The 144,179-nt window shown below is 46.7% G+C and overlaps 1 protein-coding gene across 1 annotated transcript; it reads left to right on the forward strand.

Annotated features, from left to right (window-relative positions):
- Positions 1 to 12,315: 12,315 nt before the first annotated feature.
- REN (renin) lies at positions 12,316 to 104,598 on the forward strand. The gene is made up of 9 exons (XM_086923473.1): positions 12,316 to 12,578; positions 33,192 to 33,324; positions 35,098 to 35,221; positions 40,296 to 40,414; positions 43,514 to 43,710; positions 65,221 to 65,343; positions 66,926 to 67,070; positions 100,963 to 101,061; positions 101,702 to 104,598. The coding sequence occupies exons 1-9, from the start codon at positions 12,517 to 12,519 to the stop codon at positions 101,861 to 101,863; spliced, it is 1,164 nt and encodes a 387-aa protein (XP_086779599.1). The 5' UTR covers positions 12,316 to 12,516; the 3' UTR covers positions 101,864 to 104,598.
- The last annotated feature ends 39,581 nt before the right edge of the window (positions 104,599 to 144,179 follow it).

The raw sequence follows: 144,179 nt of genomic DNA on the forward strand, positions 1-144,179 counted from the left end.
GGAGGACTCCATCCCCCGGGACTCAGCCATGGTTCTCAGTGTGCATCGGAATTGTTACCGTAGGGGGATCCTCAAGTCCCCTGCGGTCCCTGCCGGGTCCCTACCTCCTGCGGGAGCCAACATTAATTTTACACACAGGGAGCTGCATGCAGCTCCCTGTGTGTGAAAGCAATTCATTTGTTTCCCTACTTGCTTGACTACAAACAGGAAAATAGACGAGTACTCTGCTTCCAACGGGTGAGAGTATTTCTCCGCTCTCGTTTGCTGAAAGCAGAGTGCTTGCTGTAGCTTTGTGGGAGAGGTTAATGCTCATGCCAAACCACAGAAAAAAGCTATGTCCTGGGAGTGGGCACCCCAGGACATAGCAGGAGCTGGCCCGCTGGGGTGGTGTACTACAGGGCCATCTATGGCTCCAAGAGGGGTGCCATGTGACCCTCCTTTCTTCAGAACGGGCCAGCCCAGGGAGGTGGTGGTCTCAATGGCCAAGAATGGCATGGGAGAGGGCCTTGTAGCCCCTCCTTTTTGAGATACATAAAGCCCCAGGGAGGTGGTGGTCCCCAGTAGGTGGGGGTTTGCACGCCCTCTCTAACTTTAAGAAATAGCCCATGGGAGGTGGCGAACCTTGGGGCTAGGGGGGTCGTGCAGCCCCCACCTCATTTTTCAACTAGCCCATGGGAGGAGGTGGTCCCCGGGTCTGCAAGGGGTGCTCCCGGGGGCCCCCTCATTAAATGTATATGTTTAGCCCCAAGCAAGTGGCGGTCCCCGCTGGCCCTGCCTGAATACATATGTTTAAAGGCCCTGGGGAGGTGGTGGTCCTCAAGGCTGTGGCGGCCATGCGGGCCCCCTGCATTTATTTGACATTTGCAGTGGGGGAGTGGTGTTCCCCTGGGCACGGGGGTTGCCATGCAGACATCCCCTGCATATATTCAAAGCACTGCCAGGGGAGATGGCGGTACGAAGGGCTTTTATAAACCCGGGGAGGGGGGCCCCGTACGTCCACCTCCTATTTTTATGTTTTGCCCCCGGGACCTGGAACACCTAGGGGTTACTTAAAAGCAAGCACTGGAGCCGTACCACATATATAAATATATGTATCTCAAAACAATACCCTTTCAGGCATAGTGTGACACATAGATTATGCAAAAATGAAGCAGAGAACTCTGGGTAGTTCTCAAGTTTAAGTGGAAAGCAGCTCCTGCATAGAGCACCCTCAACACCAGTGACACTCTAGATCTGCTCACCTCAAATGTCTGCTTTTCTATCCAAGTATTTAAGCATAGGATTAGCACACAGCCATCCATGCTGAGATAGAAATGGACAACGTATTTTGCCATTTCTACAGCACAGTCTTTAAGCATAGTACCTATGCTTAAAGACTTTGCTGTAGAAATGGCATAAGACCCTCAATTGTCATGGGGACTTCATCCCCTTACCAGTAGTGCACCAGGAGATGCGTCTACAGAGTGGTGGAGAAAGGGAGCATGGCCTCCTATGATGTCTCAGCAATCCCACTCTGTGGGACTTACTGGAAATAACAACAGGGGTATTTGAGCCCCAAGGACGTCCTTGTGAGCCAACTACCCCTCCTGTTACCTCCAGTAAGTCCCACACAGCGGGATTGCTAAGAGGTGTTTGGAGGCCATGCCCCCTTTCTCCACCACTCTGCAAATGCAGCTGGTGGTGCACTACTCATTGGGGAACGAAGTCCACTTTACTCCTGAGGGACCTTGGTGGCCAAGAAGCCCTGCTGGTACCTCCTGTAAGTCCTATACAGTGGGGTTCCTGAGAGCTGGTTGGAGGACATTTGAGATGTCATGAGTGATGTAAAATGCGAAGTCATAAGCAGTTCGTTGCAGGGGCACAAGTTATAGTCAGCTCAGCTAACTATAACTGCTGAATTTCACTAGTTTAGCATGAGTGAAATATATTAAAGGGGTTTGTAAAGCGCCTGGTGACGCCTCCCGGCGTGTCCCCGCGCTGTGGAGAAAAAGTCAAGGGAGGAGAAGGGGGAGGGGGAACTAAAGGGCGAATAGGTGTGTTTTCAGCAGTTTTCTGAAAGAGGACTCATTATTCGCTAGTCTAATGTTGGTGGGAAGGGTGTTCCATTTGTTGGCTGCTAGTGAACGGAAAGAGCGGCCTCCCATTCTAGCTTTTTTTGTGCGCGGAGTCTTGAGCAAACCCATTCCCATGGAGCGGAGGGATCTATTGGGCTCGTAGGGTATGGCAAGATCGGACAGATAGGATGGAGCTTTCTGAGAGATGATCCTATAGCACCAGAGAAGTGCCTTGAATAGGATTCTCTTCCTGATTGGCAACCAGTGGAGGGTAGCCAAGGTGGGTTTAGAGGGTGCTCTTCTGGGAAGTTTCAGAACTAATCGTGCAGCTGAGTTTTGTAAAACCTGCAGTCTTCTGATGTTCTTTTCGGAGGTACCCAGCAGAAGCACGTTGCCGTAGTCTATACGGGAGGTTATTAGCGCCTGAGTCATGGTACGCCTGGACTCTAAAGGGAGAAGATCCAGGGTACGATTGAGAGTTCTCATGACTCCAAAGCACTTCCCTACAGTTTTATTAACATGGCTATCATACGAGAGTTTATTGTCAATCCAGACGCCTAAGTTCTTCGCTTCCCGACTGGGAGTGGGTAGAGGCCCCAGACAGGGAGGCCACCAGTCTTTGGTCCAGTTAGTATCCTTACCTTCTATTATGAGTACCTCAGTTTTAGTGCCATTTAGTTTGAGGCAGTGCTTGGTCATCCAATCTGCGAGATTGCTCATACATGATTTGAAGTTATCAGCATCAGACCCTAAATATAACGTCCCTGTAACCTTTGTTTTTTTCAGTGAATATATTTTATATATATATATATTTACATATATATATATATATATATATATATATATATATATATATATATATATATATATATATATATATATATATATATATATATATATATATATATATATATATATATATATCCAGCTCAAGTCCCTGCAATTTTCAGGATCACTCGCAGACGGGTGCGCGATGCGGTTACAGGACCCGCATAACATACAGCTCACGGTTTCCACCAGTTTTCGCCACAGTGCAATGGTTTGTAATTTATCGACAAATTGATTCAATATGCATGGGCTGTGCCACTCTAATATGGCTGAAAAATTGCGAGGGAGGTTAGATGCTTATGCCGATACACGGCGAGACACCATGAAATGCGAGATAAATTTCGTGTAATGCATGATTCTGATTTATTTAAATCTTTTTTGTCAGAAATATGTTCGAAATAACTGAGAGCATATATTGGGGCTGAATGAAGTAGAAAAGTCCTTTTTACAATTGTGCACTGACTCAAATCGTGATGTATATTGTGAACAATTTCCAATATGGTGTACAGATTTTAGTCCCTTGTTTGTTTCGCCCTCTAATCACGAGTGTACGCTGTTAAAAACATGGCGCCCACCATCAATGTTTGTAACATTGAGGAAGGCGGAGCGCCGAAACGCGTCTGTTGCGAACCTGAAATAAAGTAATCGAAAACGACCCCCGGAGTGCGTGGTTTCTTTGGCAAAAACTGGTGGAAACCGTGAGCTGTATGTTATGCGGGTCCTGTAACCGCATCGCGCACCCGTCTGCGAGTGCTCCTGAAAATTACAGGGACTTGAGCTGGATTGAAAATTCGAGAGCACCGCCACGCTGAACAAAGGATACAATACTGACTTCTTCGCGGCTTGTTGGACCGGAGCAGCGCTTCGGAGAGAGGACTGTCGACGGCCCATATAGCGGTGAGGAGACATCGGATTTCCTTTCATATTGCAGCATACCCGGCAAGACAAAGGGGTTTATGTTTTTGATACAAAATCTATAAGCGCAAGTAAAATAATGGATGGCGCTATGTTTTGTGAGGCGTCACGGCATGAAGCCGTCAAAGGAATGTTTAAAAAACACAAGGAAGGAACGCAACCCTCCAAAGTAAGCCCACCTAATAAAATAACTGAACGTATGACCTCTCTGGAAAGACTTTATGAAAGAGAGGTGAGAAAGTGGTGGGAGGCGACCAGCCTACAGCACTATTGTGACGAGAATATGGTACCAAGGGGACTTAGAGTATATACGGTTCCCTCCTACGAGAACCCCGACCCTCAACTGCTGACGGATTGGGAGGAGCTAACATCACACTACTGTAAAGGAACCTTGGGTCTCCTCATCAAATACGCCTGGAGTGATCGGGAAAAGGCGCTATTGGAGATACGTACCATAGAGGAAGATCTGGCTAAAATGGAGGAGAGCAAAGAAACGATAGAGACTTTGAGAACACAAATGAAAACAAGACTTGGCAAATACGAACAAAAAATTAAAACGCGGAAACAGGAAAAATTTGACCGCGATCAAAGAGATTATTCCCAAGGTCGGATTCTTACGTTCGCCCGAAAATTTGATGCTCCAAGAAAAGAGCTAAGCAAGAGGAGCGGACAGGCACAAGCACGGAGAATAGAAACCTCAGAGTCCAGTGCAACAGAAAATGAATCCGCAGATGATACGACAATGAGGGAGAAAGGCCAAGCAAGTACATCTGAGCTGACACCTTTTCAGGGCGAATATCAAGTAATTCAACATGCATGGCTACGGGGAGGCAAGAACAAACCCCCAGAACAAGAAGAAGAAAAACGAGAAGAGGAGGAGGGGGCAGCAGGTGGAAGAGGACGCGGGAGACCCAAGAGATCCAACTGGGCAAACCGGAAGAAAGTACAGTAGAGGACATCACTGTAATAAATCTAACACCAAGAGTCCTCAACGACACCGAAAACAAAGTACTAAGTTTGGGTCTTAGTTTCTGCCCAACAAGCCATCTAGAGTACACGCAAACGCGTATTGATCTGTTCAATTTCGTCCGAAGACTGAAACTGCACAAATATTTTAAATCTTTTTTGTCAGAAATATGTTCGAAATAACTGAGAGCATATATTGGGGCTGAATGAAGTAGAAAAGTCCTTTTTACAGTTGTGCACTGACTCAAATCGTGACGTATATTGTGAACAATTTCCAATATGGTGTACAGATTTTAGTCCCTTGTTTGTTTCGCCCTCTAATCACGAGTGTACGCTGTTAAAAACATGGCGCCCACCATCAATGTTTGTAACATTGAGGAAGGCGGAGCGCCGAAACGCGTCTGTTGCGAACCTGAAATAAAGTAATCGAAAACGACCCCCGGAGTGCGTGGTTTCTTTGGCGAAAACTGGTGGAAACCGTGAGCTGTATATATATATATATATATATATATATATATATATATATATATATATATATATATATATATATCTCAAATGCTTCAAAATCTCTGCACTTCCAAGCGTGCTGGCGAAAAGAGTCACGGACCCAACGATGAGAGGCTAGATGTTTATTTTATGTAAGAACCTCGAACCTATACATACAGTATTTCTAAAATGACTGGTGCTATATTGCTGTCTGGATATATATATATATTTTTTATTACAGTAAATGGCTGTATGTCCTGATGCGTTATGTCACGATCCTTTCTCACGAGTCAGACCGTAAGGCCCCATCCAAAACAAATATTGTGAAATAAGTAGATGCCATCAAGGCTCTTGTCAGGTATGTTTTTAAACTTCACATAGTCATCAAGTCCATTTCTAAATCTGCTTGCTTCACACATAAAACAGAAGTAAACTCTGCACACATAATTTGGGCGGGTTCACTCTTTCATTTACATCTTGCGTTAAAATGAGCTTTAGCTGTTTGAATTGTTTTATCTTTTGTGTAGTGGAAAGTTTTATAATGAACTGCACAACACAACAGAGTTACAACATGGACAGTAGCAGCACAGCTTTCCCTAACTCAAACAATAAAGGGCAGGTGTCCGTAGCAGGAGAAACATCAAACAATAATTTCACTCATACAGGACAGATACAACACAGGTAATGAACACACTTAAGAGTTAGTGAGAAGAGGTAAAGGACTGTTGTACATTCTCTATAAACACACATACACATACAAGAAGCACAACACATTTGGAAGAAAGAGCCAAACCTCTAATACAATTACCATACATTCATATGCTTCCATAGAATGATGAAACCCACCTACCTAGTGTGGTATGTTTCATTGGTGGGTTCCAAAACTAGCACTGTAAACAAATGAGTAGTACTGTTCATCAGTTGTACAGTCTCCTAGTTATGGATTCCTTAGTATTTGTATGGTTATATCTCTTATGTAAACATTAAACAGAGAGTGAGGCAACATAATGCTCTTCTCTTTTCAATCAGCATGATTTTGCCCTTGAATATTGCCCCTTTGGAGATAGAAACTTCAAATGGACTACAGTCAACTAACATCAAACACTGTGGCACATTCCCTATTCATAAGGCATGCTGTACGAGTGCAATGTATTTTCTGATAAATAGTTGGGTACAGATACTTTTACTCAGGTGAAATGCCTGTTGGATTTCACCAGGCATGTTTACATACACACAGACAAAAACACACACTCAGTCACTCTTTGTTTTGAAAGTCCTAGAAAATGTTGATTATTTTTCAAAATATTGTTTTTTTCTCTCAGAACTTCTACTAATCTGCATTCATCTCCCTTTCTACTCCCCTTTAGTCCCCTCTCATGCAGCCTGCTAATCGTATAATGTGTTTTAACATTAAATGGCCGCCTGGCCGTTGGAAAATCTGTAGCTCACCCCCCCCCCCCCCCACCCAATCTAACAGACCAAACTATGCCCCTGACTTGTAGCACAGTTTTGCAGAAAATGTGCTCCATCCTGTCCAACGATGTGTGTGCCTATACTTGTGAAAGAACCTGTGTGCCCTCTGTAACTATGAAAATACTAGATTACATTTCTGTCCATGGCTGCCATGTCGACTTGGCAAGTGCATACACTTGCAAGTCCCTAAACCTTCCCTTTTCTGAATGTGAGTCACCCTAAGGTAGGCCCAAGGTACCCCCATAGGCAGGGTGCATTGTATGTGTAAGGCGGGCCATGCCCTGGTGTGTGTGGCATGTCCTTGTAGTGAATTACAGCCTACTTCGTTTTTCACTATTGCAAGGCTACCTGTTCCCCATAGGCCCGAGTGGGCAGTTTAATTATAACATCCTATAATCCTAACTGACTTAGGCAACATGGTAGAAATCCGAGTTTAGTATGCCTGAACTCAGAATGATAAAATACATATTTTAGTGAAGTTGGTTTTAACATTCTGTGTTTGAAAATACCACTTTTAGAAAGTAGGTATTTTCTTGCCTAACCATCCATCCTGCCTCTGCTAAGTTGTGTATTATCTGTCTGGTTTGTGAGTGACAGGGGCGGGGGAGACTCCAGCAGACAGGGTGAGTCAGCACAGGACTGAATAGACCTATCTGCATGTAGATGGGTGGGAGGAGTCATACCTGGGCCTGAATAGGGCTGTGCCTGCCTTCCACAATGCTGGCTCTAACCCCTGTGGTGCATCTGATGACCCTGGCCTAAACTGACAAAGGAAGAAGGTGCATATTGGCAGAATGCACCCAGAACTGGTTTGAACTAGGTACAGGGCCCTCTGCCTTCAGAGGACAAAGGTTTTGCTGGTATAAATATTGGGGCCAGGCCCCAGACCTTTAGATTACTTCTGAACTAAGGGACCTGCCAGGAAGAAGAACCGGGAAAGCTGGAGGAGGAGTACTGCCCCTATGCTGCGTGTTGAGGGGTTGGCCTGCAGTGGTTGCTTCTGTCTTGGGTAGGGAAAGAACTGGACTGTGCTTTCATCATCCTGCTGTTAGTTTTTTCTCCAAGGGCTTGAAGTAGAGCTTGCCTCCTGTTGGAAGTCTCAGGGATAGAAAATACTTCAGAGGACTCTTTTGGGATCAAGAAGACTGCCAAGAAGAAGAGCCGGAGAAGCTTTGAGTAGGAACTACCACTTTGCTGTGTTGGCCTGCAGTGGCTGCTTCTGTCTTGGGCAGTGAAAGGACTGAACTTTCTGCAATCTACTTTTGTGAGTGTCTCCAAGGGCTTGAGGTAGAGCTTGCCCCTGCTCAAGAAGTCTCAGGAACAGCAAAGACTTAAATCCCGACGCCGTCTACGACGCCGCTGCCGACTCCGTGTCCTGAAGGCAACGCAGAAGGGCACCGCCGCAACACTGCACCACAACCCTGGTCTCAACAACGACGCCTGCTGAAGCCGCCATTGAGCCGCTGCTCACACCACAACCTGTGGGCAATGCACTACGCACAGCCTCGCTTCACGATGACACCTTGGTATCACCAATGACGCCGCTCCGTGCCGGAGTCAACGCTGCTGCTTGCACTGTGGTTCGAGGGCACCACTCGTAAAGTTACACGATGCACCGCCCTCATCCCGCACCGCAGCCTTGGCCTACTGACACCGGTGCCATTGACTCCAGTTCGTCAACCGCCGATAGCGCTTCAGCAACGACGACGCCGCTGCTGCACCATGACCTGCCAGCACTCTGACGAGCACAGCCTTCATCTCGCATCGCGACCCTCGTCTCACCGCCGCCGCCATCTGAGGCCGCCACTAAGCCGCTGCTCGCACCGCGACTTGAGGGCACTGCTCGCCTTACCACTGCACTTCGCACCGCAGCACCCGACGCCTGCTGAGGCCAGCGCTCTTGACTCCATCAGAGAGGAGATCGACCTGCAAAGCATGAGACATCAAGGGCCCCGACTACTCGTGCACCGACCTCTGGAACCGATGCCTGCGGACGCCATGTCGTCGGAAGCTCAAGGAGAGGTCATCGACGCCCTGCATTTCTGAAATATACGGTTTGCTGGTCTTCCCGACATCGTAGCTGACCCGCGACACCACGGTCAGCCAGAACTGTTTGGATTTGTTTGTTCACGACGCCGTGATAGCCCCAGACGGAGCTTTCGACATCAAGGAACTGTTTTTCAAGAATACGTTGATAACTGAAGATTTGTAAAGTACTGTACTGTGGATTTTTATCGTATTTGGTCTTGTTTTAAGTATATAAAAATATTGCCTATTTTTATGAACTGGTGTGGTGTCCTTTTGTAGTGCTTACATTGTGTTACTGTTGGTTTTGTGCAAATGCTTTACACACTGCCTCTATGATAAGCCTGACTGCTCCTGCCAAGCTATCAAGGGGGTGAGCAGGGGTTATTTTAGGAGTGTAACTCCCTTATCCTGACTAGGAAGAAGGGTCCCTACTTGGACAAAGGTGCAAGCTCTTGCCAACTAGAGACTCCCATTTCTAACAACCATGCTTCACACCCAGCCCAGGAATGGGTCTCACATGCATAGCTCTACAAGTGCACCGCAACATAAACCTCAGACCCACTGATATTCCAGTGTGGGCACTGTGCACGCACCTCTACCACAGCAGCTTATTGCTGACCTGCTATATTTCAGGCCACACCTTTGCTACCTCCAGTGCGCCCATGCATAGATCTGTGGGGCTACCACTCTCGGTCACCAGAAATTTACAAGGAGTAGCAAAGATGCAATGTCAACTGAATGACACTGTTCCCAGTTGGCACTCCTTTTGAGACGTGGTCTCACCATGGTTCACACATTTTTATTCAAATGATAAATGTAGAAAAATCGTTTTTAATATCCTAGTTTTAGTTCAAATATTCATTTTTAATCATATCTGTTCCATTGTTACATCACAATGTAGGCAATTCATTCATGTATTTCTTCTTTCTCTGCACAAGTTATATCTTTTCTATGTGAGTTGATTCAATTCCAAAGAATACGTCCCATCCCTATGAATTTCGAGACCACGCCCTTCATCAGGGTAATTATATGGGTCTAAAAGAATGAAAGAATACTATGTTGTAGCCAGGTCTGTCTACTCTCCCACAATACAGTACATAAATTGAAAAATCTCAATGTTGCATGCTGGTAATAATTCTTACAAAAAATGTAACCATGCATCGTGATATATACGGTAGAAGATGAAAAGAAAAAAAAAGTGCCCACACAACAACTTGTGCCTGTCAGTGCTCGTGATGTGCCTGAATCAGAGGATGCCTTCTTTGGAATTGAATCAACTCACATAGAAAAGATATAAGTTGTGCAGAGAAAGAAGAAATACATGAATGAATTGGCTACATTGTGATGTAATAATGGAACTGATACGATTAAAAATGAATATTTGAACTAAAACAAGGATTAAAAACAATTTTTCTACATTTATCATTTGAAAAAAAATTGGTGAACCATCGTGAGACCACGTCTCAAAAGGAGGTCCAACAGGGAACAGTGTAATTCAGTTGACATTGCATCTTTGCTACTAAGTTTTAAACTCCCCAAGGTCAGAGGGAGCTACCAACAGGCACCCAAAAAATGCTAAGCACACCGTACCGAGTGATTAAACAAGAAGCAAAACAGAGAAATATAGTGTGCCACACACCCCGCACCGACGTTTTCCAATTATAAGGACACCAGGGACAGGAGTGCAAGCTAGTTTTTTCATAGTTACAGGGGGCACACAGGATGCTTGATTCCTGTCCAGGGAGGACCTGGCTTGGCAGCTCGAGCTGAACTGCTTCCATGAGGAGCAGGGACAAGGCTGATTTGCATATGGCTGGCTCCAAACTGGGGTGACATAGTGAGCAAACAAACTATGGATTTAACCCAGATCTATTGACTGGAGTTGAATGTTTGATTTGCACTGCATTCCGTCCAACATCTGTGTGTCGTTTGCTTTCTCACCATCAGTGCTTGAAATTAAAATTAGAAGTGGAGGTATTCTGTAGCTGAGTACCTGCTTCTTTCTGAAAAGTGCCCGTACTCTCCAATTAAAAGTATTACGTCGCTCTTGAAAAGTGCTGGTACTCTCTCTCTCAAAATAAAAAAAGTACCAGTACTCCGATACCGGGCAGTACCGGCCCATTTAAAGCACTGCTCACCACAAAGTAGCACACATATGCCTGCTGTGAAGAACAGTTCTGTATATTATGTGGATTGCATAGTGAATTTGGAAAGCCAGCTTAACTATCGCTTTAAAACAAATTAAATGTATGTGAGAGAGGAGCTGTGGAGAGATGAGAGGCATTTTTGCTGGAGGTAGTGAGGGAATCCGAGAAGGAGGTTATGGGGGGTAGGGGTCGTCAAGAAGATTTTCACCACCAGCGGGACAGAACTTAGGTGAGTTGGCAGAACTGTGAGTCTTACCTCTGCAAATAGCAATGGGTTCCCGTATTTGAGGTATAGTGGAACAGCAGGGTGTTACTTGTCTTAGTGGGACAGCAGAAGAGGTGCAGCTCAGAGCTGGGCCGGTGTCAGGCCCGGACTGGCCATAGCAGGCACCGGGCAATCCCCCGGTGCGCCGCACGGGTGGGGACCGGTTTTGGGCCCCTGGGGGCCATTTTTTTTACAGGGCTGTTTTGCAGCAAAGTTGCAAAATCGGCCCTGTGACAAAATCGGCCGAAAAACGGCCCCAGCGAAGTGCTCGGCCGCCCTCCCCCCCCCCCCCCCCCTCCCCCCTCCCTGCAGCTTAGGGCAGCCAAGCACTTTGCCAGGGCTGGTTGTGGTTCCCAGTCCGGCCCTGGCCGGTGTACACTAGTAGCGGCATGTGGGTGCCTATGCGGGAACAGCAGGAGAAGGGACAGGTCAAGTGTGGGGGAAAGGATGATGTCTGATGGCTAGACTGCCGACTTTGGAGCTGGGAAACCGAGGTTCAAGCCTCGGGGTCACCACCACATCCTGTGATTCTGGGCAAATCACTTACCACTACCAAAAAAATGAATGTGTCCTTGTGTAACATAACTTGTGCTCATGTAAAGCGCTCCAATACCTTCGGGACGAGTTCGCGCTCTATAAATCGGCAAAAAAAGCTACAGAGGTGCATTGGCAGAGCTGCGGCTTGATAGGATAAAATGAGGTAAACGTCTTACTGATGCCACTGAAGAAATGCTTGGCTCCAGATTGTTATGTAAATATTCCCTGACTTGGATGATTGCCAAAACCCATAAAATATTTGACCCGGGACCCTGTCTCGAGCCCCGCAGAGGCCGCCTGCTTGGCCTCACTGCTCGTGCAGCTCGAGGGAAGTTGAGGTCCAGGCCCCTCACAGAACCAGTGACGTGCATGGTGCGGGGCCTGTGTAATGTTGTGTGCCCCCGCTGCCCCCTGGCAGGAAGTGAGGCCATGGCAGGGTTGGCCCAGTAGATGCATGTATTTGGTCGGCAGGCAGGCTCCCAGCCTATCAGGAGAGCCAATGCGTGTGTATAAAACCTGTAACTGGTCAGAGTATCGGCAACAGCGTGCACGGCCGATCGTCCCAGCAACTCTACAACGGACGTGTAAACCAACCCTCGGGCTGACAGTGCTTACCGCTACTACTCGATCGAGCCTGGGACCGACAAAATAAGAACTCTGCGCCGAACGTCCAGCAGAGGGCGCAGCCGGCCAACGGTGCTCACGAGAGTAGCACCCTCTACTGGCTGGCACGGTAGCAGCCCCGGGTTTCCGACACTAGAGTGGGCACCAGAGCCGGGCACCGAGGCATCCACCCAGCACGGGAGTGAGAGCCGAGATGGACGTCAGGGGCGTCGTGGCCTTGTGCTTCATGTGCGCCTGCTCGCAGGCCTTCCGGAGGTAAGGGGCGACGTAATACAGGGCTGTTACCAAACATCCTACTGTCGACTTGTCAAACTAAACAGCTTTGTTTGATCTGTTCATATGTTTTGGTGCATGTGGTGAGTTCAAGGGCTGGTGAAAGAGTCTATTCACGGGGGTCCAGCTGAGGGTGCAGGACACAGTTCGTGTTCCATGCACAAGCATTCTTGCTCCACGAATATCCTCTTGTCATTGTATCCATCAATGCCGAACTTATTGATATTAATTCGTATTTGGGCCGCGTTGGGAAGACGTTTGAGGCCGGTCCTGGAGGTGCTTCAGCTTTAGGCCCAGTTGGCCTTTGGTCCTTCGTTCGTTGCCCTGGCATCACCCTCATAAAGTGGATGGTAAAACTGGAGATCCCTCTAGGGAGATTTAAAGATTATGGGGAACAGATACATGTATGTGACCTCGTGTGATCTTCGGCTCTTTGTGAAGTGGTATCAGAGGCCCATCCGAACCCATAGAACTTTGTAATCTGTTTCAGAGGACAGACTGCAGGACGGTGTGTCGCATGTCCCTGGTGCACAGAGGCAGGAGTCATTTGTGCTGGTGTCAGAAACATTCATGGCATGTAAGAATGTAGGATGTGCAATAAACAATTTTCTTTCAGGAATTGTCTATTGCACATCATACATTCTTCATTGGTCATGGTTTCGCATAACCACCAGCTGAATACTATAAGCTCAGAACTGTTAAATGACGAATGTTGAGAAATAATTCTCTTTGAGGCGCTGGTCTGGGACCATTGTTCTTTTGTATCATTTGTATCCCATGTCCGTTGACTTGGGTCACCGCATTGGTCATAATGGTTCCATTCTTGAGCTCATCGGGTCGCTCAATGACACATTCTTGATATAGTCAGATAGACCTAGAAGCCCGCGGCAAATGTCGTCTTCAACTGTGATTGTCGGGTTCTCACTGGCGTTTGTCCCCTCCAGCCCGGGAGCCTGACCCCCAAGTTGCTGCTTTTTGTGGGCGATCTCCCTTGGTAGCGTGTTGTGCTTCTTGTTGTTTCAGTCACTGGCACTGAGCACACATTCCGCCTTCGTAGGCCTCAGCTTGTACTTCGGGCTTTAGATTGGAGCTGGGCATGGCTTCACAGGCAGAGAGCAATTAGTAGAAATACATGTTCAGATAGATAAAGCAGATGACCTAACATCAGGTATGAGGGAGGAATTTTCAACACTCCAGGCAAAAAAAATGTTGTTTGCTGCAGTGCTCCCCAAATATCGAAAAAGGCTACATTTCGGACATTCTTTCACTAATTTTCCATCACCGCGCCTTTTCTTGCTCTACCAAAGTGGCAGCCTGGCATAAAATGCATCAAGGAAGCGCCTCAGACGGGCACCCAGAAGAAGCTCTTCTTAGTAACTGGAGTGATGAAATAGAAAAGTGTACGTGCGTTTTATTTTAGAAAGGGAACATGTCACCATACTTTTTATCAGAAGAGTGTTGTTTACAACGTGTCCTTCTCACGCCTTGGAGGCATTGGGACTGGCCAAGACTGAGGCTGGCCTGTGTGTAAGTAAGACTCCTGCTCAGTAAGTGAGACTGTGATCCGAGGAGTTAAACTCTCCCTCAGTTAGAGCGAGTGTAAGCGCCAGGGAGTGAGACTCCAACCTAGTGAGTGATGTTGTACAGTGGTGAGTGACACTGGCCCTCACCTCAGTGAGTTATACAACGCTCCAATGCATCAAATCAGTGAGACTGCACTACACACCCCCTATGTTGGAGACTGCGCTCCAAGGAGTGAGAACCCACCTACTCAGTGATACTGTTGTCCAATCTGTCACACTGATACCAAGTGACTGAGTCTGTGCTCAAATGTTTGAGATTTACACCAATTAGTGATTTAGTGCTCCCAAGAGTAAGGGTTACATCCAGTAAGTGAGACTTCATTCTACTGAGTGAGACTCGGATCTTTTAGGTGAGAGTATATTCTGATGTGTGGAACACTGAATTCCTCGGGGTCTGAGGGTGAAGTTTCACTGAGGCAGTGCAAAATTGGGGTTGTCTTCATCAGGGTCGGATTTGGATAAATTAGGCCTGGACACCAAAACAAAATCGCCCCCTGTTAGTGAATTAGAGAGCTAAAACAGAGACCCACATTTACAAATTAGGCCGGGTTTGAACTTGTAGACCTATGTGTGGGTGTTTGCAAGGTATGGGAGGCTGCAGGCGTTTGTGCTTACTGCCGGCAATGTTTGTGCTGATATCAGGACAATCAGCAGTAGAAACCGCCTTCGGACCATAAAGCGGGTCCGCAAACAAGCAAAACTGTCCCACACACTGTCAGAGCAGTCCACCGGGCACAGGCTGATTGCTCCATAGGCCAGCCCGACCCTGGTCTCCCACGCAGTGTTTGACACGGGTGTTTGTGTTCAATAGCTGTATTCACATCAGGCCTAACCCGTAAGAGGCTGGGATTTAATTGAGTTATTAACTGAAGACGTTTCCGATCAGTTCTCGTGATGGCTCGTGTACTCTTGGGCAGGTTGAAAGCCCCCGATGCCCCTCAGCTTCAACGCTGTACCTAACGCGCCCCCTCCCGGGCAGCCATCTGGTCTGGCGTCGCTGCCAAGGAACGGGTGAACGCTGGAAAGTTCTGAGAAAATAGCTGAACTCTCAAGTGCTGCCCCGAGGAGGCATGGGAAGGAGGTAACCCGGGCAGGCATGGCATGGGAAGCCGAGCTGGGGAGAAGGCATGGCATGGGAAGGAGGTAACCCGGGCAGGCATGGCATGGGAAGCCGAGCTGGGGAGAAGGCATGGCATGGGAAGGAGGCAACCCGGGCAGGCATGGCATGGGAAGCCGAGCTGGGGAGAAGGCATGGCATGGGAAGGAGGCAAGCCGGGCAGGCATGGCATGGGAAGGAGGTAACCCGGGCAGGCATGGCATGGGAAGGAGGCAACCCGGGCAGGCATGGCATGGGAAGGAGGTAACCCGGGCAGGCATGGCATGGGTAGCCGGGCTGGGGTACAGGCATGGCATGGGAAGGAGGTAACCTGAGCAGGCATGGCATGGGAAGCCAGGCAGGGGATCAGGAATGGCATGGGGAGGAGGGAACCTGAGCAGGCATGGCATGGGAAGGCAGGCATGGGATCAGGAATGGCATGGGGAGGAGGGAACCTGAGCAGGCATGGCATGGGAAGCCAGGCAGGGGAGCAGGCATGGCATGGGGAGGAGGGACCCCGAGCAGGCATGGCATGGGAAACGAGGCAGGGGAGCAGGCACGGTATGGGAAGGAGGCAGGGGGGTAGGCATGGATGGTATGGGAAGGAGGCACGGAAGTTTCTGAATGCTGCGAGAAATGGACGAGGAATTAGGGAAGAGAGTGAAAGAGATGGAGAAAAATGTAGTGAGTGAGCGGGGTGGAGCAGTAAGAAGAGCCGAGAGTGCGGCGTAAGTGTGAGGCAAAGATTCAAAGGAGACATAAGCGGCGTCGAGGCGTCAATGAAGGAGGAGTGATAGGGAATGGGGAGAGATTGACTGAGGGAAAGATGGCGGCTAAGCAGGGGAGGGTGAGAGGGGCTTTCAATAGGATTGGACAGGAACAGGGCATGAGGGGGCAGGCCCCGGAGGCTGTAGTGGGGCCCGCCTTCACAGTTGTAATTAGACCCCCTGCCTTGGTTCTCAGTTTAACGAACTTTGAGGGAAAAGTGGGAAAGGGGTGCACTTCCAAGCGAACTGGGACCATAGCATGGCAGGGCCTGGATAGGATGTAAACCGCTCCCCAGAGCTGACGAGGGTGGAAGCTCAGGGGCCGATTCACAAAGGGACTTACAACTCGTAAAGTTATGATGAGTGCTTAGTTTACGCACTCTGCGCAAAAACTTCACACTACAGTGCTCAGCTCGGGGACTCCGAACTCATAACTCTACGAGTCTTAAGTCCTTAGTGAATCGGTCCCTCTGAGTCCCTTATCAATGTATACAACCCCCAGGTGTGCTCACTGCACTCACCAGCACATACCAGTCCTCAGAGGACAGTTTCCGTAATGCCCACGTACACCATGTTGCTCATGTTCCACAATCTCCTAATAAAACATGTTCGCTCCAGCTTCTAGTGGGCCCACTGCCCTGGAAGGATCGGGGTCAAAATGGCCCCATGGAACCAGGACAAACCATGCCCACAATTGTTAACTGTGTTTTTGTGCAATATGAGGGACCACATACACCAAGAGTGTTTCCAGTGGAGACAATCTCTCCCCAATTAAGATGCACTGGACTAACAAGCATTGGCAAAGCCAGTCGGTCTCCCTTATGCAAGAACTATTGCTTTGCCAATATGTTTCAGTCGTTGTACACCAGTGTGGCTGCTGTTCAGCATGGCTAAAAGGTTTTGGTATAGAGGAGAGTGGCGTGGAGTGTGGTGGCGTAGATTGGGGTGGTGTGGTTGGTCGTGGAGTGTCAGAGTGTCATAGAGTGGAGCGTTGTAAAGAAGAGTATCATAGAGTGGATTAGAGTGGAGTGTTTTAGAGTGGTGTAAAGTGGAGGGGCATAGACTGGAGGGTCACAGAGTGGAGTAGAGGGACATAGAGCATTGTGGCACAGAGTGGGGTTGCATATCATAGAGTGTAGTGGCATTGAGTGTCATAGAGTGTATTGGCGGAGAGTGGAGCGGTGTAGTGTAGTTGAGTGGCGTTGCATGGCGTAGAGTGGCGCGTCATAGAGAAAAGTGTGATGGAGTGGTGTAGAGTGTCATAGAGTGTTGTGGAGTGTTGTTGAGTGGAGTGTCATAGAGTGAAGGGCCGTGGAGTGGTGTAAAGTGGAGTAAAATGTCAACGTTGAGTGGAGTAGAGTGTTGTAGAGTGAAGAGGCATAGAGTGGAGAGTTGTAGATTGGAATGTCATAGAGTGAAGTGGCATAGAGTGGAGCAGAGTGTAGCAGAGTGGTGTTCTTTAAATGGGGTGGAGAAGCATAGATTAGAGTGGCGTAGAGTGTCGTGGAGTGATGTAGGGTGGAGTTATGTACAGTGGCATAGCATATAGTGGAGTAAAGTGTCACTGAGTGGAGTAGAGTGGAGTAGAGTAGAGTGGAGTGGCGTAGCATGGAGTGGTAGTGTGTGCCTTTGAAATGTTAGTATTCATTCAATCATTCATTGTTCATTATTCATTTTAAAGCTGTGTGTAGTGGAGAGTGACAGTCAGTTGTTTCCATACTCAGGTGGGCATTTGCTGGATGAGGGACACTAGGGCTTGAGATGTGCACTGTCATCTGGTTGATAAAGGAAACGCATCAAAGATAGGAGTTAATAGGGATGGTAGCTTCTTGGAAGACCCTCAACCCACACTGATTCAAGCACAATATTTTGGATTTTGCTGTGTTCAGAGATGGGCCTCTTGGCAGCCTCCCACTAGAGTGTATAAGGACCTAGGTTAACTAAGCCCTAGCCCTGACCGTAGGTGGCTGATCTTATCATATGACACTTCTCTAAGCCCCACCAGGTTGTGCAAATATTGGACCATGTCAAGAAGTGGTAGAGGGCACAGATGACTTTTCATTCCAGGATTTCTGGGGCAAAAGAGAAGCCGCCAGCATTTTCCCACCGTTCTCGAATTAGTTGATGCTATATTGACAGATTAGACAATAGTTGTGTTGGGATGCACACCATTCTTCCATCATAATCCATGTTACTCCTCATTTTTTTCGTTAACATGTGCATGCTAATTGGCTCGATGACATGCCCACAAATCACCAGTATAACTGTAGCAGGGTGGGGCGACTGCGCACCCCAAGCCAATCACACTGCTAGGGTAACTTTGCCACATTATTTGAAAATTATTCCTTTGTTTTGACTTATTTTTAACCATATATTCATTTCTTCTGACTTCACTTTCATGGTTTTCATCAAATATAAATGCTCCACACGCGGGATAGTTCGCAATTTCCCAAGCTTCTCATGCCCAAGTTGTGCCTCTCCAGGCCTCTTTCAAGAACACGACAAATGCGAGAGGTTCGTCGAAGCAGTGTCTATTAAAAGACCCAGTGCATTTTAGGCTTAAAAAAGCCCTTCGTCAGGGGTAACTGTAAACAACAATAAATTACAATAAGACTGTGAACATTCTCACAATCTCCATATTTAATCATATTGCTTAATTTTAGTTCGCTATATAATGTCAAATGAACCCCATATTGTACAAATTCGCTCATGTTATCACTTTATGAGAACCTTCACGGGTTATTCAAATCCTTAACCCCTTCACTTATAACTAACCATTCCCACTATTTCGGCAAATATCTTCTCTTGCCAATAAAATATACTTTCACTGTCTGTCTAACACCTGGTTCCTCATACTTACGGCCAAACCATTACCACTATTTAAACAAACACTCTTTTGTCCGGTCTCTCCTCCACTCCGTGCTGTCCCGGTTTTTTAAAAGTCTCCCTATCAATGAAAATTCATCACCATCGCCCCTCATTTAATTCACACTCTCCAAACACCATTCACCTTCACTGCACTCTCTCGTATTCACCCGCAATTCACAATTCCGACCCCCCCGCCCCCGAAATCATTTAATTCACACTCTCTGAACACCATTCACCTTCCCTGCACTCTCCCACAATTCAACCTCCCCAAGATCCTGCGACTTTCCTCATCCATACCATCGAAAGCTTTTTTTTAAATTTACTTTTTTACATATTTATATAGCGCAAATTCGACCCCCCAACTCTCATGTATTCTTCCAAGCTTAGCTGTCCGAGTTTGGGGAGATGTAGGAAAGGACATCCAGCAGCTGGGCAAACTCTAGACTCTGTTATGTAGCGAGACTTCTTGGCATCAAACAGACACAATCAGCGTAACTCTGGCATTTCCCTGGAAACGACAAAGCACAGAGCTAGTTTTTTAGGTCGAGCCTGGGTAGCGCATGCGCTGCTCTGCGAGCCATGCTGTATTGGAGTATGAACCTGAAGCCCCACCCATATTTATCATTGGGTTGTTTCATTGTCCTTCGCAAAGGCTGGCTTCTGATTCTTTATTAGGATTGTTAGTCCCTCCTTAGTACCGCCTTGTCTTCATTTGTAACCTCTCATGAGGACTGGCCCTTTTACTTCTGTTGTTACACAGTATGTCTTCGTTAGTCTGTAAGCACTATTTTCTTCAATGAGTTTTCTCTTACTGCAGGAGGGTCTCTCCTGCGCAGTTGTGACCAACATCTTGTTTATTTAACTCGTAGCACACAGGGAGCTCTACAGGGGCAATAGGAGACAGAAGGGGGCAACTTAGCGATGCCTTCAAGCACTTGGAATGCAGTAGGTCTCGCAGTTGCGAGAGTTTAATCTATTGGCATTGTAAAAGACAATGCCTTTTATTTATGTTTTAAAAACCAAAACATAAATAAAAGACATTGTCATTTACATTGCCAATATCTCAAATTCGCTTAAATGCGAGACCTGTTGCATTGCAGGTGTTTGTTTTTAAAATTTATTTCTCTTCTGATGGTTGTTGTCGCAGACAATGAGGAGGACACTGCCACAGACAGGCTGCACGTACAGAGAAAGCTCCCCCGAAGGAACTCGGCGCACAGCTGGAATTAGGAGTCTGTTGGTTGGTGGATCAGCAGTCTCTGTCCTGTCTCTGTCTGTAGGGGATCTGCTGGTACTGATTCAGAGCCTCTTTCCTCTCTCCTTCCTGCCATCTCCTTTCCAGTTGAAGCCCTAGGAATGCTGTTGCTGGACAGATTCCAAAATACCGCTAGGGAGGCTTCCATTAGGCCTGTCCTGTGACCATGGAATGTCTTTACTCTGATAAAAGAGATTAAAGAGCATAGCGTAGTCTGACTTTCTTTATTTGTTGCTTTACATAGCTCAGACTTCACCCACTAGGGCTTCTCAGCGCTCTACATCGGTGAGTGTAGAAACACCAAGCAGAAGTAAACCAAGGGGCATATTTGGAAGAACTGACACATCAGCATCGATGTGTCAGATTTCTTACGCGTGCTGCAAATGCCCTAATTACGCCATGGATGTACCTTATTTACAAGTCTGTGCTCCATGGTGCAAGGATTCAACAACTCATCAGAAATTCTAACGCATCACTGGCGCTAAAGTAACACATCGCTGGAGTTGGGCGGAAGAATGACACTCCAGCAATAATAATAATAATAAATCCACATTTGTAAAGCGCAAACAATCACCCGTAAGGGTCTCTAGGCGCTGAGGGTCGTCGGGAAGATTAAGCAAGCTATTGCCCAGAGTCACATGGTGCTGGGCTAACCGGCCGCCGGAGCCAGGGATTGAACCGTGATCCCCAGAATCCAGCGTCAGTCAACCTGCCCGCTGCGCCACACCTCTCCCCCAGCAGTGCTTCAGAATACAAAAAGGCGAGTCCCTGGTCAATTCTTACGTCTGGTTTGAGAAGGTGTAGGGATTTTGAGGCCTGCCTCAATTCTTAAGTCTGGTTTGAGAAGGTGCAAGAATTTCGATGCAGTCAAGTTGTAGAGCATGGGTACTCACAAACTTTTTCTCGCGGGCCAAATTTACACTGTGGTTTTTGTCCGAGGGCCGCACCAGTGGGGGCGGGGTCAGTGGGGGAGGGGCCGGAGCTAGAACAACAAAAAAAACTGACCATGAGGTTGATCACTGGTCCCTGCAGCAGACACCATCGTCCACTGAGCCACCGGACCCGGCATACACACATCTCTCTCTATCTCTCGCTCTCTTTCTCTCTCTGTCTCCCTCCCTCCCTCTCCCTCCCTCCCTCTCCCGCCCTCTCCCTCCCTCTCTCACTCTCCCTTACTCTGTCCCCCTCCCTCTGTCTCCCTCCCTCTGTCTCCCTCCCTCTGTCTCCCTTTCCCTCTCTCACTCCCTCACTCTGTCTCCCTTTCCCCCTCTCTCTCCCTCACTCTGTCACTCCCTTTCCCTATCTTCCTTTCCCTCCCTCCCTTTCCCTCTCTCACTCCCTCACTCTGGCACTCCCTTTCCCTCCCTTCCTTTCTCCCGCTCCCTTTCCCTCTCTCACTCCCTCACCCTGTCTCCCTTTCCCTCTCTCACCCCCTCACTCTGTCTCCCTTCCCTCTCTCACTCCCTCACTCTGTCTCTCTTTCCCTACCTCACTCCCTCACTCTGTCTCTCTTTCCCTCCCCCACTCTGTCACTCCCTTTCTCTCCCTCCCTTTCCCTCCCTACCTTTCCCTCCTTCCCTTACCCTCCCTCCCTTTCCCTGCATCCATTTCCCTCTCTCACTCCCTCACTCTGTCTCCCTTTCCCTCCCTCGCTCTGTATCCCTTTCCCTCCCTCGCTCTGTCTCCCTTTCCCTCCCTTACTCCCTCACTCTGCCACTCCCTTTCCCTCCCTCACTCTGTCTCCCTTTCCCTCCCTCACTCTGTCTCCCTTTCCCTCCCTCACACCCTCCCTCTGTCTCCCTTTCCCTCTCTCACTCCCTCACCCGGTCTCCCTTTCCCTCCCTCACTGTCACTACCTTTCCCTCCCTCCCCCTCCCTTTCCCTTCCTCCCTCCCTTTCCCTCCTACCCTTTCCCTCCCTCACTCCCTCACCCAGTCTCCCTTTCCCTCCCTCACTCCCTCACTGTCACTCTCTTTCCCTCCCGCACCCTCACCCTCCCTTTCCCTCCTTCCCTCTCTTACTCCCTCACCCGGTCTCCCTTTCCCTTCCCTTTGTCTCCCTTTCTTTCCCTCTCCCTCCCTCTCCCTCTGTCATCTCACCCTGCCTCTGTGTCAGCCTGGGCTTAGACAGCTTCAGAGCACACACACACACATAGCCGCACCGAGCGCATTAACAGGTCTTTAAAAGACCATTAGCATGTTAATGAGGCTGTGTTGTTCACCTCTTAGCGCCCCTGCAGCTCCACTCTAACTATGGCAGGAATCGCCCGGCCGGCCCCCACTGAGCAGCAGAGTCTCCGAGTCGCGCTGCTGTAACTTAGTTTGCAGACACTCTTTAAAAAAAAAAAAAATTAAAACACTGGTATGATGTGTGAAAGGTCCGCGGGCCGCCAGGGAAGGCTTGCCGGGCCGCCAGCAGCCCGCGGGCCGTACTATGAGTACCCCTGTTGTAGAGTGATGCAGTGAAAAGTTATACATTTCACATTGAGCTTAATGCATCAGTTTGAAAATATGGAGCAACATGGAGTACTGATTGGGCTGCCACTGCCACTGCATCTCAGCACATGTATGTATCTGTTTCAGTAGTACATACGGGAAAGACAAGCAGACATGGATGAAAAATTTGGAATACCTACTCCTAAATAGAAGGGGTTTAAGGAAATCTAAACAGGGGGTAAGGGAGGGGCATGCCAATACAAACACAGACCCACAAATGAATAAGACCATTTCTATTCACAAACAATATTTCTGAAGATACTACTGCCCTAAGGATGTAAATATACTCCATCCTAGCCTTGAAGAAAGTCAAGCACCACACATAGCCACTCACAGGGAGAGCAACGCACCTCCATATAAAACAATGGGAGCAGAACATTAAAATATCAACCTATAGGAGTGGAACTAATGTTAAAATAGTTAAGGGCAAGATGTACAAATAACTGGTCACAAAATACTGATCCCAAAGTATTTTTGTACCCAGTGAAAAATGTAATGAACTGACCTATATACCCATAGGTCAGTTTGGAAAAATTCAAATCGTAGTGGGTCGCAATCTAACCTACCTCATGACTATTAATGATATAGGTCGCAAATTGCAATTTCCTACAATTGGAGACCAATAGAGGGATGGATGTTTGCCTGCGGGCAAGAATATATCACCATGTCTGTGTTTGCTTTTTAAAACATTTTTTAATGCAGCCTGCTTTCTTAAGGAAACTGGCTTGTATTTAAAAAGAAAAGCTTGTTTGTTTGAGAGTTGGCAGTGGTCCCAAGGACTGTCTATTCGCCAACAAACTTTTTTTGTTAATTCACAATTGAATCCCTCCCTTTTGAACAGAGTACCACCTTTTTTGAGGTCTTGTAACCTTTCAATGTTTAGTGACCAGATTTCAGACATTGGTACATACTTATTCTGTATTATGAAGAGACCTTTACAACACTTCTCTTTCAGGCACCAAATCGGCATCCACTCGCAATCTTATTTTATGAGTCAGAAAAGTGTTTCTGACACCTAGAATGGGATGAATGCATCTGAGAAAGCCTTTTCACAGTATCTAATACTAAATCAGTGTTTGTGACCATAAAAACGTTTAGTACTTGTGGCCCTATGTTATTTAAACATTGTTTTATATGTGTGTATTTAAAGAATTATTTTAACAATAAACTTAAATTAAAAAATATTAAACTAAACTTTTTAACTTTTAATTAAAAACTAGAAATAATGTAATGTAATTAAAGAGAATGTTTTGAGAACGTTCTGATTATGAAATAAAAATAAAAATGTTTGTGAAGGTAGGTTTGTTTGAATTACTGTTTCAACGTTATTATTGATACATTAAATTAATACATTTAAATTACTAATTTCATATGTAATTTGATGAGTGAATGTGCTGTAACAATTTATTCGATTAGTTCTAGGTTGATAAATATTTAAAATGTATTTGCATTATTATACATTAGAAATGTTCTTTAAAAAAAAAAAAAGAATGACAAGCTTCAACAATTTTCCCTATACTTTCCCATAGGTGGGCATCTACATCTATGTGTGCAATGCTACTGTAGTAACTTTTCATCCATAAATCCATTTGTAGGAGGCTCCACCTCCTCATCTAAATGTGTAAATCTACAATAAAAAATTGTGAATACCACAAAAGTGTGCAGTTAACCCTAGATGTAGCATTACTTATGCACAAGTTAATACACACATTAATATTTACTTTTGTGACTTTTTTTCACTGCAGCTGAATGTTTATGATGTTTTCATCAGAACTCCAAAGGCATTTATGACTAAACCAATGCTTGTTTAATAGAAGTGTACAGCCATGCTGTATTGTCCTAGCATGTGTGGCACCAGAATGGTGATGTCAGAATATCCCCTGACATTAATTGTGTCCTAAATATTGTCTACCAAAATATCACCCCATTGGAGATAATAATAGAAAATCTACACCCAACCTTATATTTTGTAAATGACCTTTGGGACATAAAGTTTATGTCCATGAGGCACAGGGTCAAGGCTGATTTGCATATGGCAATGTCTGACCTGGGGTGGTGTGGAGTGCAAAAAAACGATGGATTTAGGCCCAGATCTCTGTACTGGGGTGAATGTATGACATTGTTCTGCATTCTGTCCATCAACTGTTGTTTTTGCATTTGTCACCCCGAGTGTGATGGGTATGCTCAGACGTGAGTCCCATGCTCCCCACACCACTGGAGTCAAGCTATCCTGGCTGAAGACGGCTGATAGCCAGAAACCGGTCCTATGATGCTTGATTCCGGTCCAGGAAAGACATGGCTTGGCAGTTCGGGCTGGACTGTTCCCATGAGGCACAGGGTCAAGGCTGATTTGCATATGGCCATGTCTGAACTGGGGTGGTGTGGAGTGCAAAAAAAACGATGGATTTAGGCCCAGATCTCTGTACTGGGGTGAATGTATGACATTGTTCTGCATTCTGTCCATCAACTGTTGTTTTTGCAGGGGCATAGCTTCAGCAGGGGGTAATTGGGGTATGCCCACCTCAAATAAATGCATTCTTGGCTTGAGAGTTGACCTGGGGCACAGAGTCAAATCAGCTATGCATTTGGGCGCAGATCTACAAGAAAGTGCTGCAGCGCGCACCGTGAACCATTTGGCTGCGGCACTTTCAGAGCACAGGAATGCGACATATCTACAATGATATGTCGCATTCCTGTGCTCTCCCAGAGCGCTGGCGCAGAAACAGCTGACATGCGCAGGCACCCTTGCACCATGGTGCAAGGGTGCCTGCGCCATGGGGAGATTGCTTTTGTGAAGGAAGGGGCCCCTTCCTGCACAAAAGCAGTCACTGCAGGCATTTTCCTCTTTCAATGCGTGCTGTAGAATGCAGCACGCATTGAAAGAGGAAAAAACGAGGAGACATGAAAACATTTCTCCTCGTTTTGGTTGGCTACGCCCCCCCTATGGTGGCGCAGCAAACTGATGGATTTCCAGGTTTACGATTTCTCGTAAATCTGGAAATGCATCAGTGGACATGGGGTGTTGCATGGGAACACCCACAGCAACACCCAAGTCCCAACCCTAACACGCAAAGAGCTGCGTGAACAGGGGCAATATTCACAAGCACAGGTTAAGTCACACAGGGTGGCTTTACCTGTGCTTGTACGTATCCCTTAGCAGACTGTGCCACCGGTGCATCACGCAACGTGATGCACCGGCGGCGCATGGAGCTTGTAAATCTACCCCTTGGTGTTTTTTCTCAACGTCCTTATTTGACTGAAAGGTGTTATGTTTTTTTAACCAAATGCATGCTTATGAGGAGCCCAGCTCGTCATGAGGCACAGTGGAGCTGTGCTCATGACGAGCTGGACTCGTCATAACGGCCGCGGCACTCCCACACGCAATAGATTCCCCGCCTGTGCGGGCGTTCTATTGCAGTGGGCGGAGTCATGACGAGTCCTGCTCGTCATGAGCACAGCTCCACTGTGCAGCATGATGAGCTGGACTCGTCATGAGTACAGCGGCGCCGCGGCCCTCCCTTCCCCGGGCCGTGGGGGAATTACCCCTGCGGCGAAGGGGTTAAGAACCTTAGAGAGATGCCCACCTAATGCAAATATGTATGGAACCTTTTCCTCATGTAAACAGTGTATCCCAAACCTTGGTCATCCCTCCACCCTTCAGCATACTGTTTTGTAGTGAAATAATTTGCAATTCACACCATCCGAATCTCACTGAGCAAGCTTCGCCCCTGTTTATGTAGCTAATAAATAGTTCTCTATAAGATAGTCAGACACATACAGCTGTTTCTGTACCTTGTTCAAATGCAAGCTTATTTGGGCATTGTCGGCCAAAGCCTTTCGTGTAATGAAAAGCACGAAAAGTTGAACTCTGGCATTATGAAGGCATAAACGATGCTTTCTACAGGGTGACCAATGGTGCCGCACTTCTGTGGGTAGAGAGCACGGGTTGATTGCACCAGAGGAGAGCTACACAGAAAGTTAATTACGGAAGATGACTTGTATACTGTGGTTGCTTGCGCCCCCTAGTGGTCATGCGCTTGTAGTACATTAATGCAGAATTCGTCCTTTTCGTAGGAATGCCACCAGCGACACGATTGTCCCTGCATTTATTATATCTCGTCATAGTGACTCTGAGCTTTTGCTTCACACACTACGGTTTATTTAATTATGTTCAGGGCAATGGGCTCCTTGATAAGCTGCAGCACAGTCCTCTTCCTTTCTTTTATTAAACGTTGTAGCTTGCAGCAACGTCCTTCCGCCCCGTTAAGCACTTGGACACATTTGAAATGATTCAGGTTTTAGTGTTTGCTTTTTAGTGACTTCAAATTATTGTGATGTTTGTGATTTTGTATTGAGTGAAATGAAAGACCTCAACCGAACACTTACTGATAAACCTCAGCATGAGCACAGTGTTCAGCGATAGTGTTCAGCTCTGCCGGAAGCTCATTTCTTCCCGTAGCCTCTACTAAGAGCATATTTATCCGACAGCTGCTCCCAAGAGCGCACGAGCAGATTTAAGGGCAGTTGGTCCCGCAATGTTGTCGGACTCGCGTAGACCGATCTGGTACCACGCATGCGCCATTGACCTTTTCGTTTATTGCTCGCTACCCACAAATCTTATCATGTCCCTGGTTACGTCGTTCATGCATACATTCGTGTTTGCAAGCGGATGGGTGGTGCCACCTTGTGGATATAAGTAGTAAGACATGCCACAGAGTTACAGACTTGGCGAGTCCTGGGAATATGCCACTACATGCGCGGCCCAATAATCAAAGTTTTGTCTTGATCAGCTGGGCCTCGGCCTAACTAACTCCTGTCTTAGTTGTGAGTTGCACCAAGAGGTGGACAATCAAGAAAACCAGAACCGAGCCTAGGGTCTGGCTAGACATAACACGAATAGAGTCTTCAATATGTTTGCCATGTAAATAAATCGTGCAACAAATATCATGTAAAAATATGATGAAGACTTCCAAGTTTTAAAAATCCCACTTCTTTACCATGCAGAAGCGTTTCAGGGTAGTACATCAGATTCTATTCCTTGCAGTTAGTGAACCAGTGATGCAGTTGTAATGAGCCCCCATATGGTACCAAGGTCATTACAGATGGAGCAACATTGAACCATACACCAGAGGGTTTCTGTACAGCGCCCACCCTGAACTAAAGTATTTCGAAATGTTCTCTTATATGAAGACGAAAGAAAAGGAACAACGCAAAAAGTATGGATTTAATCAATCAATCAATCAATAGAAAACTTTATTTCGGTCAATTTGACCTTAAAAGTACAGCTGAGATTATATACATTACCTTTCCAAAATAAAGGCATTTACAGTTTTGTAGGGGGAAGAAAGGAGAATAAGTCCAAATGCATAGAAGGAGACACTTGTATAGAATATATAGTATATAACCAATCACATTTATATAATATAATCTATTCAACCGATTCCACATATAAATATTTGTTCATAAAAACTATTTAAATCATTTTTTGGGTAAAAACAATTCTAAAGAACAATGTGTATATACAATAATGCAAGATATAGTATCATAGGCAAATATAAAGATTGTAGCATATAAAAACTGTTAATTGGTTCTTAAATAAAAACAGTTTCTAGAGGCAAAGTGCAAATACAGCGAAGCAAAATATAATAAAATAGACAAGGGCAGTGATAGGAATCAGAACTTAAACTTGGCCTTGAGTACAAGTTCGAGCAGAGAAAAATGTAAGGGATTTTCAAACAATTTGGAACAGGGGATAACCCAAGCATATTCCTCCTTTCATTCGTGCTTTGCAATAGCCCTTATTTATTGGCAGGGCTTTAGTTGTCTTTTAAAAAAGCGGGAGGCTTGTGTCATGTTTAAATATCCTAAAAGCCTCACAGCAACGTCTGGTCCCTAGATTTCTACAGATCTGTGCCAACCACCGTTTTCTCACTTTGTTGTAGCCTGGACAACTAAAAAATACATGGAGTTCTGATTCCATTGAGCAATCACATGCCGGGCACCCTAGGTTTTGCAAACCACCCCAGTTGTTTGTAAAGTAACGGAGTGGCAAAACCCTGTATCTAAATTGGAGAAAGAGCTTTCTTGCAAGAGCCGGCTTGATCTCATTCAGGACAAGCTCTAAACGGTACCGGTCTTTTACCGCTAGGAACAGTTTAGTCAGCTTGCCCACTGAAAGGTTGCTGTGGAGTTGGGCCAATTTAAATACCCCGTAGCAATCCCTCAGAACTTTTCTAGAGATTGTGGTGCACGCAACCTCCGGGTCATCCCAGAGGTTGCCCCTACCTAAGGTGACTAACATATGGCGAACATGAGCAAACCAGGGTAATTTGCCAGTCCCTGATACGGACATCACCTCTCTAAGTTCCTCCCTAAAGTCAACAAGTTCGGGAGTAGCCCAGGGACGACGCCAGAATAGGAGGGGTCTAAGATTGGATTCATCCTTAAAGGTCCGTATCCCCAAATCCAGTCTTAGCGGCGTTAGTGGGGTACTCCGTGGGAGGCTAAGCAATTGCCTAAGAAAGGTGTTTTCTGTTTGTGTCAGACTCTCGGAGCTATGATGCCCCCATAGTTCTGCCCCGTACAACGCCCCTCCCCTAGCTTTGACCTTGTAGATTTCTATGGCTGGGCTCACTGGCTTGTAGCTTGATTTGCGATAAACCTTCATCAGTCCCCCAAATGTTTGAGCTAATCTAAGTGAGTTTTTTTTAATTTGAGCCCCCCCCCAGTCCATTGAATCTGTAATAGTAATACCTAGATATACAAATGAGGGTACTCTTTCAAGGGGTTTGCCGTAGAGAGATGGATTAGATCGAGTAGTTTTGGGGCAATTAAACACCTTGAACTTGGTTTTTTGGAGGTTGATTTCCTACCCTCTTTCCCTGCAGAATGCGTCAAACTTGTTCAATACCCTCTGTATCCCCACGGGTGATTTGGTTACCAAGAGGGTATCGTCGGCGAACCTCATGGCAGGAATTTTCCGTGAGGACAACTTGGGGACATCCAGTCTTGCTCCCCAAGCAAAAATTCTACTAGCCCATTTATGTAAAGACTGAAAAGGGTCGGGGCAAGTACACATCCCTGACGGATGCCTCTATTTACTGGAATGGGAGGTGTAAGATTGACCTCTTTTCCAAATCTGATTTGGGCATAGTTTCCTTCATGTAGCCACTTTATGGCTTGACACAAGTAGGGTGGGACCCCCATCTCACGGAGAACTGCCCACAACCTCTCTCTTGGGACCAAATCAAACGCAGACCTCAGGTCTACAAATATTAAGTAGAGGCTGCCACCCTCCAAGGACACAAACCTCCAATGTAATAGTTGTAGCCTGAGGATTTGGCCCGGTGTAGACATTTTTTCTCTAAACCCTGCCTGCAAGGAAGTAAGAATCTGGTGCTCCTCCATCCAGCTCTGCAGCCGGAGCAGCAACACACGTGCAAACATTTTTTGTGTGACATCTATAAGGCTTATTGGCCTGTAGTTTGATGGCAACAACTGTGAACCCTTTTTATATATAGGGATTATTTCTGCTCCAGCCCAGCTATCAGGGATCTTCATGCCCTGGAGAATAGCATTAAAGAGAATCCAAAGATATGGGGTCCAAACAGTAGGTTCGCTTCGAAAAAGGTCCCCAGGTATTTTGTCTAATCCGGGCGCCTTACCTAATGCTATCTTTGAAAGAGCACCAGTTATTCATTAAGAGATATCACGGGGATATGATCCATTGTTCGATAAGAGCATGCTGACTCATTCGGGAGATCTATCCCCACAGGGCAGACCTTACCTACTGGTTGATCCTGGCTCTCCACCAGAGACCCGATGTGGTCTTGCCATACACCTGCCTCCAGGTTTGGTTCTATAGCAGATTTATCCTCACTACTACCCGTGTTGACTATTTTCCAAAAAGGCTTCATATCCCGGGTGCCCAAAGAGCTCTGCCACTTATCACTTTCCCACCCTTTTTTTGCCTCATTAACATTGGCCTTATAAGCCACCCTCAGTATTATAATTAGGGGGCGATCATTGGCCTTAAGAGAGGCAATAAGGGCTGTTTTGGCCTTCCGGCATTCCTCATTATACCAAGGGTGGGAAGGCTTCTTATTAAGTCTATTCTTTTTTATGGGGAAAAAAAGTCCGCCGTAATTGCCAATAGCCTTGCATGGTTCTCTGCAACCAGCTGAAAATTAATCAATGTACCATTGGAGGATACGGAGTTGATAGCAGACATGAACACCGGGATGAGGGCTTCATATAAAGAGCCTAATTTAGCCCGGGACTGGTTACAATCGGTCCATCGTACTCTTCTCCTACAATTGGAAAGCGTCAGCCATCATCAATAGGTGAATAAACACCTATTGCACCCCCTGGTTTAGGGTTGTTGAGTTCTAGCACCAGGGCGTTATGATCACTGTCTGACCGAGCCAAAACCTTAAAATCAACAACATTATGCCAGGATTTGGAGTCTATTAAGATGTAGTCTAATAGGGATCCTCGTCCATTTCTAGTAAAGGTATAATTGCTAGTGGAATCAGATTTAGTTCTTCCATTGCAAGCCCTTAAGGAATGTTGTAGGACAAGGCAGTTCATCTGTAGCACCAGGGGAGACCAGATTTTGACTGGAGGGCACAAAGTTTCTGGGATAGCCCTGAATGTATCTTCTTCGGAAAGGGAGTCTTTATACAATCCCTCCAGTGGTTCGACCTGGCAATTAAAATCCCCTCCCACGATCACCATATGGTTATCTGCGATGGTGCTTATGAATGACATAAGTTCCTCCAGTGTTTTTGACTCCCGGCCCAGGCTAACTGGTCTCAAATACACATTTAGGAGGGCAATAGAAATTTTGGGGGAGAAGTGCAGAAGGACGCACAGAATATAATTTGAGGGCAATTCAATCCGCTCTGCCGTACAACCTAAGTGGACTGCCACCCAGGTGGTCAAACCTCCTGAGGGTCTCTCTTTCCCACCATATAGTGCAGGAATGTTAAAAGTGGCATAGCCCGCTTTTAAAACATCCCCTCTTGCTCAGGTCTCCTGGAACATGCAGATCTCATGTTCGTCAATAAAATGGCCCCATTCGGGGTCATCGATCTTACTGTTCAGGCCTGCTAGGTTCCAGGATAGAATATGTAGCCTTAGATGGTCGAGACAGTTGTTTTTTTCCCTACTATTGAAGGAGGTTGCAAGGGAGGCCCGCTGAGACCAGTGTCACCTTTCATAATAGACCCGCTAGAGGATGGGGGCAACTCCTTACATATCACCGTCGTGTTTCCCTGGTGAGCCGCTCATGCTCACACAGGTTTCCTCATCCCCTAACATCATATGTTGCCCTACATCATTGTCACGGGGCTCAGTTAATGGCAGCATTTCACCCTGCAGCACTACGGGGCAATAGTTTCGACCTCACGTCAATCTACTCCCTCTAGGCTACTGAATCTATTTGATGTACATTGAACATTTGTTGTCTGGGCCAATGGCAGTCAATGGAAGCTTTGCTAAGGCTGTTTTTCTCGTATCTCATATCCCATCCCTGATACCTTTTGCCTTGCTGTACCCTCTCAGAGGGGTACAAATAACCTAGTAAGAGGGCTAGAATGGAATTCATTTGTATCTCAGCCTCTCTAGTTAAAATTTCTTGCACAATAAAGGGGTTCCTGAAATTAATCACTATACAGTCACACTCCTTATCTTTGGGCCTCCATCCCAGCCATCCTACTCTACGTGTGGTTAGGATTTCTTGCGCATCTTCGTACCTAAAATATCTGTGATTCGCTAGCCAATGCATGCATTTATTTTTTAAATCTTGATGTGGCTCATGTTGATCCCTTCTCAACTCGGGTATACCAGCGAGAATGAGAACATACGGGGTTGCTGCCGGTGGCAGGTTTATAACTGGGGGTGGGGGATATTTTCTGTGGGAGTTTGCAAGCAAGTTGGTAATTCTACCCCTGTCTTATTATTAGTCAGCAACCTAGGCCTAACGGGTCGGTTAAGTAGGGGGGGGTGGATTTGGTCTACTGGAGGTGGCAGTAGGTACCCTCTCTAAGTTGGATCTAGTCGGGTCTGATATTTGTTGTATTTCTGGGATTAGTACCTGGGTAGCTGAACTAGGATTGTAGTTAAAGGGTAAATTGGCCATTATGGTGTTCTCTTGTGCCTGATCTCAAGGAGTAATGTCCCTTCCAACAGTCCCCTCGTTATACCTGAATATTCATGACTGTTTCTCAAAGTGCTTTCTGAGAGCCATTTCCAGGTTTTAGACTTGCTTAAAGACACCATTCATAAGCCAATCGTACTCCTTAAAATCCACAAGTAAGTTATACCTACGCCTGGAGTAAGACACGCCTACTATTTGAAGCACTTTTGGAAATTGGGCTCGTTCGTTGATGGAAGCTATACTAATTCATTTGTTGATAATTACAGTATATGTAGCACAGAGAGAGACGGAGAGGTGAAACTCTATTAAACTGTCTTGCACCGCTCACATGTAATAACCCACTTTATTGTTCTTGCTTCTGTTGCTCCCCAGGATACCCCTGAAGGTAATGCCTTCCATCCGTCAGACTCTGCGGGAGATGGGGGTCAAGGTCTCCGACGTCTTCCCTGAAACAAAACTGAGGCGCAGAGACACAGCACCCACCAATCTCACCAACTACCTGGATGTGAGTAAGCAATGAATGGAGCCAGAGGGGCTGGAGAAAAGTCAGTCACATGTCAGACAGGCCGGGATTACTGAGGTAGAGGGACTCATTCGCAATGCTTGAAAATCAGCAAAGGAGATGCTGTCATTGTCCTTTGAAGTCACTCACGGATCTGGCTTGGGTAGGCCTCTGAGAGGATTCCGCCTTGGATGCAGTCAGACGCATGGCAGGCTGGGAGATGGTGGGGCGTGTGAACCTAGGCCCCCCTGCCACAGGCCAAAGAGTTTGGGGATGAGTCGGGTACGTGTCAGACTCTGAAATGACAGCGTGGGGTCGGTCAGCCATTCGTGAGACTCTCTCCCATCCCTATGGACCTTTTAGTGCATCAGCAGATTTCCCCTCAGGGTGGTCTGTTGCTATAGATGCTAATAGGCTGACCACTGCTGGGTGGTATTGCATGAGTCAAAGGCTTGCCTGGGGATGTTTTCTTACTCTCTCTTTCATAGCCCCTTTCTTTCACCGTTGGTTTACAAGTTTCTCCTATCGTGGCTTGCCCTATTGTTTCTCTTGCCAACATGCTCACAGAGGGCATGATTATGACTTTGACCGACAGAGTACCGTCCGTCGGGATAAGGGAAAGCATTACCTCCGCCATCATGATGGACTAACGTACTTCAAATTTGGAGATGGCTGCTGAGCCAAAAGGAATTACTGACACAATGGTTCCTTTTAATGTACAAAAAGGTTGGTGAATTGCTGCCACTGGTTTTGATGGCCATCAATCAAACTTGTACAATTCTTTAGTTTTTTAGAAGAAAACTCCAACATGGGAGTTTTTTTCTGAAAGACACAAAATAATGACTTCCACACTCTGGAAATGTTCTCCCAGGGTGTTGAGGTCATTCTTTTTTTCCGTCCTTTCCTGGGAGGTTTTTCCTGGCAGTGAAGGACAGGCGTAGAAAGACATTACACCATCTAAGTAGAGTGAGTGGTATAATGTCCGTCCACCAATGACCTACTCCGTTGGGCCATCGAAGGAAGTTTTCCATCAAGAGAGACCAATGGGGGCTCCATCTACAAGGAGCAGAAGGTCCACTCATCTCGGAATGAGGCGGGCGGGCGGACCGAGGGTTTCGCAGATTGGGTATCCCATCCCGTTAATGATTGCGTACCCTATCAGCCAAACTCTAAACCGGACCCAAAGTTGTTTGCTCTTTTGTTTGTCATGCACCCTGACCCATTAGTCACTCTATTAGTTGCTGGCCTTTCTCTCACAGCACTGTTCACCCTGTTGAAATATGTATTATTCCCTATATTGCTTGCCCCGATGGCCACCCAGATGCTTCTCCCAATGCACACTTAAAAACCTAGCCATTGCCAAGAGTTATACTCGTGGTTTTGCACGTTCCTTTGGCTCGTCCATCTGTCCCAATGCTTGACTTCTACCTACCCCATTAATCATTCTCTTTCTATATACTTGCCCTGATAATAGCTCTGTTGCCCAATCAGAAGCTCAGTCCAATGCTGTCTTTGAGATTTGCACTATTGCTCACACCATTATTCACACTAATGCTAACCCAATGTTAATTTATCTGCCCTTGCCTGTCCCTTCAGTTGCCTTGCTGCTGTCACCTCTGCTACCTGCCCTATTTCCCACCCTGTTGCTTGCCCAATTGCTATCTTTGCAAGCCGTCCATTCCCTCACACCACTGCTCGGCCTGCTGCTCGCTCCATTGCTCGCTTCGAAGAACATCATGCCCTTCTTACACCAGACCTCATGTTTCTGTCTTGCAGACCCAGTACTTTGGTGAGATCACCATTGGTTCCCCACCACAGACCTTCAAAGTGGTGTTCGACACAGGATCCGCAAACCTCTGGGTGCCTTCCCACAGCTGCTCCCCCCTGTACAGTGCCTGTGGTGAGTTATCCTGCAGCGGGAGAGGGTACTGGGGCAAAGTCAAGGCTCTTATCAACATCATGCCAAGGACGTTCCAAAGCCTTTGGAAAGATCAATACTTGTGTCGTCTATCACAGCAGTAAAGCCTGCTAGAGGCCAGGGAGGCACCGCAGGATATCTCCTATCAGTGTAATGAGGCCTGGTGGAGGTAGGCACTGCAGCCTGTCCCCTTTCAAGGTCTCATAGAGACTAGAGACACTGCACTCTCTCTGGCATCTGCCTAATAATGTCTGCTAGAAATAAGTGAGAGTTCAGTTGGAATCCTCTCTGTCTAATAAGGCCTGATGGAGATCACTTCAGTTTTTCACTTATCAGAGGTAGAGGCTAGCGAGGCACTGCAGTCTGCCTGCCCCCACCCCATCTGGTAACACACTCTTCTAGAAACCAGTGAGAGTGCAGTCTGTCCGCCATCAGTGTATTAAGGCCCGATAGAGGCTAGAGAGGTACCCCAGACTGTCTGCTATGAATGTATAAAGACCGGTCAAAGTTCAGAGTAAAACTGCACGTTGTTCCTTACAAGTGTGATAAAGCCTGTTAGAGTGAAGGACTATAGTCAACTGAAAAGAGTGTAATAATGGCTGAGAGAATTATGTACTATGGCCTACTGCCCAGAAATGTAACAAGGCCTGATAGAGTCAGGGACTATACTTCTCACACGTGTAATAATGCCGGATAGAGTCGTGCACTATGTCCTGCTATTCATGAGTGTTATACGGTGTGTGTGAAAGAAGCTTTGCAGTCAGCTCTCTATTAATGAAGCAAGGCCTGGGCAGTCTGGGCGTCTCACTGTTCTACAGACCCATAATGAGAAAACGAAAAAAACATGTTTTACAATCAATTATAAGCCGGCCTTCAATTTCATTGGTAAAAAAGAAAGGAAAGAAAATTGAGCATGAAAAAGTACAAATGTAATCAAATGTTGATGGGCTTGAATCTGGGGAACATGGTGGTGAACCAAAACAAAACACATTAGCATATTGAAAGTGGAAGGTATTGCAACTACCAGCTTTCTTCATCTATGCCTCTGCTTAGGGGGTTGAATACTCTTTGAGGTAACTGAGCCTTGGGTGGTTAACCAACATCTTTAGATGGATGTGGATGGCAGCCATGATTCTTCCGCCATCTCTAGACAAATGTTGTCCCCTATCCCATCTCTAGATCGATTATAATAGCAGCCCTGTTTCTGCCCTGTTGGGAGAGGGATGTCCTCTGCATGGTAAACGGACATGAACTCCGGCCCTGAGTGCCTGACTGCATGTTCAATTGCTATCCTGACTTTTATTTTTCCCATTAGGCTAACCCTGTGCAGAGGCCAAGGCTTGTCCCTCACAATGTGAGGCCCAGAACCTCCTCTGTGACCTAGAGGGGCACAGCAAGAAAGGCCTCATACAATTCAGTAGACTACTATCTCTGACTTGGGTGTACACACAAAGTGGTGGTGGCAGCGTACTGAGTTTGGTGAATTTGTAGTATGACCAGGTGTTTTTTTCTGTGTCTGTGATACTGCGGTCTACCATGTAGAGTTCTACAGGTCTATGAAAGCAAGCACCTGGTGGTATTTTGAGTCCATGTGTATGTGTTGCACATGTGTCTTACATCCATGTTAATAGGACTCTGTATGCTGTGTGAGTCTTAGAGCAGGACCTGGTGGGGACCATTTTGGATGCCCTGGCTTTGGCGTGGCACTCGATGGCGGACAAGGATAGCTTCCCCAAAAAGTGGGAGTGTGTTGCCTATATTCCTGTTGCTTTAGGTTGGAGAGCCAGACACTGGAATGAAGAGGGCGGAGACAGGACTCACCTGGAAAATTCCATGAAGTTCTTTTTGGCAAAGGACTGCTGATTAAATCTCCCTGAGCACTGGCATTTGGTAAATGGTTGAGTGTGGGGTGGAGCTGTAGTTTCTTTTGTTCATGGTGGGGAAGTTTCTAGGCATGACCTGCACTTTTGTCTGTGTCTAGTTACTGCTCCCGGAATGCTGAGTGCAGTGAACTCACTTGTGCTCATGTCTGAGGTACTCGTGCTTGGAGGCAGCCCCATTGCCAGCTGCTCTGAAAGCCATCACTTTCTGCAATGGCTTTGTCTGGAAAGCAGCCAGGAAATGACATTTGGAAGAGATCCAACCCAAACTAGTTCTGAAACCTTAGACAGATTCACATAGACTGTATGGAAAATATATATAAAAATCACACCCAAGCCACCCCACTTTTTTCTATTGATCAAGGAAGAAAGTGTTCTGCAGGGTACTCGAAGAGCTGCTGTGTACTCACGGCTAGGTTCTGCCAGACTGACAATCTCCCATAGGTGAGGGGACATCACCGAAGTGTGCACTTTCTGCTGGAAGAGCTGAGTACCTGCCTAAAGCGCCTTGAAGCCTGCCTGCTGAGGAAGGGAAGCACTGTGCCTGGGCCTGCAGGATCACAGACTCCAAGAGGAGAGATGCAGCATATTCTCAGCCTGTGGAGAACCCAGAGGAAGCTGAGAAAGAGAGCAAGCCAGGAGGGGCCCATGATGAAAGGGGCTCCACTGGCCTTTATGCATATTACCCGAGTGAACTGCACCATAACAATTCCTGTCGTGCCTGGCAGCCCATCACAGGCTTAAGATATTGGTACTCCCACATCTGGTAGAGAAAAAAAAGCTGTACGCCGTCGAAGCAAGAACCCAAGATTGGCCTGGATTCTAACATTATCTTGAAGAAACTCAGCCAATAGGCTGCAACAGCTACATCTGTTCACCAGTCTGCACCAGTCCTGAGAACTACCGCTGCCGAAGATGAATGTGACAGCGCAGACCTGCCATCGGGTCTGTTCTGAAAACCCTGACTCGAAGGATGCTCCTGTAGCCCCCACAAAGATAGTGCCCTTCTCCTTACCTTCACACTCGGTAAATAGGTAGCTGCTATATGTACTGTTCATTCCTACAGATGCTAACTGCAAACCCTGGATTGTAAGAAACATGCTGGATCGGATCTGGTGAACACGTTGAAAAATTCCTAGCAGGGGCGGCCTTAGGCATGTGCAAGCTGTGCACCTGCACAGGGCCACCAAACCCCAGGGGCCACCACGCCAATATATATCCTTAATATAATAATCCTCTGAGGATGGATACATATTTGCGTGGCGGCAACTGGCAGGGATATGGCGGCCTCCTGCTCTGTTCCACTTCCAAACACCCTGACCCCCCCTCTTCACTGGCCTCTGCGCTCCGCCCGGACCCCCTCTTCCGGGGCCCCCTACCTACGCTCCCTGCCCAGGGCCACCATGAGCCTAGAGCCACCCCAGACATGTATGCTCCCTCTGAAACTGACAGGAAGTGAAGTGCCAAGTACTGGGAAAAAGGAGTTCAAATGAAACTGAGTGAATGCCTGTAAAGCAGTCTTGTTGTTGACATGGTGTCATGACGGAAAAGATGGTGTGACTTTCTGATCCTTGCTTCCCAACTGGATGAGTGGTTTGCTGAAGGGAAAAAGGCCATCTCTACTCTTCCTGAGAATCCTTTGGAACTCGAAGAACCTGTTTTAGATTTACACTCACAGTAACTTTTTTAGTTCACGGAGTCAACACCATCAGTTTTCGAGCTTTTAAATTATCAGAAGCTAAAGTTTGTTTACATTTCTTGGAGTTTTCAAGGGCACTTATCCTTTACTGGTTTAAAAATATTTTTTCCAGTATGTGTGTGGAGTACTATGCATGAGGAGTTAGTAAAAAGGGCTTCATTGGTTTTGAATTTCTAAAAAACAACAAAATAAATTTATATTAGACTATATGAAGAAGTCGTTTCTGCTTATACTAAACGTGATATTTTCTTGTACTTGTCATCTGAAATATTCAAGAGAAAAATAACCAAGAATTTAGTTTAATAAATGAAGATGTGTCAATGGTATAGAGAAAAGATACTAGCTTTCCTATATATCATATCATGGGTGATTCTTATATATTGTCCTCCTCTTCTCCCTGGAGGTGCAGTAGAACAGGCACTATTTCTCTTACCCACTATTTTTCGCTTAATCCCATTCCCCTTTTCCCCAAATCCTCTTGAGCCTTCTTTTTAAATTGGGGCTGGAAGAACTTGGGAGGATGGGGTGAGAATTAGGTTTGTTGACCATGGCGCCCCTGTGGCGGAATTAAGGTTCACCATTTGAATTGTGAAAGGAAGGGCCAATACCACAAGGGTGGGAGATCATACTGCGCCCACCATACACCCTAACATGCAATGCAACCAAGAGCAGGTAAGTGAAGGGCTTAGTCTGTAACAGAAACTGATGTGCGTGGGCAAGTCTGCTGCACCCCCTCAGACTTATTAATCAAGTGTTGAAAAAACACTGAACTGAGTTGCTCCACTAATGAATGAGACTGCTTTGAGTTATCTGCACCTGTGCTTAGTATTTGCCTACTCTGTTTAGCTTTGGACCAGTAGGAAATGGAACTCAACCATAGCAGGAAAGAGAGGGTGGACATTAGGGAGAAGGGGGTGTGGCTCTACACTGTTAGATGCAACAGACTATAACCCTGCATTTCACACTCATCGTGTTGTGTAGTATTTCGTTGTGGTATGTATTCTTTTTCCATCAAAGGCAGGCAGTGGGCTGCATATTTCTTTATTGTGTCCATTGGTTGATTGTTGAGTTCTGAGCTCTTGTCCCTAACACTACCTCCCTGAGAAGTCTGTGGCTTCTCGTCTTTGCTACCCTGAGAGTCCTGTGCAGAAAGGGTTTTACTTGGCCTTGAATGAAGAGCCATTGCAGGACAAACTCCAGGACACTGTTGGCAAATTACCTCAACCGAAACATCTGGAGGAATGTTTGCCCTGCGCCTCCTCCCCTCATAAGCATATCCCTTGTCGAGACAGATTATGATAGCACCTATTTGTTTCTGCCTCTTCTCTAGACAGATGTTAATGACAGTCATACTTCTGCCCCCATCTCAGAGAGATGTTGACGGCACCTGTGTTTCTACTCCATGTCTAGACAGGTGTTAACAACAACAGGTGTTGATGGCAGCCATGATTCTTTACCAACTACTGTTTTTGTTCAGTTTCTCACAGCCGCTACGACTCTTCCAAGTCTGACACATACGTGGAGAATGGAACTGGCTTTGCCATCCACTATGGATCCGGCACCGTGAAGGGATTCCTGAGCCAGGACGTGGTGATGGTAGGTGGTACAAGCACAAGATGCCCCCTTGGTCATATGGATTCAAAGTAACAAACAGCAGGTTATCATTGACTCCGCAGACTGGAGAATCAAACATACTAGCTGAATAATTCTGTTCTTTCATTGTAACAACAAAGGAACTTCTTTAAATGTTGGCAGACAGAATGTGCCGGATAAAACATAGGATATCCCAGCTGCCTTACTATAAGTGCCATAGGCTATAATGCTCCTGCAACAGGGTGTACAGTACATCGACCACATTTGTGATGGTGTATCCCATCCGCCAGACTCTAAATAAGGCCCATACAGCTAGATTCATGAAGCATTTTTGCGGGCGCGAACGGTGCGAATCGCAGAATTCGGCCGTTTGCACCCGCAAAAATGGCATTTGAAATTCATCATTGGGTCATGTACTCGCAATTTGAGAAATCGGAAAAAATTGTGATTTCTCAAATTGCAATCGCATTTAAGGAATCTCAATTTGAGATTCCTTAAATGCTATTCATGACCCAATAAAAAATTGCGAATTCGCTATTTTTTCCCGCTATTTACCGTGAAGTCAGACTTCGTGGTAAATAGCGAAAACTGAGAAAAATGCACTTTTGTGCATTTTTCTCAGTTGTATGTTACACACAATCATGTCCTTTGGACATGTGTGTGCGCAACATGAGTCTAATTTACATTTCAGGGGTGCTACAGAGTGTCCTGTGGACACCCCTAGCACCCTTGAAATCGCATCCTTATTTGCCATTAGAAAATTGCTATTCGCAAATAAGGAATAACTCCCCATTCATTCCTATGGGCCTTCAGGCCCATAGGAATGAATGGGGAGTTATTCCTTATTTGCGATTAGCAATTTGCTAATTGCAAATAAGGAATGCATAGGAATCGCAATATATTTGGCGATTCATGCATGAATCGCGTTTTGCGAGTCTGTAATAGCGATTCCTTATTATTCGCTATTACAGACTCGCAAAACATGCCGATGATGAATCGGGCTGTTAGTATCTTAGGCACACAGACACCAATGGTAAATGACAGTATCTTTCGAGCTGCTTCATCCTCTTGTCACAAAGGAGACTGCTGCCGATATTGAATTGTGCGGTGCCAGCATGTGATAGGCAGGCATGGTCAAGTTTACATTTGTCTTCAGCCAGTGAAGGACAGAAACAGAAGGCGACCTGGGTCTCTTGCCCATGCCTAGTTTCAAGTCTATTTCAAAATAACAAGAATTCAAGAATTAATTCATGTTTTCATAAACAAGATAGTGTAAACACACATCATGTGGGACTATGAATGAAGAAGGAAGCAAACACAAGCAGAATGCAGGTATATGTGGAGTGGGGTAAACATCTTTCACCTCATGCGATTTCTTGTCTGGGACCTACTCAATTGAAAAGTGTGAAGGACGACTTTACATTTGGAAAATTCAATTCATCATCCCAATTTTTGTCATATAAAGCTCACACATACTTTCTAAACAGAAAGCACTGCCAACGCCAATAGGTCTGGCTTTGTTGCATACACTAGCTCATGCAAACAGCAGTTATGCATGGTTGTTTTTTCATATTTGTGTTTGCATGAGTTAGGCCATTAAAGCCGGACCTATTGGCTTTGTCAATGATTAGTTGCTTTGGCAGGTATGAGCCCTGATCTGGTAATGGATAAGCTATAAAATAATTGAATACTTTCCAAGAGTTATGAAATGCATGCCCCAAGTTCGTCAGAAGCATTACCTCCAGCATGTTCACTCAGCTCATCCATTCAAATGGAAAACGTTACGTGCCCCAAGGCACCAAGAGACCTACAAAATGCCACTCCTTACCCTCAAAATGGCTTCAGATAAAGTCAAATGTAGTTAATTCCTGAACCTTAAGCCAAACACCACCTCAAGTTTCACAGTCTTTTCGGTCCCCACCATCTATCACTATGTCCTCGTCTGCACTTTCAACCAAGAACTTCCCATTTACTTACACTCAAAAATTCTAAATATCAGATCCAAACTTACCGCCCTTCTCTCAGTAGCCCTGCCACCCCCTTTATTCGCAATCACCAGTGTTGCCCCCTATGGAGCCCTCTTCCAGTCTCTGTACTGCGGTCTTTCCCATAAGGAAGTCAGCCAATCCGTCCCCCACCCCTTTTTCCCCCTAAATTGTGAAATGTCTTCTCCAGCACACTCTCCTCACTATGCCATTTATGCCACCACTCACTACTAAATGGAGTACTCCCCTTGCGTCATGCCAGAGGTCCTACCTCTCCTGAAAGAAATGTTTGCCCGAACTACTGCCCGGTCTACCTGATCCCTTTCTTGTCAGAAGTGCCCTGAGTTCAGCAGGATCTCCAGCTGCCTATCCTCAGATCCCCTCACAGACTCACTCCAGTTGGCTGCGGGATGTTCAATCGACGCAGCCCTCACTCATGTTTACAACTTTACCAACTCTGCACCACACCCACAAGCACCAATCCTCCGCTGTCCTCAGTGCCGAATTAAACCCTGTGGAGGCCCCTTGGCAGTCGACATTTCTGTGCCCCCTTGCTAATTATCTCCTAATACGTTTTTAATTTTACCAAACAATAATTTTAATAAACCAATTTTTTTACACAAAACTAAACATTCACACTTATTAATGTTATTAAAAATATATATATTTCTGTTTCTTTGATTCATTTTTTTCTATCTTTTGGAAACAATTTAAGAAAGTTTGATTGTAATTTTCTTTCAAGATCAAATCAATATTATTTGAATCCGGTGTCGCGGGGCCCCTAAAAGGATCATGGCCCATAAGCCGGTGCCTATTTTGCCTGTTTGGTCTGTCCTCCTCACTATTCCTGACCTTGACTGTGATTCCATTGATCACTCAGTCCTGCTCAATATGCTTGCAGAGACCCCCTTGGTTGGTGGAGATTTGTGGATTTAAGTCTCATCTTTAACCAGCTAGTGAGACAGCCAACCCACAGCCGCTGAAAAACTACGAGGACTCGGGCTGGGGCTAGGTCAGTCACCTGTCAGGTTCCTGGCATGTCACTTACATAACGAGTATAAGGGCCTTTTGCAGAACAGACAGTATAACACCACGTGTTCCTTTTCCCTGTTCTCAGGTGGCTGGGATTCCCGTCATACAGGTCTTCGCTGAAGCGACGGCGCTGCCAGCGTTCCCCTTCATCTTTGCCCGCTTCGATGGGGTGCTGGGCATGGGGTACCCCGGGCAGGCCATTGATGGCATCACCCCGGTCTTCGATCGCATCCTGTCCGAGCACGTGCTGAAGGAGGAGGTTTTCTCAGTCTACTACAGCAGGTAAGTGCCGCCAGGAGGAACGGACTCCTTGTCTCTGTGTCTGATCGGAAACTTGAGAGGGCCGCTCTGTGCTGACTACCTGCCCTGCCAGGACATAGGACTCCTGTCTAACACACACAGTGGCTAAGACAGCTCAGATAGTGCGTCTATTCGCTGGGTTCCATTCTGCTTTGTGTTGCTGATGTATTCTCATTCGAAGCGGTTGTTTCCAGGGGCCGGACTGGCCATAGCGGACACCGGGCAATCCCCCGGTACGCCGCACGGGTGGGGGCGGGTTTTGGGCCCATGGGAGCTGTTTTTGTTACAGGGCTGTTTTTGCAGCAATCGACCCTGTTCCAAAATCCGCCGAAAACCGGCCCCGGCAAAGAGCACAGCGGCACCACACCAGGAGAGGGGGAGAGGGGGGGGCGGCTGAGCACTTTGCCAGGGCCGGTTGTGGTTCCCAGTCCGGCCTTAGCTTGTTTCACTCTAATTAGGACATAACAGCCTTGAAACATTACAATTGTTAAGTTAAGGAAGTAAAAATAGTGACTAAATGAATGAGGGTTACCATTCACAAAGGAATTGCCCTTCGCCAGTTCAGCTTTGTGTAGGTTCCTGTGTGCTCCAAAACAGACTCTTCACTAAATTATTAACACACACATTTTTTGATCATTGTACAGTGAAAGCATTGTATCTTGCTTCACTAATAAACACACAACATATAGATCATAGCTAGAAGCTGTGCACAGCAGCAGTGCATGCTTCTCTCACAAGCAGCACAGGTACAGCATGGGCAGTACAGGTGCATATAGCCCTCCCACATGAATAGGTATTGCACAGCCGCAGCAGAGCAAGCTCCCCTTATACACCTAACAAGTACTGCCTGGGCTACAGCAGCGCATGTAAACATCACACAGAGATCTTAATTAGCACTTCAGCAGTGCAAACGTCTCTCTCACACACACAACAGGTACAGCGTGAGCAGCAGCAGTGCATGTACCCTTCACACAGAGATTTGTGCTAGCACTTCAGCAACAGCAGTGCAGGCTTCTCTTTCGCACACACAACCGGCACAGCGTGAGCAGCGGCAGTGCATGTAACCCTCACACAGAGATCTGCAGTAGCACTGTAGTAACAGCAGTGCAGGCTTCTCTCTCACACACACAACTGGCACAGCGTGTGCAGCAGCAATGCAGTAACCCTCACACAGAGATTTGCATTAATATTGATGCAGTGCAGAGATCACCCTCAGACACACAACAGGTACAGCGTGTGCAGCAGCAGTGCATGTAACCCTCACACAGAGATTTGTGCTAGTACTGCAGCAACAGCAGTGCAGGCTTCTCTTTCACACACACAACCGGCACAGCGTGAGCAGCAGCAGTGCATGTAACCCTCACACAGAGATTTGCTTTACCACTGCCCGAGCAGGTTTCTATCTCTCCCACACACCACAGGTACAGCGTGTGCAGCAGCAGTGCATGCAACCCTCACAGAGATTTGCATTAGCACGGCAACAGTGCAGGCATCTCCCTCACACTCACAACAGGGACAGTGTGTGCAGCAGCAGTGCATGTAACCCTCACAAAGAGATTTGCATTTATACTGAGGCAGTGCAGAGATCTCCCTCACACTCACAACAGGTACAGTGTGTGCAGCAACAGTGCATGTAACCCTCACACAGAGATTTGCATTAGCACAGCAGCAGTGCAGGCATCTCCCTCACACTCACAACAGGTACAGCGTGTGCAGCAGCAGTGCATGTAACCCTCACACAGAGATTTGCATTAGCACGGCAGCAGTGCAGGCATCTCCCCCACACACACTATAGGTACAGTGTGTGCAGCAGCACTGCTTGTAACCCTCACACAGAGATTTGCATTAGCACTGCAGCAGGGCAGGCTTCTCCCTCACACTCACAACAGGTACAGCGTGTGCAGCAGCAGTGCATGTAACCCTCACACAGAGATTTGCATTAGCACGGCAGCAGTGCAGGCATCTCCCCCACACACACTATAGGTACAGTGTGTGCAGCAGCAGTGCTTGTAACCCTCACAGAGATTTGCATTAGCGCTGCAGCAGTGCAGGCTTCTCCCTCACACTCACCACAGGTACAGTGCGTGCAGCCGCAGTGCTTGTAAGCCTCACAGAGATTTGCATTAGCGCTGCAGCCGAGCAGGTTTCTCCCTCACACTCACAACAGGTACAGCGTGTGCAGCCGCAGTGCTTGTAAGCCTCACAGAGATTTGCATTAGCGCTGCAGCCGAGCAGGTTTCTCCCTCACACTCACAACAGGTACAGCGTGTGCAGCCGCAGTGCTTGTAAGCCTCACAGAGATTTGCATTAGCACGGCAACAGTGCAGGCATCTCCCTCACACTCACAACAGGGACAGTGTGTGCAGCAGCAGTGCATGTAACCCTCACACAGAGATTTGCATTTATACTGAGGCAGTGCAGAGATCTCCCTCACACTCACAACAGGTACAGTGTGTGCAGCAACAGTGCATGTAACCCTCACACAGAGATTTGCATTAGCACAGCAGCAGTGCAGGCATCTCCCTCACACTCACAACAGGTACAGCGTGTGCAGCAGCAGTGCATGTAACCCTCACACAGAGATTTGCATTAGCACGGCAGCAGTGCAGGCATCTCCCCCACACACACTATAGGTACAGTGTGTGCAGCAGCAGTGCTTGTAACCCTCACACAGAGATTTGCATTAGCACTGCAGCAGTGCAGGCTTCTCCCTCACACTCACAACAGGTACAGCGTGTGCAGCAGCAGTGCATGTAACCCTCACACAGAGATTTGCATTAGCACGGCAGCAGTGCAGGCATCTCCCCCACACACACTATAGGTACAGTGTGTGCAGCAGCAGTGCTTGTAACCCTCACAGAGATTTGCATTAGCGCTGCAGCAGTGCAGGCTTCTCCCTCACACTCACCACAGGTACAGTGTGTGCAGCCGCAGTGCTTGTAAGCCTCACAGAGATTTGCATTAGCGCTGCAGCCGAGCAGGTTTCTCCCTCACACTCACAACAGGTACAGCGTGTGCAGCCGCAGTGCTTGTAAGCCTCACAGAGATTTGCATTAGCGCTGCAGCCGAGCAGGTTTCTCCCTCACACTCACCACAGGTACAGTGTGTGCAGCCGCAGTGCTTGTAAGCCTCACAGAGATTTGCATTAGCGCTGCAGCCGAGCAGGTTTCTCCCTCACACTCACAACAGGTACAGCGTGTGCAGCCGCAGTGCTTGTAAGCCTCACAGAGATTTGCATTAGCGCTGCAGCCGAGCAGGTTTCTCCCTCACACTCACCACAGGTACAGTGTGTGCAGCCGCAGTGCTTGTAAGCCTCACAGAGATTTGCATTAGCGCTGCAGCCGAGCAGGTTTCTCCCTCACACTCACCACAGGTACAGTGTGTGCAGCCGCAGTGCTTGTAAGCCTCACAGAGATTTGCATTAGCGCTGCAGCCGCGCAGGTTTCTCCCTCACACTCACCACAGGTACAGTGTGTGCAGCCGCAGTGCTTGTAAGCCTCACAGAGATTTGCATTAGCGCTGCAGCCGAGCAGGTTTCTCCCTCACACTCACCACAGGTACAGTGTGTGCAGCCGCAGTGCTTGTAAGCCTCACAGAGATTTGCATTAGCGCTGCAGCCGAGCAGGTTTCTCCCTCACACTCACCACAGGTACAGTGTGTGCAGCAGCACTGCTTGTAACCCTCACACAGAGATTTGCATTAGCACTGCAGCAGTGCAGGCTTCTCCCTCACACTCACAACAGGTACAGCGTGTGCAGCAGCAGTGCATGTAACCCTCACACAGAGATTTGCATTAGCACGGCAGCAGTGCAGGCATCTCCCCCACACACACTATAGGTACAGTGTGTGCAGCAGCAGTGCTTGTAACCCTCACAGAGATTTGCATTAGCGCTGCAGCAGTGCAGGCTTCTCCCTCACACTCACCACAGGTACAGTGTGTGCAGCCGCAGTGCTTGTAAGCCTCACAGAGATTTGCATTAGCGCTGCAGCCGAGCAGGTTTCTCCCTCACACTCACAACAGGTACAGCGTGTGCAGCCGCAGTGCTTGTAAGCCTCACAGAGATTTGCATTAGCGCTGCAGCCGAGCAGGTTTCTCCCTCACACTCACAACAGGTACAGCGTGTGCAGCCGCAGTGCTTGTAAGCCTCACAGAGATTTGCATTAGCACGGCAACAGTGCAGGCATCTCCCTCACACTCACAACAGGGACAGTGTGTGCAGCAGCAGTGCATGTAACCCTCACACAGAGATTTGCATTTATACTGAGGCAGTGCAGAGATCTCCCTCACACTCACAACAGGTACAGTGTGTGCAGCAACAGTGCATGTAACCCTCACACAGAGATTTGCATTAGCACAGCAGCAGTGCAGGCATCTCCCTCACACTCACAACAGGTACAGCGTGTGCAGCAGCAGTGCATGTAACCCTCACACAGAGATTTGCATTAGCACGGCAGCAGTGCAGGCATCTCCCCCACACACACTATAGGTACAGTGTGTGCAGCAGCAGTGCTTGTAACCCTCACACAGAGATTTGCATTAGCACTGCAGCAGTGCAGGCTTCTCCCTCACACTCACAACAGGTACAGCGTGTGCAGCAGCAGTGCATGTAACCCTCACACAGAGATTTGCATTAGCACGGCAGCAGTGCAGGCATCTCCCCCACACACACTATAGGTACAGTGTGTGCAGCAGCAGTGCTTGTAACCCTCACAGAGATTTGCATTAGCGCTGCAGCAGTGCAGGCTTCTCCCTCACACTCACCACAGGTACAGTGTGTGCAGCCGCAGTGCTTGTAAGCCTCACAGAGATTTGCATTAGCGCTGCAGCCGAGCAGGTTTCTCCCTCACACTCACCACAGGTACAGTGTGTGCAGCCGCAGTGCTTGTAAGCCTCACAGAGATTTGCATTAGCGCTGCAGCCGAGCAGGTTTCTCCCTCACACTCACAACAGGTACAGCGTGTGCAGCCGCAGTGCTTGTAAGCCTCACAGAGATTTGCATTAGCGCTGCAGCCGAGCAGGTTTCTCCCTCACACTCACCACAGGTACAGTGTGTGCAGCCGCAGTGCTTGTAAGCCTCACAGAGATTTGCATTAGCGCTGCAGCCGAGCAGGTTTCTCCCTCACACTCACCACAGGTACAGTGTGTGCAGCCGCAGTGCTTGTAAGCCTCACAGAGATTTGCATTAGCGCTGCAGCCGAGCAGGTTTCTCCCTCACACTCACCACAGGTACAGTGTGTGCAGCCGCAGTGCTTGTAAGCCTCACAGAGATTTGCATTAGCGCTGCAGCCGAGCAGGTTTCTCTCTCTCACACATGCAGCAAGTACAGCACGGCAGCAGCAGTGGATCTTTCCCTTGAAGGTACCAGCCATACAGCCTGACCTCACACACACAACAGGTAGAACATGTACAGTGGCAGTGAATAAGACCCCCACAGAAGAATAGGTACAACACAGCAGCACCATTGCAGCCTCCCTTCACACACAGATTACAGCATGGGATGTAGCATTGCATCTGCCCCTCATATGAAGAATACTTACTGCTCAGCAGCAATGCATTTTGGCTTCACACACAAGGGGTACAGCAAGGGCTGCTGGGATGCATTGTTTCCTCACACCCAGAAGCAGCATAACACTGGCAGCAGCATGCAACCAAAAGGAGCAGCACTGACAAGAGCAGTGCTAGTCACACACACACAAAAAGGTACAACACAGACAGTGATAGTTCAACTGTATCTCATACACCCAACTGGGACAATACAGCAGGAGCACCAGCCTAACTTTCACTCTCTCCCAAAACAAGTATAGCACTAGTAGCAGGCGTAGTGATGATGCAGGATGTGGGTGGTGTAGGGAGCAGTAGTTTGTATTGGATGTAGGTTGCAGGCTGTGGCCTGAGGTAGAGGTGTATATGGTGTAGGGGCATACGTGGCGTAGAAACCTCTGCTATAGGTAGTTTTATAGGTGGTGGCTGAATGTGTTGATGGTATTACCGTGTAGATTTTATGAAGTGTACATGGTGTGAAGACAGTTGTGTACATCCAGTGTGCAGATAGTGAAAAGAGGCTTTCTGCTCAGAAGAAGAGCTACAATGTAGTTAATCCTCTGCCTGCACCGCAAATGCTGATGCGTGGGGATACCGTGTGCTAAGCGGCACAGGATAGGCTGCAGGACGCCTCCCGAGGCCAGGAATGGTCCCTTCAGGCAGTGGAGGTTCCCTAAAGGGCACTTGTGTCTGCAGAGTGGGATGAGCAGCTCTTAGGGGTCAAAGAGAGGAACTGAGGGCAGTAAAGGTGTTTTGAAGAGTTCTGAAGATTTCAGTGGAGGGGCTCTGAGGGCTGGTAGGTCACATCTGATTACCAGCTAAGGGCTCTAAGATCTGGTAGAGTACCGCTGAGTACTAGTATATCTGTTCTTTGACTTTAGGAATGAGTGGCAGATGACTATCAAAAGGACCCCGAGGACCTGCAAGGCTTTTCGAGGGCTGATTGAAGGTTTTTGAAGGTCACTGGTGGGACTTTAGGAGCCAGTAGTTGAGGACTCGTTCGTTTGGCTGAGGGTCTGTGAGTGCCAGCTGAGGGGATGTCGTGGCGGCGGTTTAGAGTTGTAGAGTGGTGGAAGTGTTGCTTGCAGTGTAGAGTATAGGCTAATATATTCCTAGTAGGTAGTGTTGATCAGTGTAGGTGGTTTTGTAGGGTGTCGATTGTGGCTTATTAATGGAGCTGGTATATACGTAGTGTGCATGATTTAAATGATTTAGGAAGATTTGATGTAGGGTGAGGTGGAAAATCCAAGTAGTCGTACAAGTGGTTGTGTAGGATATAGGAGAAATAGGTTGTTGTATGTGGTAACCATGGTGGTGTAAATGTGGGTGGTGTTATAGAGGCAAGGGATGGGCTACAAGTACTGAGCTTTCTTGTGGTGAAGGTTTATGGTGGTGGGGTACACAGAAGGTGAAATAAGAGGTTGTCTTGTGTAATGAGAGATTATGTGTATGATTAAAGCATGAGTGTTGTCTGAGGTGGGTGATGTGAATGTGCTGTAAGGTGTAAATTGCTGGTGGTGTCATAGGTGTAACACACTGGTAGTGAAGGTGCACAGGTGGTGGTGTGGAAGCAAGGGGTCAGTGGTGATGCTTGTCAGTAATGTAGGCATACAGTGGTAGTGCTGCAGGACACAGGCTCTTGGGGAGGTGTGTTGATGTACAGAGTGCTGTAACAAGTGGGGTTGCAATTTATGTGGTAGTGTAGGTGTAAGGGGGTGGAGTAAGTATTGGTATGCATCTAGTCCTCTCCATAAACCCTCCCAATAAGTTCAGTCAAACATGTGAGTCAATCTCGATCCCTTAAAGCGTGTATGACATGCTAACACCAATATGCACTAATGCACGTCAACGTTTTGGGTGGACCCCAATACCAGAGGGTTGCTGCAAGAGAGGAGCATGGGCAGCACTGTTTGTGAAAGTAAGCATTGGAAGAGCCAGAGTACTCAGGTCAGGGGTGAGTTGCAGTGGGAGATCTGTCTGATCGGTTCAATGCTAGAACAGCAGCAGTATGTTCAGACAAGATTGATGTTTACTGGCAAACATGCGTGTGGGTCTCAGTCCTGAGCTCCCAGGGCTCCGTAGGTCAGGGCTGAGGTGCACTGGTGGTGCTGGATGTGGGACGGTGACATAACCACCCAGAGGCACGTTACTGAGGGCAGAGTCTGCCCCATTCCCAGCCTTTCATTTCCTTAGCCTGAGCCTCAAAGGCTGTTGGGACGTCAACCGGGGAGTAAGGGTGATTCACAGTATATCTGCATCCTTCTTGAATGCCATAACCTGGAGCTGCTTCCGGTGGTACTGGGGTTGTTTAAAGCTAGCCCTGCTGGTCCAAAGCTCTGCCTTAGGGAAGTGAAAGGGAGCTCCTCTGCCAGGTGCTGTCCACCAGAGGACTAGCCTTCTGACTTTTCTTTTTTCCTCCCTTGCTAGGGGGCGTGTTGTTCTGCAGCACCAATAATTGTATGGGACACGACTATCTTAGATGTCGTTTTCCACTCATTGGGTTTGGGTTACAAAGGGCTGGCATTGCAGAGGCTACTGTCTCTGTTCAATCCAGGCTGGTCCAAAGGACATCAGATTCTGTACAAGGTTCCATTATACAAGAATCCTTTTTTTGTGGAAATTGGCCATGTCCATATGCCAGCGTTGCTCTCAGTGTTACTTCAGAGAGGAGCTTTCTGCATAAGGGTTTCTGGTGTCCCCTTTGAGAGACAGGTGTCCTCTTCAGTCCGCACACACACAAACATGCACACAGAGGGTCCTTGCATTCAGTTTCAGGATTTTCCAAAAGATCACAGATCAGATTATGCCACTCATTAGTTCATGAGAGTGCAAGCCTCCAAAGAGACTCATGTGCCTGAGAAAGCTGTCTTGCCACCCTCGTAACTCGGGATAATACTATTTCATAGTTTAATGGCACTCAGCTGGCTCTGGAAGATCGACTTGGCTATGCCTGGATTAAAATTTGCAACATTCAGATCCCAGGAGCAGTGAGCAGTGATCATACATCTAACCGTGTCCTCTTGTGTGTCACCATCCCTGGTAGGAATGTATGTCTGAGTTTCAGGGCGTGGCTTCCATTAGTGCAGCAGATGTTGTGGCACTGGGGCACAGAGGCCTGAGGGGCCTTCTGAACCATGATTATTGTTGCTCAAACAGCAGCCAGGGGCCTCGTTTCCTCGCACTAAGGACCATGACACACTGGCTACGCCACTGCTGAGCTCGCATCCATCTTGGCACCAACCAAAGTGAATCGAGGACTTTCCGTGTACATGAGTGAGTGGGAATCTGCCTGGGATCCCATCCGCCCACTCTCTCCAAATCCTACCCCTCCTCTCTGGTGTGTCACCCGTAATCTGTATGAGATCTTGGGTTCTAATAGGATAGAATTGTGACGTCTTTCTTCATTTGAACAGCCTAGATGCTGCAGATCAGCATTCAAGTGCACTAAGGAGGTCGAGTGTGCAATATAGGTGGGTGAGCCCTTAAAAGCTCCTGCCTGGTTCAAGCCACATGCCCGACTCCAGCTCACAGACCATCGAGCCTAGCATGATCCGAGCTCAGCCCCCCCCCTGAAACAAGAAACACAAACACTGACGCATTGTCTAGGCATCTTTCCCAAAAGACAACGCACCTGAAAGGTTGTTTTTTAAATTGTAACTGTTTGTTGGTTTTCACAAGCAGCAAAAAACAGCATTGTGTTCACGCCCGGCTCCAAGAATTTTTATTTGGGTGGGCCAAGGGTGCATTTGGGTGGGCCACTGCAGGCTTGATTTGTCGCATATATGTCTAGGCAGGCCTGCTTCAGGGCCCTCCTTTATCTCTCCTTAGTCTTACCACGCCGAGTAAAAGTCACTCTTTTCCAAATCTCTTTTTAATGTTATCACTCTCAAAAAGTGTTTTTCCACGTAATGTTCCTTTGATGGGAAGAGGAGGTTTCTGAGGTGGGAGTTTCAGGCAAGTGACCCTCCTCCGGCTCCCTCTGTGCGAGCCTTCAGGGAGAATTCCTCTTCATTACTACCTCCATCTGACCACGGACTCTGCAATGCACTCCCTTACAGGCTTGATTAGCCACTATTCCTCTCCAGTGCATCTTATCTCACAGATGACCTTGGGCCCCAGCCCCATATCAGGCACCATTTGGCTCCACTTTCATTTTTCCAGGTAAAAACATTAGTAACATCACCTTCATACTTAAAACATTGAATATAGCAGTAAATATGATGAACACAAACTTTAAAGTATGTTCCACAGTAGCCCTTATTGCCCGACTGCTAATTAAATAAACAAAAACAGAAAGGCTATGACAGGGCCGGCTTCAGCGCTGATGCAAAAGTCTTTTTAGGCGCAGCACCAATAACCTCTTTCTCCGTAAATACCTTTACTACCACCTTCCATCAGTGCCCCTCATCCCTCTATGGCCCCCCTATTGACCTCTTCCTCGGATTCCCTCACTGTCACACGCCACAAGTGCCCCTCATCTCCCCATAGCCCCTCCACCTTATGACCTCCTCCTCGGATTCCCTCACTACTACCCTCCACCAGTGCCCCTCATCTCTCTGTAGCCCCTCCCCCTTATGACCTCCTCCTCAGACTCCCTCACTACCACCCTCCACCAGTGCCCCTCATCTCTCCACAGCCCCCCCTATTGACCTCCACATTGGATTCCCTCACTGCCACCTTCCACCAGTGTCCCTCACCTCTCTGTAGCCCCTCCCCCTCATGACCTCCTCCTCAGACTCCCTCACTACCACCCTCCATCAGTGCCCCTCATCTCTCCCTAGCTCCTCCCTCCACCCCATGACCTCTTCCTTGGATTTCCCTCGCTACCACCCTCCATCAGTGCCCCTCATCTCTCCCTAGCTCCTCCCTCCACCCATGACTTCTTCCTTGGATTCCCTCACTGCCACCCTCCAACAGCGCCCCTCATCGCTCCATAGCCCATCCCACTACCTCCGCCTCGGATTCCCTCACTGCCACCCTCCACCATCGCCCCTCATCTTTATGTAGCCCGTCTCTCATATGCATTTCATTTGTTGTATATTGCTACTTATATCAGTGTATTGTGTGTCAGTACTTTACACCATGCACACATTATACAGAGACAATGAATCATACAGTATGTAAATGAGTCTACAGGGAATGTCACATAAGCCAATAGGATTCCAAGGTGTAGGAATCACATGTCATCCATACTGGTGGGCGGGATATTTTAAGAGGGTTTGGTCTGGAGAAACACATCCTTAGGATTTAAAGAGTATTCCATGGGGTCATCTTTACTGATAAAAATGTATATCTGCTCAAACTTACACAAAACAAAACATGTGAAGTTCTAACTATACCATTCATGTTTGTATGCAGCTCTCTGGTGACAGTTCATTGGTCACAGTCCTATGTTAGGATTGTAACTTCTGAACTGCAAGCAACACAAGGATCTCTGTGACAAAGGCAGAACCCACTGAACTTTGCACATAAAATACAGTTTATCTGCATTTAAAAACTACTAGCAGACAAATGATTGCTCTCGAGCAGGATCATTAATCACCAGCGTTAACTGGGCATTTTGTATCGTCTTATTGTTGTCCTGCATCGGCCATGATAATGATAAAAACTGTTTAAATGAAGCGCACCGAAAGTATGTGCCCTGCTAGACCTGTGCAGATTTCAAAAAGAAAAACAAATAATAACACATTCTCTTACCTACTCCATTAGTCAAACTTTGTGTCACAGCCTGATGTGATAAGTCGCTGATGGGGTCAGGAAAGGTGATTAGGAATAAACAAACTTCTTTTCTCCTGCGCTGCTTATCAACATTGTCAAAGAAGGGATTTGTCGTTTCGCCATGCTGAGATGAAGGGGTGAAAAAATAAACAAAGCCATGTTAACATGTACATGGTCTTTAAAGACCTGTTAAGTACTTGGGTGCGGCTGCGATAATCTCTAAAACTGTCTCTGTGTGCGTAAGCCCGGGAAGCTGTCTCGCCCGGGCTGACACACACAACCTGTGCGTTGCACGCCTGCCTTCAAGCCCTCACTGCAAGGGCCAAAGCTCCTGTTTGGGTGGGCCAGGCTCATGTTTGGGTGGGCCTGGCCCACCCGACCCACCCGCTAGAAACGGGCCGGATTGTGTTACAACTCTAAAAACACCAACACAAACGCACTGCGGCAGGAGGATGTGGCGTTACGGCCAGAGCTGGCGACTTTCGGCCAGAGGAACCAGGTTCAATTCTACACTTCGCTCAACATCCGGTGATTCTGGGCAAATCACTTAATCTCCCCGTGCCTACCAAAAATGAATGTGTTCTTGTGGAACATAACTGGTGCTCATGTGAAGTGCTCCAATACCTTTGGGTCGAGTTCGCACTATATAAAACTGCACAAAAGAAATGTTGGTTTTCACAGGCTGTGAAAAGCAGCATTGGGAAAAATCTCTAAAAACATCAACACAAACATACTGCCTTTTAGCATGTCTATTTAAAAGACAGTGCACCCATGTTTGTGTTTTTTAACCCCTCCCCTGCTGGTGACGGAACGACTCCGTCATCAACCGCGGTCGCGCTGTGCTGATGACGGAGCGGTTCCGTCACAGCCCGCTCGGCACGCCTGCGCGGATTCCGCGCCTGCGCTGAGCGTTTTATTGAGCGGGCCGTGATGGAACCGCTCCGTCATGAGCACAGCGCAACCGCGGCTGATGATGGAGTGGTTCCGGCACCAACATGGGTGCGTTGCGTGGCCCCCCCCCCACCCCCAGTTAAAGTTGTAACAGAATGTTGGGTTTCACAGCCACATCATCATGGACCCCCAGCCCAACGCCCCAGAAGTAGGGCTGTGTTAATTACATTTCAATCAGCTTGCACCACTGCCTTCTAGCACATCAGCCCAGCAACACGCAGACCAGTGGTTCATTTTTAAAAAAAGAAGTGCCGGGGCTCTTCTCAGGAGGCAGCTTCTGCCAGCCTATTTCTCCTGTTAGCGCCGTCTAAAACAAAACCATGAAAGTGGATAGAGTATGTGGCATAATGGCCAAAGCTGTCGACTTCAGAGCTGGCGAACCAGGTTTGAGTCTCGCCATTGGCTCAACATCCTATAATTCTGGGCAAAGCACTTAATCTCCCGGTAAATGAATGGTGCTCTTGAAAAGCGCCGGTGCTAATGATTAAGTGTCTGTGCTGAACACTGGAGACCACTTGCTCAAATTAAGCACAGCGGCAGACAATTTACTGGCTCACGCACCCCCTCCAGACCAATGCCCCAGAGGGAGAGTTGGAGGGGAAGGGCTGTGGTAATTACTTTATAACAAGACTGGCCTGCTCATTCTTCATTTTTTGCAGGGCAGGAACCTGTGATTACATTTTCATGGTTCCCATGCAGAATTTTTTTTCTGGGCTTGGCTTCTACTTGGGCACTTTGAGCCAAGCCGGACCCCTGACTTGCCTCGTCCCATTAATTCTTCGGTTTGCCCACCTCTAGTGAGTAGGACAATGCAACAGCAGAGGAGTGTACACCATTCGAGAGACTGAGAGTGTAAGACTACAATGCAACAGCAGAGGGTGCTATTGGTCTGGCGTTAAGGGCATGGGAGAGCGAGTGTGTAATGCTGCTGTTCACAGCCTGTGAAAACCAACATTCTGTTACATTAAAATAGCATTTGCAATGCAATCGGTCTCGCATTTGTAAAAGTTAGAGCTTTTGGCGTTGATAATGGCAATGTTTAGAACATACCTGTATGAAATCCAGGGTGTAATTATAGGTAAAAACTGGGATCCGATTATTTAATGTCGGGTTCTACTCCTGCTGGAAGTACATGGATTAGTTTGAGGTACCTCAGACCCAGCGTTACCTGTGCTAATTTGCATGCACCTGCACCCATTGAATATAGAGCCTACCGGATAGTGTAGGTTGTTCAGTTACTAAGGTTCTAGCATGTGTCTAAACTCAACCAGGATAAAAGCTATTCGAAATGGAATAAACCAAGGTCATGAAGGTAACAGGGACAGCTCCTCCGCTAAGGAGGAGGAGCGTCGCCGCACTGCTCTCAGAGCAGTGAAAAAAGGGAAAATCAAATGATAATAACACGGTTATTATAATTTTCTTTTTCTTAGCTACGGGGCTGGGTTGGAGCGGGGCTGGGGTAACAGGGGGAGGAGTGGTGGGCACACTTTAAGTGTGCATGACAGTTTGGCTGGCCGTCTTGAGCCGGCCAAAGAGTCATGCGCACTGTACATGTTCCCCACCAGGCTGTAATGCACAACCTTGTGAGGAGCATGCACAGGCTCATAGTCCCTTTTCTGAGTGCAGAACCACGGAGCTCAGACCAATCATAACGCTGCATTGCTGCATTGTGATTGGCTTAGGGGAACCTGTGTGCTTCCTTCTTCCGTTCCAGGACTTGTCGGAAGGGAAGCAGAGGAGAGACGCAGGCAGCCGAAGAGGTAAGTGTTTTCTTTTATAGTTTATTTTTTTCACCCCGCTACCCCCGTTCCCTGCCAGCCACCACTGGAAGGTAACACACTGTGATGGAAGTGGCCATATAGCTGCTATAGTATGTATGGGACGGATGCACTAGTAGTGCGCATTCTTTTAACCCGGTGTGACTGCATGCATTTCTATCCCAATTATATTTAAAGACGACTTAATTTGGAAAACATATGCCATGTCTAAAAAGATGCCCGAGATAATGAGGCATTGTAGTGGTTTAAAAGATGGATGAGCTTGACCTCGGATTTCAAAAACATTCCAGTAGAAGAGCTCATGCACTGAATTTAAATGAGCTTCGTTGGTTGAGTGTTCACGAGAATCACAGTGAAAGCATGCTACCAACTACGGTGAATGTGTGAGTGCCGGGACATTACAGATCAGGTGTACGGTAGGGTGATCTTGCATGAACATTCAACGTACCCTACACCTGTAAGTCCTAATGCGGGCCATTCATGAGTCCATCTGTAGATATTTGAGAATGGAAATGGACGCTGAGAGATTGCTAAATACCAGCCGGCCCATGCTGGTTCATTTGATTGGAAATGAGGCTTGGTTCTGGGATGGACGAACACCATCTCACCTTGTAACATAGCTGGGAAGTGTAGCCATGACTCCCTTATCCTTGAGGTGCCCACGAAAAAACTAATTGCAATGATAAAAAGTAGTAAACAGTCATTTTTAAAGTTGAAGTGATGCATGGCGCGCTGCAAAAATAAACAGATAATGTTTCACAAGTTGAAAACGGCGACCTGCACAGAAGAAAAGAAAGGCGCACGGCCACCATTGTTAAATTTATAGCACGTCATAGTGTGCTGCAAAAATAAACACGTACTGTTTTACAAGTTACATACGGCGAGCCGCGGAGAAGAAAAGGAAACGCGTGGCCTCCATTGTTAAAGTTATAGAGTTGCATGGCACGCTACAATAAAAAACACAAGCAGCAACAGGTGGGGATGGCACACCGGGGTGACTTTCAAAGGATGCTAGGGTTATGGGGGGTGCATGGGGAGCGGCAGGGGGCGATTAAGTGAGAAAAGCACAGCTCAGTGAAATGGGCACCAACACACAAGCCTGAGGCAGACCCCAAAGAAATAATAGTGCACAGAAGGAAGCTAAATTAGAAAAAGTGTAAGACCACATGTAGCAGGGGTAGTCTGATGGGAAGGTCTGGTACACCAAAAGGTGGGACTAATTAAGCATGCTGATCAAACAATAGCATGCATTTATGAAAGGCTCAAAAAGGAACAAATGGAACAGATGGGAGGTGCTTCAAGCCACAGTCTAGATTACAGCATGCTTAGCAGAGCAGTACATGCACTGCCCAGACTCGCCCTAAAAACATCAAAATTACTGCACTATCTTTTAGATAGACATGCTAAATGGAATTGCATGTGTGTTTTGGAGTTTTAGCCCAATGCTGCCTTTCGTAGCCTGTGAAAACCGAAATTTATTTTTTTCTTTCTTTTTTGCAATTTATATAACCAGGCCCGGACTGGCCATAGCGGGCACCGGGCAATCCCCTGGTGCGGCTCAAGGGCGCAAAATCGGCCCTGCAACAAAATCGGCCAAAAACCGGCCCTAGCAAAGCGCTCGGCGGCACCTCCACCCCCCCACGAGTGGGGAGGGGGTGGGGCGGGCGAGCACTTTGCCCGGGCCGGTTTCTGTTCCCAGTCCGGCCCTGTATATAACGCCAAAACGACTGGACGATATAGGGGCACTTTACATGAGCACCACTAGCATTACACATGACGGATTTATTTTTTTAAATCTCCTTGATTAAGTGATTTGCCCAGAATCACGGGATGTTGACCAACACCGAGACTCAAACCTGGTTCCTCAGGCCCAAAATGGACAGTTCTGGCCATAACGCCACATGCTCCTGCCGCATTCTGTTACAATTTTGAAAAATATCAACAAGGGCGCACTGTCTTTTAGAGCGAGGTGCTTAAAGGCATTGTGTTTGTGTTGGTGTTTTTAAAGTTGTAACAAATTGCTACTTTTCACTGCTTGTGAAAACCAGCAAGCTGTTACAACTTTAAAAACCACCAACATGGGCGCATTGTCTATTATTAAGAGGTGCCAATAGGCAATGTGTCCTTGTTTTTTCTCACTCAGCTGGTATCGGATCGTGTGGGGCTCCAGGGTCTATGAGGACCTTGAGCCAGAGCCGGGCATCTGGCTCGAGCCAGGCTCGAGCTTTTAAGGGTTCATTTGTAAGGCAGCATTGCAAAAGCAGGAGGTGGTACAGGTCTGGAGTGAGGTGTATGGGGAGGGGGGAGGGTGAAAGGCAGTACTGAAATGCAGACAGGGTGTGTGTGTTTTAGCAGCTCTGTGCGTGAACCCCAGGACTGGAATAACAGAAGAGCTTCAGACAGGATGGAGGTGGTGATTCTTGTATTTGATTTTTCTCTCTTTTCAGAAGCTCGAAGTAAGAAGATCTAACAAACTAAGCCAAGCTGTCACCTCACTAACACACCACCCTGTGCCCCTGGGCTCCGTGCGGTAACTTGTTCTGCTTGGACTCCCTGCTTCCTTTGTGCTTATAGCTGGTACTGGCTCTAACATGTTCCCTTCTAACTCCCACCGCTTCCCTCCATGGTACTGGTGCAACGCATGAATATTCCTGGGCACACTTGCAGCTCGTTCTACCACCTAAGTCATCACTTTGAGGAACATGTCGCGGACAGTATGTCAAGACATTGATTCTTGTGTCAACAAGGCAACTATCGAAGATTATTCTGTCTTTTTCTGTTAGGCACTTGTTCCTTGATGCTGTAACCAGGGCTGGACAGACCTTTTATTCCAGCTGGCATTTCTCATGTGGGCTGGATGCTGGTTTCAGCGCAGAAGGCAACTCCTGTTACCTTTGTCGCTTTCGGCAGCACCCGAAGTTAATTGCAGAAGGCAGAGGGAGGCTGAGAGACAGGGGAAGGGGCAGGGGACAGAAACTGATCAGAGAGGAAGAAGAGAGGAGAGAAAGGGAATGGATAGTTGGAAAGAGAGAGATTCAGAGATTGCACGAGGAGATGAAGAGAGCAAGGCTGGTTCAAGAATCTTTGCAGGGGCTGTTTTTGGTTCCCCTTGCTATCATCCTGCTGGTAACCGATGCCTTTTGTTAACCAAACGGAATTCATTCTGGGGTGTAAGACAAGCCCCTGAAAATCAGGGGTGGGGGCATGGATGTCACCTGGGAGTAATCAGGGGTCGCAAGGAGAAGTGGAGACGGGACACCTCTGTCTGGTGCCCGCTGTATTAGAACCGCCTGTGAAAGTACCCAATTAACCAGTACTTGTGCAGTTAGGTCAACCTTTAGTGTCCGCACCTACGACGCAAAGCGAGACCCAAAACCAAATCGTCACAGGGTGTCCCACAGAAATTCCCAGTCAAGGGAGTCAAACCCCTTTTTAAAACCAATGAGGAGAAAGGTGTTGGGACGCTGGAGCTGCTGTTGATAGCCACTACTGTCTGTTCCCTGCAGATGCAGTGCTGTGTACCATGTTGATTCCTAAAGGACATTGCTCCAAGTGAATCAGGTAGTGTATGACTTTGAGAAGTCTGTTAGCTAGAACTTTGGCATAAAATTTGTGTTCTCAGTTGAGAAGTGAGATTGGGCGATAGGACGCCCATTCCTCTGGGGGGCGCCCGTCGTTGTGTAGGACCACTGTGGTCGCTATGTTTAGCTCGTCTGGGAAAGTGGCTCTTCACTATGGCCTCATTGTGTAGAGCTAGCAGTTGGGGAGGAGGGACCTGAAGAGTTTCGGATAGTATTGCATTGGGTACCCATCAGTGTCTGGCGTTTTGCCGGATTTTATATTGTTAAGAACCTCATTTATCTCTTTCAGAGTAATCAGTTGTTCTAAGGCGGCTATTTTAGGGAGCGGTATAGTAGATAGTGGTAGGTCCGCTATCAATGGCGCAGTAAACTCTCATGGGGTCCTCACCAACTTTGCAGAGAGGAAGCAATAGTATTCCACAAACATGGATGCGATTGCTCAGGCTTTTGCAACCTTCCCACAGGCCAGATCCACAGCATATCCTCAACATATGGGATCACTCTCTCCAACCTACTGTGTGCTTTGGGATTCAATCCAGCAAGATCTTTCCTCATCAAGATGCTCTGTCAATCCCCACCTGTTGGAATTCAGTTTGTTCCTCACCTGATTGATCTTCCACATGTGTAATATAGGCTCTAGTTCCTCCACTTGACATTGTTTTAGCTTGTCTTCCGTTGAGGTGTACCACTGTAATGCTGTGTGGGAGTTTCAGTAAAGCGGCTTTAACTACATCAAGGGTGTTCCCATGCAGCTGGGGAGGGACATACACACAAAACAGGTTGTACATCCAGCCTGCAATCATGCCCTCCACCACTACATATAACCTGCATGTTGGACGCGCTACGGCAGACAAACATAGGTACACGTTTATGGATGAGGATAGCCACCCTCCAGGAAGCCCTTAGAGTAACCAGTGTGGTATATTCTTTCATAGCCATATAGAGACAGGAAGGGTCATTGAGTGCCCAAAAGATGTGTTTCCTATAATAGGAGGATATCCAGTGACTGGCGTTTTGCTAATCCCAGCACTGCATCACATTTAATGCGGTCATTAAGGCCATTAACATTTCATGCCGTAATTTTAAGCACCACCCTGGTGTGGGTTGTTAGATGTGTGGAGGGCAAAGCCCAGGAACCGGGTCTCCCAGGGAAACGCCAATGTAGGCGTCAGCTGGAAAGCAACCCTCTGCAACTGCATACAAATTTTTCGGACCAATGCTTGCACTGTCAATGCACTGCGACCTACAGGGCCAAAATCCTCCTTGAACAGTACCTTCAAATCCCTCCACCCCACACTTCCACCCAGGAAACATATGTTGCCCCAACAAGACCAGAACCTACAAGTGAGTACTATAACTGGGGTCATCCATCCAGGTCAACCCTCCGGAGACTGGGTCCTTAGGTAGGATAACGGGCTGCTGGTGAAACAAGTTTCATCATTGAATGGGTCTTCCATGTGGTTCAATCAGTTGGATGCTCAGTCGTGGTCCACAAAGTAGAAGGACAGTTGTGTGGAGGGCTTCCTACCGTGAGAGGCAGGTGGCATCGGCGGCCCATCACCGGCGTCTATATTCAGGGCCATGCATCCCCATGGCAGAGGATGCCGAAGAGACATCTGTGTGGGTTCTCCTCCTACATATTTATGTTTGTTGCGGACTCTGGGACATGGCCGCCCGAAGGTGTCAGGACCGAAGGGGAGTGAGTGTTATCATGCAGGGGTCAAATCCCTAGCCACCTTGGGAGTATCAAAGAAGCGAAATTTGGAGGCATAAATTAATCTAAGCCTTGCTGCTAAAAAGAGCATATATGTAATATGCAATTCTCACAGTTTTTGCTTAACAGCCTCCAAAATGTTCTGTTGTTGTTCAACAAGTTAAGTGCTGTCAGGGAAGACAAGGGTCTTAGTGGATTGGAAGCACACCACCTCCGTCTCCCTCGCAGGAAGAAGAATGTTGTCTCTGCCTCTATATGTAGGATTTTAGTGATCAGCGGATGAGGAGGGGCACCCTGGGGTGGTTTTGCTGTCAGTGATCTGTGGGCTGTCTCGACTCTCGATAACAAAGAAGGATGATAGGCATCCGTCCGGGATCTAGGACAAAATCCATAGGTTCAAGAAGTTCTTCAGAAACGCCCCTTTGAACTCTTCAGAAAACCCAATGAATCCCAAGTTGTTCCACCTGGCCTGGTTTTTGGTATCATCTGTACAGTCCTCCAAGATGTGGTATGCTGTCATCAGGCAGGCCACCTCCATCTTGAGGGTCATGACGGAGGCTTCCAAGTCAGAGATCCTCCCTTCCACACCTGTCACCTGAACTACAAATTTGCATAGGTCCTGTTGCAAGAGGGGAACATCTAATCAGATTTACCAGTCTTGGTCTCCAGCGCCATTTGGGAGGCTTGAATGGCTCACAGTCTCTCTGAAGCATCTGGAATGTAGGTCTTCGGTGAAGAGATATCATCACCACCTTCGGATTTAGTGGCAGTGGGTGGTGGGGTTGTAAACACATGTGTTTTTTGTCTGGGCATTAGTTGAAGGGTCCCCCTCATCCCATGGTGCTTCTTAGGGTGGCGTGTGGGATTATCAGGAGTGAGTCCCAAAGCGCCACCAGGTTGCAGAGGGAGGCAGCGTAGGGATATGCGTTGTCAACTGCTCCATGCCGGGATTGCCACCGACCCACTTGCACAAGGACCTGCCCAAGTTCCTTGCAGCATGAGCCACCTGGAACATGTGCAGCAGCCACAACATGAAAAACGTGGTGCAAGGGACCTTCAACATCCACGTTCCCAATGGATGCAGGCAAACCATGTGGGGTAATAGTCCTCGGGCTACAGGTTTGCATTCATTCACAAAGGGGTTGGGTAGAGTCAGGAGACCATCTCTGCCGTTAATCGTTCAATGTTTCTCCTGCCCTCCATGACTAAGCAGATAGCTCATCTCCACACGGCATCCAGGCAAGGGCTCCGAGCTCTTTCCTGTTGTGTATACTCCAGGTAAGATTGGGACCACTGACCCACATGCGCAGAGACCCAGTAATGGTCTTCGCAGCACGAGCAGTCGGGCCCACTGTTAATCCATTCTGAGGGGTCCATCTCTTCCAGTCCAGTTCATCCCCTGGCCCAAGGGGGAAGAGGCAGCAACAGATAATGCTATGCAAACAGTTCCAATGAGTGAGGGCAGTCACAAGCGACAAACCCTAAAAATGGTGACTCTTCAGAACTTAAGCATATAGTTTCCTGACGTGCACCTGCAGGTGTGGTCGAAAAGGGACTTATACAGAACCAGCCGTATGTGCATTCAATCCCCTTCTTCTGGAATGTAGGAACCATGATCTGAAGAGGCAGGATTTAGAAATATGTAGACAGTTATATAAAGATATAAAGCTGGATGAATGGCTAGAGGGACAAACACAAACGGAATGATAGATGGACGAACAAATAAATAGAAGAATCTTGCCAAGTGATAGATGAAAATGAAGACGAATTGAAGGAGAGGTAGAATGGCAGATGGAAACATCAATGAATTGATCAATAGAAGAAATATGAGGGGGTGCGTGCTTGGGCTGCTGGATGGAGGGAAGGAGAGATGAATGAGGTGATGAACGAAACATTAACCCAGCTTTTAAGAAAATTATCATTGGGTCAGCCCCAGAGGCATGTACTCAGATTCACAGAAAGAGAAACGTGTTGGTAGAATGGCATGAGCCTTGAATTTTTATTGCTTCACTCTTAATTTCTACCCTGCCTCACTATTCCTCCTGTCACGCCTCCCACACGCTTGTGGCAGTCTAGACCTGTGTCACTAATAGAAGCTGCACTAGCAGCTCTGGGCTTGTCCGGGTTGTGTCTTATGGTCTCACTTGCGCTTCGATGCAAGTATAAGATGGTTTAACTTACTCTGGGTTTGTCACTTGCCTTCTCCAGGGACACACATTTAAGCACCGGTGGAGAAATTGTGCTGGGAGGATCTGACCCCAACTACTACACTGGAAGCTTCCAGTACATGGACCTCATCAGGAGTGACAATTGGCAAATCGGCATGAAAGGGTGAGTGAGGAGGAGCCTGAGCACCCACTGGGGCACACGCCTAGTCTGTGCATTTATTTCTCTCTCCCTCTTTCCATGTGAGCCTTCCCTTCCCTCTCTTTGATTGCATCTAGGAAGGGGGTCCTCCATGCAGCTCCCTTCCTCAGTACAAGCTGAGGGTTTCCTCCCTTTCCAACTCAGGGGCATATTTATCAAGGTTTTGTGTCACCCTTGCTCCACGCAAGGGGATGCAAGGGCGACGTAAAACCTAAATGAGTGTTATCAAGCCACGCTGGGATACCAGCGATCTGCACTGCCTTGCGGTACTCGGCAGCAGGGAGGTGTACCATGGGTGGAACTTGGGTGCTCCCACACATCCACCCTTGGATTCCAACACATTCACAGATTTACCAACATTGGTGGACCTGGTAATGCGTCAGAGGCGCCACAAGGACAAATATCTTCCTCTTGTTGTTTCCTCGTTCTATGTGTGCTGCACACTATGAAAGAGGAAAATGCCTCTGAGTATTGTATTTGTTCAGGTAAGTGTTCCTTCCTGCACAAAAAGTGATCCTGCTGCAACGCAGGCACCCTTGTAGCATGATCCAAGGGTGCCTGCATTGAAGCTAGACAGCCAAAAGTACGCCAGCTCTAGGAAAGGACGCGAATGCGCTGCACAAAGGTAAATATGGTGCAATCCTGCCCTTTCCCTGTCATGCAGCGCAGTAAGGTTGCTTGCTGCATTGCGTTGCATGCTTTTTTTCTAAATATGGCCCCCAGTTTGTAGTAGTCCTTCCTTGGACAGCCGGTAATAGCAGAGGCTCCTCATCACCACCCTTGGGCTGTCAGTAGTAGCAGGGGACTTCTCAGCTCCATCCAGTAATAACAGACAACTCCTTGTCGCACTCTTTCCGCTGCCAGTATTACTAAACTAGCAGGGGGCACTGTGTCTCTGCCCTTGGGTTGCTAGAAGTTACAGAGGACTCCTTATCATTGTACGTGTGCTGCCAATAGTAGCAGGGGACCCATTCCCTCGGTTCTGTGCCACCAAAGTATTAAGGGACTCCATATCTCTGTCTCTGGGTTGTCGGTAGGAGCCAGGAACTCCTTGGGCTAACAAAAGTAGCAGGGTACTTCTTATCTCCATTCTTGGGCTCCCAGTAATAAGAGACTGCTTACCTCTTTCTGTCCGTGGACTACCAGTAGTAACCAGGTGCTTCTTATTTCTGTCATTGCACTACCACTTGTAAGTCGGTATTAGCAGGTGACTCCTTATAGCTGTATTTGATCTACTGGTAACAGAAAGGGCTCCTTACCTCTGTCTCTGTACGGCCGTAGAAGTAAGAGACACCCACTCTCTGTTTAGACAACCTAGCAGCAGTGGTGCCATCTGTGGCTAATAGTCTTATTGCATCATGTGGTTCCTAGCAATGGAAGCAGACTCCTTCGAATCTCTGTAGTTAGAATTCTCACTCCACCACACACTGGATGACTCTATTAATTATATCTTCTCCCTTGTCAACAGGGTGTTTCTACTTTGAGTTGTCTCTCATTCCCTGGAGTCCCTGTAGTAATTTGTGTTCCATTCTAACACCCTCTGCAGGATCTCCATTGGTGCAGAGCTTCTCTTCTGCAGTGAAGGCTGTTCTGTAGCCATCGACACCGGAGCATCTTACATCACCGGGCCAGCCGGCTCGGTGTCAGTGCTGATGAAGGCCGTCGGCGCTACTGAATTGGCAGAGGGCGAGGTAAGCTGCTTTTTAAGAATATTTGATAATAGTGGGGGGACAACAGCAGTCAAACTCTTCACCTTGGTAAATTCTAATGAAGCTTCTCCACTACTGGACGTAGAGGAGCAATGAAAAGCACATAAGGGATGTGCATGGCAACTCCCTTGAAGAGGTGGGTGGGAACTGATATTTGACAAGGCTAAACAAGGTGAGATATAGACAAGATTAACTATGGTGGGTGCGGTGGGACGATTTCTCCAGGATTTCTTCTTTGTTTAGGATTGCAGCAAGTAGAAAATTTGTTTTGACTTCTTTTCTCAATAGTCAAAGAGGGAGAGAGTTCTCTGTTGTTCCTTATTGCACTTTACATTGTTGGGGTGGCCTTCCCATTACCTGTGAGAAATCGGTCTATTCCATTCCACCCCGAATTGCAGTGAGGTACGCTCATGCACCAATGTGGAAACAACTAAATACTAAATATGAATTGCAAAAAACTGTGATTAGTATTTTTGCGATCAGTAAAACATTATACAAAGTGACCAATGTACTAATAGGTCAATTCGTTAAATTCCAATTTATAGTCAATCAATCACGAATTTATAAAACGTGGCAAATCACCCGTGAGGGTCTCAAGGTGCTGGAGTTGCTAGCTGCTTTGTGGTGTCCTTTCCTGACTTCCCAGAGTGTTGAGGCGGTCCTGAGGCACACAGGAAGGTCATTCCAAGCTTTTGCTGTCAGGTGTGAGAAGGAGCATCCTCCTCTCTTGCTTCGATGGATTTGGCGGGCGGGGGTGTTTGTGTGAAAGAGAGAGAAGGATGGTAAGTGTCTGGTTGGTTAGTGGAAGGCCATGCGTTTGTTGATGTATGCTGGTCCTTCATTGTATAGTGCATTGTATGTGTGGGTCAAAGTCTTGAACTGGCATCTCTTCTGGTTCAGGAGCCAGAGTAGCTTCTTGAGGTGTTGTGTGATGTGGGTCCATCTGTGGAGGTCGAGGATGAGTTTTGCTGCTGAGTTTTGTTTAGTCTGTAGTCGCTTCAGGAGGAATGCGGTGATTCCTACGTAGAGTGTGTTTCCGTAGTCCAGCCTGTTGGTGATAAGGGCCTGCATGAATGCTCCTATGGTGTTGACTGGGAGTCACCTGAAAATCTTGTGGAGCACGCGTAGGGTGTGGAAGCAGACGGGTGGGACTGCATGTACCTGTTTCTTTATAGATAGCTTGCTGTCCAAGAGGTTGCAGGCATGTTCTGTCAGTGTGGGGCATTGGCCGAGTTTAGCAGGTTGCCGTGCGTTGGTCCATGGCAAGGTGTTGTTTCCAAAGATGAGGACTTCCGTCTAGTCTGTGTTGAGCTTGAAACAGTTGTCCTTCATCCAGTCAGCGACGTTCATCATACAGCTGTGTAAGTTGGCTCTGGTGGTGAAGGGGTCTTCTGGCAGCGAGAGGATAAGCTTGTTGTCGTTGGTATAGGAGATGATGATGTTGAGTCCGTGCAATCTGATGGTGTTGGCCAAGGGGGTACATGTTGAAGAGGGTGGGTCTTAGGGATGATCCGAGGGGGTTTCGGCAGATGATCTTCTTTCGATGGTTTCGAGGTGAACGATGGGAGAAGGATTCTCTGGGTTCTTCCTGTGAGGTATAAGGCAATCCATTTCGAGGCATCTCCTTGGATTTTGATGTGGTGGAGTCTGTTGATCAAGACATGATGAAAAACAGTGTTGAAGGCAGCTGATATTTCCTAGAGGAGGAGGGCTGCCATTTTGCCATGGTCCGGGGGCCCCGATGTTCTTGACTGTGGTCAAGGCTGTCACAGTGCTGTGGTTGGCTCAGAATCCAGATGAAGAGGGGTCCAGGAGTTTGTGGTGTTCCAGGTATTCAGAGAGTTGCTGCCTTCTCGAGAACCTTCACTGGAAAGGGGAGCAGGGAGATGGGCCGGTAAGTCTTCCGCTCTTCTGGGTTGGCGGATAGTTTCTTCAGAAGAGACCTCACCTCAGGGTGTTTCCGCTCCTAAGGGAAGGAGGACGAGGTGATGAAGGTGTTCAGGATTTTCTTTTTTAACTCATTGCCAATCATCTTGCGCCCAAGGTTGAAGATGTGGAGGGGGCAGCGGTCCATGGGTGCTCCCGAGTGCATGTAGTTCATGATGAAGTATGTGGCTTGAGTTGTGAGAGGCTCCCAATGAGTGAGAAGTGTTTTGGGGGTTGGTGTTCATGGATGTGAGCAGGCTGATGCTGTCAGCGGCAGGGGGTTTGGGTTTGAACTGTTCATGGATGGCTGAGATGTTGTCGTGGATGAAGTCCGCCAGGGTGTCATACAGTTCTTGGGAGAGGGTGATGTTCTTGGCACCTGCGAGGTTGGAGAACTCCTGCATGATGGTGAAGAATCCGTTGCTGTGGTTTGTGCTGGCTTCTTTGTGGTCTGCTAGGGCGTTCTTCTTTGTTTCTTTCAGGAGGCGGTGGTCTGGTAGAGTGCTGTCTTGAAGGTGGTGTGGTCTCCTGTCTCCTTGCTTGTGCTCCACTTCCTTTCTAGTTGCAGACAGTTGCATTTGGTGGATTTCAGCTGTGCGGTGAACCAGCTGGCTCTTCTGGCAGGTTCTTTGGATTTGGCTGACATGGCAGGGGCTATTGCCTCGACGTATTCTGTAAACCACGGGGAGGAGTTCTTTGCAGCCTGTTGTCTGGGAAGTGAGAGTTGAGGGCATTGTTCCACTGGTCTTCTGATATCTTTTTCCAGTTTCTGTGCATGGAGCTGGGAGCTATGGTGCCAGTGCTGGAAGGTCCTGCAATTGTGAAGTTGATGCTGTAGTCGTCGGTGCAAGTGAGCTGGGAGACATGATTGTACTTGACTCAGTCGCTGGACATAAAAATGGGGTCGAACATGTGTCCTGCTATGTGGGTAGGGTCGGTGACAAGTTGCTTGAGGCCAGTGTGGCTCATGCTTTCTGGGAGGTCAGTTGTGTCGGTGTTGCTAGGGTAGCTCTGGTGGAAGTTAACTAACTTTTATGCTTAAAATCAGTTTGTTACTCCAAATTGTAGTGAAAGCATCCTATGGAGGATTTGTTAGATGTTTAGTGGACTAGTCTGAAATATAAAAATATATATATGCGCATAGCGATTGATTTGTAGCTTTAGTTGCTGAATATTTGTCATCACAAATATATCCCCTGGCACTGGCGTTCTTGCTGCAGCAGTAAAAATCAAAGTGCTGCTCTGAGGATTGTACCCATTCCATTTGTTTAATATTTAATATTTGTGTGCACTTCTCAGGCTAGACCTGTTCTTGTGACCCTGCTGAGTAAGAGGAATGGGGTGGGCAAGTTAAAGAGAAGGGCAGAGACATAAAGAGAACAGTAAAGCTAGAGATATGAAGTTGAAGGAGAAGGAGGTAGGGATAGAGATGATTTAGAAAGATTTGTGAGGTAGGGAGATAAGTAAAGTAAATAGAGAAATGTAAGGTAGCCTGAATGAAAAATAAAGAGAGGTAGACAGGAAGTTGTAGGTAGAGAAAGAGAGTTAGAAAATAGGTACGGTTTCAGAGTGCGCTAGAGAGGTCATCAGAGCTGAAATGAAATGAAATAAAAATTAAATTAAACTAAAAATTATTTTGTATAGCACGCTATGGCCGAAGGCGTCTTGGTGCTGCCAGCAACGGGAGGCACAGCAAAAGGAGAAAGACAGGAAATTATTCAAGACCTAGCAGATTGAGAGAAGCCTATTGATTAAAAAGCCATATCTTCAAAGCTTTCCTAAATGAAAGAAGGCCTGTGCTTTTCTTCAGCTGTAATGAGAGGGAATTCCACTGCATGGCCGTACAGTGTACAAAACATCTGCTGCCCCAATGGGCTCTTTTAAATTTAGGGAGGAGCACATTGTAGGCTGAAGAAGATCGCAGATCTCTAGATGGGCGGTACCATGTGAACTTCTGTTTTAGATGGTCTGGACCTGAGCCATTCAAAGTTATAAAAGCAATACATAATGCTTTGAAGTCAATGCGTTTCTGATAGGTAGCCAATGAAGCTGGAACAAGGCCTATGATGCTGATTGATGCTTGGGAATCCCATGTAAGATGTGCGCAGCAGCATTCTACAGACCTTGTACTTTGTTTAAAAGTTTCTGCTGCATGTTGAAGTGTAAGGCGTTACAATAGTCCAGTTTCGAGAGCACAAGGGCGGTGACAACCAGCTTCTGCAAATCTTGCGGAATATATGGAAAGACCTTCTTCAAGATCTTTTAAACAAAGAAAGATGTAAAGGCCACAGCATTGATTTGCTTTTCAAATGACAGTTTGTCATCAAAAACGATCCCAACCTTTTTTATTTTAGAGACCAGTGTTGGAAGGGTGCCTAATTTCTGTGGCCACCTAGCTGAAGACCAAAAAGAAGTATTGTTGCCCAGCAGCAGTACTACAGTTTTCCCGGAGTTCTGTTTTAAACTAACCCTGGGCAAAGCACTACGCTACGCTAGCGTAGTTTGCGAAGTTTGCGCTATTTCGCATTACGCGAACTGCACGTAGCACAGTGCAAACACACGTAGCATAGTGCAGCGGTCATTTTTTGCTTGCTCACGGTCCTCAACGTCAAGTTGGCGACCTCAAGCAAGCAAAATGACATCCCGGCGAGACTTTTTCCTCGTTCGCGATAAGCAACATCAAATTGCTGATCACGAGCGTGGAAAATAAACCTCCCGCGAGATTTTCAACGCGGGGAGGTCAGGTTTATCATTACGAGTGCTCACGTATGCTCGCGACAGCTTGCGATGAGAAACTACCAGTCCGCGTTGAGAAAGCTGCCCTCAAGTAAAAATCTACTTGAGCGGCAGAAAACTACAGCTCGCACTGTGCAAGATGCCGTTTTCAATGATTGCACAGTGCCGGATGCTTGTCCGCACTGTGCTATAATTGAAAACGGCATCTTGCACAGCGCAAACAGGGTACTACGCAGTTCACGTAGTGCTACGCGTAGCTCGCGTAGTGCGAAGTGCACTTTGCGTAGCTTTGCGTAGCACTACTTCGCAAACTACACCCAGCCCTATTTTAAACAAGTATTGGACATCCAATTGCTGATCGGCAACATGCAGCTATGGAATCTGCTTGCAGAGTCCTATGATTTCCTGCATAATGAGACTACGATCTGGGTATTATCTGCATAACTCACCACAAAGAACCCAAACATTTTGATGAGTCTAGCCAAAGGGGTAACATAAAGATTAAAAAGAGTAGGGCTTATGGGCGATCCATGATTTACCCCACATGGCACAGATAATGAACTGGAATAAAAGCCACCCATAGCCACAAATTGTTCTTTCTCTGATAGGAATGATTTTAGAAGAGAAAGTGCAGTTCCCCTGATTCCTAAGGCGTGGAGACGGTCAATCAATATGGGTCCAGGAGGTGATTGGATTTGAGAAATAATGTCACTTTTTTTAGCGCCTTTTTGACAATCTTGGTTGCAAAAAGGAGGTGTGATGTTGACCAAGAATTGCTGGGGTCTAAATGACTCATATTGGATTTCTTAAGTAATGGCAGTATTGAGGCTATTTTTCACACCTACAGGAAATAGCATTAGCTAAACATTTCTTAAAAGTGTTTTCCAACTGGCTAGATATTATTTTAGGGGCTAACTGCATAATCTCAAGAGGACAGGGGTCCAGGGGTGAGACAGATTTTATCGATTGGAGAAGGTCCAGAACTTGATCAGCCATCAAGGCCAGAAATTAAGAAAAAAGTTCTAGATCTGTATTAGAGCTGCCGTTTCCATCTTGGCTCCAAGATGATCTCTCTGGTTCAGCCTCCAGACAAAACACCTCAGGAGATGGAGGGGCCTGTTGAGTCTTTGCAGTGAAGATATTATAAATATCTGCAACCTTCACCTGAAAGATGGATGCTATGGTGTTACACAGGGATTGGTTTATATTGGCCTTGTTGGTATCCTCCATATTTGCAAGTTTTTTTTACAGTTGTGACTAACTCTTTGGTGGAATTTTTAGATTTTTTTTAATTTTTTGCGTAAAATAGGCAGTTTTTTTCTTTATAAAACAATGCTTTGTATTCATTCATTTTCTGTTTATAAAACTCTTTTTCCATTGGATCGTAGTTCTGCCTCCATCTGCCCTCCTGTCTATGACAGAGCTGTTTAGAAACTCTTAGTTTATCGGAACACCATGGTTGCAATGGCGTGGCTCTCCTATTAGATGCAACTTTTTTCAGGGGCTAACTGACTGATAGCTAGATCTAGCCAGGAATGATAATCAATTGTGGCTTGGTAAAGATTATTAGTGACTATAGGCAAAGAGACCACAAGAATTTCTTCCAAAGGTGAGGGAGTCGATTTTACGCCATGGGCGACTCTTCATCATTAAAAGGGAGGTTGGAATCTTAGACAGTTTTTTATATTAAACATAACCGCAAAATGATCAGACCATGCAAGCGGTAATGTCTCTGTAAAAGACTGCCAAATATTATCAGATAAAATTACGTCCAGCCTATGTATGGAGATAGGGAAAAGGAAATGTTGAGAGAGGCAAAGGAGCACAGTACTCCAAGGGGGGAACTAGGGAGGAAAGTAATGTAGAAAAAGATGTGAATTAGACAGAGCTAGATGCAACACAAGTTAGACACAATTGAGGAAAATCGAAGAGATGAAAGGTAGAGAGATAAAAATGAGAGAAAACTGTGTCAGGTAAAGAGAGTACTGGGGAAGAGAAATGTAGTGTAGAGCAAAAAGAGGAAGTTGGGAGACATACATGAAGAAGAGAAAGAAAGATGATGTTTATACAGAGGTAGAGCGTTGTGGGAGGGGGAGAGAGTAAGTTAGAGAAATTTATCCAGAAAGAAATAGTTGAATTGAAGGGGTGAGTTGAAGTGAAGAAGGAGGTCTAGAGATAAACACATGTTTGCGTGAGAAAGAGACTGAGAGAAAGGAATTAATGACTGGGTACAGGTAGAGAACTGGAAGTAGCCAGAAAGGAGTAAGATATTTACTTAGGTGAAGGAAAGGGACTAGGGGCAGAGCAAGAGAAAGGGGAGGTTGAGTAGTGAAGTAGCAAACTAATCGCGAGGTAAATTGAGAGGTTAGGTGCTGAAAGAAAGAGAAGAGGAGTGGTGAGGTAGAGGAAGGGCTGAGGAAGAGGTAGAAAGGTAAAACAGTCATGGAGAAAGGCGTGCTAAAGATAGCGATGAGGTTGTGTGATAGGTGAAGTTAGATGAATGAGAGCTACAGAGAGGTCAGAACGAAAAAGAGCAATGAGGTACAGAGAGATGGATGAGGTAGAAGGAGTTGACATAGAGAAAGGAAATGAGAGGGATGGATGTAGATGTAGGCACAGGGAGTGATACAGAAACGGGTGAGGTCATGGGAGAGAGGTAGAGAAAGATTAAGTTGAGTGAGGTTTATTGAGAAAGGTGAGGTAGAGAGTGCAGAGATATAGAGGATGAAGGTACACAGATAAGTACCCATAGATAGGCTAAGAGACAATGTGTGCGGGTTAAGGCTGGGCAGAACAGGCATGCACTCTACAGGACATATTTATAAGTTTTTACTGAACTGCAGCACAGCAAGCAAGGTTGCTTTACTGCATTGCACAAGGAATAGAAAGCAGCGATGGCGCTCAAATAAGCTGCCTAATATCACACTCATCCTTTGCAAAGGTGTGTGTGTGTGTGTGTGTGTGTGTGTGTGTGCTGTGTAGTAAAGGATTTGTACAGAACGCATGTCCTGCCAGTACCAAATTCTATTTCTAGACAAATTCTTAAACATTCAACATATTTTGTGCTCTGTACAGTCTAAAATTTTGAGAAATTACAACATTTTCTCCTTTTAGCGCCTGATTGAAGGAGGTGTTATTTTGCGGTGCAAAGCCCGGTCTGGTTTTCTTAATGGATTGGGCTTTGTGTCGAAATATATGAGCGCCTGCATTAATTCCCCCGTGTAACACTCAAGTAAAGACCCCTTGGTGCAAAGTGGCACACACCACCATACGCAATGAGAAAGGGGCACCTTTCCAGTGCAAACTGCCCTTTGTAGTGAAAAGGAAAGGCCCTTGCAAGTGTTATTGTTGCTTTGCCTCACCTTGCTTGACTTCGCCCCGGTGCAATCCCTTAGTAACTATGGCCCCAGTGCTCCATTAAGCATACACAGCTGTCAAATTAGAAAAAGAAGCTGGCTTTTATGAGCAACATTATCATGGCAACAATTTCACCTTGCCCACTCACTGTCGAAGGTAGAAGCCCTGGCCATGCTCATTCCTTAAAACATCTCTGAAGCGGACACGACGAAAGGTTCCGTAAATCCTCACAGCATCATGCTCCTTTAAATGAGGATTCCTTGCACAATATTTTCCATCTACAGCTGGTTTTTTATAACTCCCTGTTTGAGGCATATGGGCTGCAGATGGTACATTATGAATAGATCGCCATCTGGTGTTGGGCTCTGATGATTGCACTTGTTTTTCTCTTGGAGAAGTCTTTTGTAGTCACAAGGCTGGTGACTCCTCCCTTGGGTGATAGTGCGCATGGGCATCGGCTCCATCCTTAGATTGTTTTTTCCGCCCTCGGGTTCGAATGAGGATCGAAGCGCTCCGGATCGACTTCGAGAAAAAGTTATATTTCGGAGCGTATTCCCTTTCCAATTTGACGGTATTGTTTATCAAGCGCGAGTTCATTCCCATTTCGACGCACTTCGACGTCAACACTGAAGATTTCTAACTCTACGTCGACGGGACCGGGAGGCCTATTTCGACATAGTCCAGCCCGGAGTCCATGGAAAGGACTCCATTCAAAAAATGTCCAACGTGTGGTGCTAAATTCCCACACAAGGACCTACACGAGGTGTGCAACCTCTGTTTGTCACCTGACCACGAATCCAGGGATTGTGAAGCCTGTACGGCTTTTTCTTCCAAGTCGACGATTAGAAACCGTTGAGCCCGAAGACACGAGATGTCGAGGATGGAGTCTGATGCAATCCCAGAACTGTTCGAGGTCAAACACTCCGAGGAGGAAGAAGATGAGGACAGGTCGGGGTCAGAAGCGGACGAGTCTGATGTCGAAGAAGTCGACGTTCATCAAACCGTGAGTGATGACGTTCCTTTGCCAAAAAACCGACCCCGATTGGTGTCGACCCCACCTTCGAGCCCGGTCAGACAACCGAAAAAAGTTTCAAACGCCCCCCCTTCTGACTCGGCAACGAAACTGAAACAGAAACACTCGGTCTCCCACTATGTCGGTTCCGAGAAACGGTCGACATCGACACCGGAGCTCCTTACCAAAGAGAGCTCGAAGTCGAAACATTCCATGTCGAAACCGAAACATGCTTCGACGTCGAAGACTCTACACCTCAAACAGATGTGGAAAGTGACACAGGGGATGGGGACCTTCCTGGGGATGATAACAATACTATCCCAGAAGACACAGACCCATGGGAAGATTATGATGCAGTGACAGATAATGATAATGACCCTGACCTGTATCCCTCAAAACCCTCTCCCCTGATGATAATTCGGGTTTTGCACAATTGATTAATAGGGCAGCAAAATACCACAAGGTAGATTTACATACGGAACCTCAGATAGAGGATTTCCTTTTAGAAACACTACCTGCTGCACAAAAATCTTCAGGGACCCTACCAATGCTTAAGGGTCTCCTCACTAACACATCAGATATATTTAAAGATCCTGTGAGGGCTAGGGTGTTAAACCCAAGAATTGACAAAAAGTATAAGGCAGCCCCAAAAGACCCAGTATTTATTAAGGGCCAAATACCTCTGGACTTGTTAGTAGTCTCAAATGCTCGTAAGAGGGCGAACTCACCAACGACAGGAGAAGCTCCTCCTCCTGACAAGGAGTCTAAGTTAATAGATGCCTCTGGCAAGAGAGTAGCATCTCAAGCAGCAAACAGCTGGCGCATAGCAAATACTCAAGCGCTACTTGCACGCTATGATAGAGCTCATTATGATGAGTTAGAGAAACTCATTACACATCTCCCTAAGGAACATCAAAAAAGGGCAGAGCAGCTGATACAAGAAGGGAAGATAATAACCAACACTTCCATTAAGTGCGCCTTAGACGCAGCAGACACTGCGGCAAGATCTATAAACACCAGTATCATGTTCAGAAGACATGCATGGCTCAGGGTCTCAGGGTTCAAACAGGAGGTATAAACTTCTTTATTGAACCAGCCTTTTTATGGGAAAGCACTCTTCGGCTCAAGCACAGATGAGGGGTTGGAGAAAATGAAAAAGGACACAGAAATGGCTAAGTCAATGGGAGCATTGCAACAGCCATCTCAGAGTGGTTCCTTTTGTAGGTCCACCTATAGAGGCGGATCAAAAAATACAGGCACAATCCAGCAATCAACCTCTTTTACACCAAGATCACCTAAAGGTAATTCTAGAGGCAGTTACAGAGGTAACAACAACAAGGGTTGAGGTCGCGGAAACAACAACAACCGCAACTCTCCTACCCCAAAACAGTGACTTCATACAGCTCCCCCCAGACCATGCAACACCGGTCGGGGGACGCCTATCACAGTTCCTACCTGTCGGGGAAAACATCACATCAGACAGGTGGGTGAGATAAATTATCCAACATGGTTATTATCTAGAACTCACTGCTACCCCACCAAACATCCCCCCCAGACAGCGTCCAATGAGTCAAGATCATCTGACATTATTAAAACAGGAGGTACTATCGCTGCTACAAAAGCATGCGATGGAGGAGGTTCCACAACATCAACTAGGAACAGGAGTATACTCTCTATACTTTCTAATTCCCAAAAAAGACGGATCTCTAAAGCCTATACTAGACCTCAGACCTCTCAATGCATACATAAATTCGGAACATTTCCACATGATCACGCTCCAACAGGTACTTCCTTTACTGAAGAAAGGGGGCTTTCTTTCTACACTGGATCTAAAAGACGCCTACTTTCATATCCCAATTCACAAAGCTCACAGAAAATACCTCAGATTTGTAATAGAGGGACGGCATTATCAATTCAAGGTCCTTCCATTTGGAGTCACAACAGCACCAAGGGTGTTCACAAAATGCCTAGCAGTGGTTGCAGCACACCTAAGAAGACAGCAAATACATGTCTTCCCGTACTTGGATGACTGGCTAATAAAGGCCACGTCACAAGAGGAATGTCTTCAAAACACACAAAAGACAATTCAACTGCTGCACCAGCTAGGGTTTACGGTGAACTACACAAAATCCCACCTGCAACCAAACAAGGTTTAACAATATCTAGGGGCTACTATAAATACAGAAAAAGCCATAGTATACCCCCAATCCAGTCAGGATTCAGACAATGCTCACCCTAATTCAAAGATTTCAACAGCAACACTCATTAGCAGCTCGAGTGTTCATGCAGTTATTAGGGATGATGTCCTCTTGCATACTGTTAATCCCATATATCAGACTACAAATGCACCCGCTTCAAGAATGTCTAGCAACACAGTGGAATCAGGCTCAAGGTCAGATTACAGATCTGGTGTTGGTAGACGACCTCATGCATCGCTCTCTGAAGTGATGGAATACAACAAACATTTCCAAAGGGCGGTCGTTCCTAGAACCAATTCCATAAGTGGTACTAACAGCGGATGCATCGCTCACCGGATGGGGAGCTCATATGGAGAGATACACAGTGCAAGGGAGATGGAGTGTACAGCACAAACGACTGCACATAAATCATCTAGAACTACTAGCAGTGTTTCTAACATTAAAAGCTTTTCAAATGCATATTCTCAACAAAGCAGTCCTGGTCAGAACAGACAACATGACAGCAATGTATTATATTCAAAAACAGGGGGGGGACACTCTCTCCAACTATCCAGACTAGCGCAGGAAATTTGGAGATGGGCCATTCCTCAATACATCTATCTGTTAGCCGAACACCTTCCAGGAGTTCAAAATCAGATAGCAGACATCTTAAGCAGAGAGTCAGAACAAATACACCAATGGGAACTGCACAACCAAATACTGCAGCCATTCTTCCAAAGAGGGGGACAACGGGAGATAGATCTCTTTGCCACTCATCAGAATGCAAAATGCCAAAGCTTCGCATCCAGGTACCCACACCACCTGTCGCAGGGCAATGCATTATGGATAAATTGGTCCAAGAAATTTGCATACGCTTTTCCCCCTCTCCCACTAATTCCATTAGTGGTTTGAAAACTGCAACAACATTCAATGACCATGATACTGGTAGCACCCATGTGGGCACAGCAGCCGTGGTTCACCACGCTCCTACAACTCTCACAGGTGCCACACCAAAAATTAAGAATCTCACCCATGCACCTTACACAGAACCATGGAGAAATAATGCACCCAGATCCCAAACAACTGAACCTAGCGATCTGGCTCCTGAGGTCTTAAAATTTGGATACTTAAATTTACCTCCAAACTGTATGGAAATTATTAAGCAAGCAAGACGTCCCACCACCAGAGCCTGCTATGCAGCAAAGGGGAAAAGGTTTGCTGTATACTGTAACAGTAACAACATCAACCCTCTGGACGCATCTACACAAAATATTATTTGCTACTTACTACACTTACAGCAATGTAACCTTGCTTACACCTCCATTAGAGTACATCTTGCAGCTATAGCAGCATACCTGCAAACAGGCAACATCTATCCCTGTTTAGGATACCCGCAATTAGGGCTTTCATGGAAGGCCTCAAAAGAGTTATTCCAGCAAGACTACCACCTTCTCCAGTCTGGAACCTCAACATAGTACTCACCAGACTAATGGGGCCACCTTTTGAACCAATGCATAGGTGTGAAATACAATTTCTTACATGGAAGGTGGCCTTCCTTATAGCCATTACCTCCCTCAGGAGAGTGAGTGAGTTACAAGTATTAACAATACAAGAACCATTTCTACAGTTACACCAGAATAAGGTGGTTCTTAGAACAAACCCAAAGTTCTTGCCTAAAGTAATTTCAGCATTCCACATCAATCAGCCAGTGGAACTACCAGTCTTTTTTCCAAAGCCACAGACGGTAGCAGAGAGGGCCCTACATACACTAGATGTCAAAAGGGCAATATTATATTACATAGAAAGAACGCAAACTTTCAGGAAAACTAAACCACTATTTGTAGTGTTTTCCCCATTACATAAAGGCAACCCTATATCTAAAGCAGGTATTGCCAGGTGGATTGTAAAATGTATACAGATATGTTACATAAAGGCAAAAAGAACACTAACTGTTCCCCCTAGAGCTCATTCTACACGCAAATTAGGGGCATCTATGGCATTCTTAGGGAACATTCCCCTAAATGACATATGCAAAGCAGCAACTTAGTCTACACCGCATACCTTCACGAAACACTACTGTGTTGACGTGCAGGCAAGACAACAAGCAAATATGGGCCAGGCTGTATTAAAAGCTTTATTTCAGACTGTTGCAACAGACACTGGTGACCACCGCTAGGGAGGAAACTGCTGTGTAATCTATTCATAATGTACCATCTGCAGCCCATATGCCTCGAACGGAATATGCTACTTACCAGTATGCATCTGTTCTTGGCATAGAGGGCTGCAGAGTGGTACATGCCCTCCCTGCCTCCCCGGAAACCTGTGTCTGTTCCAACATTATCTTATTTAGATACACTTACATGGGCATCTCTTTCTGTATTGTATCATACTAATCCATCTAACCCTACTATGGCAAAACAATCTAAGGATGGAGCTGATACCCATGCGCACTTTCACCCAAGGGAGGAGTCACCAGCCTCGTGACTACAAAAGACTTCTCCAAGAGAAAAACAAGTGCAATCATCCGAGCCCAACACCAAATGGGGATCTATTCATAATGTACCACTCTGCAGCCAAGTAGCATATTCCTTATTCATCTTCCTGCTCATGTGTAACAACTGTCTGAGCCCACCGAAGGCTCTTTGTACAACACTTCTTTCTTTCGCTCCTGCTTGTGGTGTTGTTTGTATAGCGTCTCTTTGTTTTTATCCCGTTAGTGGCAGTCCATTGTTTAGCTCCCTTTGCTGGATGGTCCTTATGCATTGTCTGTTTGTGTGATTGTCTACTGGAGTGTTCGTGTTGAACCCCTTTCTTTGGCTCCCTCTACTGCTGCCTCCCTGTGTAACTCTCTTTGGTAGTTTCCCTTTAGTTGAGGATACTTGTGCACCAGTCCACTGTGTATTTACCGCTACCGGAGGTTCCTTGTATAACATACCGTAGTGATTGAAGTTGGCAGGTAAGAGGCGCTGGAACTCTCAGACACCTTGTTGTTTAACTGGAGGCTTCATTCAGTGGGCAGGCACAGGTACAAGTATGTATTTCAGACCCAGCTAAAAGCAGATGTTGAAGGTAGGTCAGCCCAGACTAAGGTTAAAGGTAGCTGCCAGGGGCAGTCGGCATGGAGCCTCCGTAACATTCCACGGTCATCGTATAGAAGAAAGACAGGTTACCACACATCTCCACTTTTCACACAACAAACGAACAAGAATAACACGCACACTGGCAAAAGTCCCAAAGAGAATCACAATAATCAGTTATGAAAAAACAATAGAAAGAGAAACATAAATCAAACAAACCACATTCCAAAGACCACACGTATATCACACGCCACACTAAGACCGTGCAAGAGAAAACACTGAACACACTCCGCACACACCATATCAGTTGGCCAGATCAACCTGATGAGGGACTGAGAATGAAAATGCCTCCAGATAAAACCATGAGTAAAAATACTACAAATATGTATACCAACACATTTAAACAAACTAAGCTCATAGAAATGTGCAGGGAGATCCCGCCGCTGAGAAAACTGTGAGCAGAAGCTGCATAACAGCTTCAGAAATATTTTTCTCAGCCACGGAAGGAGGAAAGCAAAATATATATCAATCAGCTACACTCAGAAACACAGGGTGCAACATGACCCTCATTCTTCTCCGCCACTGAGTGGGATTCGCACAGAACAGGGTTCACCGCTGAGGGAGAACAACACAGAACAGGGTTCAACACAACCCATGGAACAGGGTACAACACAACCCAAGTAACTGCTCAACCTCTGAGGGAGAATCACACAGAACAGGGTTCAACACAACCCATGGAACAGGGTACAACACAACCCAAGTAACTGCTCAACCTCTGAGGGAGAATCACACAGAACAGGGTTCAACACAACCCATGGAACAGGGTACAACACAACCCGAGTAACTGCTCAACCTCTGAGGGAGAATCACACAGAACAGGGTTCAACACAACCCAAGTAACTGCTCAACCTCTGAGGGAGAATCACACAGAACAGGGTACAACACAACCCAAGTAACTGCTCAACCTCTGAGGGAGAACAACACAGAACAGGGTTCAACACAACCCATGGAACAGGGTACAACACAACCCAAGTAACTGCTCAACCTCTGAGGGAGAATCACACAGAACAGGGTGCAACGCAACCCAAGAAACTTATCAAAGACTGAGGCAGAATTAAATAAAACATGTTGCCGAACACAAACGTCTCATCAGGAAATAGAGTGCAAACAAGTCTAGAACTGGCCCTTCTAATCATTTAATAGTATTCTCAACCATTCAAATATCACAAGATAGTAACATCTAATCTAAAACTGGACAAAAAAACTGGGAAATGAAGATACCGCAAAAACCTGCATGAAGTGTAACTGTAGAGAATTCAATAGAAGACAATGCTGGGGACAATAGCTAAGGCATACGCCAACCAAATGCACCGAATTCGAAGCAGTGTATAAAAAAACCTCGAGAACATAGTAAGCTCTTGCCATATGAACAATAAGGGAATGATTGAAAGTCAATAAGAAGAAAAGGAAATGTGCTTTAACATCATAGTATGTTTCTAATGAAAGTCCATCTGAAAGACAATATTGGACATTAAATCGGGCTATAGTACAAAGAACACATGCTAACACACATATGTTTGAATCATCGAGCACATTCAAATCCTTAGTAAAACAGAAATACAAATGTGTTTTCCTAACAAAGGAGATGCTCTGATATTATTGGATCAGTTCGTCATTAAACCACCCATTAGGACCAAAGAGAAGCCAGTGGAGCTCAACTCCTTCCAATTAATGCAGGTGGCATCTTGAACTTTCTACAGTAGCTTGGTGGAAGGCAAACATCTCCAGTGGAAAAGAAAATCAGTATCCAACAATTTATCACTTAAAGGGTTCTACCAAGTGAAAGTGAAAGCAAATCGCAGGATCGTTTTCTTTCATATTTTTGTTTTGTGATAAACTGACTGCATAAGGTAAAGCTCTACCGTAGTCACAACACATGCACATCAATGACATTTTCAGCATAGACCATGATTATGACGTGAGGATTTGTGTGTAAAGGAAGATGTGAAGATGTTGAGCACAGGTCTTTCTTGCATCTTGTCAGAGGCACAGTCCAACAGCCAGCACTCGGTGAGGAAATAATAGCGATCACACCCTGTAGGCAGGGTTATAACGCCGGACCTCATTAATGGGGTTTTGGCGTAGGGCAGCGCAGCAAATCCCCTTACTGCACTGCCTGTCCTATGTCAAAGTGAAAGGACAGGAATGCACCGTATTTATCCAAAACACAGGCATTCGGTCTTTCCTCCTTGCGCTGGCGTCGTTTCGACAGCCTAGCGCCAACGCGGGCACCCTTGCGCCATGGTGCAAGGGAGCCTGTATTGTCCATGAGATATTTTACTGCCAGAAGTCTAACACAGCGGTTAGACATGGGTCTTATCACATAGCCCAGTCATCACAATCAGATTTTTTTCTGCTTAAAAAACTCTCATTGATCACACAACACTGTGAACTGGCAGACAGCAGTGGCATCTTGGGCAGAGTTCCCCCAGGTGAAAATCTCTCAGTGAAACCACCTCCCACTGGACAGGAAAGTAACTTTGAAGTATCCTTAAACACCACTGTGATCTTAGGCACCTTCCTCGCTGGGAGTCTCTTGCAGGAATAATTATTAATTTAAAATCTTAGCAATAAAACAAACTACCAGTGTATTGGGGCTTCGCTATCCTTACCTCATGGCAACCCCATGTCTCTCCCAAAACCGTTTTTCGCTCTTTGTAGGCTGCCTATTTATCACAGGCTGCCAGTTGGAAAGGCACTTGTGGGGTCATAAATTCAAAAACAGCACCCCCTTTTTTACGTTAGAAAAAGTAGGTCATTTTCTCTTATCCTTCAAGCCCACCTAGTACAGATCGGTTTTACGCATTTCTGCGTCCTTTACATCTCTTCGCCATTGTAATGATTTAAGTTGGCAGGTAAGAGGCACAGAACTCACAGGCACCATGTTGTTTATCTGGGGGCCTTATTCAGAAGGCAGACACAGGCACAAGTATGTACAGTAGACCCCACCAGGAGCATATAGTAAAAATATCTAAGCCCAGGTCTGACTGCCAGAAAGTCATTTCATTTTTCATTTGAATTCTTTATTCGATGATTAAAAGTACAAACAATCATTATACATTGAATTCATTTCTTTAAAACAATAAGTCAAATTAGTGTATAGCCCAATACGAATACAGCAGCAAAATCCCCATAAAATTGATAAACATTATGATCCATTGAAACCAACCACTGAGTTTTCATCATCATCGGCCCCCCCTCCTCTAGTTACTCTTAACCAACCACTGAGTTTTCATCATCATCGGCCCCCCCTGTCAACATGGAACCTCCAACCCATAACATTTGTTGATGTCAGCTAAGAGAAGAAAGGCAGGGTACCTTGCATACCTTTTTATAAAATGTTGGTCCCACAAGAAAACCACCTGCCTAGCATAAATCGGTTTTCCCAGAAAGATCCCCTCGAGTTTGGGAACATGAGGAAAAATACAAGTCAGGTCAAACATTCCATCCTGTGCTGAGAACCCTTGGGCGGCTACCAATCCAGGACGGTGTACCACAATATGTCCAATATTGGAGTTCAGCTATAAGTGGTGTTCGCTCTCACGGTGCATACAAACCACAAGCAAGGAGTGCATCACTGCGTCCCAAGTTCATTTGGTGTTAACCAGTCTTGCCTGATTGTTTGTTCCTTCTGATGCTTCTATTCCAGTGATGGTCGCCTCTGTTGGGCGGCAGGCTGGAGGGCTACTGAGTTACTGTGTTTGTAGGTAGGCAAGTGAGCTTTCCTTGTTGTTTTTACCTTTACGTGTGCGCATGTGCCTGACAGGATGGCTATTCGGGGGGCTTTCCCTGTTGTATGAGTGGGCCTTAATATCATCCCTGGAAATCTGAATTAGTCTTAGCACCACTCTACAATCGAATATGGATAATTGTTTAACTTTCCTCAGCAGAGGTACCCTCGCTGCTCCCTCTTATAAAGGTTCCTTGTATAATGGTTTTGTAGCTTCCGCACTGAGGTTCTTTGCACAACGCCTGTCAGCTGAGCTCCAGTAGTGAAGACTCCTTGCATAACAAGGCTTTCTTTATCTCTGTTGGTGGTTCCAGGTAGGCCTCTGCTGTTCCCACTGCAGGAGCTTCCTTGTACAGCAGACTATTGATTATCTCCCTAGTAGAGGTTCTTTGCATTAGCTATGTTAGCTCTCTAAGTCACTGTTGCTCCCCCTGTGGAGACTGGTCTCTATAGAAGTAATTCCATGATTCCTTTGTTTAGCCCAGTCTATTGACTTTTCCTTCTTTTATGTGTCTGTGTAACTCCCCTTCGGCGAAGGCTCATACGTAACAACTTCTTGTTTTTCTCCTAAAGTGGAGTTTTATTTTATGAGCTCCAATATTAAAGGCTTCTCATATTGCTCTTTGAAGCTTCCGCTTTAACCCCTTCACTGCTAGGCCTCCCCGTGCTAAACTTTTTTTTGTTGCTATTTGTTGTAGTTTGCGCTTAGTCCCTTGTAACTTTTTGTCCACATGTGGTATCCACATCAAATTTGTGACGTTTTCTTCCAACATCCTGAGGATTCTAAAGGTACCCAGGATTTGTGGATTCCCCTGGAGGCGACCGAGAAATTAGCCAAAATAAAGCTACATTTTGTTCTGGGGGTAAAAAGGAGGAAAAAGAGCTGCAGAAGAAAGCATCTGATTTTTTTCCAGCAAATGGTATCAACAAAGGGTTTGTGGTGCTAAAATCATAATTTTCCCAGCTTTCAGGAACAGGCAGACTTTTGTCAGAAAACCAACATTTTCTACACAGTTTTGGCATTTTACTGGGACATAGCCTGTTTGTTCTATTTTTTGTGCTTTCAACCTCCTTCCAGTTAGTTGTAGAAATGGGTATGAAACCAATAAGGTTGGAAATCTGAACATGTCTGAAAAGTAGACACAATTTTGAATTCAGCAAGGGGTCCTTTTTGTTGCACCTTTAAAGGTTTCCCATAGAAACTAACACTTAAAATAAAAAAACATTGAAAGTGCGTTGAAAAAAATAGCCATTTGTGCTAACGTTTTCACCTGTAAAGTCTTCTACATATGGCAGATTTTTTTAATGCAATATACCTTTATGTCTGCTGGACCCTTTTATTTGTGGTGATGTATAGGACTTGTAGGTTTACTAAGAACACGGTACTCAGAGCCAATAACTCGGCCTTATCCTTGCAATGTTTTTTTATTGTGTATGGGTATATAGCATTTCATTTTGTAAAATACAAAGAGTGAAAAATAGGTATCAAGGACACCTATATATATTTCTAAATTGATAACAAAATATAGAGTTTAGAAGCAGTAGTTATTTGCACATAACCCAATATTGTGGGTACCAATACTAGCATGTGAATTAGAGGACATTTCTTAAAATAATTTCTTTTTTACACATTGTCTTACATAGCAGAAATGTATAGAAAGTCAATCTGTAAAAACATTTTTTCTACAAATCTGTTCCCCTAAGTCTCCAAATAAAAATGGTACCTCACTTGTGTGGATAGGCCTAGTGCCCGCAGCAGGAAATGGTCCAGGACACAATGTGGGCACATCAATTTTTCCCATGGAAAACTGACCCTTTTTTGCAATGTGCCTAGCTGTGGATTTTGGATCCTAGTTCAGCCGGCACCCAAGGAAACTTAGCAAACATGTACATTTTTGAAAACTAGACACCCAGAAATCCAGGATGGGGTGACTTGTGTGGCTCTCACCAGGTTCTGTTTTCCAGAATTCCTTACAAACCTCAACCTTTGTAAAAAAAAAAATTTTAAAACATTTTCCTCACATTTCTGTGACGGAAGGTTTTGGAATCTGCAGGGAGCCACACATGTCCACCCACACAGCATTCTCCCAAGTCTGCTGATAAAAATGGTACCTCGCTTGTGTGGGTAGTTCTAGTGCCCGCGACAGGAAGCGCCCCAAAACGTAGTGTGGACATTTCAGAATTATCAATCGCAAAACTGTCTGGTTTTGCAAGGGAGTCAACTGAATTTTTGGTCCCGGGCTCGCATCTAGGGAAATGTACTAAACCCAGACATTTTGGAAAACTAGACACCCAGGGAAGACCAGGGAAGTGTGGCTTGCATGGATCTCACAACAATGTCCTACCCAGAATCCCCTGCAAACATCAACATTTAGCCCAAAAAATCACATTTTCCTCACATTTCTGTGTGGGAAATTTGTGGGCTAACCAGGCTGACACAAATTTCCTACCACCCAATGTTGACCTAGGTCTCTCGATAAAAATGGTACCTTACTTGTATGGGTGGGCCAAATACCCACAACATAGAAGGGCCCTAAACCTATTGTGGAGGCGTCAAAATCATCAATCACAAAACTATCTGGTTTTGCAACGGGGTCACCTGCGTTTTTGGTTCTGGGCTTGGTGGCCATCTAGGGTAATTACCAAATCCAGACAGTTCCAAAAACTAGACACTCAGGGGAGTCACATTTCTGCGAAGGATCAATGTACTGGCACAAATTTTATACCACCCAGCATTCCCCTACCAATAAAAATTATACTTCACTTGTGTGGGTGTCCTATGCAGAGCCAGCCTAAAACGTACATTAAAAGAATATAGCCCTAAGAGCTCGCTGTGCTATCCCCTCAAATCTCTAAGTTTTTGGCCCTTCTCAGTCGCAGGCTCTTGGCCCACCCACATAAGTAAGGTATCATTATTCTAGGGAGACTGAGGGGAAGGCTGGGTGGTAGAAAAGTTGTGACGGTGCTGTGATCCTACACAGAAAAGTGAGGAAAACATGATTTTTTAAAGCTAAATTGGAGGTTGGCAGGGGATTTTGGGTAGGAAAATGTTGGGAGACCCACGCAAGCTGAACCTCCCTGGACTCCCCTGGGTGTCTGGATTTCAGAAATGGCTGGATTTGGTTGGTTCCTGGAGATGCCGGCTTAGCCCGGTACCAAAAACACAAGTGACTCCATCGCAAAACCAGGTAGTTTTGCAATCAATAATTTTGAAGACTCCACAGTACGTTTTGGGACATTTACTGTCTCAGACCCTAGGCCTACCCACACAAGTGAGGCACCATTTTTATTGGGAGACCTGGAGGAACGCTGAGCAGTAGGAAGTTTGTGGCGGCCCGGTGATCTGAAAACTTTCCCACACAGAAAAGTGAGGAATATGTGATTTTTTGTTTCTAGCTAAATTTGAGGTTTGCAGGGGATTCTGGGTAGGAAGACTTTATGGGATCCATGGAAGCCGCACCTTCCTCGACTCCCTAGGGTGTCTAGTTTTCAGAACTGTCTGGATTTGGTAGGTTTCCTTAGATGGCTCCCGAGCCCATGACCAAAATCCCAGGTGACCCCTTTGCAAAACCAGGCGTTTTTATGCTAGATAGTGGGGCACCTGTGCTTTTGGTCCTGGGCTTGGCAGCCAGGGAATATGTTTCATACATAGGGGTAGGGGCTGCCCAAAATCGGCATGCCAATGCCCCTACACCACCCAAAACTAATTGGACAGTCTTTCTGCCCCCCCCCCCCGAGGGCAGTTAGGGCCAATAGCCCCTGATCTGCCTCCCCGGGGAGGCAGAAAGCTTACTAGGACGCCAGGGACTATTTTTTTTGTAGGTCTGGGATGGGGGCCTCCTAGAATGGGCATTCCAAAGTCCCCACCCATAAACAATTTGCCACAGTCTTTTACCCTACGTGGGAGGCAATGGGTGCAGTAGCCCCAGATCTGCCCCCTCTATGGGGCAGAAAGCCCACTAGGCAACAGGGATTATGTTTTTTTATACGTAGAGGTGGGGGCCTCCCTATATGGACATGCCATTGCCCCCAAACACAAATTGGACAGTGTTTCTGCTACCCTTGTAGGCTAGATGGGGGTTATTACCCCATATCTGTCCCACAGGGGGGCAGAAATCCAACTAGACACCAGGGATATGTGTATGTGCATGTCGGAGAGCGGTCCCATAGACAAGGGTCACTGCCTTATTTTTTCTAGGACACATTTTGGCTGTTTCCGCCCCATTTGGGGGAAGATCAACAATGCTTTTGCCTCATCTGATCCCCAAAGGGGGCTGAAAACCACTTGATAGCAGGGAAAGTTTCTCTGTGAACTGGAGTTCAGCTGATGGTCTGCATACTGGTGTTTGGCCGACTGTGTGGGTACTGGCATTTTGCTGGTGGTGTGTAAGGACTTGCAATTGGCTGGTGGTGTGTGTGTGGACTAGTGCTTGGTGGTGGTGTCCGTAGATTGGTGCTTACTTGGTGGCGTGCATTGACTGGCGCTAGGCTGGCAGTGTGCGTGGACTGGTGCTTGGCTGATGGTGTGCATGGATGGTGCTTGGCAGGCAGTGTTTGTGGACACTGCTTGGCTGGCGGTGTGAGCAGCGGCAGCTCCTCCACTATGGCGGAGGAGGGTCGCCCTCCCAAAAAAAAGGCAGGAAAGGAAAAATAAAACGATGATAAACACTTGTTTTAGTTTTCCTTTCTTGCCCAGTCCTGGGGGTGGGGCAAGGTGTGGTGACTGAGGGGAGTGGTAGATGCACTGCCTTCACTGCACATGGCAGTCTGGCCATCCGTTCAGGCCGGCCAAACCATCATGCGCAGTGAAAGCTCTCTCCAACCCAGCAACACAGCTGGGTTAGAGAGAGCAGGCACAGACTCACAGTCAGTCCTGGAGAGCCAATCAAGAACACTGAGGCCAATTCTGAAGCTGGTCCAAGCAGCTTCAGGATTGGCCACATGGCATTTTGGCAGCCTGTGTCGCCTGGAGAAGAAAGGAGAAGAGTGCGACGCAGCCAGCTGCAAGTAAATATTTTATTTTTTTGATTTTTTCCACTTGGACACCTTTACCCACCCCACCTCCCACTGCTCATAATCCCTGGTGCCTAGTGGGCCTTCTGCCAACTAGGCACTATATATATGCAGCATGTGTGGCTGTAGATACACGTGCCCTGCATATTCCTGCCATCTAGTGTTGGATCATGACATCTTTAATTTGTTTTTCTGTGATGAAATTCGAGTCACAAGGCCTGTTGTTACTCCACCCTTTGTCCACAACGCAACAGCACACTGTTTCCACCCCAGATTGTTTTCTTCTGCAATCAGGCTCAGATGGTCGGGAACGCTACTCCAAAACTGACATGTTTAAACGCTACATGTTTTGAGTTCTTTGATCCTCTTTGGGTCCAGCAGCTCTCTTCCCAGCTCTGTGTTAGGAAACAACCCATTGCATCGAGGAAGGCTGCATTCACATCAATGGGTTTCCAGAAAGGACGACTATCCCGGGCACCTGCAAGCATCATGACCTCGAACCATCATTTTTATCGAACTCTAATCAAGAATTCTCAAGAATGCACCTAGAACAATGGAATGGAACATGCTTCCTTCCACTTTTGTACTAGGTGTAAGGATAAATTCTGTGGGCTAACGGTCTCAAGATTCAATTCAATTCAAATCAGAAAATTTTTATAGCGCGCTACATACCCAGAGGGTCTCAAGGCGCTTAGGGAGGGGTGGGAAATTATTTGTCGAATATCCAGGTTTTAAGTTGCTTTCTGAATGCTAGGTGGTTTTGAGTGAGGCGAAGGTGAATGGGAAGTGAGTTCCAGGTTTTAGCCGCCAGGTAGGAGAAGGATCTTCCTCCCATGGTGGTTGTGTTGATGCGAGGTACAGCAGCCAGGGCTTGGTTTGAGGAGCGTAGCTGGCGAGGGGGGGGGGGTGTAGAAGGAAAGTCGTGTGTTGAGGCATTCGGGTCCAAGTTCGTAAAGTGCTTTGTGTGCGTGGGTTAGGAAGCGGAATGTTATCCTCTTATTGACGGGAAGCCAGTGGAGGTTTTTCAGGTGACCAGAAATGTGGTCATTGCGCGGGATGTCTAGTATGAGTCTGGCTGAAGCGTTCTGGATGTGTTGGAGTTTTTTCTGAAGTTTTTCGGTGGTACCGGCGTATAGGGTGTTTCCGTAGTCCAGTCGGCTTGTAACCAGTGCGTGGGTGACCGTTTTTCTGGTTTCGGTGGGGATCCAGCGGAATGTTTTTTTGAGCATGCGAAGAATGTTGAAGCAAGAAGATGAAACGGCATTGACTTGTCTGGTCATCGAGAGTGAGGAGTCCAGAATGAAGCCCAGGTTCCGTGCGTGGTCCGTCGGGATGGGTGCTTTTCCGAGGGACTCTGGACACCAAGAGTCGTCCCAGGCAGAGGGGGAGGTGCCTAAGATAAGGACTTCTGTTTTGTCAGAATTCAGTTTCAGACGGCTGTGCTTCATCCACTCGGCTACTTCTTTCATTCCTTCATGCTGGTTGGTTTTGGCGGTGTTAGGGTCTTTGGTGAGTGAGAGGATCAGTTGGGTATCATCAGCATAGGAGATGATGTTGAGGTTGTGTTGTCGTGCGATGGCCGCGAGGGGGCTCATGTATACGTTGAAGAGGGTGGGACTGAGTGAGGATCCTTGTGGCACGCCGCAAATGACTTCAGTGGCCTCTGACTTGAATGGTGGGAGGCGGACTCTCTGGGTTCTTCTGGCAAGGAACGAGGTAATCCATTCCAGTGCTTTTCCTAATGTGCATGCACAGGAAGCGCAGCGTACGAGCGCAGCAGGCGCGACGAATGCGCGCCGAAGGCGCGCATAAGGCAAGCTCGTCTGCGCTCGTCCGCGCCGAGTCCGGGCCAAGGGCCAGATCCCCTGTCCCCCGACCAACCGAACACATATTCTACAGCGCGGACCTCCTTCATAGTCTGAAGGCCTCCACGGTTAATCCCAGCTGTCACAGATACCCTGCTGACAACCTACCCCACCTCTGTCCAGAGTGCCACAAACTCCTTAAACCCACCACTACCCCCAAACCGCTCCACCATTTTCGGATGTTCATGCTGAACTGCCGCTCCCTCCCCAAACATACAACCGAAATAATGCTGTTAATAGAAGAACACTCTCCTGACATTCTGTTCTTAACAGAAACCTGGCTCTCCCCGGAAGCCGATCCAGCCATAATAGCTGCGCTCCCTGCGGGTTTTCAAATCCTGCGCCAGGACCGGCCAAAAGGGAGGGGAGGAGGTCTAGCGATAATACATAAAGAACACTTCAACTTTAGAGTGGTCGCCGAAACCATTCTAGACTGTGAAAGCCTCACCTTCAACATTGAACTGTCCCCCAATAACTGCCTTTCAGGCACCTTGATCTACCGACCTCCAGGCCCCCCCAGGCAGTTCCACGTCAGCCTACCCACAAATGTTTCCGAACGTATTAACTCCTCACCCAACTTCATCCTGCTAGGTGATTTTAACTTTCACTTTGACTCGCTCTCTGACCTCACCGCTTCGACTTTAACAGGCGACCTAGCAGCCCTGCTGCTCTCACAACGAGTCACCCTGCCCACACACGTAAAAGGCCATCTGCTTGACCCAGTCTTCAGCAACTGCTCTGACCTCTTAACCAGTCCTCCCATACCCCTTCCCTGGACGGATCATTTCCTGATCCCCATCAATTGGACAATCCTTAACCCCCCGAACCCGCCCCCACCACTAGACTCAAGAGAGCCTGGTCCCATCTAATGATTGACAATTGGACCAATGCTCTTACAGAGACCCGACCCCTGATCACGGATAATCCCGATCCAGCCAACCAGGCCTACGTCAATTGGATTTCCCAATCTCTCGACATTGCCCTCCCGAAAAAGGAATTCACTCTTAAACGTCTCCACAAAACTGCCCCGTGGTACACGGAGAATCTGAGAGACAAAAAACGGTGCTGTAGGAAATTCGAAAGACGTTGGCGAACCGATTATTCATCTGTACATAAAACTCTTTACCGAGAAGCCATCAGCAACTACAAAAGTCTGATAAAGGAAGCCCAGGCCGCCTACTTCTCGGAGAAAATTACCCTTGCAAAATCCAAACCGAAGGAAATTTTCAAAACCATAAAACTATTAACCAAACCCCCCCCCCCAGCCTACCAGTGGACAAACCCACCTCCCACTGCAACAAAGTTGCCGAATTTTTCCATCAAAAAATCAGTTCCATCTACTCGGCCTTCCCCCTGATCAACCCTCCTCCGCCCATTACATCTCCACATCCCGTTGAACCAGTTCTAAATCCCCAACCACCCACGCTGTCCCATTTTCCTCCACTGGAACTTGTCTTGTTGGAGTCTCTGGCACGCAAAGTCAAATCCGGTTCTCCTAATGACCCTGCCTCCCCAGAGATAATAATGGCGGCTGCACAAACCATCCTACCCATACTAAGGGACGTCCTAAACACTTCCATCTCCACTGGCATAGTTCCTACAGTTTGGAAGCAGGCCATGGTGAAGGCCCTGCTGAAGAAGCCCAGCCTAGACCCTACGGATATGAGCAACTACCACCCAATATCCCTGCTCCCCTGGGCGAGCAAGGTCCTGGAGAAATACATAAATCTCCAACTTACCAACTTTTTAGAAACTCATCTTCTTCTGGACCCCACCCAAACCAGCTTTAGACCCAAACATGGGACCGAGACCGCCCTCCTCATGGTCACCGAGGAGGCCAGGAAAATCTTAGATCAGGGAGGATCAGTGGCAGTGATCCTCCTTGATCTCAGTGCGGCCTTCGATACGGTCAGCCATGTCACCCTGCTGGACCGCATGGCCCAGGTCGGGATCAAGGGTAAAGCGTGGACCTGGTTCCGGTCTTTCCTGGAAGATAGATCTTTTCAGGTGTTCGATGGTGATTCAGTCTCCACCAGCATTCCCCTAAACTGCGGCGTCCCCCAAGGATCCTCTCTGAGCCCGGCACTCTTTAACCTGTACATGAGACCACTAGCTGATGTCGTTCGTCCGTTTGGGATCAAGATCATTTCCTATGCGGACGACACGCAGCTGGTGGTCTCCCTGACACAGGAGGCCAATCTACCTGTAGAGTGCGGACTCAGAGAGTGTCTAGAGGAGGTAAAATCCTGGATGTCCCAATCATCCTTAAAATTAAATGGAGACAAAACCGAGCTTATGGTCCTCGGCAACTCCGTCCCCAGCCTCCCGCCCACCCTTTGGCCACCCAGCATGGGCCCTCCACCTATCCCCAAAAACAGCATTAAAAGCCTGGGAATATGGATGGACAGATCTCTCTCCTTTGACGTACAAGCCACCAAACTTTCGGCCACCTGCTTCGGCATCATGAGGATGCTTAAGAAAATTCTCCCCCTCCTTCCTATGGAAGCCAAGCAAGCAGCGGTACAAGGCCTGATTCAATCCCGTCTCGACTTTAATAACGTCCTCTACCTCGGAGCCCCAGAATCCACCTTGAGGAGGCTGCAGATTGTGCAGAACTGCGCCGCACGTCTGTTACTTGACATCCCTCACAGACAGTCAGTTAGGTCCGGGCTAGTCACTCTCCACTGGCTACCGGTGCGCCAAAGAGTTTTGTTCAAAGCCATGTGCATAGCCCACCAGTCCTTCTGGAACTCTGGCCCCAGGATTACACAGGACCTAATCCACCATTACAGGCCCAACAGGAATCTAAGATCTAACCAGTCCTTCCTAGCAGTCACTCCGAGAGTAAGGAGATCCAGATCTGGAGGTAGGTCTTTCTCTTACAATGCGGCGAGGGCTTGGAATGCCCTCCCATTGCACTTAAGATCCAACTCTAATCTCACGACCTTCCGCAAACAATTAAAAACCTTCCTATTTCATCCAGCCTAAACTTCCCACCCTCCCTCTGTGTTTCTTTTCCCCTGGTGGGACCTGGTATTCTCAGCGCTTGGACGCCTCCGGGCAACAATTCGCGCTCTATAAATCCACATCCTATCCTATCCTATCCTTCCTTGGATTCCGATGTTACTGAGGCGTTGTAACAGGGTGCTATGACAGACTGTGTCGAAGGCTGCGGAGAGGTCGAGGAGGATGAGGGCAACTGTGTCTCCATTGTCCAGTAGAGTTCGAATATCGTCTGTTGCTGCGATGAGTGCGGTCTCAGTGCTGTGTTTGGCTCGGAAGCCGGACTGTGATGAGTCGAGGGATTTGTTGGTTTCGAGGAAGGCGGCGAGCTGGTTGTTGACAGCTTTCTCGATGACTTTGGCCGGGAATGGAAGAAGCGAGATGGGGCGGTAGTTTTTGAGTTCGGTGGGGTCCGCTGTGGGTTTTTTCAGAAGGGCGCTGAGTTCGGCGTGTTTCCAGCTTTCCGGGAAGGTGGCGGAGTTGAGGGAGCAGTTGATGACGTCTCGGAGGTGTGGTGCTATGATGGAATCTGCTTTGTTGAAGATGTGGTGAGGGCATGGGTCTGTGGGGGATCCTGAGTGGATGGAGTTCATCAGGCGGATGGTGTCCTCAGTGGAGATTGGGTTCCAGTCATTAAGGATGTTCAAGGGGGGTGAAGGTACGGCGGAAGGTTGGGTGGGTTGGTCTCCGGGTTGGTAGTCGAAGCTGTTGTGGATGTCTGCGATTTTGTCGTGGAAGAACAAAGCTAGGGAGTCGCAAAGGGCTTGAGAGGGAGTGATGTCGTTGGAGTTGGCAGTGGGGTTGGTAGACTCTTTGACGATGTTGAATAATTCCTTGCTGTTGTGTGCGTTGTTGTCAAGTCGGTCTTTGAAGGCGGCTTTCTTGGCAGTCCGGATCAGTTGGTGGTGTATGCGGGTGGCATTTTTGAAGGCATCCCTGGTGCTGGTGTTTGGGTCTTTTTTCCAGGCCTTCTCAAGGGACCGACAGAGTTTCTTGGATTTCTTAAGATCATCATTGAACCAGGGGGCGTTTTTGTTGCCAAGTTTGATTTGACGTTTTTTCAGGGGTGCTAGGATGTCGGCGCTGTTGGTTAGCCATTGAGTGAGGTTAATGGCTGCTTGGTTGGCGTTCGAAGAGTGGGCAGGGGGGTTTTGAAGAAGCGATGAGGAGATCTGGTCGATGGTGATTTTGTTCCAGTTTCTTCGCAGAGTAGGTTGGGGGTAGTTGTGGGTTGTGGTCTTTTTGTAGACAAAGTGAACGCAGCTGTGGTCCGTCCAATGGAGAGCAGTGGTGTGACTGAAGGAGATATGTTTGCTGGAGGTGAAGATGGGGTCGAGTGTGTGCCCTGCAATGTGGGTGGGGGTATTAACAAGTTGTTTGAGTCCGAGGTTGGCGAGATTGTCCAGAAGGGTGGTGGTGTTGCAGTCGATGCTCTTTTCCAGGTGAAAATTGAGGTCTCCCAATAGAATGTAATCCACGGAGGGGAGGACGTGTGGGGTGATAAAGTCAGTGATGTCTTCACAGAATTGTGCACGGGGTCCTGGTGGCCTGTAGAGGAGGGTGCCTCTGAGTGTGGTCTTGGGGTCGGTGTAGATCTGGAAGTGAAGGTGTTTGGCGCTAGCAAGGTTGACGTCAGAGCTGGTTGAGATGCGGATGGAATTCTTGTGGACGATAGCGATGCCTCCTCCTGTTTGCTTGGTGCGGTCTTTTCGGATGATTTTGTAGCCTTCCGGGATGGCGATGGTGATGTCTGGGGCTGAGGAGGCGTTCATCCATGTTTCTGTTAGGAAGGCGACGTCTGGAGAGATGGTGTCTAGTAGATTCCAGAGGTCGATGGCGTGTCTGTGGACCGAGCGGGTGTTGAGCAGGATGCAATTTAGGTGGTTGGTGTCAGATCTTTGCTTGGTGTTCGTGGATGGGGAGTTGGTTTTGGTGCTGTCAAACTTGCAGGAGTTGCATGTGAAGGGTCCATGGGTGTGTCCAGGTGCGGCTAGGGCGCAGTTGGGGAGTCGGCCGGTGTTAAGGGCCAAGAGGGTGGAGGCGGAGTATGTAATGCGGGTGGGGTGGATAGAACGGGGGCCAGGGGGTCTGGCGCTGGGCGCGGGCTCGGCGCGGACGGGCGTAGACGGGCTTACCTTTGGCGCACCTTCGGCGCAACTGGGGCGCAACCGCTGCGCGTGAACGCTGCGCGCAAAAGCATCTGTCATAGGTAGGTGGGTAGGGGGGAGGGGCATGCTGAGATATTCTGCGATGCTTGTCCCACCTTTTGCTGTAAGAAATCTTGAAGGTAGCACAACATGCAGAGGCGAGTGCCCTCAGGGACACCTGACAATTTTGGTGCCACGGCTATACCAGGACCAAGGAGGAAGAAGGAAGCTCATACAGCATCCCACCGCACCAAGCACCAGAAGAGACAGAGGTGTGTTTCCCTGACAGCTACAACCTCAAGAAGAAGGAGCAGCACATGACAGCCTCGGAGCCAAAAACAAGGTTTACACCGCATGTTTGTGTCAAGTCTATAGGTCAGTCGAACACCTCCAAACACACAGCGGAGTTGGGCATCAAACCCAGAGCCAAGCTGGAAGTCTTCGGGTTCAAGGACTTGTGAGATGGTATCAACCTGACAAAATCTCCATCAAGGGCACCAGAGCTCATCAAGCTGTCCTGCCCCCTCAGCCCGAGGTACCATAAAGCTGCACTCAGCATCAAACCAAGCTGCCTAGAAATATTCTTTGGAGTCGAAGCTGCCCCCACTGAAATCATGTTATGTTATATGTTATGTTATGTTATGTTATGTTATGTTATGTTATGTTATGTTATGTTATGTTATGTTATGTTATGTTATGTTACAGGGGTATTTGTAAAGCACACGGCCACTCTTGCAAGTGTCCAGGCACTGACTAAACCCTCCAGACAGAGCAGTTGGAAGTGACTACAAGATTTCTACTCTCACGTTCTAGATGAGACCTTATCCGAAACCAAGGTGTACAATACACTACTTGCCCATGCTTAAGGGGATGCTTAAATTGAAAACTTTCAAGGATCCAGTAAAGGCTACAATGGTAACCCCATGTATGGAAGAAAAAGGCACACCTTCTCAAAATGACCCAGCTTATATTAGCGGGCAAATATACCCTGACTCCCTGGTAGATCACACTGCATTTCAAAGGGCTTCTACTCAGGCCAAGAGGGACGCTCCCCCTCCTGTCATGGAGTATAAGAAGATTGGGCCAACAGGCAAATGAGTAGGTAATTGGGGTAGACACACATTAGGGCATTGCCAACTCGGTGGGTCACATTTCCAGGTATTATAGACACCAGTGGGAGGAGCTGACATAGCACCTACCAGAGGCCAACCGAAGAAGGGGACAAGAATTGGTAGAGGAGGACAAAACCATCAGTAATACTACTATCAGATGCCCCCTTGACACAGCGGACACTGAAACGAGAGGATGAATACCAGCACCCTCCTTCGCAGACACCTCTGCCTTAGGATGTCAGGATTTAGGCCAGAGTTGCAAGTGAACCTATTAAATGTACCATGTGATGACGAGCATCTTTTAATACCTCAGGTCGACCAGATGCTTGAGAAAGGAAATAAGGATGCAGAAATTGCAAAATCCATGTATGCCCTGCAGTTCCCCCAGTCCCAGGTCAGGCGGGCGGAGCCAAACCAGTGGGCTCCATTCAGAGGCCACCTAATCAGCCTATCCAGCAATTCTTGCAGGCCCCTCAATATCCAAGGTCTTTCTTTAAAGGGCCTATAAAGCCAATGACAGGGGCACCTCTGCTGCAAAGTAGTGACTCCTCCTTCCCCCAACTATCCAACATCTATTGGGGAAGACAGAGGCACCTCCTTCCTCAATGTTCAACCTCAGATCAGAGAATTTTCTCCATTATGTGGGAAGGTTACTGCCTTGAAATGCGCCTCCCGACATCACAACCCACCACCACATACCACTTATATATTTTGGAGGAAGAGACTCAGGCATTCCTTCAAAAGGGTGCAACAGAACCAGTTTCAGCACACCAACAGGGTGTAGGCGTATATTTATCCTCTTCCTTTCTAACCCCTAAAAAGAATGGCTCACTCCAGCCAATCCTCGACCTCTAGCCATTCAACAGGTCTTCGTCTCAATACACTTTCATTTGACCACGCTATAGGATGTCATTCCCCTGCTGCACCAAGGCAACTTCATGTTAACACTGGATCAGAAAACACCTACTTTCATATCACAATCCACCCAGCACATCAACTGTACCTTTGCTTCACGGTAAATGACCAACATTACCAGTTCAAGGTGTTACCATTTCGGAGTCACTACAGCTCCAAGATTGTTTACCAAGGGTCTAGCAGCCGTAGCAGCACACCTTCACAGAAATGCCATTCCCCTTTTACCATATTTAGATGAAAGGCTGATCAAGAGCAGCAGCAAGCGACGATGCCTAGCACACAGTGAAGAAGTAGCGTTACTTCTTCACAACTTAGGTTTCAACCATCAATGCCAAGAAAATGCATCTGCACCCACAGTTGATTCAGCATTTTCTTGGGTCAGTCCTCAGTGTAGTGACATGTAAGGCATACCCCAACGAACAGAGGATGATGCCATTCCAACAGCTGCTGCCTCTTTTTTAGGAAGTTGTGCCCTCACACACCTGTGAAGGTGTCAGGCTGCATCATTGGGCGTTTTGCTCCTTGTGGGGTCGGCGCTGCAATACCCCTTGTGCTCCACGAGAGGGCTCTTTGGCGTAGATCTTTTAGTAGAATGCCGTGATGGTGAGTGCTGGTGTGTGGAACAAGTGAAATGGTGGATTTAAACATACCATGGAGGTACCCTGAGGTTGAATTTTATTCCTGGATACCCATGGTAGGGTTACATACAGTAACTAAATTGTAAATTCCTACCAATGAGGAAACACAATTTAGTGGTAAGTGCAAGTGATGTGGATCGACATGTTTCACACCCTAGTTCCAGGAGGGATCTATGGCGTATCAGCAGGACAAGGGGTTGTTTAGAAAGGAAGAAACACTATCCCTACCCTTGTTAAGGGATGGGGGTCCAGGTATCAATTGATTACCAACCTGTTCACGCATAGTCGTGAGACTAATATACACTACGTTTACCTAGTAGAGGGTAAACCCTTTACGGTTATTTTTTAATCCAACCCTACAATTGTAAACTCTGTGCCCCTTAAGTAGGAGCATGGGCCTGCATCAAAACTGTGACATAAAATGTTTTCCATGTGGTGTTAGGTATAGTCACCTACCACATCGCCTGCTCGCCTGGAAGGAGGCTGTGGGATAGGTGACTTTCACTAAAGGGTGGATTAAAAAATAACTGCGAAGGGTTTACCCTCTACTAGGTAAACATATTGTAGATATTACATGTTTGTATACTTATGCAGGGATACAAAAACCCATATTTCACTGAGAAACATATTTCACAGGCCCTGTGAAGTAAAGATTTCAGCAATATAATGACAGCCCCCTAGTCACTTGAAGCATCATCAGGGATACTAGGATTTAAAGCACGGAGAACCAAATTATGAGGCAAGATTATCTACATTATGTTTCAGAAAGGTCAAATTATGTGCCACATTCGCTGGCAGTAGTATTTTCATCCATTTGAGTTAAATGTAATATTTTCGTGAAAATTGCAATTTAATTGGTGAATGTAGTACATACAAAAATTATGTTGTAAACGCTGTTTTCAGAGAATAATATAATTCCTGTGGTCCCTACCATTGTTTCCTGCTTTAGGAGCAATGTATTAATAAAAGTTAAATAAAATCTAAACATTCAGATTCCAATTAGTGCCCATTGTTAGCAGCCTTTTGAAGAAAAATGCATGTTCAAGCTAATTTAACTCTCTCTAGACGATGATCTTTGTATAACAGTTGAACATTCCTTTCCACAGTATATTGTTGACTGCGACAAGATTCACCAGCTACCGGATATCTCATTCCATATGGGCGGGAATGCCTACACACTCAAAGGGCCTGCCTACATCCTTCGGGTAAGTTGGTTCAAATCTGGGGCAGGGACATGGCAGCAAAGTAATAGAGAGTCTTTCCAGGGAAAGTTTTAGGGTATCTGGACATTCAGGATGGGGTTTGGGGGATTCCAGGAAATCTTCAAGTAGGATGTTACATCTGGTGGGGCTTGACCAGGATGAGTCACAAAATATAGAGGTGATGTAGGTATCCCTTTCCTTATCTCACAAGTATCTCCAGCCGGCCACGAGGTGGCTTGTCCTATGCTGACATGCCATTCTCCTGAGTTTATCCAACCTTAAAGGATGAAGGGCCTGTATCTATGTGAATCTCCTAAAAATTTACCAGCAATAGGCTTGGCAGTATTATATCCCTGTATCGGTCCATAGAGCTCACCTAGTCCTAAAATTGGCAGACACTCTACCACTGAAGCTATCACCAAATTGATCCATACTTAGAGGCGACAGAATTTGCACTTCTGTACTCATACCATAGATTCTCCATCTTTTGCGGTGATATTCTCTCTGTCTCTTCCTGCTCGTTTCCTGAGCCATGCATCACTGGAGGATGCTAACTAAGCTCTGTACATTCTTTATCCTGAGCCCTGCATCCCTAGAGCGCTACCATTGTTCTGACCATGTTTGTGTTCTCCTCTCTTCACAGCAATCCCAGTTTGGTGAGGAGGTCTGCGCTGTGGCCTTCTCTGGTCTGGACATCCCACCCCCTACCGGGCCGCTGTGGGTCCTGGGTGCCAGCTTCATTGGACAGTACTATACAGAGTTCGATCGTCGAAATAACAGAATTGGATTTGCTACATCTGCCTAGTGCTGTCTCCCGCCTTGACAGCCACATACACCACACCCAACCCAATCCAATTTCTAATCGATTCCACCTCCCACTCACAAGTCAGCCACCCACAACTCCAAGCAATGACTGAGGGATCTCTTCATGAGACATGTATCCAGACACTTCTCCCTGCCAAGGATGGAAGCAACATTGACCTTACCTCTGATCAGCGCAACCTTCCTCGAGGAGATGAACTCTGCCGGAGAGCCCCAGCACTTTTACTAGTCCACAAGACCCAAATGAAAACCAATGTTGTCTCCACTCTCCAAGAGTCCAGGCAATGTGGAACTCTCCACAGGGCTCCTAAAGGGACCGTCTCTGTGAAAGTTTGAAGTCTGGAAACCCTCCAGAGGCCACTCTACATATAACTAATCATGAGACCCCTACGGAAGGAAATCAATTACTTTTATTCCACCAGTACCACTCTGGCATACCTTTGGGGACGGAGAGTCCTCCACAGACTCACTCCACCTATACTAATGCACAAGACTTGGAGGAAGGGAGGGACAGCCTTCAGGAAACCTATCCAGCTACTCTGAGGGCCCATGGGCAAGGGAAACACTCCAGAAGAAATTGCACCATATTTGTAAGACCTTGGGAGAAGGAGAAGATTTGCAGACATGTCCACCTGTATCTGTCAAAGAGACTGTAAAGGACAAAGATCCAACCAGCAGCCTCTTCCACTGATTCTATTAAGAGCTAAGGATAGCAGTTATCTTCACACACAGATGCAGGGCTAGGCCTCTCTGTGGCATCAAACCCTGAGGACCATTTCCAGTTCACATTTATAAGACAGGGGGTTGCGATTGTTATTCAAGCTTATTATAGTGGTGATAAAAAACACTTAATAAAAAGAGGTTTAACAATTTTAAATAAGAACTTTGTGGATATCATGCAGAATAATTTCTGCGTTTTATAATAGCCGGATTGTCAAAGTCATTGGGATGTTTATGATGCATCAACTGAGCATATTTCAACATTTAGGGGGCACTTCAGAAAGACATTTATGTGTGTGTATACTTCTGAATTACTACTTCATACATTTGTGCATGGAATTCACAAAGATATGGGTGTGGATCTACATCTAAGCCTCTCCTCGCACTTGTGTGAAGAATCCTCTGCCAAGAATGTGAGGAACTACACACACGTGGTTTCATGTTTTAGGTGTAAATGTGAGAAACGCAAAGGGGGAATGGCTGGAAACGAGGAACGTGTACCACAAAGTGGAAATCAGAAAAGGAAAATCAAGCAGGGGCCCAGGAAGGGACACACACTTTACAAAAGGGTATGTCAGTTTCAATTTGCTTTGGTAACAACCTCATCTACTCTAGTAGTAGTGTAGCCCAAAGATGCCCTACTCCAGAAAAACCACAGAGTATGTCGCACATCCCCCATGGAATCTCAGGGGCAGCAAGAGAATCCTACAGGAATCAGTTGAGGCAGGTACAAATAGTCCCCGTACAAACACCAACACAAAGAAAAATAAAAGAAATCAAAAAAACAATGTAGCGTAACTTTACACATTGCAGACACCCACACAAACCGCATTGTAAGTATATTTGAAAATAAAGAATAAGAGAAATCAAATTCATTTCAAAATTGTCAAATATCTATAGATATCACGGACGTCCACACAAATCACATTGTGATTTTTTTTATTGTTAAAAATCTAAAAAGGTCAGATAACTATCCCCATTACAAACACCCATACAAACACATCGTAAAAATATCGATATTCCAACATGCTCATACTTAGAAAATGACAGATATGTAGCTTGTTAACATTATAGTTCTTCTCAAGTCTAACGCTACATTAAACACACACTCTGCAACATCATAACAAACACACACAGCCGGATTCCCAAAAAAGTAGGAAAACTATATATGAAGATCTAGGTCTCTGCCTGAGCGTACATTTCCTACTTCTTGGAATTCAGAAATATTCCCAGGGTTACATTTGAAAGTTGCAGTTGCGGGATAGTGTAAATGCTTGCTCAGATCTCCATTCAACAGTACCCTCTATACAAATACACATTGTTTTTTACCCTTTCCGAGGTGGAAAGGGTATGGATTGGAGTTTGGGAACACCCACAAACGTATGAGTCTGTGGGTGCAGCTAATGTTTGTCACCACCTCTGGCAGCACAAGGAGAAGAGGACATGACCCAGAGTATGGGCTAAATTTATGTGCTTCCACTTGAGATGACTGTCTAGTGTGTTATTTTCTCTAGGTAATACCCGTTTCATGTTCTTTCCAATGTGTACTTCTACAAAGGGATTTCTCTGGGGTGGGGACATGAATGCCTTCTACCTGGTGTAAATCCGCACCCACTGTTTGCAAATTAATTGCGTCTAGGCTCAGCTTTGCATCCAGGCAAATCGCTTTACCTGGAGATCTCCGCCTGCAGATTTACCTTTATGAATAGTCCCCTTTGCGAAAATGAAAACAAATAAGAATACTACATGTTAGGATGAGATGTTATATAGACAGTTCCAAGTCCGATATTACGCCATGCTCTGAAGTAGGCGAGGCCGAAGGTGCCCAGCAAACCAGGCGCAGGGCAGGTGTGCTGGGCTGCAAGATTTTTAACCTGGACCCACTAAATATTTATATGGAGGATATTTTTACATACATTTGACTAAATTGACGTGGAGTTGCTGTCTGAGGCCTAGGATACACCCTGCTTCCAATAAAGACCTCTGTTTATCGTCTGACATATTGTGTGTATGAATCTTTGACTCTTCTGTTTCTACCCTGATTCCTCATAAACTGCCTTCTGTAAAGAGAAGGGCGGGCTGCTTCTCTCTCCAACTCAAACCAAATATGTGTGCAACAGGCTGCATGGGAAGTGTAAGCAGAGGCAGGCAGGGCCCGATGGGTAATGTTGAAGATGTTAGGGTGATACTGATGCTATGTCTGGAGAGGACATATTTACAACAAGGGGTGGTGAGGGACAGAGTCTCTGAATTAAGCAGAAAGCTCTCACCCAGTCAAGAGATCAGGGCTAGATCCAACACCGTTTTTTAGCTCACTGCACCATCCCAGTTTCAGAACCTGGCTGTATGCAAATTAGTCTGTTCCTGTCCCAGTGCATGATGGGAACAGGGCAAACCAAACTACAAAAGCCAATTCTTACACTGGGAAGGAAACAAGCTCCCGGGGACCGGTTTCTGGCATTACAGCCGTCTTCGGCCCGGTTTGCTTGAATCCTGATGGTGCAATGAGCAAGGGTCTCACATCTGAGAATACCCTTCCACGCTTAGGGTGGACAAAAATATTTACAACAAGGGGTGGTGAGGGACAGAGTCTCTGAATTAAGCAGAAAGCTCTCACCCAGTCAAGAGATCAGGGCTAGATCCAACACCGTTTTTTAGCTCACTGCACCATCCCAGTTTCAGAACCTGGCTGTATGCAAATTAGTCTGTTCCTGTCCCAGTGCATGATGGGAACAGGGCAAACCAAACTACAAAAGCCAATTCTTACACTGGGAAGGAAACAAGCTCCCGGGGACCGGTTTCTGGCATTACAGCCGTCTTCGGCCCGGTTTGCTTGAATCCTGATGGTGCAATGAGCAAGGGTCTCACATCTGAGAATACCCTTCCACGCTTAGGGTGGGCAAAAATATTTACAACAAGGGGTGGTGAGGGACAGAGTCTCTGATGTAAGCAGAAAGCTCTCACCCAGTCAAGAGATCAGGGCTAGATCCAACACCGTTTTTTAGCTCACTGCACCATCCCAGTTTCAGAACCTGGCTGTATGCAAATTAGTCTGTTCCTGTCCCAGTGCATGATGGGAACAGGGCAAACCAAACTACAAAAGCCAATTCTTACACTGGGAAGGAAACAAGCTCCCGGGGACCGGTTTCTGGCATTACAGCCGTCTTCGGCCCGGTTTGCTTGAATCCTGATGGTGCAATGAGCAAGGGTCTCACATCTGAGAATACCCTTCCACGCTTAGGGTGGACAAAAATATTTACAACAAGGGGTGGTGAGGGACAGAGTCTCTGAATTAAGCAGAGCTGGGATGGGGCAGTGAGATAAATAACGGTGATGGATCAAGCCCTGATCTTTGGACTGGGTAAGAGTGGTCTGTTTTACTCAGACACTCTGTTCATCACCACCCCCTTTTGTAAATCGTTTTTGGCCACTATAGGTGTGGCAGGGTATACTCAGACATGAGTCCCTTTCTCACTGCTCCATCAGGATTCAAGCAAGCCGGGCCGAAGAAGGCTGAAATGCCAGAAACCGGTCCCCGGTAGCTTGTCTCCTTTCTGGTGAAGAATTGGCTTGGTAGTTTAGTCTGCCCTGTTCCCATGATGCACTGGGCCAGGGACAGACTGATTTGCATATAGCCAGGTTCTGAGCTGGGATGGGGCAGTGAGATAAATAACGGTGATGGATCAAGCCCTGATCTTTGGACTGGGTAAGAGTGGTCTGTTTTACTCAGACACTCTGTTCATCACCACCCCCTTTTGTAAATCGTTTTTGGCCACTATAGGTGTGGCAGGGTATACTCAGACATGAGTCCCTTTCTCACTGCTCCATCAGGATTCAAGCAAGCCGGGCCGAAGAAGGCTGAAATGCCAGAAACCGGTCCCCGGTAGCTTGTCTCCTTTCTGGTGAAGAATTGGCTTGGTAGTTTAGTCTGCCCTGTTCCCATGATGCACTGGGCCAGGGACAGACTGATTTGCATATAGCCAGGTTCTGAGCTGGGATGGGGCAGTGAGATAAATAACGGTGATGGATCAAGCCCTGATCTTTGGACTGGGTAAGAGTGGTCTGTTTTACTCAGACACTCTGTTCATCACCACCCCCTTTTGTAAATCGTTTTTGGCCACTATAGGTGTGGCAGGGTATACTCAGACATGAGTCCCTTTCTCACTGCTCCATCAGGATTCAAGCAAGCCGGGCCAAAGAAGGCTGAAATGCCAGAAACCGGTCCCCGGTAGCTTGTCTCCTTTCTGGTGAAGAATTGGCTTGGTAGTTTAGTCTGCCCTGTTCCCATGATGCACTGGGCCAGGGACAGCCTGATTTGCATATAGCCAGGTTCTGAGCTGGGATGGGGCAGTGAGATAAATAACGGTGATGGATCAAGCCCTGATCTTTGGACTGGGTAAGAGTGGTCTGTTTTACTCAGACACTCTGTTCATCACCACCCCCTTTTGTAAATCGTTTTTGGCCACTATAGGTGTGGCAGGGTATACTCAGACATGAGTCCCTTTCTCACTGCACCATCAGGATTCAAGCAAGCCGGGCCGAAGAAGGCTGAAATGCCAGAAACCGGTCCCCGGTAGCTTGTCTCCTTTCTGGTGAAGAATTGGCTTGGTAGTTTAGTCTGCCCTGTTCCCATGATGCACTGGGCCAGGGACAGACTGATTTGCATATAGCCAGGTTCTGAGCTGGGATGGGGCAGTGAGATAAATAACGGTGATGGATCAAGCCCTGATCTTTGGACTGGGTAAGAGTGGTCTGTTTTACTCAGACACTCTGTTCATCACCACCCCCTTTGGTAAATCGTTTTTGGCCACTATAGGTGTGGCAGGGTATACTCAGACATGAGTCCCTTTCTCACTGCTCCATCAGGATTCAAGCAAGCCGGGCCGAAGAAGGCTGAAATGCCAGAAACCGGTCCCCGGTAGCTTGTCTCCTTTCTGGTGAAGAATTGGCTTGGTAGTTTAGTCTGCCCTGTTCCCATGATGCACTGGGCCAGGGACAGACTGATTTGCATATAGCCAGGTTCTGAGCTGGGATGGGGCAGTGAGATAAATAACGGTGATGGATCAAGCCCTGATCTTTGGACTGGGTAAGAGTGGTCTGTTTTACTCAGACACTCTGTTCATCACCACCCCCTTTTGTAAATCGTTTTTGGCCACTATAGGTGTGGCAGGGTATACTCAGACATGAGTCCCTTTCTCACTGCTCCATCAGGATTCAAGCAAGCCGGGCCGAAGAAGGCTGAAATGCCAGAAACCGGTCCCCGGTAGCTTGTCTCCTTTCTGGTGAAGAATTGGCTTGGTAGTTTAGTCTGCCCTGTTCCCATGATGCACTGGGCCAGGGACAGACTGATTTGCATATAGCCAGGTTCTGAGCTGGGATGGGGCAGTGAGATAAATAACGGTGATGGATCAAGCCCTGATCTTTGGACTGGGTAAGAGTGGTCTGTTTTACTCAGACACTCTGTTCATCACCACCCCCTTTTGTAAATCGTTTTTGGCCACTATAGGTGTGGCAGGGTATACTCAGACATGAGTCCCTTTCTCACTGCTCCATCAGGATTCAAGCAAGCCGGGCCGAAGAAGGCTGAAATGCCAGAAACCGGTCCCCGGTAGCTTGTCTCCTTTCTGGTGAAGAATTGGCTTGGTAGTTTAGTCTGCCCTGTTCCCATGATGCACTGGGCCAGGGACAGACTGATTTGCATATAGCCAGGTTCTGAGCTGGGATGGGGCAGTGAGATAAATAACGGTGATGGATCAAGCCCTGATCTTTGGACTGGGTAAGAGCGGTCTGTTTTACTCAGACACTCTGTTCATCACCACCCCCTTTTGTAAATCGTTTTTGGCCACTATAGGTGTGGCAGGGTATACTCAGACATGAGTCCCTTTCTCACTGCTCCATCAGGATTCAAGCAAGCCGGGCCGAAGAAGGCTGAAATGCCAGAAACCGGTCCCCGGTAGCTTGTCTCCTTTCTGGTGAAGAATTGGCTTGGTAGTTTAGTCTGCCCTGTTCCCATGATGCACTGGGCCAGGGACAGACTGATTTGCATATAGCCAGGTTCTGAGCTGGGATGGGGCAGTGAGATAAATAACGGTGATGGATCAAGCCCTGATCTTTGGACTGGGTAAGAGTGGTCTGTTTTACTCAGACACTCTGTTTATCACCACCCCCTTTTGTAAATCGTTTTTGGCCACTATAGGTGTGGCAGGGTATACTCAGACATGAGTCCCTTTCTCACTGCTCCATCAGGATTCAAGCAAGCCGGGCCGAAGAAGGCTGAAATGCCAGAAACCGGTCCCCGGTAGCTTGTCTCCTTTCTGGTGAAGAATTGGCTTGGTAGTTTAGTCTGCCCTGTTCCCATGATGCACTGGGCCAGGGACAGACTGATTTGCATATAGCCAGGTTCTGAGCTGGGATGGGGCAGTGAGATAAATAACGGTGATGGATCAAGCCCTGATCTTTGGACTGGGTAAGAGTGGTCTGTTTTACTCAGACACTCTGTTCATCACCACCCCCTTTTGTAAATCGTTTTTGGCCACTATAGGTGTGGCAGGGTATACTCAGACATGAGTCCCTTTCTCACTGCTCCATCAGGATTCAAGCAAGCCGGGCCGAAGAAGGCTGAAATGCCAGAAACCGGTCCCCGGTAGCTTGTCTCCTTTCTGGTGAAGAATTGGCTTGGTAGTTTAGTCTGCCCTGTTCCCATGATGCACTGGGCCAGGGACAGACTGATTTGCATATAGCCAGGTTCTGAGCTGGGATGGGGCAGTGAGATAAATAACGGTGATGGATCAAGCCCTGATCTTTGGACTGGGTAAGAGTGGTCTGTTTTACTCAGACACTCTGTTCATCACCACCCCCTTTTGTAAATCATGTCTGGAGAGGACAGCAGGAGGCTGGACCAGCGGTGACTATTTAACAATTCCCGTACATGAGCTTTGTGGCCAGGTGTGTTACTGGAAGATGGTCTCTATGAAGGGTTGGGTGGAACATGGTGCAAATTTCCAAATCGTTTTTGCTGGAAGATAAAGAGTGATTTCTTCTTCCCAGAAAGTTAAAAGCTGCGCTTAGTGAGAAGGTGTTTTTCGTTAACTACAGCTTACAACATTGAGTGACAGGTGCAACTAATATGTGAAAAGGGCCAATAACGTATGTAACACGGTCATTTAGCGGAGGAGAGCAGGTGGGCAGTGACAGAGGTACTGGGTGTAATGTAAATAAGCATTGATCAGCCAACAGGCCAGAGTAATGGTTGAGTGAGTGAAATACTTGCTGCTGGCAGCTGTTCTGGTTTGCTGGTCATGAGTTAATTCACAGTAAAGCTCACCCAGAGTTTCAGCAAGAGTTCCTCTGCAGTCCCCTTGGGGCCAGTATTGAAAGTTACCAGAATTAGGAACTCTGCAGGAAGACCAGAGATTGTGTGTATTTAGCCCAGATATTTCAGATGAGGGATAACAAGGAGACATGGGTGTGATATTCCTAATTCCTTGGCTGATTTCACACGATCCTACTCCGAATTCTCAATTTCTGCACGTACCTCATCCAGTATTGGTAAACCCACATGTGTGTGTTGGGAGGTGCGGGGAGGATGTGGGGTGGGGGGGGGGGGCAGGTAGGCGTGCAAAGAATACCAGGAGGAATAATGGGACACTCATAATAAACACTCATAATGAGGCTCTCTACCTTCCAGGCTCCCAGTGTCAGTAAACTGAGTGTTAATAATTTGGGTAATAGCAACAGCTGTTATTAACAACACCTGGAAGAAGTATAGTTTAATTCGGAAACTCTTTATAAAAAATAAGCTATTGGCAAAGTCAGTAGTCGTAGAGATTGTATAGCATGCACAAAGAAACATGTACATCTTACATATGCATGGAGTACCACACACATTACAAACACCTATGAACGCACAGAGCAATACCTCTTCAGACTTCTCATGTACATCCACTTGCAGAGCCAAGAATTTGTAGATGTAAATGCTTTGTGCATCTTAAATTTTTGTGAATTACTAACAAAATGCAGAATGTGGATTTACATGTGCACATTAACATGATGCTATTGCATTTGAAACAAATGTTCTGTCTTGAATGTATAGTGTGTATTCCTGGCTCTCATTAACCAGGCCTCAATTTAGGCCTAGGCACCATTGGGTTATAAATGGACGTCTCCTCCTGAGAGTCATATTTATTTCAATTGGCATGTTCTTGCTGTTTTTGAAAAAATAATGCCAGCATGGTCACAAAGTTTCTTTTCCCAAGGACTTTCCAGTTGCAATTTGCCTCCTATTCATTCATAATAGTTTGCTGTTGTTAATGTAACTATTGTGTTCGCCCATCTCTGTGTGACATTAGCATTTAGTGTATATCAATAAAGAGAGGGACTAAGGGCTTTTCAGTGGTCCAGCATGTGTGCCCAAACAGTAGAAGTACAAGAGATATGCAGTTCCTAATCGCAAGGGAAGGGGAGGAGCCAGGCTCGAGTGGTCTACACACACAGGGTACGGGAGTTCCACCTGTTGGAATTTAGAGCCCTCACACACCCGGCTGGGTGTCATGCTTCATCATAGGGCATGCTCCTCGTCAGGTCGATGCTGCAATACCTGACGGGCTCCCTATGAGGGGCTCTTTGGCGGAGATCTTTTATTCCAAATAGCCATGAGGTGCCGTGGGGGTAAGGGGCCTAAGGAGTGTAGACGAGGAGCTTGTCAGAGAGTGATTATTAGGGAAGTTACAAAAAGGATAAGAAGTGTCACCAAAGAATATTTTAATCAATAGGCCTTCCAACCTGGTTAAAAAAAAGGAAAACGCACTCCAGAGGTAAATGTTCGGGTTTGGCGCTATATTATGTGGTCAACATGCTTCTTGTCTGATGGTCAAATGATCTACTGGCGATTCGTCAGGACCTAATAGAAACAGTTCTATCTAAACAGGAATGGTTGTCTGGTGATATTTGTCTGGAAAACCAACCTAAACAATACTCGGAATATAGTACTTGTTGAAGTGTGACCAACCCTAATCGGGACTGTTGTCTACAGCATCAATTCCCTAAAGAAAATGCACATGGAAATCCCCAGTGTCAGTTGCAGAGATTGCAACAAATCCGCTGACCTACCCAATACTGCACAGAACTGTTTTTATTAGGTCCTGACGAAATGCCACTAGATCATTTGACCATCAGGCGAGAAACATGTTGACCATATAATATAGTGCCAAACCCGAGCCTATCTCTTGTACTTCCATTAGCATAGAGTGGGCAGAATGAAAATACATGTAGTGAGAGAATATCACCAGAAAATGAGGGGCTAAGGAATTCTATGACGTGCAAGAGTGGGCAGGGGACATGGGTTGGTCCATGATGGCCAAGAAGAAGGTATATGCTTGGTGGGAGCCCAAAAAAATCAAGAACGTTTGGAATCCCTAGAGAAGATAAGGGGGCTACAGGGTAACTACAACTGAGACAGGGAAAAAGCTATGGTCGGGCCTAGTGGGCGGGTTTTGAAGGTGAAAGCAACGTTGATTTAACTGTCAAGGATGAGTTATTTACAATGAGTAGAACGGGCGGGGGGTACAATGGCTGTTACTGGTGGTTTGTTGTGTGTTATAAACTCAATTAAAAGTTTTAGGAAATAAAGATAAATATATGTAGTGGGATAGTGCTTAGATGCTAAGCCAGTATGATGTTCCATATAATTGTGCTCTGATTTTTTGAGAATGTAATTCTTTTTCTCACATCATGATTTAGCAAAGATAATGATTTTCTATGCATAAGAATTGTATATAAACCCTTAATTTTGGGGATGAGCCTGAGAACTTTTTTGATGAAACTAGGAGTGATGTACTTTGTCTTACTGATTTTGCTGCTCACTTGGGACATACATTTTTCTTGTTTGCACATTAGTTTGTATTATTGAGTCAGTCCTTAATTAACTGACTGTATTTTGACGTTGTGGGGTATGTGGGGAGACATTCCCTCATGAAAGTGAGGTTTAACACTGTCTCTGATTCATCAACCCATGGGAGAGTTCTTAAGGTGAAAGCATCCCCTGGCGCACTTCTCAACGTTCTCCTGGTCATGACAGGATTCCTTATATGAATAATCCAAAAGGTCAACAGTTCATGTTATCCAATAATCTTATTTCATTCATAAAATGCTCGGATATTTATTTCCAGTCCATTTAACTCTAGATTTTCATTTCATATCAATTCACAAATTACTTCGTCAGTCCAATGCATTTCGGGCATCTCTTCCCTTCATCTGGGACATTATGCTGAAAACAAGGTACAATAAAAGAATAATCAATACCCATATAGCTATGAATATAAAACGAAAACAGTAGATATTGCATGCTAAGTGTTGAACATTGTGTGCATCAGTGAAATCCCCAAGTGGCAGTGTGCAATAATGTGAACATGAAAATAGCCCTAAGGCACTCACACGTAAGTATTGTCAACTGAATGTCGTCTTTACACAAGTCGTTAAGGAAACTACAAAGCTGTGAAATGTGAAATAATGTTAGTTCCTCTTGTTGTTTCATGTTCGCGTCAATAGGCTAGCGCTTGTTCGCCTGTTAAACAAACTTACTAGTTAGACGCGCAGCGTCCCCTTCAAAGTATCCTCCACCATTTGCGGAATATGCAATGTTTCAAAGCAATCGCGCACGTTGCCAATCTTAATACTTATTACAAAGTGTATACGCACGTAATGTGTAAGCTGTGCGTTGATTGGTCTGGTTCCGGATCAACCCAGACCAACTTGTTAGAACTTGAGGTCAGCTTTTTAGGTTTTGCCTGCGGTTTGCACACGTAGTGCGCAAGCGCTAAAAAACCTCTTGAGTTCAATATCGGCTTGATGACCCGCCTCTTTCTCTCATTGGCTAGCTCCATAAATGGAGGCTAGCCATTGGGAGACAGAGGCTGTCAATCGCGCTTTCTCTTGAAAACGCGATTCGGGGGCGTTTCTGGTGCTTTTTTTAAGCCCCGCCCCTTTGTCCCGGGCCGCGCTGCGATTGGCTGCCGGCCCGGGACACCCCCGTGACGTCATTCCCGGGCCGCGCTGTGATTGGCTGCCGGCCCGGGACACCCCCGTGACGTCAGCCAATCACAGCGCGGCCCGGGACCTGACTTGTTTATTTTGTTCACAATGCTCGATGCTCGCTATTTCGAGCTCGAATACATTTGATGCGCCGGTGTACGTAGTTTCGATCTTCCCATCTGGCTGATCTTCCCCCTCGTTTGTGCGCATGCGTATCAGTAAGCGCATACGCAGGATGCCCTTTTTTGTAAATCCAGGTATTTTCGATCTCCCCCTGTACTGCCATTTTAGTGCGCATGCGTGCCATTTCACGCTTGCGCACGAAGTAATTTTTCATTCAGTTTGAAGCTCCCGCGGCAGCGTTACCACCATTACCAGTTGTGCTCCCCAGCTGCAGCCTTTTTTAGTGCGCATTCGTGCATGTGCAATAAGTCCTTGTTTTTTCTCTTTTCAAAACCACACCCCAATCTCCAAGGCTTCTGTCCTTCACGAACGTCTCCTGCTCAGCATTCTTCCCTCGCTGTCTTCAGCATGGGGAAGGACTGGTTTGCAATCGAGGGACTTCTTTGTAAGCAGAAAGAAGATATATTTGCTCAAGGCCCTCCTGTGCAACAGGTGAGTACAATGAATGCTTCTAAAGACTGCGTTTTTCTAGAATGTTTTTTTTTCTACTTTCATCACCATGTTTTTTTCATCATTAAGTGAATTTCTCCATTGGTAAAGTTTTGGCATGCAAATATTTGTTATGTTACAGACCTTCCAACTCACACGGTTGCCACTGTGTGTCACATTATATACGGGTCACGGGTATCGCACATCTGCAAAAATTAGCTGGAAACCCCTGCAGAGAGAAGATTTCCGGCTAATTGTTTGGGGTGGTGCTCAGCTGGTGTCCATTAGCAGGTGTGAACCCTCCCGGACATCTCCCGCAGTCTCAAAAGCTTACATTTTAGGAGGTGCGAGAGAGGGGGGCGGGAGCTTTGAAACATTGAATTTAAAAGTGTCCCCGGCTTTGCCGCTTAGCTGGCACTAAGCGCCCTACCCCTCCTCACACACTGAAAAAATCACAAATTGGCAGCTCTCTTGATGATCAGGGTTACTTGTTTTAACTCATTTTATTTATTGTTGCGATAAGGTTTTAGCCTGAAGCTGCCTGCTAGAAACGAAGGCATGGGCGTGGGATCTGCTTTGAAGGAATTCTTTTTCAGCTGAAACCCCCATCACTGCAGAAAACTTGCTCAGTGTTGATGTGTGCGAATCTCAGCAGATACTCTCGGAGTTTTACTACTTTTAAGAGGGTGTTTCCTCTTTTATTTACAACATGTATATTGTGCGATAGCGCCTTTCGCGGTTCTCTCTCTGTATTTCAAGCACAGGTTACAACTCTTAATTGTCTTTATTTGCATCATAATATGTAATGTTATAATGTCGTTTGCAGTAAATAGAAAAGAAAAAACGCACCTCCTGGGGCCGCATTACAGAAAATCGCCGTGTGGCAAAGGCTGTTTTCGCCCCTGAAGAGTTTTCGTATTACGGAAGAGTCATGAGTTGCTCGCGCGACCTGTAAGGAAAATAAATTGTGAATGCGCCTCCTCCGAAAATGTACAATTTTCACGTCCCTTCTGGGTGCATTAATAGGGCTTCTCTATGAAGTGCGCACACTTAGTGCAAGGTGCACATGGTTTGGTTGCAGGGCACAAGTCCTATAAAAAGAAGTGGGGGGACTGATAGTATGCAAATGACCTCGTGACGTCACGTGCCGAACATGTCCCGGTGTCTGAAATTTACACCGGGACACCTTCAGCATAATTCTGTGTGGCCCAGTTTCTTGGCAGGGGGGCGGCGTCCATCCTGTGAAAAGAGTGGGGGGACGCGGTTCACCTTGCGTGGACCCCCGACTCGAGCCCATTGTTTCCATGTACTCCACAGGTGGAAGTATGCAAACACTGTACCCGCCTGTGGGGACTCCTATAGTCCCCACTTCAAGCAGATTCACCTGCATTAAAAAAAAGCAAGCATTTGAAATGCAATAGGTCCCGCATTAGTTAAATGCAGAGCTATTGGCTTTGCAAATGTAAAAGTAATACAACATTACAACATTAAAAAAAAATAATAATCTATTGACTTCTGTAGTAATGGCGGCGCGGCGGCATGCTGCCACTGTTACAAAAGTGAATAAATAGGAACAAAAGTAGTTTGTTCGCCGCATTACTTTTACATTTGCAAAGCTCATAGCTCTGCTTTTAACTAATGCGAGACATATTGCATTGCAAATGCTTGTGCTGAAAGTTGACTGCACGCGGGAAAGGAGCTTTGTGAGGTACAGATGAAAGAGGGGATACTGTTCTCAAGCATCTGAGGGCTTAGCTTTGCATTGAAGAGCAGACGAGCCATTTTAAATTTACTTCCAAGCTATCTCCCCGAGTAGAATATGCAACATATTAGGGAATCTTTAAAACGGCATGCCCCTTGAAATGACTGCTGCTCTAAGCAAGTACTCAGTCGAAATACTTATTGAAGCTTTTATGCTGCTCTTGCATCAACGTTCTTACCCCCAGTCCATTCATGAGGTTGTCAGTAGTCAACAGTGTCCCATCTTTGATTGGCCACGTATCGCTTATAAAAGCAGGAAAGTGGCAGTGACCTTTTTCAGCGTGAGCACTAGGTTGTATACTCTGTGTGCGGTGCTTTAACATGTGAGTCCGTGCGAGCAAAAATCCATGTTTTGCGTGAAAAGATGCTGGTTATGCAGCAGGTGGTGGAGGGCTAATACAAAGCCACGTGTCAGCGGAAAGGCAGTCAATTTTAAGGGTCTCGTCTACAGTAAGCTTGCTCCTGGCTGGAAACTTCTATAGCGCATATGAATTTGTGACGCAGCCTCCAGGTGTTAACACTCACACTTGAGTAGTATTTTCTATATAAAAGTATCAGCACACGAACAAACCTCTTTGGACACACCCAGGGCTTTAAGTGGGTCTAAGCAAGGCGCGCAACACCCATTGGGCTCACGGGGCTTCAGCCTGGGCTGACACAGCTTTGCAGGCTGGCGACGACCGAATTACAGCCGCACCCGAGTACTTAACAGGTCTTTAAAAGACAATTAAGACCATCTACTTGTAAATTAGGCTTTTGTTATGTTTTCACCCCTGCACACAGCCACTCTGTCTATGGTCGCCAATAGCTCTAACTTTTCCAAAGGCGAAACCATTGCATTGTAAATGCTTGTTTAAGCTGATGCGAAAATTGAGGTTGCGCCATTTTTTTTTACAACATTTCAACAAAACCTTTGACCCAAGAATCTGATCAATTAAAGGGTTTACGACCAAAGAGTACATTTATGGCCCCCATGAGCCACAAGACTTTGGACCTAATCGAGACGATAGTGAAACAAGATTTGAACAAAATCAAATGCGAGAAGAAAGTGAAGAAGAACATGACTAAGAAAGGTCTCAGTCTGTTGAGAAACTTGGCGAATAATCAAAACATCACTTGCATGAAGGCAGACAAAGGCGGAGGCCTCGTCATAATGAATAGCACGATGTATCAGAAGAAAATTACAGAACATCTATCTGATGGCAACACCTATGCTCCTTTGGATCACAATCCCACACAAGAATACCTGAACAAATTTACAGACATTATCACAAAAGCTAAAGTTAATGGAGTGATTACTGAGAGAACCAAGAATTTCCTTATTAAATCCAATCCAAATAGTCCTGCTTTTTACATTGCTCACTCTGCATCCTTTTTGTCCCTGATTTTTACAAATTGTGTCTGTAGCAGGATTCCTTCAGGATGTCTTTCTTTCTAGGAAGTGGTATGTTAGGCTCTATCTCAATACTGACTCAGTATGATTTTGGTGCCTTGTTTATTACCGCCCTGCTGGCGGTCGTGGAGAGTGCGAGGAGCATGCTGGATTCGGGGGGATCAGTGGCAGTGATCCTCCTGGACCTCAGCGCTGCTTTTGACACCGTGGACCATCAGGTGCTTCTCCAACGGCTGTCAGGGGTGGGGGTCACGGGTTTGGCCCTCAAATGGTTCGCCTCCTTCCTGGAAGGTCGTACATTTGAGGTGTGGGAAGGCCAGGAAAAATCATCTTCTACCCCTCTCCAGTGTGGTGTGCCACAGGGCTCTTCATTGAGCCCTACCCTATTCAACGTTTACATGGCCCCCCTGGAGAATGTGGTACGGCCGCTGGGTATCAAAATCATCAGTTACGCTGATGATACCCAGCTGGTGGTAGGTCTCTCCCAGTCGGCGTACCATCCCGACCGGCTGCACACGTGTCTTGAAAAGATCTACACGTGGATGTGCAGCTCAGCCCTAAAGTTAAATGGCTCCAAAATGGAACTGATGCTGCTGGGGAACTCCTCTCCATCTTTGCCCCCCAGCAGCTGGCCAGACTGTTTGGGACCGATGCCCCCCCCCCAAGCAGGAGATCAAGAGCTTGGGGGTATGGCTGGAGCAGGACCTATCATTTAAAACCCATGCCAAAAAGACTGCTGGCGTGTGCTTTGGCCTGCTCCGTTCAGCCCAGAAGATTCTGCCCCTGCTCCCAGTGGCCACTCGAAGGCTTCTCATCCAGGGACTTATCATCTCGCGGCTGGATTTCAGCAATGCGCTTTTCCTGGGCGCACCCGAATCTACCCTGAACAGACTGCAGCAAGTGCAGAACGCGGCTGCCAGGCTTTTGACGGGTCTCCCTAGGCGGCAATCTGCCCGCCCGGCGTTGAGGGCACTGCACTGGCTCCCTGTGAAGGACCGGGTGAAATTCAAGTCACTCTGCATCGCCCACAAAGTCCTGCACGGGGTGGGTCCACCTATTCTTGAGGAGATGGTCCAGCCCTATAAGGCCTCTCGTTCCCTCCGCTCTGACCACCAACATCTCCTTCAGGTTGGCAGGGTGAAAAAGGCAAGAACTGGGGGCAGAAGGTTTTCAATAAATGTGGCCTCCTTGTGGAACTCACTGCCCTTACAACTGCGCTCCGAAGCCAGTCTCTTCAGGTTTCGTAAACTTTTAAAAACTTTTTTGTTCTCTGTTTAATCCTTGCATTCTTGTAGCTGTGTTATGTTCTGATAAGCGCGGGGATGCCTATTGGTAACCAGGCGCTATACAAAACTCGGAATAATAATAATAATAATAATTAAGTTCTATATCATTCATCGTCTTCAAACTAGAATCACCAACATTTCCATGTAGATTTATTTCTGCTCTTTATGGCTTTTTCCTCCTCACGTCTCTTAAAGAGACAGCTGACACCTTTCATGTGTTTATTGAACTTCAGTTCAGCACAGGAGTTAATGGGAGGAACTGCTGTTTCTTTGGGAAATCAAGAAGGAAACTAGAGAGACCTTCGCTGCATCCTGTCCTTGACACTAACAGACATACAGCGACCAATTTGCAAAGGCTCACAGAAACACCCAGAGAACACACACACAGTCACATCCTTATTGGTTCTTTGATAATACTCTCTTTTAATGACCCGAGGGCGTACTAAATTCTCGGTGGCAAAACTGAGAATTCCAATGATGGAGCCTGAGTGTGGACACACACTGAGATAAATTGATGGATGCCTAATCTGAGCAGTCATTGAAGATTACTGAGTGATGGGATATAATTGTATGTGCACTGGTGACTAACACATCTTTCTGGTTAGTCCTTACACTGCATTTTATGCTCTATGTTGCTTTCTGCTGTTGCATTCCTTGCTAATCTTAATAATGTTGCTATGGCATTCTTTGTTAATATTGGTTCAGATCAGTTTGTCCGATTGTAATATTTTATCAGATGCCATTGTTCACTATTTGGATGATCATTGTGCGTCAAATTTTAGCTCTTCGCCTTTTATACAGTTCCATGTTCTTTAATTTCTCACCTTGGCCTTCATTTTACATGAGTAGTTCAAGGTGTGCCACTTGGGTACCGCTGCCACCATCTTGGTAGATGGTGTAGTCTAGGTGATCTTGCAATGTGGCGGCTGGTTGGGCACTATTTACTCTCGTTGGCTATATGTAGCGCAGCTGATGTGTCGAGGGGTCATGAAAAAGAAGCGCCTCCACATCCAACCACACCAGAATGCCGTCAACCACCAACCATGCTGCTCAGTCCACTATTACTCCACCCTTCATCTCAGGTGAGTTCACAAATAGAATGCACTTCCCTGAAATACTGAACCGGTGTTAAAATTATCGCCGTTTTATCGTCAGGAAACTGCAGATAAAACGGCGATAATGGGCTTGATAATGTGCCCTTGTTAGTTACCATAGAAGCCCATGTTCTGATGTTAACATGGGCTTCTATGGGAATTAACAAGGGCGTATTATTAAGCCCATTATAAAACGGCGATCATTTTAACACCTGTCCTTGATAATATGCCCCTCCGTCCTTTATTTGCGACTCAAAGAAAGCTTTGCAATGATTCATGCCTCTGAGCTGAAACTCTGTATCACTCGATACCTCCTACTGAGAGATTTCTCCCCCACAAACAGGCACAGCTGGAATGGGGATCCAGGGGGCGAGACGCTTAATGCTCCTCCTGTGGGGTCTTCGGGTGAGTGGTGCACCCCAGGTACCAGGAGGTCACTGATTGGTCAGTTTGTTCCCGGTGGTGGTGACATGGTGACAGTTGGAGGCTTGGAGGTCATTGTGACCTCCCTGTCTCGTCGCTGTGGTGCTGGCGGGCGTCCTGGCATCGCCTAGTGTCAGGGTTGTGGCGTTTTGTGCCTGGGTTGCTTGGGGTAATGGGCTAGAGTGGTTTCTGGTGCAGTGCGTGAGGCACTGTGAGCTGTGTGAGGTTGGGAGGGGTGATTTGACTAAGCCAGGGCTTGGGTGGGGATGGTGAGGCCCAGAGGGAAGTGTAGCAGCCGCATTCCTGGCATGTTCTCCCCCGAGCTATAAATCCCAAAAGAAACACACGCTGTCTAGTGTGGGGACATCATAGACACTAAGCAGCACTGCGATCCCTGACAGACTATATTCAGGTGAGCGAGAATGGGCAAAGCCAATAGGTCTCGCAATTTGAGCGTTAAATGAATTGTCAGTGAGAATGTCTTTTAACTAAACTGGTTTTTACTGGCTCCTGTTTTGAAAATGTGTGTCACAAACATGTCTCAGAATACACTTAGGCGGGTTTTTCTGCACAACGTAAATGTGAAAAGCAAGTGGAACAAGAAATATAAAGCACTTGTGGGATAGAGAAACAGTTACTGTGCACATTATTTGCAAGAACACAAATCTCACTAAACGTGCGATCACTATAAATTCTGGAAATTTTCATCAGACTGCCCTCATGAGCTTATTTTATGTTCATTCAGTTTTCTTCCAACATGTTCCTACCGCAACTTGCATATTCTTAATCAGTGAGGCCTGTTACAACAGGGCCCTGGAAACAATAATGCATGCTGTGCAGCAGCTTCCAGGGAACATAACCACATCTGTGCTGGCTTCAGATCTTTGAAAAAAAGGAGAATTTGACAAGCCACTCCCATATAATCCTGCTGAGTATCTGTAACTTGTCAATTTTGTTGTGTGAAGAAGGCTATCACCTCCTGATAGTGGATGTGTATGAGTGAAAAGATCTGTTTGTTCCAAAGGGATTGATACCTGAATTAGACCAATGTTCATTTAACTTATTAATCAATTTGGTAGCTCCAATTTACATCTGGCAAATGTTCAACTGAGTATCAATGAAGCTCAGACTGATGTTCAACTTGTCAATCATTTAATTTTTCCATGATATCTTCATTCCATTCCACAATATAGTCAAACTATGCATACATGGATAAATCATAAATCCCAAAAACATTTTGGGTTATGCCCTTCATCAGGGGTTATTATTTTATAAAACAAAACAAACCAAATGAAATGCAAAATTAATTACAGGATCAGTGCTTAATAATACATGCAAACGGAACCAATCATCAGCCATCCTCATAAGCTTTAAACAAGATCATTAAGTTGTATATATCACTTATGCACATGATTGTGTTGGATCAAAAAGAGGCATTTGTACCAAAGACCTTTTTATGTGCTTGACTGAATTAAAATGGCATTGCAATAAAAAAAAACCTGTGCTGTTATTTTTTCATTTAAAATAGTCATCGTTATATGGGTCATAATGATAGGTTTGTGAGTTCTCAACACTCAAGCCCATGCCTCGCAAACTTCAAGTGTAGCTCATCAGTTGAATGCACTGCTTCTAATGTATGTAAGGCACCACTAAGATAGGTCTCCTCAGCCCAGAAGGCAGGGTGCATTATATTAAAAGTGTGGATATATAAGTGCAGGCCTATATGTCCCTATAGTAGCGTTCTCCTTTGAAAACTACTATAAGTGTTAGCAGTCCCTAGAACAACATGAGCTGCCAACCAGGCACTTTCGAGATAGGCAGCTCCATTAAGGTTTCACTAAAATATGTCTTCTCACCCCTGACATGATTCTAATGCCCTGGGTGGCTTGACTTGCACCCAGGTGGCACCTTAGAGGTTGCCCACCTAGTTGCCCCAGCTTTTCTGTGCTCTGGCTGACTAGCCCGTGCTTTCCTGCACCTACTGCTGCCAAGACAGGGTTCTGACCACCTGCCAGGCAGCTTGATCACTCCCAGAAGTCAGGAACTACGGGGCCCATTATGATGGCGTGAGGAGGCACCACCGCAGTGCTGGCGGTAAATGCAGCATCATATGGAAAGGGGTGACCACTCGGTCCCCCCGAACGTATGGTGGAGTACCCCGATCCCCCCGGGAAACCATTTTGGGCGGGAGGCGAGTCTCGGCTGGTATGCCCGAAGCGGCGTAGCCGGGGCGCGCCTTTTTCCCGCCCAAGAGGGGGTTGTCCTAGACACCAACACCGCTAGCCACGCCCTGGAGGCGGATTGGAGGTGGGTACACGCCCGCCCGAAGAAGGAAAAAAGGAGCGACAAGCCAAGGAAGCATCCTCTTGTTCCTGTGCTCTGAAGCTGCACCTCCCCGTTGCACGTGAGCTCGAGACGGAACGAAGAGCCATTTTTGACCCGCCCACCAGCCCCTGATGACAGCGATTTGTTGGAATAAAGTCGAGTGTCATGATATTGTTTTTCTTACAGGTTGTTTTGAATAAAGTTGGTAATTTGGGTGTAATAAAGTTGATAATTTTTCCTTTTCAGCATGTTTTATTCAGCAAAGTAGTTGCACCGGATACTCGGTAGAGATTATATTTCGATTCGCTTAAGTATAAAGTTGTTTCTCTCCACTTTAGTCTTAGATTGTCGTATTTATTTTGGTCGGGCGGTAAGGTCATGATCGGTGAGCAGGAATTAGAAGATCCCTAGAGGTAGGGCGTCACCCATTATGGATGGGAGCGCCCGGGGGGGAGGCGGCCATTGGCCCCTCAAACGGGGAGGCGGTCCCCTCTAAGGATGGGGACGCCGAAAGGGAAGGCGGCCATAGGCCCTCCCTGGGGAGGAGGGGCTAGGGCCCCTCCTGGGAATTTCCCGGGGCCAGGACATCTGCGAAGGCAGATGTGGTAAGTTGTGTGGGGTGGGAGGGGGGTCTACGCTACCTTCTAGACACCTCACACGAGTCCTCGGACGACCACTAAAGATGGCGTCGAGTTATCAAGGGGCCCCCGCTAAGACAAGGGAAATTGGAAGTTGGCGCAGAGGTACAGTCCTCTGTGCGACCCCCCTCACAAGTGAGGGGGGAGTTCTGGTAGTGGGGATCTGACACCGGTTACGACCTTGCCGTTGGTCCGTAAATGTTAGGATGTACAATTTCAAAGTTTGAGTAATGCATTTGCAGGATGTTTAGTATCGGCTAGGAGAACCTTTGTATTAGAGATGTGTTAAGGTCAGCCAAGAACATCGTAATGTGTAAATGAAATTGTACATGATATGAAACTGTTATTTTGACGTTTTAATTTTGTTTCATATTTTAATAAATACGGACGGGAGGGTAACTCCCTCCCGCCTTCCACAAGTTCAGAACTGTTTCCGTCTTCCCATCCTTGGGGATTGTGTTGAGAGGGGGTGGTGGGTATCTCAGCCATATTAGTATGGCCAAATATAGCCCATGTCCCATCCGTCGTGGTGCAACACGAACCGCATCAAAATGCGCCCGCCAATGGGGCGATTGCGGCAATGGGAGCCAATAGAGACCCACCACCATGCGGAATGACTTCCCGTCTGCTGTACTAATCAGGATATTTTCAAAAACACAAGGGAACCCGAAAGGTACATAAGGGCCTTGGGTAACAGTTTAGTATTAGAACAATGGTCCTTAAAAAGAACAGTAAGGTCTCCAATCAGTGCTATATTAAGAGTGTCCAGCCGGACAGTCAATTTAATCATTAAAACATTTCAAAACCAAAAGTATAAACACATCAATACAGTGGGACACAATCTAGCATCCTACATAAACCCATGATAAGTACACTTTAGGACAGGAACATATCAGACAAGAAATGGTAGCTTGTGGAATATTAAACACAATTTCTAACAAGCTTGAGGAAACAGTAAATACACTTTTGTAATCAGATTCAATTAATGTGCAAACTGTTTACATTAGTTGAAGACATTTCGATCCTATTCAAAAAATAGTAGGCTCATCATCTGGACAGTAAGGGTACAAGCCTGAATAATTAGAGATTGCCTGTGGGAAATGAGGAGAAGGGAAGGAGATTAGGGAGCGTCTAATACAGACCGTAAAACATTGTGCTGTCCAGGGGGTCAGGGACCAGCCCTGGTGTAAAGCAACTACACCGTGCTCGTGATTGAACAACCGTTATTTTAGATCCCAAGAAGACTCACAGCAAGGCAATAACTGAACAGAGATGGCTTGTGTGAGTGAACGTGAGCATCAGGGCTACATTATAGAATAAGATGTATGTGGAACCAAGCGCGGAACCAAGGACGCTCGCAATCATTCATTATAGGATAGTGACAAGCAAAATAATCTAAGCGGTATAGGCGTGAGCAAGGTGAAAAGGCCTACAATTGTATATATACCGAGTGCCTGCATCGCATATGAGGTGACGCTCGCTCGCATCATTCATTCCAGGATGGTGACAAGTGATCAATCTGGGCGGTACAATCGTGAGCAAGGTGAAAAGACCTACATATGTGTATGGGCCAGGTGCCCGCATTGCGTTTTAAGGTGACGCTCGCTTGCAAGAGAAAATTGACTAACCTCAATTAGGATGTTATCCAGTATTTCCGTTATGTTACGCCTAGTTTTTAAACTTTCACGGAAAATGCTAATAATTTGGCTACCGCCAACAAATGCTTATGCGGCTTAACCTTCTGCAAGCCTAATTGAGGTTAAACAAATTTGCCTTGCGAGCGAGCGTCACCTTAAAAGCGATGCGGGCACCTGGCCCATACACATATGTAGGTCTTTTCACCTTGCTTGTACTGGAATGAATGTTGCGACCGAGCGTCACCTTATATGCGATGCAGGCAGCCAGCCAGGTGTACCCACATCCTGCACCACACACAAAACAACTAGGGAGACAGCCTCAGCGGATATATGTCGTTACAACGCGCGTGTTACAACGACCTACCATTACAACGCAGTTGTAACAACGCAAGTCGTTACAACGACTTGCGTTGGGGGGGCGCAAATTTAAAACATTTAAATTACTATTCCAACACCAGTCCCTGTGGATAGCAGGGAAGGTGTTGGGATAGTAAATTAAATGATTTACTATCCTCGAGCGCCCCCCAGCGCAATGCGTTGTAACAACTTTCGTTGTTACAACCGCGTGGTAATAGTAGGTTGTGGTAACGCGCGCGTTGTAAACGTTGCGCACCGCCTCAGCAGGTGTGGCTGCAGAGGAACACACAGCACAGAAGCACAGTGCCGGGGCAACCCTCACACCACACCTACACTACACTCAAGGCATAAAACTGAGTCCAAGCACAAAATGAACACACTCATACTGATGCTGAACAATCACTCAACTGGACACACAGCCTGGCAAGTCACATAGACATACCCCACACTGACACACAGCCACATACTCAGACCAGATGTCAGCAGCAATGGAGGACAACCAATAGGAAAGCTAAAGTGAGGTGCACCCAAATGGAAGTCCAAGGAGACAACCACTAAGCATGTGTACATTACATGCAAGAGAAGAAACACATAACAACACCCTAACTCATCACATCACACATGGCTGGCACAGTGAGTGAAATTAAACCACAGTCACCTCTGTGCAACAACTCAAGGAGACAGCAAGGCAACCCATGTATAGGCACAGGGATGAAAAGAAGTCTCTGAAGTCAAACAGTAAACAGCCACACATCTTCGTCCACCTACTTGACAGGTGTATGTCAGCAGCACAATACACTCCATGACTGTCAAACACAACTTGGATCCTTCACACATACCCCCCTCCCACCCCACATCTGCAGCACACAACACCAGTGTCAAACACACAGAAGGGTGCCAATAATGTCCAGTCAATACACTGACAAACAATCACACTCCCTGGGGGGGTCTCCACACACATCACACACACACTCAGGAATGCCTGAACCAATGCGGGCACAAAACCAACAGCCAAACAAATAAATCAATTACAACATACACAGAAGTATGACAAGACCAGACCTGAACTGTGCAGAAAAACAGTGGAAAGGCAAGGGGAGCAACAATATCATCAATCAGGGACAATGCACAGACAACATACCCCAACACAGACAAGAGGTGCATCATCTCAAAACAATCATGGACAGAAACTGAGAGCAATGGGCCTTCAATGAAACACAGACAGACATACCACACCACCCATCAAGTCAACCTGGTGTCATAGTGTACCACATGCTTGCACATGCACAATCCTGACAAATGAAGGGTTAAATATGAGAGGATAAAACCCCAAGGGTGCACCCAAAACAAACCCAGGAACACGAATAGCCCTGAGTGCATGTGACAGACACACAAATAATGCACACTACACAGGCAACACACATGTGAATGAATTACAACGTGCCAACCAAACACACACACTCACATGCAAATAGACTATCACACACAGAGCATCTGTAAGCTGCAAGAGACAACACAGCCCAAACACTGCACACATCCTCATCAAACACACAACAGATGCACATGCCAATACATCACATTGCAAACACAGATGGACATCAGGGGGTGCACCCCAGGCAAGGACAAGGCAATATACACTCACAGCACTGCATGCACGACAAGCAGTGTGTGCACACCAAACATACCAGTTCCACGCAGATATGAGTGACATACCATGAGACACCCACAACACTAATCAGCACAGTGCACAGCACGCAGTACCCCTGCAAACACGCATACAGCTAACCCAACATATACAGAAGCACAAGTCTGGGACACCCAGGTGAAAACAACAAGACCAGAGGACTGTACAGAACAAACAGGTGAACTGAACATGGCCAACCATGGCTGCAAAACAGTACAAGAAAATCACATATAACCAATTTTGAAACTGTCCTGAGTGGCACATTGGTCCTGTACACAGATCAGCATCACAAAGCATAGTGTAACAAATGAAGTGGTGGGGAGGCACACACACTGGCAACCCAAGGGGACAGCTGACATGCGAGTGAAGGGGTGTGTACGTCAGTAGTGGACAGGTGAGGACTGCCGCATACAAAAATAGATGGAGTGTAGACTCACAATGGGTAGGCATCAGAAGCACAGATAGGGGAAGGTATGACTCCACACCCCATATGCCATACTGGAGCCCAAAGAGGCCCAAGTGACAGCAATGCATGAGAAGACACACCCCCAATGTCAGTGTGGCTGAGCATTTCCACACAGTGAGTACACACAGTATCAAGACACATGGATGATCAACAAAACACAACACTGACTTGCCAGTCACACACTCTGCATACTCACAATTGCCACCAACAACAAGTAGGTGTCCCCCAGAAGTGCACACTACACAGTGCACAACTGATAACTTCCACATGTGCACACAATCACAAGCACAGGGCTGACCAATCAAACTTACAGGCACTCAACTCCTGGGTGACACACATGGGCAGTTTCCATTGCAGGGGCACACACACATCACCACAACTGACAAAGTCACCCCTTCACACTGCATACTTCTTGATCACCCAAGTGCACACACTCAAAGTTACTCATATGACTAGGATGACTGGCCATCACAAGATGACCATACACCAACACTGCTGTTCACACATCAAGAAAGAACACAAAGACATAATGGCCCTAGCCAGCCTGCCTGCAATCCTGTGGATAGAATCCCACTTTGTGCTGGCAGTGCATCCAAACATGACATGTGCACAATTTAGCCAACCTGACCAACCTGACCAAAGAATGATCATGACAACAGTAGTTCATTACAAACCACTATCATTGCACCCACAAGCCTCAGAGTCAATACAAACTGAAGTGCCTGTCACCCCTGCAAAACACTGAAAAAGTGGAACATGCCATTGCCAATGTTGAAGTGGTATACAGTGCATGTGTCACGTTAAACCATACCCACACAGAAAACCCTTTATTTAGCAAAGGACACTGACTAAGCAGACAGCATGAGTAACTGTCTTTATTCACATATTACACAGATAGGCACCAAAAGTAGACAAGACCAAGGCCAGTGGCCAGCCAGTACAAAGTGCAGTGAGTAACATGAGATCCTGCACAGGGAAGGGGCAAACAGCAGTGAACACAAGGCGAGTGGCCAGTCCAAGGTGCAGAGTAAGTACATGAGAAGCTGCACAGGGAAGAGGCAAACTGCAGTGAACATCAAAGCCAGTGGCCAGTACAAGGTGCAGAGTAGGTACATGAGATCCTGCACACCGAAGGGGCAAACTGCAGTGAACACAAGGTCAGTGTCCAGTCCAAGGTGCTGAGTAAGTACATGAGAAGCTGCACAGGGAAGAGGCAGACAGCAGTGAACATCAAGGCCAGTGGCCAGTCCAAGGTGCTGAGTAAATACATGAGAAGCTGCAGAGGGAATGGGTGAGACTTTACCCTGCCATGGTCAGCAAGACAGTTAGGGAGATGCCAAAGGGCAGTCCAGGCACCGCAGTGGGAGAGACAGGTGTGTGAGGAGATCTTTCACTCAGACTTGGCTGTCAGTCGGACTGGGAGGTGGCTTAGTGTCGGGCCAGATGGAGGACTGGACCGGGGTGAGAGAGGCACAGCTGAGGTAGCGGTATCAGTGCCTTTGGAAGCCGGAGGGCTGCTTGGACCGGGTGGTGTGGTGGCATGTGGAGGTGGAGTCATGTTGCCCTGAGATACAGTGAGGGTGGGAGAATGTGGAGGGGTGCCTTTTCACTTCTTGGGGATTCAAAATGGCTTTACAATCTTGGTAGGAGTGGGAGCTAGGGTGGACACAACAGGCACACTCACCACCAAAGCTTCATCAGGTGCAGCCGGTGGTCTTCCCTCTGGGGACATGCTGGATCCTGCAGGACGCTTGGCCTGTCCTTGCCTTTGCCCCTGCATCTTCTGTTTACCAGGTGTATCCCCTACAGTGCCTTCCTTTCCCTGCTTCACAGGGTTGCGGATGGGAGTTGAGGTTGTAGGTGAATCTGCCTTGAAGTTCTTTTTATGTGGACTCTTAGCAGGGACCAGCTTCTCAGCAGGCACGGCAACTGTCTGCTTGTCTTTGCAAGACGCTTTTGAGACAGGAGAGTCCTTGGCAGGGGATGCCTCTGAGGCATGTGAGCCTGAGGCCTGCTTCTTGGCTTTATGCCCCTGAGTGTCGCCTGAGGGCTTTTGCCTTTGCACTCTGGGGTGGCTTTGGTTTTTTGGGGAGATGGTGCTTGAGCTCTGGCCCGCTTGGGCTGCTGCTGTTGTGTGCTGCGGGTGCTGTCTCTTGAGCCTGAGGCCTGTGGTGTGTGGTCACTATCGTCAGATGTGGCCACTGGCAGGGGTGGCCGAAGGGACTGGAGCTGGACTCTGAGATTGTGACAGTTAAATTTCTACCGTCACTGCAGAGAACAAAGACTGGATAGCCAGGTGGAGCCCACCCACATCTGAATGAATGCTCTCCATGAAGGCAATTACCTGTGCCAACTTTTTGTCATGGTCTAGGACCCACGCACAGCTGGTGCAAAAGGTCCGCAGCCTCCACACTGATGGCAGCAGGGGAGACAGGGGCAGCGGTGCCTGGGGTGAAGGTCACTCTTCCCTTCATACCGGTGTGAACACAGGCTGCACTAGTGGAATTAGGTGGGAGGGTGGGCTCTGGATGCTGTGTGGCGGAAGAGGAGTTAGAGTACCCGCTCCCTGTGCCCGCAAACATAGATGTGTCACCGCTGGCATCAGATGAGGTTGAGGTTGGTGTCTCGTGCTGGGATTCCTCAAGCAGACTCCTGTCCCCCTTCCGAGGTGCTGGTCACATCAGTGTCACTGTGCTCGTGTGTAGCAGTTATGCTTGATGCCTCACCACTGGTGTCCGGCCCCTGTCTTTCTGTTTCCACAGTAGATGCTGCAAGAGACTGAGACGTTGGGTCAGTTCAGTGGCATTAACACAAACATCATATGCAAGCAAACCACAAAACAGGGCTATGATATCCCCATGTTGCACACCACGTTGTGCAGTAATATTGTGCAAAGTCAATTCAAGAGTCGAGTTGTGTGCGTTATCATGGAAACGTGGCATAAGTTACCCATTTGATGAGCACACAGCCAAATAGCCTGCCGGTGGCTCCATGTACCCAGACACACAGATCACTGTGAGCACACCTAGGGCCTTGAGGGGGGAAAAGATGTCCCTCCAAACATGTTGCCACTGTCACATCTTGAGGCAGCAGAAGTGTACAACACAGAGACAGACTCCAACATAACAGTCCACAGCCCGTGCCATCCACCATGTCGTTCTTTGGACCACAACTACTGTTGCACATTGGTGCCAGATGTGTAGTCCTCTCAATTTGGACGTCAGGCAATGCACACTTTCATGAAAGCACACTCAGATGATGCACACTGCTGTTCCCTTCCATGGGATGTCCATGACTAGCCCAATGCAGACAATGGCAGAAGGCCACGACTCAAAATGCATTGTCAAGGGCCATTACTCCAATGACATAAGAAAGTACAGGTAGTAAAAATGCATGTCAACTGCACCCAACACAAAGGCCACTTACAAGCCAGTAAATCACAACAGCAACATCACAGAGCTCAGCACTGGCCCAGGTGTGGGACACATGCAGTCACTCGCAACCAAAGTCACCAGTCCCAGAATACTCACCCCGAGCTTGCTGCTGATGCTCCTTCAAACGTGCATCCAGCTCACGCTTAGTCACAGCTAAGATGCATGCCATTAGTGGTGTCATGCCCCTGTGCACCAACCTGCCAGTCAGAGGAAGCAGCCCCAGCGTCATCTCTGCCACGTTTTTGCTCAGCCGGCAGATGTCATCCCACCTCTTGTGACAGTGTGTGCGCCATTGATTGGAGACACCCAGAGCCCGCACCTTGCGTGCAATGGCCCTCCACATGGCCTTACGCTGGTGGACAGTAGGGGGAAAATCAGTGACACTAGGTTATGTACCACTATCTATCAGTACAGGAGCATGATACTAACTCAGCACTACTTCACAGATATGTCTAGCAGAGACAATACAGCACCTCAAATAGTATATTAGCATGGGAGGATAGTTAGAAAATACATGCAGGTATGAGGGTGGACACAGTACCTGCCCATCTCATACACATGTAGGATGCCAGCACAGAAAGCAATGTGTGGGTTTAATCCATTGTTATTTTACTCACCAAGCCACCCCAGTTCAGACATGGGCATATGGAAATCAGTCTTGACCCTGTGCCTCATGGGAACAGTCCGGCCCGAAGTGCCAAGCCACGTCTTCCCTGGTCCGTAATCAAGCATCCTACGACCGGTTTCTGGCTATCAGCCGTCTTCCGCCAGGATAGCTTGACTCCAGTGGCGCAGTGAGCATGGGACCCCCGTCTGGGCATACTCTTCCCACTTAGGGTGAACAGCAAAACACACAAGATGGTGGACGGAATGTCGCAAAATGGCAAAACATTCACCCCCAGTCACAGATCTGGGTTTAATCCATCGTTAATTTGCTCACCAAGCCACCCCAGTTCAGACATGGCCATATGCAAATCAGTCTTGACCATGTGCCTCGTGGGAACAGTCCAGCCCGAACTGCCAAGCCAAGTCTTTCCTTGACCGGAATCAAGCATCCTAGGACTGGTTTCTGGCTATCAGCCGTCTTCCGCCAGGATAGCTTGACTCCAGTGGCGCAGAGAGCATGGGACCCCCGTCTGGGCATACTCTTCCCACTTAGGGTGAACAGCAAAACACACAAGATGGTGGACGGAATGTTGCACAATGGCAAAACATTCACCCCCAGTCACAGATCTGGGTTTAATCCATCGTTAATTTGCTCACCAAGCCACCCCAGTTCAGACATGGCCATATGCAAATCAGTCTTACCATGTGCCTCATGGGAACAGTCCAGCCCGAACTGCCAAGCCAAGTCTTTCCTTGACCGGAATCAAGCATCCTAGGACTGGTTTCTGGCTATCAGCCGTCTTCAGCCAGGATAGCTTGACTCCAGTGGTGTGGAGGGCATGGGGTACCCATCCTACTCAGGGTGACAAATGCAAAAACCACAGTTGATGGACAGAATGCAGAACGATGTTATACATTCACCCCAGTACAGAGATCTGGGCCTAAATCCATCATTTTTTTGCACTCCACACCACCACAGTTCAGACATGGCCATATGCAAATCAGCCTTAACCCTGTGCCTCATGGGAAAAGTCCAGCCCGAACTGCCAAGCCATGTCTTTCCTGGACCGGAATCAAGCATCCTAGGACCGGTTTCTGGCTATCAGCTGTCTTAAGCCAGGATAGCTTGACTCCAGTGGTGTGGAGAGCATGGGACTCACATCTGAGCATACCCATCCGACTCGGGGTGACAAATGCAAAAACAGTTGATGGACAGAATGCAGAAAAATGTCATACATTCACCCCAGTACAGAGATCTGGGACTAAATCCATCGTTTGTTTGCACTCCACACCACCCCAGTTCAGACATGGCCATATGCAAATCAGCCTTGACCCTGTGCCTCATGGGAACAGTCCAGCCCGAACTGCCAAGCCAAGTCTTTCCTTGACCGGAATCAAGCATCCTAGCACTGGTTTCTGGCTATCAGCCGTCTTCAGCCAGGTTAGCTTGTCTCCAGTGGCATCGTGAGCACGGGACCCACGTCTGGGCATACCCTTCCCACATAGGGTGAACAGCAAAACACACAAGATGATTCACGGAATGTTGCACAATGGCAAAACATTCACCCCAGTCACAGATCTCGGTTTAATCCATCATTATTTTCCTCACCAAGCCACCCCAGTTCAGACATCGCCTTATTCAAATCAGTCTTGACCCTGTGCCTCATGGGAACCGTCCAGCCCGAACTGCCATGCCATGTCTTTCATGGACCGGAATCAAGCATCCTAGGACTGGTTTCTGGCTATCAGCCGTCTTCGGCCAGGATAGCTTGACTCCAGTAGCGTAGTGAGCACGGGACTCACGCCTGGGCATACCCTTCCCACATAGGGTGAACAGCAAAACACACAAGATGGTGGACGGAATGTTGCAAAATGGCAAAATATTCACCCCCAGTCACAGATCTTGGTTAATCCATCGTTATTTTGCTCACCAAGCCACCCCAGTTCAGACATGGGCATATGCAAATCAGTCTTGACCCTGTGCCTCATAGGAACAGTCCAGCCCGAACTGCCAAGCCATGTCTTCCCTGGACCGGAATCAAGCATCCTAGGACCAGTTTCTGGCTATCAGCCATCTTCAGCCAGGATAGCTTGACTCCAGTGGCGTAGTGAACACGGGATCCACGTCTGTGCATACCCTTCCCACATAGGATGAACAGCAAAACACACAAGATGATTAACGGAATGTTGCACAATGGCATAACATTCACCCCCGTCACAGATCTGGGTTTAATCCATCGTTATTTTGCTCACCAAGCCACCCCAGTTCAGACATGGCCATATGCAAATCAGTCTTACCATGTGCCTCATGGGAACAGTCCAGCCCGAACTGCCAAGCCATGTCTTTCCTGGACCGGAATCAAGCATCCTAGGACTGGTTTCTGGCTATCAGCCGTCTTCAGCCAGGATAGCTTGACTCCAGTGGCGTAGTGAGCACGGGAAGCACGTCTGGGCATACCCTTCCCACATAGGGTGAACAGCAAAACATACAAGATGATGGACGGAATGTTGCACAATGGCAAAACATTCACCCCCAGTCACAGATCTGGGTTTAATCCATCGTTATTTTGCTCACCAAGCCACCCCAGTTCAGACATGGCCATATGCAAATCAGTCTTGACCCTGTGCCTCATGGGAACAGTCCAGTCTGAACTGCCAAGCTATTTCTTCCCTGGACTGGAATAAAGCATCCTAGGATCGGTTTCTGGCTATTAGCCGTCTTCAGCATGGTAGTATGTGATGTCCTGTCCGCTATGATGATCTACAAGGACAAATCTATCCATTTCCCCAGGAGGCATGAATTGGCAGCTGTGAAGGGAGATTTTTATGCACTTGGGCACATCCCCCATTTTGTTGGTGCCATTGACTGCTCACAAGTTGGCCTAGTTCCACCACTGGCACGTGAGCACATCTACAGGAACATCAATGTGCAAGTGGTGGGCCAGGCGGATATTATCATCTCACACGTCTGTGCCAAATTCCCCGGATCGGCCTATGACTCGTACATCATGCATAACAGCATTGTGCCACAACTGATGGATAATCTGCTTCCGGAGCATGCATGAATTGTGGGTGAGTACGAATAGTCTGGTAGCGTGCTGTGTGTGTGACATGCTGTCCTCTGCCACAGTTACATTACAAAGTTGCTCTGTGTATCTCACACCAAGGTGATTCAGCATATCCCAACCGGCCTTGGTTGTTGAGCCCACTGCAGAATCCCAGGACCCCAAGTGATGTCCGCTACAATGATGCCTATGGCAGGATACGTCGTGTGGTGGAGCGTACTTTCGGTCTCCTGAAGTCACGTTTCTGTTGTCTGGACAAGACCGGAGGTGCACTGATGTACTCTCCCAAGAAGGTGTGTCAGATTGTAGTTGCATGCTGCATGCTCCACAACCTGGCCTTGTGCAAGCAGATCCCCCTGCTCCTGGATGCTGATGAGCAGCCAAGGCCCCTACCTGCAAAGCAACCCATCTACAGTGACGAGGATAGTGGAGAGGAGTAAGGTGGCGACCTGCGTCAACAGCTCATCAATAGCTACTTCACTTGAAGGTGAGTGACAATGTACAATGGAGCCATTGTCTGCTGATGTTGTTGGCAAGGTGTATGTGAGCTTTGTGACTGCAGCGTATTGTTGACTCAGTGCTGGGGGCAAATGTTCCTGGGACAGGGTAGTTTGTCACATCTACGGGATGTTTGTGCCGGTACTGTTGCTCATTGTATGTGTGCAAATTAGAGTACCTTGATGACAAGTGTTGTGTGATGGCTGTGATGATACCTGACTAGTGAATCTTGTTCTTTTGTGTTTTCCTAGGTCCCTTCAGCCTGTCCTTGCCTACATACAATCCATACTCCAGGTACATTGTAATCATGGTGAAGCTTGCTCATCCTGGAATAAACACGGAGCAGACACAACAACATTACAAAGCAGAAAAGCGAGTATAAAGCCAGTCCAGAGACGAAATCCTAGACAAAACCCCAGGGAGGAGGCTAACTGGAACTGAGAATAAAAATCATTGACATTGTTTTTGACATTGTGGCGTGAAAAAACATTGTAATTACCCAAAGATATTTGATGACATGAAGCCTTTCATATTCATATAGGGCAGCTCATTAATAACATTGTTTTAAACATCAACAGTTAATTTTGATAGATTATGGTGCTTCTGCTGCAACCAACAAATAGTCTCTGACAAAGTGTTGAATCAACGTTAGAAATGTTTTTTTCACGAAATGACTTCTTTTCAATGTAGCACTATTGTGCAATTGTTACCTACAGCTTCGCTGCCAAAACGGCAATCACAGCTAAAATGTAACTTTATTCTTTATACCATCAGCGTAAATAAAAATATGCGAACCCTTTATGCCATACACCAAACTTGGCTAATATATATTACTAATTGAACAACAGGATACCAAGACAAGTATAACGTCTTTAATTAACACACTCCAGCCTATATATATATATTATCAGTCGCAAAAAGAGCTCCTTACGAGAAACTGGGACCCAAGAGGGTTGGCGCAGACTCCGGCGGAGCGTGCCGGTAAATCACAATCCAAAGTCTTTACACAAAGTTGTACCATGCGCTCTCAGGAAATGAGTAAAGTACCACGAGTAAAGTTTTCACAGGTTTTAATCCACACAACGCGTTTCGCCTTGCAGCTTGTTCACGTGTGGATTAAAACCTGTGAAAACTTTACTTGTGGTACTTTACTCATTTCCTGAGAGCGCATGGTACAACTTTGTGTAAAGAAACACCGACCTCTGTAGTTTGGAAAAAAAGTCTAATTTATTACACATATATTATTTTTAGAATTACAATATCATATATAAAATATTGAGTTATACTAGATTAAAAAGAATTTGTATTTTACATATTAAAATCCTTATTAAATATCTAAATATCAGAAAACTTTTAGTTCCATTTGAAATAAATCACTTCTTCTGATTATTCTGAGCAATAATACTTTGTATTCACAGATAATTAAAAACAAAACAACATTAAAAATTACTAAATAGCTAAACACTTCCAAATAAAACTGTAACTAAAGTTTCTGTTAGTGAATTCACTTTGAGACCCTGCCCCTTTTCGACTTATAGGGTATCTCTCCCAACTTTGTGGAGGAAGAGGAAGATGTCAGTGAAACCCACCGGATCACTGGAAGGATGGGCTTCTGACGCCAGGGACCCCAAATCTGGGGCAGCAGGGCAGTGGTGGACCCCCAAATGTACAGAGAGGTCATCCTTACTTTGGCCTGGGACATCCCCCTACCTGGACATCTTGGACAAACCAAATTCTTGGAGAGGTTAGAGGTCTGAAAAGTGAGGGTGTTTTGTCACTCCTGTGTGACCTGTCAAGCCAAGGTAAGACACCCACACAGCCAAAGGCTCCCTGAATTCCACTGCCAGTGTTTGGGACTACCTTTGAGAGGGTATGGATTGACATTATTGGTCCCCTTGACCCTCAAACTGCATCTGGAAATAGATGTATCCTAGTAGTAGTGGACCATGCCACTAGATAACCAGTAGCAATTCCTCAGCAGAATGCAACTGCTCCTCCAGTAGTAAAAGCCCTCCTTGGAATCTTCACTAGGGTTTCCAAAAGAGGTGGTCTTTGATAGAGGGACTTACGTCATGTCTTACGTCATGTCTGCATACCTAAAAGCTTTGTAGTGAGAGTTACACATTTTCTACCCCATCACCCTCAGACAAATGATTTTGTTGAAATGTTCAAATATCTGAGATTGGATCTGATAACAACAGAAACTAACCAAAGCATCCTCAAACTAAATGTGCCTCAACTTCTAGTGATAACTGGTGAAATCTAGTGATGTAGGGACTGTTGTAAATATATAATTTACCGTCTTAATTTCTATGCAGGTAAGTACTTAATCAATAATAACTCAAATCGGAAAGAAAAAAACAGAGTCCGTGGTGTTAGAGTTCTTAGGGGTTTTATTCCTAAAAAAGGAATGGTCAAGACCTGGATATCATGTTCTTCCCACCACAAGGGTGGAAGAAGGGATAGAGCAATATTTTATTGACAATACATAGCTTATATACTTAATTTACACCATAGAAAGCAATATAGTAGGCGTAACAGCTGAGAGAAGACAAGATAACAGTATCCACGTGTTACTAGTACGTAATCAGAAGGCGTGGACTAGGCGTAAACTAGAGGTGTGTGCTAGAAACGTCACAGGCAGGTGTCACAAAGGGGTGGTACTAAACAGAAATGTTGCAATGTCAGCAGAAATCGGAAGCTTGGATGCGCGCGCAGCTGCATGACGTGTGATTGACGTGAAACCGGAGGGTGCAGGGGGCTTGACATTTACACTGATGGAAAGAGACAGAAGTCTGGCATGTCAGATCAACTCGTACTTCTATCATATCTGATATCTGATGTTTGGGAACCATGTTATCTGAACGGAAAAGGTCTCTGGGGCAGAAGCTATTCTATACTGACTATGAATGCGTGTATAAGCGCCTGAGTGTCTGCATGAGAAGCGTGGGGGCATGGGCCTTCCAGGGGAGCATGGTAACAGAGGCTATGAATTACTTGCATGGAGACAGGCCGGCCCTTTGGCTCTGCAGCTGGGGAATGTTTACTTGAACTAGTAGGCAGGAATGTATTTTCGAGGAGCGGAACAGATAATTCGAAGGTTGTAGTCAGTCTTGGCAGGCAGCAGGCTGAGCTAAACGCGGTGGGCCACGCTGGGAGTAAGTCAGAGTTCACGGGTACAGAGGCAGCCTGGGCTGAGGCTTTCAGAGTCAGAAGCCAGAAAAAAAAACTCGATGGCAGATATTCAGGGCCTACTTTGTCAGAGCTGAAAAACGTGTAAGGTACACTACAAAAAGACGTTGGCATAGCATACTTAGGAACGGACTATTTAACCCATTCAGGGTGGGTCTGAAAGAGGACATGTTAACGTTGGACGCAAATGTATTTGCGTCTTCATAGCTGGCACAGGAGGGAAGTTACATGCACTTTAAGCTGGTACATGGAGACGGTGGGGTACGCGCTAGGGAACACAACTTGACCATAAAATTTATATTTCCTCATTCCCTCCTTGTTCCCTACGGACCCTTCATGATATATCGATCCTCATGAATTGATCAGTCTGTTCTTGTAACATCATTTGCTCTTCTTTCTTTCTTTCACGTCTTGAAAGGAAACTGGAATGTTCAATGCATGAAGTGGCACACAGTCCACAAATCGCTGGCCCACACTGCAAGCACAGGCAGCAACTGAATACTAGGACTAGGCCAATGCCTAGGAAGGATAGGATCTTCCATCCCCAAGCGGTTAACGTTGTCCAGAACCAACCGGACCAAGTCCAGGTGCCTGGATTCTGATGTATCAGATTAGCAATTTTATGAAGACGTGTAATAGCTTTGTATACAGATGGCGCGTTTTCTGGAATGAAAACACAGCAACTTGACCCGATGACCTTACAGGCTCCACCTCTATCTGCCAAGATGACGTCAATAACAAGACGATTCTGAAGAACAACAACCCGCATGGCGGACTGCTCTTCTGTTAAGTTACCTAGGGCGGAGGCAGTTTCATTCACTACTGCTTCAAGTGTTCTAGTTAATCTGCGTATCAGTTTACTATTTTGGACAGGGCCTAAAAAGAAAAAGAATCCTTTATTAAAATCGGTGTACTGTTCCCATGCCGTTTCTGTGTAGTCGACAAGTGGGATATCTCTTCTGAGTCTATTCTTTACTAGATTTGTATTTCTGTGATAATCAGGAGGAGCTAGAAAAACAGGTGGCAGAAGGAATGCATATAACAGGTACCATCCCAATCTGGAGGTAAACGTATGTATGCGGTATGACCACAAACAAAATAGGAATGACGGACAGCTTTAAAGGACGATTTACCATGATCACTGAATTCGACCACAGTAGTACATTTACTATGACCCACGTGTACTGAACCTTTCTTCCTGACACATAATTCACCAGTGACGGGTAATACTGACATAGCGGGCAGAACTGGTGCAGCTTCGGAGTCAACAGTAAGAATCATAAGGTTAATTGTGTAATTGCTTAATCCATATACTTCATTTTCTAGATCAGTTCCTATTCTAATGGGGAGTCCCTCCTTATCAGGGGAACAGACGTCGAGCAGGACCAAGTTCAAGTTTCCCCAAACCCAGCCCCCATTGAAAACAGCAATATCAGGATCCAAGGAATTAATTATTTTAAACCATGCCCCACAGGAGCCGTTGTGAGTGAACGGATACGGAAAGAGGGGCAGAGCTCCCTTGTAATTCTGGTAGGGAGGGAGTCGGCCACATATCCAGCAATTTGTAGCATTATTAGTCTGATGGGAATGATGTAACATACTAATGAAAGTGTTGTTGCGCAGCGCAAGTCTGTAAGAGAGTTCATGTGGAGGTAACTCGCTGAAAGTATGTTCGGCAGAAACATTGTAAACAGATTGTTCACGCTTGAAAATAGGCCAATAGATAGGAAGGAGTATACTGGCAACAATGATCAGAAGACTTAGAAAAAACATTATTAACAATGTCACTATACAGTGACTACACAGTGATTTGCAGTATGTACGTTTCTTGAATTGTCTCTCTCTCTCTCTATCTCGATTTAGGGGTTACATGTCAGAAACTATTTAACCGATTCACCTAGGGGAGGACTTAAACAATTAAACTGTCTGACTTGCTAGATCGGAGCTTTGATCTGTATTCTTCTTGTGTAGTTTTCTCTCGTTCGGAAACTTTAAAGTCACTGGGCTCGATACAGTCTTTGGAAGGGGTGGACGAGCCTGGGTCGGATTTCAGTTCATTACATAGTTTAACATGGCTCGTGTGGATCCACCCCTTTCGGCCCTCCACTTTCACCGCTGTCCTCGTAGTAAGTAGAACGGTCTTCGGCTCTTTCCAGCGGGGCTCCAGCTGACTTTTCCTGTCAAAGTTCCTTATTAGAATCAGGTCGCCTGGACGGACATCATGCGGCTTTACATCAGTGTTGTCAGGGAAGGCTGCGGCAACCTGTGAACGACATGATTGGAGTGCAGACATCAAGGAGGCAAGGTAATCTGTCAACATATTGCAATCAATATCAAAGGGGGCGTAGGAACATCCCACGCTGAATCTTGGGGAGCGCCAATGGGCCTTGGCCTCTGGAATTTTCAGACGTTACTCCAAGTTTGAAGTTGAATATGTTTTTATTCACATTATATCAACATTGCAGTATATTCAAATATCATATATTCAATTGTAGATTGGTTATTGGAATCGTTATAATCCTTTAGAAATCCCGTAGTTAATCCCAATGCATTTCGGGACAAGAAGTCCCTTCATCAGGGGATCTGGTGAGGAGATAAACATCGTATTAGGGTGGACACTAGGGTAAAACTCATCTATCACCCGTGAAATTAAAGAAACAGAAAAGTGAAATGCGTCGCGTAAACCCAATCTGGTTACTAGTTATAGGATCCATTCTGTGTCGAGGTGATCTTAGCATGCAGGTGATTTAAAAAAAATGGGCGTCCAAAAATCTAGCGTCAAGAGAAACGGCATAAAATAATAATAAAAGTCTGGCAGGAATCTTTGCAAAAGTGCTCCAGTGATCAAGAACGTAAACACACTGTTACATGCGAGAGTAAAGATCGAGTATATGAATCGACCCGCAGTCAGGATGGTTATAGTGAATAAACAAGAGTGCTCGAGTTATAGTGAATAAATAAGAGTGCTCGAGGCGCAACCAGTTCTAACGGACTCAAAGGTCCGGTGTAAAGTGCCTGTTGGAACTCACCAAAAGGTCGGGCGTGCAGTTAGTAATCCGGCGTTTCCGCGTTCTGTGAAGCTGGATGGCGTGTTATGGCAGTTAATAAAGTAAAAGACGGACAGCGTGATTAGGGGAGTACGTGAAACGAAAAGTGGACTAAAAAACGGACTGCGTGATTAGGGGAGTACGTGAAACAAAAAGTGGACTGAAGTGGAAGAATTATGGGTGAAACAGTAACAAGTAAGAAAACGGACCATAGGAGAAGGCTGAGATATTTGACACAAACAAGGGACTATGTAAACATCTAACGAGGGAGTTTACTGCTAAACATGACAAAATCTAAATCATGGACATTAAATGATGCGGTTAAAACGAGAAAAAATGATATATATGAAAGATGATATATATAAAAAAACACAAATGGTGGAACTGAAAATATGAGAGATAGAAACTGAGAGTAAGAAAGTTATAAAGGTGGGTAAGGAAGATAGGAGAAAATGAGTGAGGGAAGATGAGCTGTCATCCATCTTCTTTGAAAAGACACTTACCTTATTCCCAATTGTTACGGGCTAAAAGAATATGTTCTGAAACTCTGGATTACCAAAAATCTGAAACCAACATCTTACACAAATACAAAGACAGGAAATACCCTGACACAATTCTGTCAGCTGCACAAGAACGCATAAAGACAAAAACCAGAGATGAATTATTGTCCCAGAGCACACGTCAAAAAAAACTTGAGAGACCGGTTTTTGTGTCAAAATACTCATCCAACAGTCCTAACATCAAGAAAATCCTTTTACACAATTGGTCCATGGTACAACTAGAACCTGACTTTCAAGGAATTTTCGACAGTACCCCCCTGTTTGCTTACCAAAGAGCAAAGAACTTAAAAAACATGTTAGAATACAGTCAACCACACAGAGCTGAAATTTTTTCTGGAACGAAACCATGCCACAACTGTGGTCACTGTCACAATATAATCAGTGGCAATTCCATCAACCATCCACGTACGGGCAAAGTCATACACCTTAAAACCAACGCTACATGTGACTCGATGAACTTAGTGTACCTACTTAAATGCCCATGTGGGTTACCTTACGTTGGAAAGACCGAGAGGAAATTAAAGACCCGTCTCACGGAACATAAAAGTACCATCAGAACCCAAAACACTAAATCTCCGCTAGCCGCTCATTTCATATCTGCCTCACATAACATCAGTCAGTTGAGGTTCCTGGCACTGGAGGTTGTCCCCATGAGACCGGGAGTTGACAATCATAAAAGACTTTTACAACGAGAACTAATATGGATGAAAATCTTGGACTCGTGTCAACCTTTTGGTCTTAATGACCGTACAGAATTTAGTTGTTTCTTATAAAACTGTCCTTTCTCCAAACCTTCCAGCTCATCTTCCCTCACTCATTTTCTCCTATCTTCCTTACCCACCTTTATAACTTTCTTACTCTCAGTTTCTATCTCTCATATTTTCAGTTCCACCATTTGTGTTTTTTTATATATATCATCTTTCATATATATCATTTTTTCTCGTTTTAACCGCATCATTTAATGTCCATGATTTAGATTTTGTCATGTTTAGCAGTAAACTCCCTCGTTAGATGTTTACATAGTCCCTTGTTTGTGTCAAATATCTCAGCCTTCTCCTATGGTCCGTTTTCTTACTTGTTACTGTTTCACCCATAATTCTTCCACTTCAGTCCACTTTTTGTTTCACGTACTCCCCTAATCACGCAGTCCGTTTTTTAGTCCACTTTTCGTTTCACGTACTCCCCTAATCACGCTGTCCGTCTTTTACTTTATTAACTGCCATAACACGCCATCCAGCTTCACAGAACGCGGAAACGCCGGATTACTAACTGCACGCCCGACCTTTTGGTGAGTTCCAACAGGCACTTTACACCGGACCTTTGAGTCCGTTAGAACTGGTTGCGCCTCGAGCACTCTTATTTATTCACTATAACTCGAGCACTCTTGTTTATTCACTATAACCATCCTGACTGCGGGTCGATTCATATACTCGATCTTTACTCTCGCATGTAACAGTGTGTTTACGTTCTTGATCACTGGAGCACTTTTGCAAAGATTCCTGCCAGACTTTTATTATTATTTTATGCCGTTTCTCTTGACGCTAGATTTTTGGACGCCCATTTTTTTTAAATCACCTGCATGCTAAGATCACCTCGACACAGAATGGATCCTATAACTAGTAACCAGATTGGGTTTACGCGACGCATTTCACTTTTCTGTTTCTTTAATTTCACGGGTGATAGATGAGTTTTACCCTAGTGTCCACCCTAATACGATGTTTATCTCCTCACCAGATCCCCTGATGAAGGGACTTCTTGTCCCGAAATGCATTGGGATTAACTACGGGATTTCTAAAGGATTATAACGATTCCAATAACCAATCTACAATTGAATATATGATATTTGAATATACTGCAATGTTGATATAATGTGAATAAAAACATATTCAACTTCAAACTTGGAGTAACGTCTGAAAATTCCAGAGGCCAAGGCCCATTGGCGCTCCCCAAGATTCAGCGTGGGATGTTCCTACGCCCCCTTTGATATTGTTTCCAATCCTTTCTCTCACCGGCCGGGAGAGAAACATTCTTGAGGCGCCCAAAAAAGCGAAGTAAAAGCTGATTACGTAGTACCACCGGATTACAAACTAAACCCTTAGGTGTGCCACACCACCACTTTGTTTTGAACATATTGCAATCAACATCAGTAATTTTCTTAGGAATGGGCGTCCCCCACATATTCGGTGGTCTACCAAAGACCACTTCGTACGGGGATAGTCCTGATCTCGAATGGGCGACCATTCTCATATAGAACAGTGCCACTGGCAGGGCGACTATCCAGTCGACCCCTTTCTCTTGACATATTTTTCCAAGGCGGGTCTTTAATGTCTGATTATGCCTCTCTACAAGGCCTGCGGCTTCGGGATGTCGGACACAATGGAATTTCCATTGATATCCTAGCAGCAAGGAAACCTGCTTCATTAATTCGGATGAGAATGGCTGACCGTTATCTGAGTACACGATACGAGGCATG

The sequence above is a fragment of the Lissotriton vulgaris genome, chromosome 5, assembly GCF_964263255.1.
Source record: "Lissotriton vulgaris chromosome 5, aLisVul1.2, whole genome shotgun sequence".
Classification (NCBI taxonomy): domain Eukaryota; kingdom Metazoa; phylum Chordata; class Amphibia; order Caudata; family Salamandridae; genus Lissotriton; species Lissotriton vulgaris.

What these genes read in the sequence shown, in the direction of transcription:
- REN (XM_086923473.1), top strand. Translation starts at nt 12,517, where the DNA reads ATGGACGTCAGGGGCGTCGTGGCCTTGTGCTTCATGTGCGCCTGCTCG. An exon ending in ATCTCACCAACTACCTGGAT is followed by an intron (nt 33,325 to 35,097) that starts GTGAGTAAGCAA and finishes TCTGTCTTGCAG; the next exon opens with ACCCAGTACTTTGGTGAGAT. An exon ending in TGGCAAATCGGCATGAAAGG is followed by an intron (nt 65,344 to 66,925) that starts GTGAGTGAGGAG and finishes CACCCTCTGCAG; the next exon opens with GATCTCCATTGGTGCAGAGC.